This window comes from Diabrotica undecimpunctata, chromosome 1 (genome assembly GCF_040954645.1).
Source record: "Diabrotica undecimpunctata isolate CICGRU chromosome 1, icDiaUnde3, whole genome shotgun sequence".
Taxonomy (NCBI): Eukaryota; Metazoa; Arthropoda; class Insecta; order Coleoptera; family Chrysomelidae; genus Diabrotica; species Diabrotica undecimpunctata.
Window position 1 is genome coordinate 67515428 of NC_092803.1, and position 111227 is coordinate 67626654.

General features: G+C 31.8%; 1 protein-coding gene across 2 annotated transcripts; it reads left to right on the forward strand.

Moving 5' to 3' along the window:
- Positions 1 to 26754: 26754 nt before the first annotated feature.
- On the forward strand, positions 26755 to 102438 carry LOC140450404 (acyl-CoA Delta-9 desaturase-like). 2 transcript variants are annotated; one of them, XM_072544025.1, is made up of 5 exons: positions 26755 to 26841; positions 83897 to 84116; positions 92584 to 92714; positions 98489 to 98877; positions 99959 to 102438. In XM_072544025.1, the coding sequence occupies exons 1-5, from the start codon at positions 26770 to 26772 to the stop codon at positions 100275 to 100277; spliced, it is 1131 nt and encodes a 376-aa protein (XP_072400126.1). In that variant the 5' UTR covers positions 26755 to 26769; the 3' UTR covers positions 100278 to 102438. The 2 variants fall into 2 exon arrangements, with proteins under 2 accessions (XP_072400126.1, XP_072400133.1); XM_072544032.1 differs by lacking the exon at positions 26755 to 26841 and adding an exon at positions 64978 to 65225.
- Positions 102439 to 111227: the final 8789 nt, after the last annotated feature.

Genomic DNA, 111227 nt, shown 5'->3' on the forward strand with positions numbered 1-111227 from the left:
TTTATTATTCAAGTACACAGTAAGTACATAATACTTAGATTCAAAGCCGCAATTAAAAGATTATCATACAATTACATAAGACATAGTGAAAAAATAGAAATGTAAATGTTAGATATACCGGTATTCCTTGAATGTGTAGATTATTTTTGGACAATGAAAGTATTAATCAAGTACTAATAATTTGTAAACAATAGGGGCAATTATATTGTAGGTGTTTTTTTCAGTTCAAAACAGGTATGTAGATGTTTTTGTTATTTTAAAACAAGTGTAATGAACCAAGGAATGACGTAAAGAGTAAGATGACTCTAAGAGTAAGAGCAAGACTAAAGAAATAGCTTTTGTTTTTTATATGTATTGTAATAAACTGCCACAAGGAAAAATATATTTCAAAAGACTCAAATAGATTTTATTTCTCCTTGTACAACTGATTCTAAAAATGTTCTAGATGTTCTAAATGAATAGTATAAAGGTATTTTAGTAGGTGTCTCCAATCTTCACTTTGACGATGACAAGTTGTTTACAGCCCAAAGTGAGTAAGATATAAAGTAGTTGAAAGTATTTATTTAGGCAGCACCTCCAACAACAGTGGAAGCTGTGAAGAGGAAATTAGACGACGTATACAGATAGTTAGAACCGCTATGTCCACCCTTATTAAAACATGGAAAACACATACAACAAAAACCACTAAAATCAGTCTTGTACGGACACTGGTTTTCCCAGTATTTAGCTATGCCTACGAAACATGAAACATCCGAACAACAGATAGGAAAAGAATCAATGCATTTGAGACATGGTATTGGAGACAAATGCTTTAAATTCTTTGGACAGCTAGAAAGACTGTTCAAGCCGAGATGAATCCACAACCTTTCTCCAGTTCCATATATTTTAAAATATTAACATTCTTTGGACATATGTATAATATGTGTCGATAATATGAAAATACTAGTAGTAGTAGTAGACCAAGTAAAACCGGAAGGAAGAAGAAGTCGAGGGCGATCACAAACTCGATGGACTCATGGAGTCGAGAAGTTATTAAAGACGAACTTCGGTATTGCGATACGTGTCTCCCAAAATAGAGATGAAAAAACAGCGTAAAAACAGCAATACGATCCCTGGAAGAAACGCAACATTCATATTCACTACGCATCTTTTAAGATGTATAGTATCTAAATAAGTACCTAAATATAACGAAATCCGTGATGGCATTCCCGGTATATCCAGAGAATTTAAAAATTTTTTTGAATAATTTACGTCTTTGTCTTTATTAACAATACTGTCGATTAATTTAAAAGATATCAGATCACCTGGTACCAACTGTTGAATCTGGAAGTTAATTTCGTGAACCTTAACATTTTTCGCCGCCAAAATTGCTCGCACACTCAGCCAATTATGATTCAAGTAATTATTCAGTATGGCCGGGAAGACACTTACAATTAATTCATGTTTAGTTTCAACAAAAGTGCAGAAATTATCTTGAAATTTGATGCATTGTGTATTTATATGCAGTTTTATCTTACCGTTTCCTATATTTATACTTTGTTTCAAGTTAAGAAACTAACATTGCGCTTATGGAGATCAGTGTTGCCAAAACTCTCAGGAACCTTCAGCACTGTGTAGTTGTGGTTAATTAATTTGACTAATAAAAGGATATGTATAGTTGAATACAAAATAATGCATTATAAATACTTGTTTCTTTAATTGACAGATATAGGTATGTAATTATTATAGGTCTAATAAAAATAGTTAAATTTTACTATTGTTTAACAATACATATTTATTAACGCTTTAGATAAGATGTAACTAACAAAAAAACAAGTGCAGCTTTAATTTTATTTTTATGTACCCAAGTAATAACAACAGTTACATACATAACAATTTTTCCTTGTATACAGGGTGAATCACCACTAACGGAACGGGAGATTACAGCGAAAGAGTAAAAAAATTTTAAAAATTTACAGGGTGTCCCAATAACTTTCGGCATATCACACGTATATTTTATCTTCTTATTCTTCTTCCTCTTTATAAGTAATCCTGCTTTTCATTGGCGGATTGATACCTCTATGGAAGGTAGTCACTCCATGTTTTGCACGGTCGGCCGATACTTCCTCTACCGATGAATGATTTATCTCTTGCTACCACACGTGTCTCCCCCATTCTGCTTATGTGGTTATTCCATTCTTTTTTCTATTTAATGTCCATTCATTTATACACTATACGTTACGTATATATATATATATATATATATATATATATATATATATATATATATATATATATATATATATATATATATATATATATATATATATATATATATATATATTGTTATGATGTGTTGTTTGTTTGAATGATGAGCAATGAGTATTTTTAATAATATATAGGGTTTTTATCGCGGTTCTCAAAGAATTAGTTTGTAAGTACTTTTTTAAATTATCTTTATTATAACTATTATGAAACACACATATATATCTAACCTAGCCAATGTAAATTTAAAATAAACTATCTTTAATTTGATATTCTTATAAAACTAATTAAATTCTATAGACAATGTTAAATTTAAACAAACTATCTTCAAAATTGAAATTGTTATGACACTAACTAAATTATATTAACAAAATTTTGTACCTTTCTTTCACTGAATGCCTAAATGAACTGTTTTCCACTATATAGATTCTAATCACCACTGAATGTCTTCGTACTTCGGTTATCCTTGTTTTTTGTGAAATTACTTTTTCCAATTATCAGCTTCTACCAATTTAAGATATAGTTTTCTTCACCAGCATTTATAAACCACCAAACAAACCAGCAAACACCATTTATATTTATTCTTCTCTTCAATATGCCAATATCCAATTATTATAAGTTGATTTATACTAATCTCCAATCATAATATAATTCTAATTCCTTCCAATGTCCATCCAATATTCTTCTAATATACTTTTATAATTTTCAATAATTATTTGTGTATAATTATAAATGTGCATTAAATTATATGCATAATTTTTAATCTTCATTTAACTCACTATATTAAACAATTGGACTATCTCCAACTAACTTTCATATTTCTTACTAAACTGCTTGACTGACTTACTAAAACTGTGAACAATTCACTTCACTAACTAATTGTGTCTATCTTCTACTAACTTTCATAATAAACTGGCCTGACTTCTGACTAAAAACTGCCATCTTGAATCCAAATCACGGGTATTTATATCCTTTTGGATATTCCAGAACCATCTGGTAAGAGATCATGTTCCATTCGTTCTATTAACTTCTATATAGATGTTCTCGAAAAAGGATCTGTTCCATCCACCGACATAATCATTATTCCAGAATGTTCGACCGTAAACAATGGTCACACTCTGCACTCTGGAGAATTCGTTAATGTTCCATTGATAATTTTGTTGACATTTAGGCTTTTCAGATCAGAATAAACATTCAAATTAGTAACTAACACTCTAATTTAATAAAATACACAATTCAAACAATATATTATTATAACCCCACTTTATATTCCCAATTATTTCCTAAAATGTCAACTTGGAGACAGAGTTTGTATAGTTGGTTGCCTAGTCACATGGCTCACTTAAACATATTTACAACATTAAAATACAACTTTTTACACTTATTATATGCTAATTTCTTAAAATGCCCTCACATAAATATATTTTTATTAAATTCTCTAGTATTTAACTTCTTAAAATAATCAAATACTTTTTTATATTTAATATTATGTAGTATATAACTTATAAATTATTTTCTATAAACCCCAATCGTCACAATACCCCAAAAATAATATTTAAAATAAATAATTTACTTATTATTTTTTTAAATATTAATTTTCTCATACCTTATTAAATTTAATAAATTAATAATTCAATTTTTTTTATTTAAAATGTGTTAAATACATCCCTGTTCGCTGTCTATGTCAAAGCAGAGAACAACAGATCACAGTTCGGCTATTCTATGGTCAAACTGTCATGTCAAATGGAACAATGGATGCTATATCAGAGAATAAAATATTACCTTAATTAAAAATATAATGGATATTGTGTTCTGTTTATTTATAGACAAAATCTAGGAATTATTTCCATTCAAAATAACTTTCATCAATATAAATTGGTAAGTTTTTCCTTTACTTTATTATATTAGAAAGACATTTTAATAGCAATTATAGTATCAATTTTGTGTCTAACCCCAAATTATGATTTTTAGGGTACAAATTAATTTCCATATATACAAAATTCAACAAGTGTGATGTCAAATTGATTCAAAATAATGAAATCTACCATCTATTTAACAAATCAAGTCTATTGAATAAAATGGATATATCAGTAAGCTGTTAGTATTAAGTTTATAACCTAGATATATCACTACTTTTTGAAAAAATGTACATTTTTCTTGATTTATTTTAAGTCCAACTTTATCTAATCTGTTTATTATAATTTTTAGGTGTTTCTCATGATCTTCAGCCGTTTTAGAAAAAATTAAGATATCATCAATGTAGTGAATTACAAAATGTTCATATTGATCCAAAATATCATGAAGACATCTACATAGAGCACTGCAAGATGATTGAAGTCCAAATGGTACTACTTTGAATTGATATACTACTCCATCTATCTGAAATCCTGTATACTGTCTACTTTTTCTTTCTAGAGGTATTAACCAGAAACTATGCTGTAAATCGATTTTAGTGAAAAATGACATTCCTGTAATTCTTCCTAATATTCCATCTATACTCATTGGTGCTTCAAATTGCTTTTCAGTAATCTTGTTAATAATCCTTGCATCCAAACATAACCTGATTTCACCTGATCTTTTTCGTACTACTACTATGGGGTTAATAAAACGTGTGTCTGCCTTCTCAATGATCCCATCTTCTAACATATTATTAATTGTTTTGTTTACTTCTTCTCTGTATTTATATGGTATTGGGTATGATTTTGTTTTAAAATCTTTTTCTTCTTTAACTTTTATACTATGGATATAATTTTGTGCAATTCTATTTTCTCTATTGACAAGTCCCTTGTGTTGCTGCAATATGGAAATGACTATTGATTTATATTCTTCAGGGCAATTTAAAACTTTTATCATATCTTCTTCTTTACAAATAAAATTATTCTTCATTATGTACTCATTATTCCTTGCTTCCAATTTTACGCACTCCGCCTCGTAGGCATCCATCTGCTTAAAATTTCCATTCCTTAAATATTCACTACAATAATTATTCTTTACATTCTTTTGGGACATTTCCCTATCATCAAAATACATTTCTTCTTCATAAACATCATTATTTTCTTTTAATAATATCCTATCAACTCTTATTCCTTGTTCCACCTCATCTTTCTGCATAAATTTAATTATTTGCCCTTCCAAAGTTACCATTTTTTTTTCAAAATCTATCTTTACTTCTTCTTTTCCAATTCATCATTTCCCATTAATATATCAACACATAAATCCTTGACAATAAATCCTTGCATATTAATTTCTTTATTAAGAATATTAATTTTAAAATTGGCTAGTTTATCAATTTCACCCAACTTCTTATTATTTGCACCAATAATTTTAATTTTTGGAATCTTTATTCTATCTGATAGTTTTAATGTATTAAAAATAAAATTCTCCGAGACTAAAGTACTTTCTGAACCAGTATCTATCATAATCTTAATCATTTTATTTTTGGCCAAAGCATTTATATAAATTAAATTAATAGATTCAATAATTTTATCTTCATCTAAAGAAATAAATTCAGAAGGTTTTTCATAATAGCAATGGCCTAACTTGTAATTCAGAAAGTTGACTGCACAAAATTTTGATTATTAGAATTGTCAGATTGTATCTGACCACTTAGATCTGATGTACTATGTCTTTCCCTACTATGACTTCTACTCACATTTTCTTGCCTTGTACGATTTCGTTCCCTGTCTTCGCAGCTCCTATTCCTTCGAACACAATTTACCTGTCTGTTATAGTTAGGTCGCTCTGTATTTCTTCTATTGTTAAAATCTTGTCTATTATTATTAGTACTGTTATTAAAATGTTGTTTATTATAATTACTGTTATTATTATTAAAATTTTGTAAATTATTACCATATCTATAATTATTATATGATTGTCTATATTGTTGATTATCATTTTTATTATATTGAAAGTTATTATTGTTTTTTCTGTTGTTATTATTACTTGTCATATTGCCTCTTTGTATTCTTTGAATAAAATTAATAAAACTATCAATTGTTTGAATATTTTGTACAGTCACTGTTTGCACAATATCAGCATCAAAATGTCTAGATACATTTAAGACTGTTTCTTCCTCTCTAAGTGGTGGTTCTAAATATTTTGCAACTGTTATCAATTTCAATGCATAATCTACCATATTTGATTTTAAATTTTGATTATACTTTCCAAAATATAGAATTTCTCTAAACTTGGCTTGCTCTAATTCACCCCAATAATAATTTAAAAATTTATTTTCAAATGTTTGAAAGTTATCTAAATCATTTTCAATACTAGCAAACCAAGTTGCTGCATTGTCATTTAATGTCACTCTAATATAATCTTTAATATCATTAATATTATTCACAAATCTTAATTTATGTTTTAAACTATTTATGTATACTCTAGGATGCAAATTTTTTATATTACCAGAGAATTTAATCCCAGTCTCATTTGTTAAATTTAAGTAAGGTCTTCCTATGTCTCTCATTTGTGAAATATCATCTATTCTCTGTTCCACATTTCTTATTTGATTATTATTTATTTGGATATTTTGTTGTATATCATCTAATTTTTCTTCTGTGTTTCTCCTGTCTTCTTTAATTTTTACTTCTAAGTTACATTTCTGTAACTCTATTTTTTGTTCTATATCTATCTTATTATCTTGAATAATCCTCTTTACTTCTGTCCTCTCATTTTTTATCCTTTTCTTGTAGTCATGCTGTATATTTTTTATTTCATTTGCTACTTTCTTCTCTGCAGCTTCAAGTTTTTTATCCATTTGTTTTTCCATTTGTTTTACAATTTTATTATTATTATCTTCTATTTCCTTTTCTAATTTTCTATAATTCTCTTCCAATTTTTGTTCCATTTTTTTCATGTCTTCTTTGACTTCTTTTGAATTCTCTTCCATTTTTTTCGTATTCTCTTCTATTGTCTTGTTCATCTGCATCATTAATGACATCAAAGCTGCCATATTGACATTTTCCTCTCTTTCTGGATTCATTTCTGCAGTATCTTGTGGAGCTTGAACTAAACTCTCCTCTTGTATAGGTTGTGTTTCTACTTCCACATCTTCTTCATTCTTTTTGCTTCTTGTACCTTTCTTTCCTTGAGACATTTTGAGACTTTACTTGTTCAAATATAATTAAAAATAAAATCTATAATTTTTTCTTTCTAATGAAAATTAATTTAATTATATGAGAGCACTTATCTTTCCAAACTAATTCTTTTAAATAGAGAGCCACCGCGTTGGGTGCCAAATTGTTATGATGTGTTTTTTGTTTGAATGATGAGCAATGAGTATTTTTAATAATATATAGGGTTTTTATCGCGGTTCTCAAAGAATTAGTTTGTAAGTACTTTTTTAAATTATCTTTATTATAACTATTATGAAACACACATATATATCTAACCTAGCCAATGTAAATTTAAAATAAACTATCTTTAATTTGATATTCTTATAAAACTAATTAAATTCTATAGACAATGTTAAATTTAAACAAACTATCTTCAAAATTGAAATTGTTATGACACTAACTAAATTATATTAACAAAATTTTGTACCTTTCTTTCACTGAATGCCTAAATGAACTGTTTTCCACTATATAGATTCTAATCACCACTGAATGTCTTCGTACTTCGGTTATCCTTGTTTTTTGTGAAATTACTTTTTCCAATTATCAGCTTCTACCAATTTAAGATATAGTTTTCTTCACCAGCATTTATACACCACCAAACAAACCAGCAAACACCATTTATATTTATTCTTCTTTTCAATATGCCAATATCCAATTATTATAAGTTGATTTATACTAATCTCCAATCATAATATAATTCTAATTCCTTCCAATGTCCATCCAATATTCTTCTAATATACTTTTATAATTTTCAATAATTATTTGTGTATAATTATAAATGTGCATTAAATTATATGCATAATTTTTAATCTTCATTTAACTCACTATATTAAACAATTGGACTATCTCCAACTAACTTTCATATTTCTTACTAAACTGCTTGACTGACTTACTAAAACTGTGAACAATTCACTTCACTAACTAATTGTGTCTATCTTCTACTAACTTTCATAATAAACTGGCCTGACTTCTGACTAAAAACTGCCATCTTGAATCCAAATCACGGGTATTTATATCCTTTTGGATATTCCAGAACCATCTGGTAAGAGATCATGTTCCATTCGTTCTATTAACTTCTATATAGATGTTCTCGAAAAAATATCTGTTCCATCCACCGACATAATCATTATTCCAGAATGTTCGACCGTAAACAATGGTCACACTCTGCACTCTGGAGAATTCGTTAATGTTCCATTGATAATTTTGTTGACATTTAGGCTTTTCAGATCAGAATAAACATTCAAATTAGTAACTAACACTCTAATTTAATAAAATACACAATTCAAACAATATATTATTATAACCCCATTTTATATTCCCAATTATTTCCTAAAATGTCAACTTGGAGACAGAGTTTGTATAGTTGGTTGCCTAGTCACATGGCTCACTTAAACATATTTACAACATTAAAATACAACTTTTTACACTTATTATATGCTAATTTCTTAAAATGCCCTCACATAAATATATTTTTATTAAATTCTCTAGTATTTAACTTCTTAAAATAATCAAATACTTTTTTATATCTAATATTATGTAGTATATAACTTATAAATTATTTTCTATAAACCCCAATCGTCACAATATATATATATATATATATATATATATATATATATATATATATATATATATATATATATATATTGTGACGATTGGGGTTTATAGAAAATAATTTATAAGTTATATACTACATAATATTAGATATAAAAAAGTATTTGATTATTTTAAGAAGTTATATACTAGAGAATTTAATAAAAATATATTTATGTGAGGGCATTTTTAATAAATTAGCATATAATAATTGTAAAAAGTTGTATTTTAATGTTGTAAATATATTTAAGTGAGCCATGTGCATAGGCAACCAACTGTACAGTGAGTGATAGACAGATATACTTACTCTCCAAGTGACATTTTAGGAAATAATTGGGAATATAAAGTGGGGTTATAATAATATATTGTTTGAATTGTGTATTTTATTAAATTAGAGTGTTAGTTACTAATTTGAATGTTTATTCTGATCTGAAAAGCCTAAATGTCAACAAAATTATCAATGGAACATTAACGAATTCTCCAGAGTGCAGAGTGTGACCATTGTTTACGGTCGAACATTCTGGAATAATGATTATGTCGGTGGATGGAACAGATATTTTTTCGAGAACATCCATATCGAAGAAATAGAACGAAATGGAACATTATCTCTTACCAGATGATTCTAGAATATCCAAAAAGATATAAATACCCGTGATTTGGATTCAAGATGGCAGTTTTTAGTCAGAAGTCAGGCCAGTTTATTATGAAAGTTAGTAGACACATTTAGTTAGTGAAGTAAATTGTTCAGAATTTTCAAGAAGTCAGTCAGAAAAGTTTAGTAAGAAATATGAAAGTTAGTTGGAGTCAGTGAATCATTTACAAATAGTCAAATTGTTTAATATAGTGAGTTAAATGAAGATTAAAAATTATGCATATATTTAATGCACATTTATAATTATACACAAATAATTATTGAAGATTATAAAAGTATATTAGAAGAATATTGGATGGACATTGGAAGGAATTAAAATTATATTATGATTGGAGATTAGTATAAATCAACTTATAATAATTGGATATTGGTATATTGAAAAGAAGAATAAATATAAATGGTGTTTGCTGGTTTGCTTGGTGGTGTATAAATGCTGGTGAAGAAAACTATATCTTAAATTGGTAGAAGCTGATAATTGGAAAAAGTAATTTCACAAAAACAAGGATAACCGAAGTACGAAGACATTCAGTGATGATTAGAATCTATATAGTGGAAAACAGTTCATTTAGGCATTCAGTGAAAGAAAGGTACAAAATTTTGTTAATATAATTTAGTTAGTGTCATAACAATTTCAATTTTGAAGATAGTTTGTTTAAATTTTACATTGTCTATAGAATTTAATTAGTTTTATAAGAATATCAATTTAAAGATAGTTTATTTTAAATTTACATTGGCTAGGTTAGATATATACAGATTGAACGAATTTAAAACGGAACATACGAAATCAATGTATTTCGGCTCAACTCCGCTCTAGGTGGTTGGGCAACAAAAGGTTGTCAAATAATTATATTATAAAAATCCAATACTTCAGCGGGCTGCTGGATTCTGAATTCATTCAAGAACAAGTTAAAACTCCACCCAAATAGGTTGCCTAGAATAACCGTGAAAACTAGACTACACAAGCAGTTATTATGCTGTCAAACCACTTATCGCTTCCTTATAGTCCAAGAGATAGAGCCGAAATTTTGAACTGATCAGTAATATGACATTTCTCTATTGGAATTTATTCATTGTAACTGGGTTAAGACTTTGCCTTACAGGCGGACGCCCCTCGTGGTACAGGGGGTGGCTGTACAGGGATGAAGTTGTAATTTTTTTCGGAAAAATTAACGATCGATAATATGGCTGAAAATTTGCCCAGAGTAAGATCTTGGTATAACTAGACGAAATCCCAAAGGGCGGACGCGAGAGTGGATACATAAGGGGTGGCGGACAGGGGTGAAATTGCAATTTTTTGGGGAAAAATTAACGATAAGTAATATGTCCGCCATTTTCATGGCTCATTCTTTAGCCCCTAAAAACTCTAAATCCAAAAGAGCGGACAGCTGGGTTGGTACAGAGAGCCATAAAACGGGGTCAAATGTACCACCTTGCCTGCGCATTTTAGGTTTCGGTAACAATTTTCAAACTGATTTTATTATGATATTTTTATACCGATTGATTTGAAAATTTGTATGCTCACTTCTGTTACTATTCTGAAAAGCGTCAAGTGGAGTTTTCCTCAAAATTTTCCAAAAAAATTTCCGTGAATGAAAATTTTCGTAATTTTTTGAGGTAAAATCTAATTTGTAGAATCCTTTCGATTTTCTGTCAGTTATACCATGATTTTTTTCCAAAAATTTTCAAACGATTTTTCCGATAAGAAAAAAAAATTTAGAAAAACTTTTCTAAAACCTTTGATAAAACTCTACTGCATCGTCTGAATCTTTTATAGAATATTTTGTAGTTTTAAACTGATATTATGATAATGTTTTTTTTTTCAAACTAAAGTCATATTTACTTTACAAATCACATTTTTTTCTTAAATATAAATATTTTACGAATTAATTTTTAATTGAATAAATTATTTGATATTTGATATTTTATTAAATTAAAGTAATCTTATAATGTTAACTATTAAATATTTTTGGTATAACAAATAGTAATTTTACTTATATTTTATTACAATAAAAAGGTTTTTAAATTTATATTGCATAAATAATGGTTGTTCAGATATAAGAAAAATTTGATTTATTATTACATTAATAATCAAATACAAAATATATTATTTCTATTTATCAATAGGTAAAATTCAGTTTGTAGAATTCCTTTAACATTTTACAAATAATTATTAATAAAAATCAATTTAATAGTGGAATTATCAATTTTTTAAGTTTTGAAATTTACTTTGTAGATATGTTCAATATTTTTTTTAACTTTCAAATTGATTGAATTTTTTTTTTCATTAGTTAATTATAATTTAATAAATTCTGTTTGGACATTAATTTTGCATCATTATTATTTTAAAATATTAAAATAATAATGATGCGCGTTCCATTTAGATCAGTAATTCTAGACGCATGCGCTAAATGTAATAAGTATCAAGATGCTTTTATCCAACTTGGTGAAACTGACTTCGATTGTAATGAAGTTTTTGAAACCTTAGAAACTTTCATATGTCACTTATATGGAACAGGACTGACGAGAACAATTCCAAAAAGAAAAGTAAACGATGTCAGATTTTCACTATTTAACCGGCAGTATAAGTTGCATGATGTGAACGAGCCTTTTAAAAAAAAACTAAAAAATTTCGATGCTTCAAGCTTACCACCATGTCAAGATGAATTACACCAACATCTACTGCGAGCCCATTATATTTCAAATATTTGGACAAATGCTCATAAAAAAGTACCAACAGAATTGATTGTTGAAGAACATGATTGGGAGTTTGAAGATGAAACATATAAATTCAAATGGTTTAGTGGACCTCAGATGCCAGAATCAGTTCGAGAAGTAGTGATTGAAAATGAAGCAGATAATGAATGTGATATTATTGAAAGTGAAAGTGACGAAGATGATGAATATGATGACATCAATGAGAGTGAGAAAAATGACGAAATTTTTAAAGTTTTTCTAAATTTTTTTTTCTTATCGGAAAAATCGTTTGAAAATTTTTGGAAAAAAATCATGGTAAAACTGACAGAAAAATCGAAAGGATTCTACAAATTAGATTTTACCTCAAAAAATTACGAAAATTTTCATTTACGGAAATTTTTTTGGAAAATTTTGAGGAAAACTCTACTTGATGCTTTTCAGAATAGTAACAGAAGTGAGCATACAAATTTTCAAATCAATCGGTATAAAAATATCATAATAAAATCAGTTTGAAAATTGTTACCGAAACCTAAAATGCGCAGGCAAGTGGTACATTTGACCCCGTTTTATGGCTCTCTGTACCAACCCAGCTGTCCGCTCTTTTGGATTTAGAGTATTTAGGGGCTAAATAATGAGCCATGAAAATGGCGGACATATTACTTATCGTTAATTTTTCCCCAAAAAATTGCAATTTCACCCCTGTCCGCCACTCCTTATGTATCCACTCTCGCGTCCGCCCTTTGGGATTTCGTCTAGTTATACCAAGATCTTACTCTGGGCAAATTTTCAGCCATATTATCGATCGTTAATTTTTCCGAAAAAAATTACAACTTCATCCCTGTACAGCCACCCCCTGTACCACGAGGGGCGTCCGCCTGTAAGGCAAAGTCTTAACCCAGTTACAATGAATAAATTCCAATAGAGAAATGTCATATTACTGATCAGTTCAAAATTTCTGCTCTATCTCTCCGACTATTAGGCAAGCTCCTCTTTCCTTTAAAGGAGACAGATAGTTGAACGATATTTTATACAATGTCTATCACCGGGTATGGATTTATTTTTGTCCAAGTTTTATATTGGTCCACTATTTCAAATGCAGTTCAAACAGACATATATTAAATTGTATGTTCCGTTTTAAATTCGTTCAATCTGTATGTGTGTTTCATAATAGTTATAATAAAGATAATTTAAAAAAGTACTTACAAGCTAATTCTTTGAGAACCGCGATAAAAACCCTATATTATTAAAAACACTCATTGCTCATCATTCAAACAAACAAAAAACACATCATAACAATATATATATATATATATATATATATATATATATATATATATATATATATTTATATATATATATATATATATATATATATATATTTATATATATATATATATATATATATATATATATATATATATATATGTATATATATATATATATTGGATTGGATTTAATTCACAATGGTATGAAGGTAGTCCCAGAATGGCAACATTTTTCTCTTTGCACATCTTGTCGATTTTATATTTTATGTATTTTTCTTGGTATGTGTTTACGACTTCCATGAGCTCTGATTCTAAATAATCTTCTTCAAAAAAGATATTTCTCCAGCAACCATGTGTTTGCTCTTTATTGAAGGTCTTTATTGAAGGCTTGTGTCAGAATCACTTCTTCTCACCACAACAGTTTTCTCTGGAAGAGTAGGAAGCAGCTTTTCCTTAAACCAATGTTCAAATATATGACCATCCATCTCATCATGATAGTCCGCCGGGTTTTTTTAGCTAAAAAACAAAAAGCAGCACCTTCTACAAAGCCCAATTCGCTACCCCCATGCACTATAACAAATCGGGGGCCTCGTTGTGTCGGCTGTTTAGGCCTGTTGACAACCCCTTTACAAATGCATCCCTGGTTGAAGTCACTGAGAGGTCCTTCCATTCTTTGGAAACACTATGTCCAACATTCACCAAAGTTTTGTCCAAATAAACGACGGTGTATCTTTGAGAACGAAATTTTTTTATCTCACGCAAATACTGACGCCTCCATTATAGAATATCGGGCCGTTTAATCATATATATATATATATATATATATATATATATATATATATATATATTCAGGGATTCTACAGTATTCACTGCCTTCCCTCGCTCAACCGTTTCCATCTCTCTCTGTTGTCCCATTCTCCATCGTTTAGGCCTCTCTTACTCATGGCGTCGTCTACTTCGTTTCTCCAGGATTTTCGGGGTCGTCTTCTTTTCCTCCTTCCTATGGGGCTCCATTCGGTTATTCTCTTTATCCATCTGCTGTCGCTAGTTCTTCTTACATGTCCATACCACTTTGGTCTTTTTTGTTCTATATATGTTAGTATGTCTGTTTCTATTGATGTTCTTTGCTTTATTTCTTCATTACTTCTCCTATCAATTCTTATTACTCTGCAGCATCTTCGCAGGCATTCCATCTCTGTTGCTACTATTTTACTGCTGTTTTTCTTGTTTATGATCCAATTTTCAGCGCCATATGTCATAATACTTTGCACTAATGTTTTATAAATCTGTGTTTTTGTCTTCATATTTAGGTGTCTATCCAACCATACTGAGTTAAGTTGTCGGATTGCTGTTCTTGTTTGTCCTAATCTTTGTGTAATTTCTTCCTCTGTTGCTGCATTTTTCGTGATTATAAACCCCAAGTATTGGAATTTATCCTTTCCTTTGATTGTTACGTTGTCATCAATCTGTAGCTCTTCTATGTCTTCTTCAATATTGTCCGTTCAATCATGCTTCACTTTACTCCTCGTTTGCAAAAAACAAAGTTTATTTCATGGAGTATTCTCCACATTGTTGTGCGTGACATGTTTGCTAAATCTTTGTCTTTTTTAACCAGTGCAAAAACTTTGTTCAATGTCGGCGGTAAATTTTTAAAGAAAAAACTATGCACGATCGCATGTAGCCGCGTAAGAACTACTGCATCGTAAGTGAATTTTCTGCCGTTCACTCTACTTTTGGTACGTTTTCTTGTTTTTTAGGTTTAGGCTGCGTTCTATGAAATCTGTGAGGCGGAAGTGATAATAAATGGATGAGAAAATTTCGACAAAAATTGTGCCAAGCTAAGGAGGAATAAGTGGAATTATTATTAAGTATTAAAAGAATAGGTTGCTCTGGAGTAGCGCTACGAAATGTTGATTTTATCCAGATTTCAAACATTTGTATATGTGCTTGCGGGACCATTTCTTTCCAAACTATATTTCATCCTCAGCCTCTTAAAAATAAAGATAGGCGGGACATATTGCCCTTATACACTAAAGCAGCTTACTACGATAGTATTTTGTCCCCTTTCTCTGCTTGTTCTCTGTCGCACCAAATTGCTTTCCCCTTTTTGCCAATATCTGACCCAGATTGTTAACATTAGAAATACCAGTTTCATCCACATTGTATATGCGATGAACTTTAAAATGGTATTTTTCAAATAGCAACTTCAGATTATTAAAAAATATATCCACTTCATTTTTGTTGAATGCGGTAATTCTGCTACTAGTGGTTTCCGATTTTCGAAAACTTTTGACAGTGTTAATATCGTATTAACGATTTCTCTTTCCTGAACTTTGAAAAAAACAGGTTTTTCTTTCCAACGTAAGTTTTTTTGGTTGAAATCACCTCTTAGCCTATCTTGGAGTATGCCATACGAGACTTCAAATGTTTTGACAATTTTTGTTCTGTCATTGCTTTTATTGCTCTTTTTATGGAATCCTCCGTCCATGAAGTACGTCCTGTTTTTCTAATGGATGTTCGCGGCATCTGAAATGAAATGTTATCGACAAAGTTTACTCTTATTATGCATCAATTATCAATAAATCATTTTATCAATATTATCAATAAATTATACATAAATTAGTTTAAAGTGTAATATGGATCCCTGAAGGGTAATATCGACCAGCATGATCGATTTTACCCATAGACATATAATACAAGATAGACTGATCGTTGCAATACCAGCCCGTTCCCCCAGTGCGACAGAGAATCTCACGCAAAGCAGTCCCTGTCCCAGTCTTTCTAATTTGCCAGGTTTATTGACCACGTGACCTAAATGATTAATGAGGAGGTCACGTGGACAATAAACCCAGCCCATTAGAAAGAGATGTAAGGACTGCTTTGCGTCAGTTTTCTTTGTCGCACTGGTATACTGTAATACAACTGTAATACAGCAGTCAGTATATCTTGTATTATCTGTCTGTGATTTTACCCGAGACAGTACCTATTTTTTAAATTAAAAATATAGATTAAATATACGTAAGATTGGATATAAATTATGGCAAATTATCATATGTATCCAGGAAACGTAAAATTCATTACATTTAGAAAACGAAACAATATTCTTACCTTAATAAAAGCAGCATACTTTTAATAAAGACATTAGATGTACCTACAAGCAAAACTGATAACATGCACCCAGCATGTTATCAGTTTGGCTTGTATATCTATTTTCAGTTATTCAAATTTATGAGATTTTAAACTGGTGGATTTTTCACCACAGTCGATATTCTCCCACTCTACCCTACAGTTTGGTAGTAGTTTCCACCCTAATTCTATCAGAGGTATCTCTCTAGTTTTTATAAAATATGTTGTCCCATATTAGTCATATGAGTTTAATTAATTCATGTATATGTTTATGTAATTTAGTTGGAATTGCCTTGATCATCTTTACCGCATTAGCACCCATTATTTCTGGACCACTATCAACACCAATTTTTGTAACTTTATCATTATTGTGTCTGGATCACCTACCAATAATTGATCTTCTTTTCTCATGTATGGACTTTGACACTGTTATAATTTTTCTAATTTTTTGCTTCCCGATAAAATCATTTTATTTTTTTTCTTTTTTTGAATTTACTACCAATACATTTTAATTTATTTCCGGTGTCTCTTCTTCTATTTTTCTTCTGCCTTCAGAGATTTTCAAAAAAATTTCTATACCCATTCTTACTTCCTCCAACAGTACTGGGTTTATACGCCTTATTTTTTTAATTAATTTTGTAATTTCTTCACATTCTTTACTTTACCATACTTTTGTCTTCTATTTTATTTTAATTTTTATTGAATAATATTTATAACAACGTCGCCATCCGCTCTTACCAACAGCTGACCCTCTCTCTGCATGCCTACCCTACCACCAGCAGCCTACCACTACCATCGATGCGCGTTGGAGATAGAACACCGCCAAAAATATAAAACGCCGTAAACCAAGATAGCAATCACTACAGAGTTTAATCATGAGAATTGATCTGCTAAGAGCTCCTACCTTCGGGTCTTTGAGTATTGATGAAAGGCAACCGTCCTTTTCTGTATCCTGCGACCGAGTATTGATTGATCGCTTCCGTTACCTGTCCGTGTCGAGTAATGATCGACCGTTACCCGGTTTTTTGGTATAAGGTGTTATAAAAGTGTGTTATAAAATTTATTTTTTGTCGGTATATCGAACCGCAACCTCATCGATTTTATTTACAAGAATTCGTCTTTTGATTTTTATTGTACATATTATATAGTAGTTTATTTTATTTTTGTCATTTATTTGAATATATTTTTATTTATATTAAACTTGCGTCTTACTGAGTCTGACGTCTAATAGAGCAACTCGTCACATTATGTTTCTTAAAGACATCAAGGCTACGCATATTTCCATACAACTATTATAAACAGATGACTTTTGGTGGTTTTGAACCATAAGTGTAATTTTCTTAACCAGGAATGACTTTTTCTTTCTATTTCTACTTCTTCTATTTCTTTTTTTTTAATCCTCTTACTCACTTCTTTTCTTACATTATAAGTGGAAATAATTATTATTTGTTTGTCACATGACGTTTCCCAGGTAGAGCAGTTATTTTTAACAGTTAGTACAACTTCCTTTTTTTTTGTTTGTTTGAACACCTTGGTATTAGTGATTTTCTGCACGTATGATATTCGCAATATCCTGAATTACATACCGATCTCAAAAGCTTCTATTTTTTCCACATTGTTTTTATAGCAAATAAGCCGTATATATGGTACCAAGCTGGATTTTGGATGTCTAATATACAAAAGAAATACATAAATAAAATACAGTACACGCAACAGCAAGTGACAGAAAGTGTCTACTGGTGCGAATACGGATTATATTATAGAATTTGACGTTATCAAATAAAAAGAATGTAAAATGTTAGTTTTGCTTTAAAATTTTTGTGCAGAATTACAGCTACATTTAAAGTAGCTTAATAAATTCTTTTAATGTCATTAGTGAAAAAATATGTTCCTTTGTTGCGAGCTATGACGGTACCTTCTACCTTTATTATTATATAATATACATATTTTACATACATATATAATATACATACATTTTTTAACTTAGTTCTTGACCCTCTGTATTTCTCTATATTTTGCTCGTTTAGATGCTGTAGCATTTAGACTAGAAATATGCTTTATTGTACTGAAAATTGTACAATTGTACAAAAAGTCAAAACAATAACAATAACAATTAAAATTTACTAAAATTACATAAATCGTCAATGCAAAATTTCACTGAATTGCAAATTGCATAATAAAACCTTTCGAACTAGTTTACGAATAAGTTTAAGCTGCTTCTTGTGATACCCAAATATATATAAAAATACTTTGTTGCTTGAACCTAAACTCTTAGTTTCTTATTTATTCGTTAAGAAACTCTTCCACTGAATAATATGGTCTTTCAGATAGATAGGATTTGGTCAATTTACGGAACTTAAGAAAAGAAGTTGTAGATTTAAGTTGCAAAGGGAGATCCTTGTATAATTTTTTTGCCGAACATAATATAGATTTCTTTATTAACTCAGTGGACGGGATCGGTAAATACACATCAAAGGTTGAATTTCTGGTGGAGTAATCATGGTTAGGTCTTGCCGAAAAAACATGTAGGTGTTAACGAATTAAGCAAACAGTTTCTAGAATATATAGAGAGGAAAGAGTTAAATTCCCGTGATTTTTGAAGTAGCTTCTGCAATGTGTTATTGTACTGAGGCCAAAAATATACCGCATTGCTTTTTTTTTGTAATTTAAAAATAACATCAGATTGGGCAGCTGTACTAGAATCCCAAAAAGGAAGGCCATATCGAAGATGAGACTCGAACAAAGGAAAGTATGTTATTTTGGAAGATGCGAAATTGATTTCGTTCAAAACATATCTTATTGCATAGCAGGCTGAGACTAGTTTCTAACTTAACAAATCTATATGAAGGGACCATTTAAGGTTGCTATCTATAAAAATACCAAGAAATTTTACAAAATCAACGATACTGATCTGGCTGTTATTAAGAAGCAAGGTTTGAAGAGCTCCTTTACAGGATAATGCTACTGTCTTATCCACGTTAAAAAAAAGTAAATTAGAGTCGGACCAATTTTGTATTTTAAGTTCAGAAGTTATATTGCATGAGGAGTTGCAATATTAGAGTTCCTCCAGGTAATGCTGGTATCATCAGCAAAAAAGAAAAATTGTTTTTCCATCGATTTTTAAGTTAGTGATGTCATTTATAAAGATAAGGAAAGTAGAGGACCCACTACTGAATCTGGTGGTACTCCACATACAATGCTTTTGTGACTAGACTCAGTATCACTTGCTCTAACTAGTTCCTATTCCTCAAGTAAGATTGGAACCAATTCAAAGAAATACCTCGAATGATGTAGAAATTTAGTTTTTTTATCAAAATGTCGTGATTTATTATTATCCAGATTTAGCCATACGGCTCACACTCCCTCTAAGGAGAAAATTCACTCATCCCAGATACCTACGGTATCAAAAGGATTGAGCTCTGGTGGGACTCTTTCCGTGTTATCGAGCCCTAAGTGACTTGGTTTGCTGGAGTATCTCCCAAAAATTTTCGTACACACCTGGACGTCGCGAGGAGTACAGCTTTCTGCATGGGCTTATAAAGATGTTCATTTAGACCCAGCTGTTTTATGTTCGCTAGGAGGTTTTTGGGAATAACACCAGTAGTAGATAGAATAATAGGTACTGTCTGGGTACTTTCCATTCTCCATTGTCTCCTGATTTGTATTTCTAGATCTCTATACTTGGCGATATTTTCGTTGTATTTAACACGCAAATTATTGGTGTTAGGTATCGCCACATCAATAAGTGTTGTTTGCCTGGTAAGTTTATTAACTAGTATGAGTTCCGGTCTATTATATGCCACTGGTTGGTCTGTGAGCACAGTGCGGTCCCAGTAGAGCTTGTAGTTGTCATTTTTAAGCATTCTGTCAGGGACATATTGATAATAAGGAAGATGGTCGGTTTGGAGAAGTCCCAGTTTGTCAGCTAGTTCTTGGTGGATAATCTTTCCTACTGAGTCATGGCGTTCTTTATAATCAGTTCCGACAAACGCCTGGCAGCCCCCGGTAAGATGTTGGATGGTTTCTTGGGCTTGGCATAATATGGTCTAACGTATAATGAGTAAAGTTAACTAACAGAAGTTAGAGATATACGTGTAAAACATTTAAGGATCAAAAACAGTTTCGAGTTTGCACGTTTACACACCGACACTATGTGATCAGACCAATTTAAGTCACTATTAATTATCATTCCGAGATCATTGTGGGAGGTTACCGAGTTTAAGGGATGTCCATTAATAAAGTACGGTAGTGATGGGTTATTTTTGCCGATATGTAAAACAACGCATTTTTCAATGTTAAGCGGAAGTAATCATTCTGAGGACCATTTGATTATTGCGTCAAGATCTTGTTGAAGAACATGTTGGTTAATAGTTGGATTCACATATAATTTCGTGTCATCATCGTAAATGGTAACCTTACTGGATACGATGAGCGGAAGATCACTAGTGTAGACACAAAATAGTAGCGGTCCAAGTACTGATCCTTGTAGGACCCCACTCTTGACTGGCTTATTTAGTGAGTGGTCTTCCCCAACACGAACCCTAAAGTATCTGTCGGATAGAAAATCTTCAATCCAAATGTTCAACTTTCCGCGGATACCATAGTGATCCAATTTAGCTAGTAATCGACGTTTTGGAACACGGTCAAAAGCTTTGGAGAAGTCTAAGTAGACTACATCGACAGGATTCCGATTGTTTAAAGATAATGACCAATCATTTACACAATGAAGTAAGTTTGTGATCGTTGAACGACCTTTGATAAAGCCATGCTGTTGGTGGGGGATGACATTTTCTTGAAGAAGAAACTCAGACATAGCTTCCGAAATAATTGATCCCATGACCTTGCCGACAATAGGAACCAGGCTGATTGGACCATAATCATTGCAATCAAGTTTATTTTCTTTCTTGAATATAGGAGTAACCGAAGCCAATGTCCAGGACGAGGGGAGAGAACCTTGATTAAAAGAAGCATTCATTATAAGAGATATAAGGATGGCTACAGATTCTGCACATTGTTTGAGGAAAAAAGAGGTGAGTCCGTCTAATCCAGGTGATGAATTATTTCGTAGTTTCCTTAAATGATGTTTAATTTCATCCGGTGTGAAAGATATATTGTCAAGAGTTTTAGACAAACGTGGGCACATTAACGATAAACATTCCGAAGATTCGTTATTCGAAGAACATAAAGACCCGTCAGCTTTTTGAAGTAACGGTATGGAGACTTTAGAAGATAAAGATGTACGAATGTACCGATAAACTTTTTTACTATTACCACTAGCAATGATAGATTCTTCAAATTCTGTTCTTAACTTTAGCAAAGATTGTTTGACTCGGTTAGAAAAATTACGGTGGGCGAAAAAATCATCAAGGAATCCAGTAAGTTTATATCTTCGCCAATGCTTTCGATTACGTCGAATTAAATGGGTAGCTGAGAGGTTAATCCAAGGTTTTAGTCGGTTTCTGTATAGCTGCCGTTCGGTTGTATGATCAGAAATTGTTGTAATAGCAGTATGAAGAAAAGAGTCCCACATTGACGATGGATCAGAGTGATTAAGAAAAATAGATTGCCAGTTTAACTGGGATAAAACTGAATGTACATTAAAGAAATCAGTAGTGGCATACGTTACGAAATTATTTTTACAAGGCGGTGTTAAACTAAATTGAATGTGAGCAGTAATAAGCGAGTTATCAGAAAGACCCACAGGAGAGGACACTTCAAGTGTAGAAATTAGTTGATCGTTAATTGTGAAAAATAAGTCTAAAATTGAAGGATTATTGTCCGCTCTAAACCTTGTAGGTTCAGTTATCAGTTGTAATAAATTTGAGTTAATGACAAAGTTTTTAAACAAATTTTGGGAATTAATAGTATCAGTTTTGGAAATAATGGGCCAGCTTATGTCTGGAAAATTGAAATCTCCAACAACAATAAGATTTTCAAGGGATGATAATTCCTCAAGTTTGTTAATAAGCATATTCTCCTGAGTAAGTACTGTATCCGGAGGTCGGTATATGCAAACTATATTAAATATGAAAGAGTTATTAGTAATAAGTAAGTGGATAATTTCTATACCGGGTACGTCTATTGTTTTATTACTGATGGAAAAAGTATTGGTAATTTCATTTGCTATATAGATGCATACTCCTCCCCCACGACGAGTACCTCTATCTCTACGAAATATAGTGAAATTATCAATGTTTACAACAGCATCGGGAATAGAAGAATTAAGCCACGTTTCTGTTAGGAGAATAATGTGAGGTTTTAAAAGTTGAACAGTACTTATAAATTCATTAAATTTGGACATAAGTGAGTTTAGATTCGTATACATAAAAAGCCAATCCGTAAATTTTGGTGCAGAAGAATTATGAACGAAATTTCATTATCTTTGGACAGCCATTCACATATTTAATCGTAAGATCATTTTCTCCATTATTTTTACGAGTTTCAAGCTCAGTACGAAGTTCCTTTAAACGAAGCTGCTGCATAGGTGTCTTGTCATCAATAACAGAATTAGTTTCAGTAGAACTGGTTTTCCAAAAGTTTATTTTTGTTACGAAGAATTTTTCGAGTGTGGTGTTCAGAACTCATTATCACTTTTATCATGCGGGGATAACGTTTATTTTGATCTGGTTTACCGACTCTATAAAATGTAACAGGACTTTCTTGACATCCAATGACTTCTAGGGCTAAATTTATTTTATTCTTATCATGATCTTTTTTATTTTGTGCGTCCCCTGTAGGTTCAGGGACGCCTCTAACCAAAAAATTTTTGGAACGTGATATGTGGTCAGCTGCTTCATTGAAAATGCTGTCGGTAAATTCTGTTGTTGTAATAGAATCAAGTTGATTTAATTTATTGCTGAATTCAGATAATTTAATATCAAAGTTTTCAATTTTCTTCTTAACGTCCGCTTTAAACTCAACTAGTAAACTCTTGATTTCAGTAATATTCCCAATGTTTCAACTACATGCATTGCAAAGTATACATATCCCACGTACTTTTTGCCTCGTAACTCGATCATCGACCGACAGATCCGTACAAGCAATGTGTATTGGTTTCTTACAGCCATCACACTGGAGCTTTCTATCGGAGGTAGAAGTTGGCTTTGAACAATTAGCGCAAAACGATGTATTAGGCATAATTAACTTTGTGCTAGTTTTAGATATGAATTGTAATTATTTGATTGATAATAAACACCAAATTTATCGTTATCACTTACTTGAATGTCTACAAACACAAGCACAATAAATTATTTTTTTGGTTTTTTAAAAACACATTTAAAATCAATTAAATTTTTAATTTGTCGGAGTGTAGCAAAATACGACCGCTTCGATCGAAGTCTGATATTGGTATGATCACAATCAAAAGCTTTGGCATAGTCAGAAAAAACAGTGACATTATAAAGATTATTGTTTAGTGCTTGATAGACCTCATGTAGTACAGAAAACATAGCATCGATGGTACATTTATTAGATAAAAAACCGAACTGACTTTGTGATAAAATGTTGTTTTCAACGAAAAAGGACATAAGTTGGGCTTTTATACGTCTCTCAATAATTTTGGATGGGACCGGTAGTAAGACAATAGGTCTATAGTTGTAGACATTAGATTTTTCAGCGCCCTTATGAAGAGGAATAATAATGGCTGTCTTTAGGCACTCTGGAAATATACCTTTTTCAAAGCAATCGTTAATTAGTGAGACCAGGACTTCTATTACATTATTTGGGAGATTTAAAAAAATGTTATGGATACTACAGGAAGATTTGTTTTTGATGCTACTGATTGTTTGGATCAGTTCAGATTTATCAACTGGTCTTATAAAGAATGAATTCGAGACCTTTTTTGAATTGGGGAGATAGGAAATAGGATCTTGTTGTGGCAAAATAGCTGATGTTATATTTTACTCACGTTAACGAAGTATTCATTTAGATTTTCAGGGTTCGTAAAAGAAAATATTTGAGCTGTGTTAGTTTTATTTCGAAGATCGTTTATTATGGACCAAGTTTCCCTTGCAACATTTTTAAAACTTCCCAGACGATTCTCATAGTACATTTTTTATCTGTTTTGATAAGTTTTAGATAGGTTCCTCTGTACTTGGAGATCTATTCAGTGACAAAGACATTGGTAGTAAATTTTTTGATGTACACTAGTGAACGCATATTCTTGGCTGATATGCGGATACCTTTGGTAGTCCAGGGTTTGTGATGTTTTGACTTAATTTGAATAAGGAAATGCCTTATTAAAAATACAGACAAGCTTATCTAACACATCACTAAAATTATAGTCCACGTCCACAGAGGGAAAGTGCTACCCAGAAGTCAAGCACAAATTTTGGAATTTACGAAAGTTCTGAGCTGAAAAAATCCTACCTAAACGTTGGGTTTTTATTTGTGGTAGAGCTGGTTCCTTAACTTTAAGACTCCCTCGCATTTGTCGTCAAACCAGTTGTTCGGTGCAATCTTCTTTATTTTTCCTATAATCAGTAGTTTTAATTCAGTAAATAATTGAATTTTTAATTATTTATACTACGGATCCCAAAGTGCTCTGCAGTAATTTTTATATTTAGATATTTTTTTTGTGTCCTTGAAAATCTCAGTGTTCCATAATCACAATCTGTTTTGGTCTACTCTTCTTTTTTAGAAATTCTTTGTCTAAATTTTGTAATAACCAGAAAAAGTCGCTGTCATCATTTAGGCCCCATGGAGTTCTAACGTCGATAATGCTACTGCCACATCTTTTTTAATCAGGAAGTGATCAATGTGATGTCTCATTATTCCTTTAATGGAAATCTAGGTCTGCTTAAAGATGCTTGATTGATGATTGATGTATTGAAAGTTCGTTGATTAAATTAGAAATTAATTTGACATTTCAAAATACACTGGTCTGAGGCTGCATTTTCATTGGAGTGTTCGTGGAGGCTGTGTTTACCCATGTTTGGTCTAAACATTTGTTATCTTCTCATAATCTCCCATAAGAAGAGTCACATCTTGTCTGAGTAAAGCTACAAGAAACATCTAAAACAAGATGTTGGTTTTTTAGATAGTTTTATGCTACTGGAATGGCTCAAATTTATCAAAAGAAGATTTATTATAGTTATTACAAAACAAACATATACACAAGATGTAATGTTGTATTTCACAGATGTAAATCACAGAGTTAATAAGTTTATTTAAAATTATAATATAAAGAAATGTAAAGGCCAAGAATATTCCTATTATGAGGTGAAATAATTCGTTGGAATGTATAATTACTGTTAAAGGTATGTATGTAATAGTTAATATTAGTTTAGATTAATAATTCAAATGACAACCAAAGAGATAATGAACTAGAATAATTAGAATAACTGTAAATAATGGATAAAGTTTTGCTTTTTTGTTAGTTTCATTTTTGTGCTGTGTCTGACAACTACTCCCAAAACACAAGGTAAGTCAAAAGCAATTATTTTACAAAAGATTGGATATTTTACCATTAATTATAACTATACTCCGTTTGAAAATTATTGAAAGCACGATTTTTATGACACAGTTCATTTACATTTGGTGTATAATATTCGATGTTTTTCAGGGTGATCATTTGAGTTTTTATAAATTCTTGTGCCAAACTGAGACACATGCGCTAATCTCATGCCCTCAGCGGTCTCTATTTTTAAGCAAGTTTTCTCCAAAAATCTATACCTATAGTTTTCCCTTTTAAATGCTTGCTTTTTTAGTAGCCAAATATACTGCATAGTTCATTTTCCGTATTTTAATATGCATAATAATTAATTGTTTTATGTAAAGACGTTATCCTGGTTATTTAGATTTTATATAACAATCATTACTTGTATTTCCCCAAGTTTTTGTAGTCGTCTTCCCTAAAGCATTTAATATTTGCAGCAAGTCTTCAATAGTGCTTAGTGATCTTCAAAAGGAATTTAGTGCAGCCTACTTGGGAAATAGTCTAATATAAAGGCAATCAAAAATATTATAACTTTCTGCTTGTTGCTCAAAAATCTTCTTAGAGCTTCAGAAAACTAATCTCAGTGTAATTACAGGTTTCCTCACTGGATACTGCTCACTGAAATATCATCTCTATCTCTGTAAAATGGGCAACATAAAAAGTTTAAGGAGAAACATACATAAATACCTCGAACAGGTCGTTTTAGAACCAGATAAGGTAACAAACGGAACCGGATAATAAATATACTTTCTTAGAAGACCTGATCTTTGCACTAAAATGTAGATATATGCAGGGTAATAATTTTTGTCTCTGTATTCTCAGTCTTTTTCTCTCTTAGTTTTTTCATGATTCTATATAGTGATCACAGCATTTCTAATTCCTTAATTGAAGACTGACTCGTGTCTAGAGTCTCGTGCGAAATCCAAAGTAAACTTATCTAAGTTTCGTTTTTTGTATATGCATTGGTGGGTATCTAATTCTGAATAAGACTTTCAGAACATTAAGAATTAACCAATTATCGAAATTGTGAGCATATGAAGACATAACTTTTATTGTGTATTGTTAATTATGACTGTAGACTTTTCACTCAGTAGACTTTTCCACACTTCGACCTAAAGAATTTTTTATGTATAGGTACTATATATCTAGTATATGGATTTCAGATAGGCTTTAGGACCTGTTTGGACTCCTATTTTATCAAAGCGTTGCTTCAACAGGTACTGAGACATTTTCCACGCTGACTTTCTTCGGTCTTTGCAAAGCTTTGTAGTAGTTTTCCTGATTATTTTATAGTAGTTTATCTACATCATACAAATAATTCTTTATAACGTGGTCCAAATTCATAGCTTCCAGATGACTGTTTGTTTATTCCTGGTTAATTCTTTCTCCACGAAAAGCCAGAAAATAAATAGTCACTCTCTACAGAGCGTGTTATACCAGGAGAAGTCTATTAAAAACTTAAGTATCGCCTGATATATAGAGTTTGGCAGTATTTAGCTCCCACTCGAACGAGCTCACCCCATCAAATTAGTGAACACGATAAAGCATTAATTTGTCTCTCATAACAAATGCTTTGGAATAAATACAGGTGGTATACTTTAAATAATAATAGAGATTTAAGCATATCCACGTTAATTAAGTTTAAGATTTCTTCGTATACCTCATCTGGTTTTGCAGTTTTTGCTATTATATTATCAAATACTTCTGAAGCGAAGCTTCACGGAAAGAGCGCCACGAGAAGGCGTCACGAGTAGCGTCTCAAAATAGCAGTTCTTCACATCGATTCACTAGTCTCGATCGATTCGTATCTAGTCATCATATATTTATTCTAAGTAGGTTGAAATTAAAAGCTGCATGAAAAATAACTAACAAAATACAGACGTTAAATGAACAGTAATAAATTAAAAGAATATCTATCAATGAAAGATTCGATTCGTAACGACTGTCAAAATTTAAGCCATAAACTTAAATGTCATAAACAATATTGAATCATCTGTTTAAATTTTTATGGCACTTCTAGTTTTAAAATAATTTTATATAAATGTAATTATTATTTTAAAATATCTTATTTAGTTTATATGTTAATTAAATTTACTCTCAAATGATATTTATTTATATTTTATTATTAAATCTCGTCTGAATTTGACGTATCTATAAAGAAGTAAATAAGTATGCTTTGTTAATACGTTAGCAGGCGGAGTTAGGAGCAAACAATAATAATTTATTGAAATATTTTAATTTAATATAATTTGTTTAAAATATAAATAATAAAGTTACTTTATTTAATTTCGAAAATATTATTTAAATTTTAAAATAAAGAAAACATAGTATGAAGCTTCGCGGTAGTCTACTGTACTGCCTACTGTATCAACTTTTTTAGTTTACCGGTAAGTATACCGAGGATATTGTGGTATGAAATGGAATGGAGATATCGTACTATTTCTCATTAAGGATTATTCCTTTATATTTATAACTATGCTTATTTCGCAGTCCTTTCTTATTCTCTACAAGACCTCATTATTAGTAACTCTGACAATCTAAGAGATTCTCAGCATTCGTCTGTAGCATTATATTTTAAATGCTTTGAGGCGCTTAATGGATGCCTCGAAGTGGAATATTCCACTCCATAAAAAAGAACGGAGAAAATATCACATCTCAGCAACCGGATCTTAATTGGGAGTTGTCTAATAGATCTTGACTACTGAAAATATTTTTCATTTTGATGAGTGCTGATCTTGCCTTCTCAATCCTTACTTTTATCTCCGCTGAAGGTTCCCACCTGGACAGATGGAATATATATATATATATATATATATATATATATATATATATATATATATATATATATATATATATATATATATATATATATATATATATATATATATATATATATCCATATATCCCCCTTTTAATCACAGCTAATCAGTTAGATACAAAAAGGGATAAATGAGTCTGCAGCTGAATTAATTAAAGCCAAGTATACTCTTTTTATGATCGTTAAATATTTACCTCTATAGGTGACTTCAAATTTACAATTAAAACAGTTTTAACATTAAATTCAGTTTTTTTTAACTCAAAGATATGTCAAATATAGTCTATAATATTCCTTGCACAAATTGTAATTAGCAATATATTGGCCAGACGCCTAAAGGACCGTGTTACTTCGCACAAGAATTATACGAAGATGTAACCAGATAAGTTAGTTAAGCAATCCATGTCAATGATAATGGTCATTCAATGAATTATGCAGAATCCAAGGTATTAGTAACAGAGAATAATATATTTTAAGAGATTGTTTCTTGAACCCATTTATTTCTGAAACAGAGAACACTACCAATAAAAAGTCAGAAATTAGTCGTTTAAGTGAGATGTACTCACATTTAGTATATTTAGACAAAAAATTCAATGTTAAAGACATCGTAACTTAAATTCGAATATTTAAATCTTAAAAATATATTTTTCTATTTGTTTACAACTGTAGGTTAGAGGTTAAGTAAAAATTAACATAACACGGACTGTCAAAGTCAAATCAGTCATTGTCAACGTCATCTGTTACAATTACAAAACATAAGTACAATTTCACAGATGTACAACAAGGTTTTTCTTAATATTATAAATTGATTTTTTAAACAAAAATAATCGCGAATTAAATTCACCTCACTGTCAATTTTTTACTATTTAAAAAACAAACAAGAAAGTTAGTTACACGTGGTAAAGTGTTTATGTAAAAATAATTGTAATTAACTTGTTTAAATATTCATTTAAAAGAAAATTACATTAATCAAGTGAAATGGAGCCCTAAATGTCCTCAAAGTATATTTTACAGCTAGTTATTCAATTCTTATGGCCGTAATTGTCACTTTTGTAAGTTTTAAGTTTTTTTATTTTTAAACATGTAACATTTAACGTTACTGTTAAAGTTAAAACATTTTAACTGTCACTGATGATGATATAAATTATATCTAAATATATTTGACGTTTAAAACGTTTGAAAAAAAGAGTACACGGATTTTATTAAATCATCTGCTGACCCAATAATCCTCTTAATCTCAATGTATTTACTAAGTCTTACATGAAATATAAAGCCGATTTAGATATATTTCTAGCCATATTTCTTTTGTTTTCTATTAAAGGATGGATAAGAAATTTGAAATGGTTTTAATTTAAAAGAGGTATAGGATTACTTAACATTGATTAAAAAATTTTTATGTTAATGTTAAGGAAAAACCCGGATTTTTTAATCAATTCTGTAGATTTCAGGAGGTGTCTCAGCTTCCAAGAGTCCAGGTGTCTTTGTGCTTTGTTAGACCTCCTCTATTACTAATAATTGCATTCATATATTATGCTAGTATAATTAAAAAAAAATATTTAGCTACTTCTTAGGTAGTATGTACCTACCTATTATTGTAGTTTGCACATGGAAGTCTCCAAATTTCTTTTAAGAGGGTCTCGTGAATAATCAATAAAGCTAGATTTAACACTATTAAGGTGGCATTTTAATAATACAGTAGTAGACAAGTTGTTTTTCAAAGCATTAAAGATAAGTAAGCAATAAGTACGCTTGGAGAATTATTGAAACTTGAAAATCTGTTTATATGCTTAGTCAGACACGCTCAACTTTAGTTATCTTACTTTTCTTTTGGTGAAAAAGAACTTTTTGTCAAAATCGGTTAGTAATCTATGAATATCTATCTTTTGAAACAGTCGTAAACCGATTTATTGCTTACTTTTTTTCCCTACTAGCATGTGACAGTTTCTTTTCCTGCTGACTTTATTAATACAAATTTCAATCGATTGAACAAATTATTATAAAAACTTATACAAATATTCTTATTAGAAATTTAATATTTATTGATATATATTGTGAGTAAAATAGTATATAAAACTCTAGAGAATTCTAGCTTCGCGCCTCAGTGCTTCGCAACTTGATAAGCTATCTTAACGTTCGAATGTAATTATTGTTTTACGAGTGTAATGTTCGAGTACTTACCCGCTAACTATTTAATATGCTATTACTACGAGTAGATACCAACAGATCAAAGTTAATTGTTTGTGGCAATTTCCAATCCTTAATTTTTATGCTCCCTAGGAAGTATTTTTTTACCACTCTTCAACGTCATGTAAAAGTTTTTTCCAGTAATATTAGAATTTTTAAAAAAAATCTGTACAATAATTTACACCTTATATTATATTCACCATCATCATCCAGCCCCATTTTCACATCCATTGTTGGATATAGGCCTCCTCCAAACGTCTCCAGTTCTCTCTATCTCTAGCTGCTGCAATCCAGTTTGTTTCTATTCTCTTTAGGTCGTCGGTCCATCGGCTGGGTGGTCTGCCTCGACTTCGCTTGTCGGCTCTTGGTCTCCACTCGAATAATCTCTTCGTCCATCTTCCGTCTTCCATTCTAGCAACATGTCCAGCCCACCTCCACTTTTGTTTATTGATTCGCAGTATAATATCGTCTCATTTCTCACGCGATCTTTCAAGGTCAGGCCCAGCATTGATCTGTCCATTCGCCTTTGTGTTACCCTCAGTTTTTCGGCAGTAGCTTTCGTTAAAGTTAGGGTCTGTGCTCTGTAGGTCAAGACCGGTAAGATGCATTGGTTAAATGTCTTCCTTTTCAGGTGAATTGGGGTATTTGTTTTAAAAATGTCTCTCATCCTTCCATATGCCGCCCATCCCAACGTGATTCGTCTATTTAGCTCGCAGGTTTGGTTGTCTCTGGTTATTCCAATTTCATGACCCAAGTTTGTGTATTTATCGATTAATTCTACCTTGTTGTTATTCATATAACAAGATCTGTTGCGATCTTGTGTCTCTTGCATATAATTCCTATGGTCACGTTTTAGATCGTCAGTCCAGTATGTTGGTGCACGACCTCTGCTTCGGTAGGCATCATCTCTTGGTCTACATTCCAGTATTCGCTTTGTTCGTGTGCTACCTGTCATTCAATTGAATGTCACGTGACCTACCCAGTTCTACTTCAGTGAAATTCAGTGATATTCTCTCTACAGCATTAGAAACTCTTGATATTCGTCGTAGTTGGCGGTTTAGGATCTTGTCTCGCAGTGAAACGCCCGTTTCAGCTTCGTAAGTCAACACTGTCAAAGTACACTAATATGAGTTTTTCTTTAAGATATATTGGTATATCGGACGATTCGAAAATGTGGTTTAACTTGACGAAGGCTGCCCAAGTCAGTCTTATACCGCGGAAAATCTGAACGATTCGGTTATCTTTTCCTATGCGAATTTCTTGACCTAGGTTATTACCTGGTCTATGGATCTTGGTCATAAGTAGATATCTTCACTGACTACAAGATTTGCCATCATTTGAGTTTAGGTATATTTAGTTTTAATCCTTCTTCTAACGAGGAAAAGTCGATCTGATTTAAAAGTGTTTTGGCCTCATCTATCATATTAACTATTAACACAATATCATCTGCAAACCTCAGGTGGCTAAGGTTTTCTTCGTTTATGTCTATGCCCTCATCGGTCAGCTTTGCCTTATTACATATAGGTATATTCCAAATAGTAGTGAATAGTTTCGTTGATATGGTGTCCCCCTGATGTACTCCATGTTGTATTGGGAATTTCTGAATTTGACGGTCACTCATTCTAACATTAGCTGTAGAGTTTTGGTATATACAATTCGGCATTCTGTCAAGGCTTTTAACATTTTTTGTTGATTTGTGGTGTAAAATAACATTTCATAATCCAAAAATAATAAAGCTAGTGGTTTATTATATACAGTACATTTTTCCTATAAGATTTTTTATTACCAATAGGTGATCGTTCGTTCGGTAGCCTAAATAAACATATGCCTACTGTAAATTTCCACTTCTATGAATCATTAGATATTAATGAGCTCGAAAACCTACAAATCTTCTTTACTGTACCAGAACTATCTAAAAGATTAATATCTGTCATCGAACATCCATATTTAGCAGGTTTTTGTTGATTATATTATGGTAAATTATGAAAAAGTTCACCTTAAGTGGATAAAAAATGAATAACAATTATCATAATATCATATTTCTACGACTAATTAGACTGACTTTCTTTGTTTTTATGTAGAACAAAACATAATGTTAAAGATATTATGCCATTTACTTTGATCTTTGGACCTTTGCCATCTATACGCAACACACTATTCGCTCCGTGCGTGACCATGGTAGGGGTACTTTGAAACGATGCCAGCGTGCGTAGCGGCGAAATATGACAAAATTGGCCCTACCTTTTTACGCATAAATTTTATCAAAAATGTGTGCAAAAATACATATTGCGTATTTAATTGTGCTAATAATAGCAAAAATAGTAAGTGTAGTTTTTATAGGTTCCCAAAGATTACATATAAATTAGAGAAAAGAAAAAGATGGATCCGTGCTATTAATATGAAAAAGTAAATATCACATAACTTCATTCTTATGCCATTGAAATAGAAAAAAATTTAACTTAATTTACCTTAAATGATATTTTATAGGGCTTCAAGCTAACTGCAGAGTGCCTGATGACTTTAGCTTTTACATTATAACTTTTACTTTTACTGTTTTTAAATATATGCTCTTTCATGTGAAAAACTTGATTTGCCAGTACTAGATTTTTCCCTTTCTTTTCCGTTTGTGGTTGAAAAGATATATTATGATGAATTTTGAGAAACCTAGTTTTTAACACTACATTTATTTTGTACATAAACTAAAAAAATATAATTAAAAAGTTAATTATTAATAATTGTCAATTCGCATGTACTTCATCAAAACTGTCAGATGAAGGCGGTAGGTGTCGCGTCAGTCACGCACGGAGCGAATAAGTAGGTATGGTAACAATCTAGAGCAGAATAGCGATATCTAACACATAATAATTTAAACTCAAAGTTTGACAAACCCATAAAAACAGAGCTTAAGAAAATACAGTTTTTTTTTTCATCTAGACATCAATTTTAATTGGATTTTAAAAAGTGACATACCGTTATAATGTCTTATTATATATCAATAAATTCAGCTTAATTTTAGTGTACTATAATTTTTTATGATGAAATAATCAAAGAAAAGTTAAGTGCACTAATTTTATAAAAAAAATTAACATAAAAGTCAATATAAAACATAAAAATCTATCAAAAAAAGTGTTTAATATTATGTGTTTCCTCAAGCAGCATTAATTACAACTTGACACGTCCTTGGCATGCTTTAAATTAAGTTAACAATTTTGTTTTAAGACAGTAGGATCCATTCCTGTTTAAGCAGATTTTGAAGACCTTATCTAGTATAACCATTGTGCAGATGAGGAGCAATCTGTCTCTTAAGCATATCCCATACTTGCTCGCTGACCACTACAAAGGTATGATATCCTCATTATAAAACCAATATCTTACTGTTTCTGCAATATATCGCCTTGCATTATCCAGCATGTAACTCAAATCAGGACCTGCAGCAGTGACAAATGGAAGGACAACAGGTTCTAAGATACGATCACTATATTGAGATTGATTCAAAGTGCCTTCTACAAAAACAAGAACAGTTCGCTGATGAAATATTAGTCTAGCCCACATCATTACTTGTAGACCACTATATGGACAAACACCCTATACACGACTGAGTTCTCGACCAGGTCCTCTCCAAACTCTTACTCTTTTTTATTTAGTTTGGAGATAAAATCTAGCATTATCTGTGAATAATACAGAACTCCATTCTTGTAAGCCCTACTGCAGATATTCTTGTGCCCACCTTAATCTCTGCCCACGATTTTCATGACGTAACATGGGAACTGTCAATGGACGTCTAGCGTACATATCAGTTTTATGTAATCTATTACTCAAAATTTGGTCACATAGAGTAATGTCGTGGGTATTTTCTAAGGCTCCATTAAGTTCACGTGCACTTATATGCACATTTCGACGAGCTAATCCTACCACGTACCGATCCTGTCAAGGAGGAGTTTCACGTTGACGACCCCAATTCTTTCAGCGACATTACTAATTTTTTTATATCGATGTCACAATCGCGAAATTACGCTCCGATCTACGTCAAAATGACGTACAACATCAGATTGTGACAGACCAACCTGAATCATATTCACAGCACTCACCACTTCAACATGTATTACATGCCGACGCTACATGACTATCTTTGCGTTTAATAATCTTGTTTTAGTAAATACAGACTATCTTTAAAATTTAAAGCACTATTTATTTACAATTTCACTCTTGCTTTAATAAAACAGTACAATTGACAGATTCATTTACATGGCATATCTTGATTTGTAGAGAACAAGTTTTAAAATCAAATGGTATTTATTAATAAAAAAGTTTTTATTGAAAAAAGTAGAATAATAATGGTGTTCCTTAGACATTTTTATGTGTGTACCTTTAAAATTTGAACCACTTTTTCTTTACAATTTGAAGCAATTAATCGTACTAATTTCAGGCGCTGTCACTTTTTCCTTAATAAAAAAGTGCGAGTGACAGATTAATTTTTATGGCATACCTTGATTTGTAGAAATCAAGTTTATAAAACGGAGGGTATGTATTAACAAAAAATATTTATTGAAAAAAGTATAATAATATTGGTGTTTCTTAGTCATTTTTAATGTGTGTATTTTTAATAGAAGTGGTTTATATTCATATATATCTAATGGACACATTTTCCACCAGCGTTTAGTGTGTCACAACGTTACAAGTCAGAGTTTTCACAGTGGCAGGCAAGGAATCGTTAAAAAGAAGAATGTGTTTGAAGAATTTTGCCAAAATCTGGAATAATTCAAGTCATACGCTACGCTGTTAAAAGCGCAGCGTTGGAAAACTGCAGAAACTGTCATCTAACAACTCATTATGCGTTGCTAATTCTAAGAGATGGAAATTTGTTGTATACCTACAATTTCTAACGTGATTAAAGTGAAGAATATTAAAATTATTATTTTTGGGGATCTGCTTTTTTATATAATAATAGTCTCCCGTTTTATACCGCTCGCGGCTTTGGGAGTATAGCAGGGTAGTCTGCTATATCTAGGGCCTACGGTATACAAGGAAGGTAACATGGCCAGTGCTACGCTTCAACCGCCTATTATTACCCCTAGTTTTACCCAATGTACTCATTTTATTCAGGCTGAGTCGACCTGGGGCCTATAGACATTTTAAAAATGTCTAGTTGTTTTTGCCGGCGGTAGGATTCGAACTCCGGACCACCGGCATGCGAGGCAAGCATCCTACCGCTTGCGCTATGCAGGCCTTTTTTTACTTTTGTATATTCTCTCCAAAAATATTAATTATTCCTACAAACTGGACAACATAGATCTATATTTAGTGCTAAATCTATTGCAATTAAATTCTTTGATTTTGGCTAAGTACGCAAGTTACTACTAATTATAGCATATATTCAATTAAAAAATGGATTTTGGAACTGCAAAAAGTTAATAAAAACATTAATTTTGTATGGGTTAAAGCACGTCGGCCTTGAACATAACGAGCACGTTAATACGCTGGCAAAAACAAGTGGAAAAAATAATTTGACCAGTAAACTACCTGTAAGTTTTTGTGATGCAGTCATTTATATTAAAATGAAATATGCCAAATTTGGAAAGAATATTGGTCACAATATACTTATAACAATCCTTCTAGATTCTGTAGTATTAAAAATTAAATACCGAATAGAAAGTGATTATTCAAGAAAATATATCAGAACTGTAACACATCTTCGATTTGGCCATGTCTATTATCCCACATACCTACATCAAATTCGTGTTTTCGAAAATGATCATTGTCAAAATTGTGGTAAAAAAGGTGACTTAGATCACATTTTTGTCAAATGTCAAAAGTATAACGATGAAACAGATCACTGTATTCAAAAATTACATTAAATTAATATACAGGCTTCGTTTAATATCCTCAGTCTCTTAGCTAATGGAAATGAGTGAAATTATAATGCACCAGTAAGGTTCCTGTTAAGTACCAAAATAGTCTTGTAGTACCGACTATCAAAAAAATATAATAAAAATGTGATGAGCAACTTGGACAGTCTTATCAAGCTGTCCTCTACCTGTGTAGATGCTGTCTACCTTTGAAGAGTTGTAACCTTATTGAAAATTGAAATTGAAATCTTATTTCTTATTATCTGCAACGCAATAAAACACGAGACAACTTCGTTCTTCTTCTTCCTATGCCGTCCCCATTAACGGAGGTTGGCGACCACATTTTTAAAAGCTTCTCTGTCTTTTGCAACGTGGAATAATTCGTCTACAGTCATGTTTGTCCAGTCTCGAATATTTCGCAGCCATGACTTCCTCTTTCTACCTATTCCCTTTTTGCCATCGACTCTACCCTGCATGATGACCTGCAGAAGACTATATTTATTATTTCTTAGTATGTGTCCAAGGTATGCAGTCTTGCGTACTTTTATCGTTCTCAACAATTTTTTGTCTCGACCCATCCTTCTCAGCACTTCCTCATTGGTGACCCTGGCAGTCCATGGAATTCTTAACATTCTCCGGTATATCCAAAGTTCAAAGGCTTCAATCTTTTTAACTATTTGCGCTTTTAGTGTCCATGTTTCTACCCCGTACAATAGTTGCGACCAGACGTAACATTCAACAAACCTTAGTCTCAGCGCAGTATTCAGATTTTTGTCACAGAACAATTGTTTGAATTTTAAGAACGCTGCCCTTGCCATTTCTATTCGTACCCGGATCTCTTGGTCTGGATCTAATTCTGTGTTGATGTAAGCTCCCAGATATTTATATTTTGTCACTCTCTCTATTTGCTGTCCACCAAGAGTTAGTTGTTTATTATTTATTGGACTCCTTGATACTATCATAAATTTGGTCTTATCTGTGTTGATGTCAAGTCCCATTTGAATGCATTCACTATTTATTGCATCTAGTAAAGTTTGTAGTTCTTCTATACTCTCAGCCATAATTACCGTGTCATCTGCAAATCTCATGGTGTTTATGATTTCTCCACCAATTCTTATTCCCTCTTTTCTTTCCCATAAGGCTTTTCTGAATATGACCTGTGAGTACACGTTGAAAAGCGTCGGAGACAAGACGCATCCTTGCCTAACCCCTCTCGCAATCGGTATATTATTTGTTTCTATATCGTTCACCTTTACTACTGCTTTCTGGTTCCAGTATATAGCCTTAATAAACTCAATGTCTTTTTTGTCTAAATTGATGTTTTTTAATTCATCTATTAACTTCATATGCTGCACTCGGTCAAAGGCCTTCCTAAAGTCTATGAAGCATACATATGCACTCTTGTTATATTCCCGACATTTCTGCAAGAGTACCGTCAACTCAAATAATGCTTCTCTTGTACAACTTCGTTACAGTACCTAATTGTAGATTTTGATTTGTCCATAAATAAACATTGGGAATGAGAAAAAGAATTTTTGTGTGAACATCAAAATAGAGGCCGGTTTCTCTGAATGTGGAACTTACATAACAGTGTCAGATATTATCAGCAATCGGAATTCATCTCAAAAAAAAGAACTCTTTAGTTTTTACAAAAGGAAATCTTAGAAAAGAAAAGTAATAAAAACCAATATGTTAATATTTTGCGAGAATATCGATCATACAAACGTAAAGTATACGGTTGACCAAATTGCTTTAGCCAGGAATACCGTCAGGTGTAAATAGATGAAACGTGTAGTGCCAAAATTAATGATTTGCAAGATGACAACAATATTGATGTTTTCATAAATCTTTTTTTAACTTCTCTACAGGATGATAATTTTTATCCATATGTATTCCAAATGTAAATTATTGACCTACATAACTATATAATTATGTAGCTGTTAGTTATATTATGTACTCGTTTTGCGTCCACTTATCTTTCTAAACCAGAGGCGTAGCGTCAGCCTGTAAGTAAGGGACGCAATAAAATCTCATAAGAACTGAGAGCCCGAGAAGGGAAGATATAAGTAATACGAGTATTACTTATATCTTCTCTTAAGTATGACAATGGTTTTGGATGATCTTAAAAAAGAAAATGTAAAAATAAAGGAGTACCTAGCCTCCACAAATGTATGTATATGTCGAAGAAGATATATTTTCTGGCCTAGTTTTAAAATTTATTATTATACTCGGTTGTCTGATCCCAGTCCCAATTGTCTAATAAATTTTGTAATTATTTTTGGATACGTTGTTTAAATTTTTACCTGGCAGTTTCTGGATTTATTTTATTATTATTTAAACAGGAGAACCCCATCAACCGCGCAGGGTTATCAGTGGATATAACAAAAATAAGAAATATTACATTAAACAGAATTATATAACTATATGTCTTTTAATCCTTTAAGTGTCAGTGGTAGCAATATTAACCATTGTTGTTAAAAGAGTATTAGACTGTAAATACAAAGAGTACTGTTCATAGGATCTCTCCTGAAATCAGACAACACGACTAGCGTATGCCAGCACCAAGCTAACGGTCGTTGAGCTGTAAAGATAGCTGTAATGGTACCAGTAATTTATTTTAATTTTTCATTCGTTTATTCATTGAAATATTAGATAATAAAAAGTGTAGTGTTGCAAAATATAGCGTTGATATAAAATATATTGATTTCTAAAAGTTACTTCAATCTATTCAACATTGCCAACACACCTAAATATATAATAGACTTGACAATTATCTTCTATAAATACAAAAACAAATTGAGAAATTGCATGTTGCAAGAATGTTACTGTACCTTCTAGTCTTTCATGACCAAAATAGATAAATTTTGTATGTTTTTGCAGAAAGATGTTCTTCTGAGTGAATATTAAAAGAAAAGTTTTTTTCCGGTGACCGAAAATAAAATAAATGAGTAAGTTGAGGCCTGGATGATACCGATGATGATAATTATTGCCTGTCGGACTTTATAAGTAATTCTGATGTAGAAGAGATTATTTCAATTGTATCCTCATTGGTTAAGTATAGCACTGGTTTTAAATCAAGCACAAATATTGCTTCAACAACAAGTCAACAAACAAACCTAAATATCATAAACAGAGGTTATTTAACTTTGTATTTCACAGGTAGCGGTGATAAATATTCTAACGATTCAGTTTTGGATCTAAATTATTCTGGCGAAGGGACTTGTACCAAGAACAAACGTACATATACTCATCTGACAGTGACTCAGTGCCAAAAGCACCATGTGTATGTTTCATGTTCCAAAAATCTACACATATATAATTCATAATGTTACATTCTATAGCATTCAGCTCTTACACAGCTCCATTACAGAAGCCAGTTAGCTGGTCAATTAATCGGTTTATTCGTATCAAGAAAGCGCAATGGACCAAATCTTGGTTAAGTTAACAAAACAAAAAGGCCAAATCTTGTTGATTTGATTTGGTTTGTCATCCACCAATCAAAGGCACTTACTGTAGATGTGATAACTGCAGTTAAAATAAGAAATAAAAGAAATCCAATCTTATTTCGCAAAACTGTGATGTAGCATTATACAAAAAAATGTTTTCTATATATCATCAGACATGAAGTTTGAAATAATAGTTTATTTTTTTTCAACTTTTATTTTAGTGTATAGATGTAGCGGCAAAAATCTTTATCAGTGAGATTCAGGTGATGAATTTTTATTTGTTCTATCAGGAAACTTCTAACTTTCTATTTGATATCATTACTTTCAAAAATATTCGTCTTAAAAAAATGAGTTCTGCGCCTTAAAGAGAACAGAGTAGCTTAACACTGTTGAGATTTTTTGGTGTGAACTGTTTTGAGGTCATCATCTGTAATTCCGTGTGATCTTTTTCCTTCCAATAATTGCAGACAATTAAGCAGGATATGTTTAACGGTCAGTAGATCAGAGCAGCTGGAGCAGATTGGTAGTGGTTCTTTTGTTATTAAGTATTTGTGTGTTAAAGCAGTATGGTCAATTCTTAGACGGTTAATAATAATGTGGTTTCTTCTGTTTGAAGTATTATCCAGGACAGCATTTATTTTTGGGTATATTACATTTAATGTTGTACCTAATTTTTCCCATTGATTTTGCCATGTATTTTAACGAAACTGGATTTTCAAGGAAAGGAATCTGCAACAGTAAGTTTTTTTAAACTATTAATACTGAGAGGTAGGAATTTTTGTGTTATATATTTCCGTCAATGAATCTGTAAAAATAATCCCAAGCTGAACGAAAGGACTACATGTAATCTTTTGACATCCATACGTGACAATATAACTTTTGATTTATAGTGGAATTAATTTTGTTGTGTTGTTACTACAAGGCGATATTGAACGTGGTATCAAAACTAAATAACCATACATACTTTTAGACAAAGCCACAAACGATAATTTCATTCAAATTCATTTATTCAAACGAACTACAGACAATATCGGTAACAAAGAATATAAGCAACATATAATGTAAAAGATTTATATGCTAGCGATAAATAATCATTCTGACAAATTTGACGTAACTTATGTTAGATACTTCTTTTTTTACACTGAAGCATGAAGCCAGGATTCATCATCATCATGACTCTGTCGTCACTATCCTTCGCCTTTCTCCGCCACGCACGTATTCCTATATTTCTCATATCTTCATCAATGTTATCAAGGAACCTTGTTCCTCTTCTTCTCTGACCTCTGACTCTCTGACGCCAATCAGGCAGCATTTTTGATTTTTTATTTGTGACACAACTGCATTTTCTGCGTAAATAAGGATTAATTTATTTGATTGAATGAATTTTAAATTAAAACTCTGTCAGAAAATGACGATACCATGCGATTGTTCTTTAATATTCTAACATAATTTATCATACTGTATCATCACAGTGGAACTCTTGCTGGTAATTTTTATGATATTCATAATATTTTTACGTAGGTATTGTAGATTCAGAGGTAAACTGAAACGCAACGTGGTTTTACCAACTTTATTCAAATCTAATTACATTATTAACTATCGCTTACGATTCAGACTAATAACGCTTACAAAATATTTCGATTATACTAGTAATCGTCGCAATAACAAGGTAATCTTCGAGGATTCCAGATTTCGCTAAAGCACATGGCCTCAATCAGGGTATATAATATAACAATATTCCATTGAAAAACAAAGATATGTTGAATGTATGCTACTCTAGGAGCAAGATTTATTATCTTGGGTGATTTGAATGCAAATAATATGCATTGGCATTTAAGCCTAATTATAAGTAAGTAGAAAGATATATTATTAGCTGCTTAATAAAAGGTAAAAAACGTCCATATAATATTCGTTAATATTATTGGGAAAGTGTTTGTTACTTGATATAATTTTATTCTCACCCGGGTGGAGTGTTGTTCCTGAAGCTATAAATGATTCTGCTGCATTAAATTTAACTTTTGGATCAGCAAATTCTCGTTTTTTCTTTTTATTGCCGTTAATACGTATTTCCTCTCGAAACTCTTCTCTCTGTCCATTTTGTTGAAGAAAAACAAAAATTGACCGACTACTCAATTATTATTTACATGTATTTTTACTTACCACAGCGAATCAAAAAGTGTAGTAGTTTTACACTTAGTTCACTAGTATTGCCAAATAAGCCTGCCTGCTGCAAACGTTACAAAATACAAATGAAATCAACAAAAATTATTACATCCAATTATCTATCAAATATCTATATGAGACGCGATCGAGTATTCACGTGACTTCACAGTAATTCCCCTAGTCATATATTTTGGATCTCTCCGACTCTATTTAAGATTTATATCTCTGCAGCTCTGAAACAATGGAAAAGGAAAGTCAAAGGAATGGGTATACAATTGAACGATCAGGATTACATATATACTTTACAGTTTGCAGATGATCAGGTGGTGATCTCAAATGACAAAGATGACATGGAATACATGCTTAGAAAACTAATTGAAGAATACCAGAAATGGGGATTAAATATCAATTTAGAAAAGACAAAATACCTCTCAATTGGAGCTGAAGCAGAACAACTCGATATAGATGACAATCAAAAATAAATCCACGCAACGAATATAAATACCTGGGCGTCATCTTCGACCGTAGTGGAAAAGACGAACGAGAAATAGAACATCGAATTGTACAAGCACGAAGAGCTATAGCATTTTTGAACGGAGTTCTATGGAGTAAAGAAATATCAAAGAAAAGAAAATGGAACATCTATGAGTATCATGGTTAAAACTAGCCTACCTTATGGAGCTGAGACATGGAGAATAACCGAAAAATATAAGAAAAAGGTCGAAGCCACGGAAATGGATGCCATCAGAAGATCGATGAGAATATCAAGAGCCGACAGAATACGGAATGAAGTGATAAAACAACAAATGGGTATAGTGGCACTATAGTTGAGGATATTGAGAGAAAACAGCTCATATGGTATGGGCATGTGAGCCGAATGGGGGACGAAAGATTGCCTAAAAAAACGATGATGTGGCAACCCCCAGAGAAGAGGAAACGAGGAAGACCACCACAGAGCTGGAACCTGGGAGTTAGGAAAGCGATTAGCGCTCGAAATCTGGACGAAGACCTAACTCAAGACAGAATACAGTGGCGTTTGGGAGTCGGACAACGTCGTAAGACGTTATAAAAAACCAAATATATATATATATATATATATATATATATATATATATATATATATATATATATATATATATATATTTTGTATAAGCGCTATGTCAACAACATTAATTTCAACAGTTAAATGATTTCAACTTTCAACAAAACTTACTTAGCCAAAAAGTCCTATCTTCACAATTTGATGTAGACAGGACGCTTTAACTAAGTAGTCAGCATATAGGATAATTATTCTAAGCACAAAGGCTGTTAGTCGTAGAAAAGACAAACAAATTTATGATTTTGTACAATTTGAGGTGGCAGAAAGGATTTTCTGACTAAGTAATAAGATGATAAACGTCGAATAGTAGTGGAATATAACCTTATCCAGAAAATTGTAGATCGGACGTTATTACTAAGCAGAGCAGTATACCACAAATACACTTCGTCCTTAGTCCCTTCTTCTTCATGTGCCATATTCTTTCAGAAGGTTGGTTACCATCATAGCTATCTTAATTTTATTCGCTGCCACGCTAAATAGTATGCTTGTATCAATATCATACCAATCTAGCAAGTTCTTCAATCATGAAGTCTTTCTTCGTCCTGGACGGCGTTTGCCTGCTGTTTTCCCTTGCATAATATTTTGTAGCAACCTTTATTTGGGAAGTCTCATTACATGTCTAAAGTACTCCAGCTTTCTCTTCTTGGTGCTTTTTATAATCTCAGTAGTTTTGCCTTAGCCCCTGGAAGAACAAAATTCAATAAAACCAAATCGATGCATATTAACTAGACAAATATATCATATAACTCAAGTACCTTACTTAATATCAAAAACATATTTAACCATTACTCTAGGTGCAGATTATACGCTAAAAATTCTACGTTCAAAAGCAAAGACAGGAACTTAGTAATCGATAGAAAAATATGTATTGGACGATTGGAAAAAATTGTATACTATATAGTCTATAAACAAATACTAAGAGAAAAAATCATGAAACACATCGATTCGTGTTTCTAATTAGACGTTCTTCCAATTACTTTTTTAATTTTAACGACATCTGAGCATGAGCGTAATGACGTATTACTATCATCGATACCTTTTTTTAATAGAAATATGGATATTGCATTATACTATTTAAAAGGGTTTTAAATGTCTATTCAACTGTAGCAACAGTTAAGTTTTACTTAAATAACAATCTATTACACTGAATAATAACCATTTACTGTAATAATTTTAATAATTGAAGTGTTTGGCAGTACACAAAAATAAAAAAAATTGCAGTAATTAAAAATGCCGATAATGTGTTTTTACGAAAATACCAAAAGCAATATGATCAATGAGCAATATGTAACTGATGATGAAAACATGAAACTTATGATACTATCTCGACATTTTGTCAATTTTTAACCAATTACTTAGTTCTCTTAATATCAATTTCAATACGATTTATTTGTATGCATCATATTTTTTTTGTGCCTCCTTGATCTGTTTGTTTTTCGTTTACTATCTTTAAAGTAAAGTATCTCCAAATTATTTTCTTCCAAAGGTTTTTTGCTACGCCCATTGCTAACAAATCCACGGGACTCGTCATGCCTCGATTTCTTAATAGGAGTTTTCATCACGAACAGAAATTTTGTAAACAAACAAGTTAGGTTAGTAATATAAATAATATAGATAATTATAAAAACACCAAAGAAAATCTAGTTATTAAAAAAAAATAAAGTGCCATAATTAGCAAATCAATTTTTTTAATCGATTATTGTTATACTCCATTCGCTTAGCTCGGGCATATTTTGACAGATTCATTGTCGGAAACCTATAACACAACAATTCCTACTTCTCAGTATTAATAGCTCACATATCCTACTATTGCAGACTTCTTTCTTTTAAAAAAAGAAGAATTATTCTAAATAGTGGAAGTGTATACTAAACCCATCAAATTTTGGGTAGTATATATTTAAAAAAATATATTTTAGTTGTTATAATTTAACATACCTATTTATTATATGGTGCAGATAAATAAATATTGATTGTCGGTAATTCGCAAAGTTCTATTTTATTTACTATTTAATTTGTTTACTATTAATATTGGCTATGAGTACGTGTGCTTGGTTGTATAGTAATTTCCAGCCACTTTTAGTCTGTCAAAAAGTAACTAACTTCGCAAAAAAATAATTACTAAATTCACTAGACAGTTCGGACTGGGAATAGTGACCCGAGTATATGATACATGTACCTGTTATGATAAATTCCTTGCGTTTCGCTTTTTGGCCGATATCTCGGTTTTTCCGGGGCTGTAATTTGAACTTGGAAATGATAGGGTAGTTTTTAGGGATTGATTAAAATACTATAATATAACAACAACAGCAATTCATTAGCAGTAATATATGCTATGGTGAATGCTAGCTTCACCATAAAGTTAACATAATCATTGTTTCTCGGAAACGGTTGCAGCAATAAATTGCTACTTCGCGTTAAACTTTGGCAATAAATTAGTAATCAATTCCTTGCGGTTAGCTTTTTGGGCGATATCTCGGTTTTGCGGAGGTGTGTTTTTAGCTAGGGTATGATGGGGTAGCTTTTAGGGGTTGGTTTATATACCAATTAACAGCAATTAATTATCAGCAGTAATATCCCTAGGACATTGATAACAGACGAGATAATTTCATGACAATCGAAAGCTCGTTCCTTGCTCAGCCTTCGGCTTCGTGCTGTTACCAAGCAACGAGCTTGAGAAATATGTCATGAAATTATGAGGCATTCATCAATGTCCGAGGGATATTCGGCGGATAATTTTTCGAAAAAAAAATCATAACTCAACATAACGAAACATTTATTTATTAAAAGTACAGTTAGTGAAAGTACAATTATTAAAATTTAAGTTAACATTAGATTTTGAAACGTGACATTTTGAAATTTATTTGGATGAAGTTGTCAAACTCGATCGTGTTGTCATAGGGATTGAAAATTGCACTGAATGCAATTATCAGTCTAATGTTGACATGATTGGGTGAAATTGTTCCACATGACACAAAATGACGAAATTTGAATGGTTGTTAGAACAGTCGAAAAATTATCAATAAAATATGCCGCCACGATGGGTCCTGTGTCCCTTTTCCTTGCCGAGGTCTAGCTATATCTATGCTAGTTATACCGTAAAGTTAGCATACCCACTTTTTCTCAGAAACGGCTACAGCAATAATTTTTTTCTTTCGGTAATAAATTAGCAATAAAGTAGCAATAAATTATAGTGTTGGTCTGAATTCGGCCTTATAAAATGGATATGCTATCTTTACAGACATTTTCAAATCCAGTGGTTATAAATTCTCTAAAAAAATTCTTATATAGTCCCTAATGACTATATAATTAGGGTTTGAAAGATAAAATAATCTTTTAAAAAGCTATCGTTCAAAATATTGTATTAACCTTGTAGTATAGTGTACACTATTAATATACATCTTATCAATATTAATGAAAATAATGTAAGTGCATTTCAAATTATTAATACATGTGACATCATTTCTGCATTGTTCGCAAACTTATTATAGTCCAGTCATCAGAGATTTTATCTCTAAAAACGAGGCGAACAAGCTGAATTTTTCTGAGAATGTTAATTTTGGTACCCTAAAAAGATTCAAAAATGTTTGCCACTCTTACTCCCGGGGTTCCTCCTAAAACCACCCCTCGTATAGAATATGTACGCCGCAGAAAAAATGTTTCAAACAAGAAATGTAGCTAAAATAATTTTAAACAAAAATGTTTTTTTCACTTTTTCTGTAGAATAAACCGTTCTCTCAACGTTCAAGAAACAACGCCTGAAGCTACCAGTGTTTTTTGTCACGTCATGAATATCTTGAATGTCAGTTACGCGCGTGAAATCAATTTTTTAAATATAATTAGTATCGATGGTAAAAATTTGATATCTTTTCATCAGAGTGCTCTATCGATAAAAATGAAGATGCGTTGTAAAGATGAAGAGTACAGCTTTCGTAACCAAGTTTTTTATTTTGCGTTAAATAAACTAATACAACATACAAAATATTTTCGAGTATTTTATATGGTCACCTGAGTGCATATTCAGAGGAGCTTCTTGGCGAATATCAAAGTGGTTTTAGGCCTGGTCGATCAACAACACACCAGATCTTTGTGCTAAGGCAAATACTGGAAAAAACCAATGAATTCAATATCGACACATACCATATTTTCGTAGATTTTAAATCGGCCTATGATAGTGTCCTAAGAAATAAATTGTATGAAGCCATGGATGAATTCCACATCTCCGATAAACTGATAAGATTGGTTAAGGCTGCAATGCGTAAAGTTGTTTGCAAAGTCAAAATACAGGGCGAACAATCACAGGCATTTGAAACGCATGTTGGGCTGCGACAGGGAGATGCGCTGGCGTGTCTCCTTTTCAACATAGCTCTGGAAAAGGCGGTCAGGGATGCCCAAATAGACAACAGAGGAAACATTTTTAATAAATCATCCCAAATTTTGGCATATGCAGATGATGTCGACCTAGTTGCCCGCACAACACGCAAGCTAGAAGAAATGTATACCACCTTTTCAAATGCCTCAAAAAATATGGGCCTGCAAGTTAATGAGGAGAAAACTAAGATAATGGCATCAACACATAACAATAGAGCCAGAAACATCGGCCATCAATTCACGGTTGATAACTCTACCTTTGAAGTGGTGGACAAATTCATATACTTATGCTCCCTAATCACCAAGAAGAACGTCATGACGGAATATATCAAGCGAAAAATAATCCTAGCAAACGAATGCTATTTTGGACTGAGTAGACATATTAGAAGCAGAAACTCAAGCCAAAAAACAAAAATAACCATATACAAAACCCTTATACAACCAGTGTTGACATATCGGTCGGAGACATGGACCATTTCCAATGCAGATGAAAACCTCCTGCTTATATTTGAACAAAGGATCCTGAGAAGAATATTCGGTGGCATCTGTGAAAATAGTGTTTGGAGAAGGAGGTACAACTACGAGATATATCACAAATATAAACATATATTTGGTGGTAAAGACGTAGTATCCCTTATAAAAATAGAAAGACTAAGATGGGCAGCACATCTGGCAAGATCACAGCGGAAAAACCTGCCTAGAAGATTCCTTATATCACAACCTGTGGGAAGTAGAAGTAGTTATAGGCCAAAACTCAGATGGAGAGATGGTGTAGATGAGGATGGTAGAAAAATAGGCGCAGCAAACTGGCAACAGTTGGCAATGGATAGAACTGACTGGCGTAATAGACTTGGGAAGGTCGAGGCTCTTTTATAGGGCTGTATCACCAATGATGATGATTAAATAAAGTAAGTTTTTGTAAAGTTGTTAAATCGTTACGCGATTTTTGCCAATTTGGAATTGAAATTTTCCTGTGGAATTTCTATTGCTAGAGCCTAGTATTTAAAACTTATAACATAAAATTTCTATTTTGACAATTGCAACAAAGATGAGGTATTTGAAATAAGCCTAAAAAACGATGAATTTAAACTGTTACGATTTCATGTCACAGAAAACCCTTCTACAAATACGGCATCGGGTGAAATTTGTACCTGAAGTTGTGTAGTTTCGAAAAATGTAATGTAAAATCGAAAAAAAAGTAGTTTAAAAGTTCAAGAGAAAGTTTCATTTCAGCGTTTTTAGACATCATTCGAATACCTCATATTTGTTGCCAAAACTGAAAACTATGGAAATTCCATAGTGACCGTTCAATGGGAGTTATAAATTTTATTGAGCTCATGAGATTCGTAAAAAAATGACAAAAATCGCGCAACTTTTATTTATTTAACAGCTTTATAGAAACTGACTTCAATTTCGGCAAAATGCAAATATTGTATACAAAAGCTGCTCTTCACCTTTAAAACGCATTTTAATTTTTGTCTATAGGACACTCCGATCAAGAGATATCAAATTTTTATCCCCGAGTTGATTCCATTTTTCAAATATTAATTAAAAAATTGATTTCGCGGAATAATTGACATTCAAAATCGCCGGTCGTTCAAGCTTTGTTTCTCATAGAACAGTTCATTCTAGAGAAAAAGTGCTAATAAACACTTTGGCCCAAAATTATCTCAGCAGCATCTCTTGTTTGAAACATTTTTTCTAGGACGTACAGATTCTTCGTAAATCGATGTCTTCCGTTCTCTCCTCCAAACGAGGGGGTGTTTTAGGAGCAGCCCGGGGTAGGAATGGCAAACGTTTTTGCATCTCTTTTAGGGTCCCAAAATTGACATACAGTAAAACTTCCCTTAACCGAAACATCGTTAAACCGAAGCGGCTGACAGTTTCAACAATTTCGTCAATAAAAAGTAAATTTTTATTGCAAAACGTAAAAAATTCCATTAATTACACTCACCGATTGCTCCCTATGTGTGTTGGGAAATCAATAAAACCAAGGTCTCTAAAAGATATTTCCGTAAAAGCACCAAGTTTTTTATAGAAGCCAAAAAAGCTCATGGATGTCGACTACTTAATTTTCAGAATGGTTCAAAAATGAATTCGTCCCAAGCGTAAAATCCTTTTTAAAATCAAAAAACCTACCCATTAAAGCATTGTTGCTTGTTGACAATGCGTCAACTTGCCCTCAAAATCTACAAAATGGTGACAATTGTCAGATTTTTGCCACCGAATATCACGAGCTTAATTCAGCCGTTAGACCAGGGAGTAATAGAGACATTCAAGAGACATTATAGAGGAGCATTCCTAAGACATCTGTTATTACAAGAGACGAATGAATCCAAAAGTGTTCCCGAAATTCTCAAATATTTAACAATTAAAATGTTGTTTATTGGTATGCTGAGTCATGGACCAAGATCAAATCTTCAACTTTGGAAAAATGCTGGAACAAACTTTTTGATGGGTTGACGATCCTGAAAAAGAAAATGATAAAAAAACGACAGAAGAAATTAAACCTTTAATAAAAAATTTGCCGGGATATGACAAAATTAACCAAGAAGAGATACGGTGAGTGGTTAGCAGCCGATGACTCAGAAAGTGAATTCATTGACCAGGACATCATTGATATGGTTCTTCATCCAGACAACCTGAGCGTATCAGAAGACGAAGATAATGACCCAACAGATAACAGGCAGCACGAGACCGCCGACAAGGTTATCAATGCCTTAAAGGTAAGTATTTTATACAGTAGGCCTAATTAGTTAGGGACACGACTAGGTTCTTAATTTTTGTTGTCATTGCATAAAGTTTTGTCCTTTTCAGATTGCTTTACGTTTCGTCGAACAATAGAATGATGCAAACTCATGACGTTCTGCAAATAAACGATGGAGAGATATAGATGCAAAACATCGTTGTCAAATAAAAACGCAAAAGAAAATAGAAGTTTTCTTTAAAAAAGCATGTTAAACAAACTTGTTCATTTTCCTTGATTTTATTACTTTATTATGTATTTACTTATTAGAAAACATTATGAAATCACCTCATAGTATTTTCTTAATACCAATACTTTGACCAAGAATACTATAAAAAGCAATGTTATTTTTAACCGAAATTCTTGTTATCCGAAACGGCCTCCCCCCAACTATTTCGGTTAACGGAGGTATTACTGTACTCAGCAAAATTTGTTAGTATGATTTTTAGAGGTTCAGTGGCAGTTTCGTCTTTGATGACTGGATTATTACATTGGTTCACAATTTTAATAGATTGATATTAGATGACAAAGCACTATCAGTACATTATAAAAATAAACGCAGTACGCATGTACGTATGTACACAGAAAATGCAGTTGCGTCACAACTGAAAAATTTACAAATAAAACTGATTGTTTGCGCCGTCGATAGGTATAAATTATTTTATGTTCTCGATGTTACCTAAAATGAACAAATTTGATAAAAAAGAGATTACTTGAATCAGTTGTACCTTGTACCTAATTCTATACTTTTCCCTTTTTAACCTTTATATCCTAACTTTTTCAAAATATATTATGAATTTGATAAAAGGATAGTACTTAAATAAAATTTTAATCTCATCATTTTAATCTCATCATTAAGGGTTTCCAAACATAGTTATTTGTTGAATATTATTTAAAATCTGGACCACACATAGAATCGTCTATTCAAATTAATTATTAGTTGAAAATATAAATGAATTTCAAATTACTTTAACTTCTTTAATTTTCATCCAATCCTTTCTATCTTGTTAAACGTGAATATTTCTTATACCCATCACGCCATGGTTTTCCACCATGGGTTTTTTTACTCACTCCTAACAAAATTTTTCACACAATTTAAAGAAAAATAATTATATTGAGTTATCAGGTATGCAGTCTGTTATTTGGTAATAAAACTCTTCTTTTCTTTAGCTCTCAATATTTCGTTAATTATTTATTAGCATCATCAGGAGAAAACTACAATATAATTTTGAATAAAAATAATAAAAAACGATGTTATAAATTATTGACTTACAGATTTAGAGTACCTACTTTAGACATTTTTATGTTCGTTTAAAACAGCAATGTGTCCAAGTTATATTGTCATTACTGTTAGTATCCCCAATCCCATCTATCGGAGAAGTTTAGTGTTAGCCATAAGGTAGCAGTAGTGCTTTCTATGATCCATGCTAAATTGTGGGATAGACAAAAAACTTGAAGCAATAGAGAAAAACTAATTAGAGTTTTAAAACCAGAATGTCTCAATACCTATAAAACAGCTCAAAATTCAAAGTTAATACAATTTTTTTTTCAAAGTGTTCACCATTGAATTTTGTAGATTTCAAAAAAATTGAATTTAAGTTGAAGAACAGTTTTTTAATATCTTAATTTTATTGTAATACTAATTTTAAAATTAAATTTACGTACTTTGCAAAACGAGCTGTGCAAACAAAGTAATATGAGTTATAATTTATACATACTTCTTTTTCAATTATAAAAGCGTCGGCAAAAAAAGAAAAATGATTTTATATATTAAATGTATTGTCAATAAATACATGTTTACGTTATTAAAATATTAATTTGTCTCATAATTAATGTATTTTGAGGTAATAAACTACGACGACTACAGCTCCTACATGGCCGAAATGTATTCAACATGTTATAAAAGAAGAACACCAAAAATGTGAATACACCCTTACTCGTACAAAAGTTTTATTCTGAAAAACTATCAGTAGGTACTACTATCATCAGCTGTGTTTATTATAATATATTTCTGTTGGAACTCTATTATATTATCTAATTCTAAATTAGTATACAGATTGAACCAATTTAAAACGGAACATACAATTTAATATATGTCTGTTTGAACTGCATTTGAAATAGTGGACCAATATAAAACTTGGACAAAAATAAATACATACCCGGTGATAGACATTGTATAAAATATCGTTCAACTATCTGTCTCCTTTAAAGGAAAGAGGAGTTTGCCTAATAGTCGGAGAGATAGAGCCGAAATTTTGAACTGATCAGTAATATGACATTTCTCTATTGGAATATATTCATTGTATCTGGGTTAAGACTTTGCCTTACAGGCGGACGTCCCTCGTGGTACAGGGGGTGGCTATACAGGGATGAAGTTGAAATTTTTTTCGGAAAAATTAACGATCGATAATATGGCTGAAAATTTGCCCAGAGTAAGATCTTGGTATAACTAGACGAAATCCCAAAGGGCGGACGCGAGAGTGGATACATAAGGGGTGGCGGACAGGGGTGAAGTTGCAATTTTTTGGGGAAAAATTAACGATAAGTAATATGTCCGCCATTTTCATGGCTTATTATTTAGCCCCTAAAAACTCTAAATCCAAAAGGGCGGACAGCTGGGTTGGTACATAGAGCCACAAAACGGGGTCAAATGTACCACTTGCCTGCGCATTTTAGGTCTCGGTAACAATTTTCAAACTGATTTTATTATGATATTTTTATACCGATTGATTTGAAAATTTGTATGCTCACTGCTGTTACTATTCTGAGAAGCGTCAAGTAGAGTTTTCCTCAAAATTTTCCAAAAAAATTTCCGTAATTTTTTGAGGTAAAATCTAATTTGTAGAATCCTTTCAATTTTCTGTAAGTTATACCATGATTTTTTTCCAAAAATTTTCAAACGATTTTTCCGATAAGAAAAAAAAAATTTAGAAAAACTTCGTCATTTTTCTCACTCTCATTGATGTTATCACATTCATAATCTTCGTCACTTTTACTTTCAATAATATCACATTCATTATCTGCTTCATTTTCAATCACTACTTCTCGAACTGATTCTGGCATCTGAGGTCCACTAAACCATTTGAATTTATATGTTTCATCTTCAAACTCCCAACCATGTTCTTCAACAATCAATTCTGTTGGTACTTTTTTATGAGCATTTGTCCAAATATTTGAAATATAATGAGCTCGCAGTAGATGTTGGTGTAATTCATCTTGACATGGTGGTAAGCTTGAAGCATCGAAATTTTTTAGTTTTTTTTTAAGGCTCGTTCACCTCATGCAACTTATACTGCCGGTTAAATAGTAAAAATCTGACATCGTTTACTTTTCTTTTTGGAATTGTTCTCGTCAGTCCTGTTCCATATAAGTGACTAAGGTTTCAAAAACTTCATTACAATCGAAGTCAGTCAAATCGAAGTTGAATAAAAGCATCTTGATACTTATTACATTTAGCGCATGCGTCTAGAATTACTGATCTAAATGAACGCGCATCATTATTATTTTAATATTTTAAAATAATAATGATGCAAAATTAATGTCCAAACAGAATTTGTAAAATTATAATTAACTAATGAAAAAAAAATTCAATCAACTTGAAAGTTAAAAAAAAATCGGTTGCCTGTAAAGTCGGTTTTACGGGCGAAGATTTTACGTGACAACGTCTTTTTCTCGGTAGAATATTTATTGATATGAATATTATTAAATTGCACAATAGGAACAAGGAATTGAATGAAAATAAGAATTGCACAAATTTTAACTATAGAAATATATTTTGTTTACTAAAACATTGTACATGTAAACTTAAACTTAACTAATTTCTATTTGAGTGATTTTGTTGAGGATAGGACGATGATAGGAGAAATATGAAATGAAAGGAAGTGTTTCTGCTGTAATGTGTCTTGAACGCCAAGAACGCTCGAGAAAGACAGAGACACAAGCACGGAAGCACGCACCGATTCAACGCGCCTAATTCTCTAGTGCTGCGCGCGCAGCGGACCGATCATGTTTGAGTGGGAGAGAGACGCAAGGCATTCGCTGGTCCGGCGGGCCTCTCTCTCGTTCGGTGACTCACTGTAACAGACGTGAGCGGGCGTTACACTTTTTCATGAATGACTCCGAGCCACAACCTAATTAAAGACGTTGTCACGTCAAACAAATATTGAAAATATCTACAAAGTAAATTTCAAAACTTAAAAAATTGATAATTCCACTATTAAATTGATTTTTATTAATAATTATTTATAAAATGTTAAAGGAATTCTACAATTTGAATTTTACCTATTGATAAATAGAAATAATATATTTTGTATTTGATTATTAATGTAATAATAAATCAAATTTTTCTTATATCTGAACAATCATTATTTATGCAATGTAAATTTAAAAACCTTTTTATTGTAATAAAAAATAAGTAAAATTACTATTTGTTATACCAAAAATATTTAATAGTTAACATTATAAATTCGGCCCTATCTCTTGGACTATAAGGAAGCGATAAGTGGATTGACAGCATAATAACTGCTTTTTAAGTCTAGTTTTTCAGTGATTCTAGGCAACCTATTTGGGTGGAGTTTTGACTTGTTCTTGAATGAGTTCCGAATCCAGTAGCCCGCTGAAGTATTGGATTTTTATAATATAATTATTTGACAACCTTTTGTTGGCCAACCACCTAGAGCGGAGTTGAGCCGAAATACATTGATTTCGTATGTTCCGTTTTAAATTCGTTCAATCTGTATAATACTTATAAATGGTGTTTTTGGCGCCTACGAAATATTTTATATCCACCCTTATTAGTTCGATGGAATTTAACTGCCAATAATAAGGAGGCAATCTCAAAACAATTTTAGCCATTTCGTCCACCATATATTTATCATAGAGTTTCTTATATGTATATGTTGCTTGATAATAGCTAATAGTTGCACTTTAAAAAACAAAACTTCGAATATTGAATTCAACCAGTCTATAATTTCAAACTTTTTTGAGGTTGTCGTGGGAACACGATCTATTTGCCTTGAATGGTAGGATTCATTATTTAAAACAAAAACCGTTTTATCCTCCAAGGTCGATAAAGTTTATTTGAACCAAAGTTCAAATGACGGCCCGTTCATTTCCTGGTGATAGTTCCCACTTTTTCTCGATTCAAACGCCCACAAAATTCCAGGCACAAATCCGTCTTCACTTCCAATGCTACAACCAATAAGACGTTTATCTTTGCCTGAAATTTAAAATAACTGCAGGAAAAAAGGATTTTAGAGATTCACAGAAAGTCCGTCCAAAAATGCTTGTCTTGACGAAGTAATTGAAGATTTACATAATACTTTTGATCAAGTATAACCTGCATTAACTCAAGTTTCATCATAATATACTTTTCTGTTGTCGTTCCTGAACTGCTTAATTTTTTCCAAAAATACCCATATGGTAATGTAGTCTCATGGTAATGAAATTTTAATTTTAATTGTTTTGACGTTATACGTTAGGTCTGGGTCATCATTGATTTGGTCCAAAATTTTGTTTACTGTGGGTGTCGGCTTAGTTTTTTCCGATTTTGGAATGTCTACGTGGTTCTCATCGAGCCATTCATCATCGTGATGCTCTAAATTTTGAATAATGCACCTCAATTCATTAGCACGCCGAGCAGTGACTCTTATAAGCCTAACAGTGTGAGTGTTAATTTTTTTGTTTTACTTTCACTGGTGGTCGAAGGAACCTGTTGTCTAGTCATCTATATAGACCATTTTTTGGTCGACAGCATTCTCTTTGTATATTTTACAATTTTGCAATTATTGGCTTTCACGCACATGTTCTTAACACCATTTAATGTCTGGGTAATCAGTAAGATCTTGTTCGCCTAGCCCAACATATTTTGCAGTAACATTATAGCCATCAATTTCTTTTGAACTCGATAGTTCAGCTAACAAATTTTCTGCAAACTCGAAATTTGATCTTTCTAAATGTTCATTAATTGTAATTTTAATAAGCTGCAAATGTAAATATGTGTCTAATTCAAATATAAATATAATGTGTGGATTGCAATATGTGTAAAAAAGTAAATAAGCAAAGCAAAGACCTCCCCATCCCCCGTAAGCTTAAGTAATACTTAAATAGTCCCTTGCTTAAATTAACATTATATCAATAAAAAAATAAAATAAACACTACAAAACTACTTAAGTGGTTTCGACGGTGATAAAATGGCAAAACTTGATACCCCTCGAACCACTTAATTTCTAACCAATGACAAACTGCAGATTAGGATGACGACACTGGATTGAGTTTATCTTAAATCTGAACAGACCATAGTATTCGTATGTATTACAAAGTAATGGGCGAATTGATGAATATTAAGTGGAATGAAGTGAGTGATGTGTTATATGACAGAAAGATTCCAGTCAAACTGAAAAGAAATTCTATAAAACTGTCATAAAACCACTTATTATGTATACAACTGAATGTTCGATAGTTAAAAAGAAAGAGGAAGACTGAATACATGTGACAGAAAGGAGAATATTAAAATGGTTGGGTGGAGTGACTAAAAAGAATAAACTTAAGAATAAGTTAAGTCTTGGGGGAAGTCTAGGTGTGAAATTGCTGATTTACAAGTTCCTGAAAGGAGTAGGAAAGAGATATGAAAAAAACCAAGGTTAGCTTCTTTCTTACTTTTAATTACGACCCCGTATCCTATTCGGTAGCCTTACATAAAAACATAATGGACAATTTCGTTATAAAAATTCGTTATAAATATAAAATTCAGTATAAATAAAATGCATGAAAATTTCAGAATAATGTAATAATGTATATTATTCAAAGTACAAAGTAAATTTTAAGATTATAGCGGGAAGGTTACAGGTCAGTGCTACGCTTCAACTGACTATTATTACCCCTCGTTTCACCCAAGGTGCGCATTTTATTCAGGTTGAGTCGACCTGGAGCCTGTAGATATTTTAAAAATATCTAGAGGTTTTCGCCGGCGCTGGGGATCGATACCCTTCTGCGGGCAAGTCAGACACTCTACCGCCTGAGCTATCCGGCCCCATAATAAAAAACCTATCCAACACCTATATAATTATCTACCTAAATGCCAATTACTATTTTCGTTGGAAATGAACCACAACATAAGTTTAAACTTATTTTAAACTTATATTGTAGCTTATTCCCGACGAAAATAGTAAGTACACAAGAGAAAAGCTTCAAAATATCCTAAAGATGTCCTAAACAGATCATTGTTACAATTCAACATAAAAGAGCTCTAAATAGTACTCATGGTTTATCAGATTTATAAATATGAGTCCGCGTAACAAATATAAAATAGGCAACTTACATAAAATATTGTATAGAAGAAAAAACAAAGAAGTTTTTGCAGTTATATACAGAAAGTTCTAAAGTTCAAGAATGCTTGTTACAATAAAACTCAATTATTTTTGATTTATTATTGTTGACAAGAAATTATTATTATTTATTTTAATATAATTATTTGCATTTATTATTTATTTCTAAGTTCCGAAAATTTATTCAGCTTTTAGAATCCCCCTGTAATTTAATGGACCTATTTAGGTAATTCGTCAAACTATATCTAATCCCCAAGCCCAAGCCGCTGTTCCTGTTCATCTAACTCATTCTTTTGTCCTTTCGCGAAGAAAGAAAGAAGTAGATTAGTCAGTGGTGGGAGGATCATCACGCCACCGAGTTGGCAAATAATATCGCGGTTTGATCACCGTTGCGTATGATCTGATGCAAGCGGTGTGTACTGTATACCGTGCATTTACGAATAGAGATGGACAATCCGGAAAGTTTTGAATAATATTTGCGTTCGTTACTTTTTATTATATAGTTTTCTGTCATGAATCATAATCTATTTGTTATAACTACGTGATTTGGAATTTGAACCATTATTTAACTAGATAAAAATATATTAAAACTGTCAATAAAAGTAAATAGAGAATAAAGCCACTTTAGGTCTTGTCAATAGTGTAATAGATTTACTTTGTTAATAAACTGCATTTGAAGAATTTGTATAGTTAAATTAAAATAACAATAGGTAATGAGGATGTATAACAATTTCCAGCTAGTTGTCCGTCACCCAGTCATTTTCAAAGTTAAAACAACATAACACAAAATTAACTATTCAGTTGGGCAAGTTCAGTGAATTTATTTTTTGACTTATGAGTCCGAGTATTCCTTTTAGCCGAAAATATTTCGTTTCTGAGATATTGACGATTTAAGTTTAACAAATAACAAAAATTCCAACTATTCAGATTTTTTAGGAAAAAAATTATTTATAATTAAAATTTCAATATACTGTCAACTTGTTTGTCTTGGGTTATAGTAATGTTCGATGCTGCATCTAACGGTATTACTGTATAAACTATGTTAACGCCACTGCATACACTATAGGTTAGGAATATCTTCTTCTTCTTATTCTTTTTTTGGGCTATGTAATAGACAATTTACCCAGTTTACTTCGAGGGTAGACACTTTTTGTCTTGCTTCAGCAATCAGTGTCTACCGACACTTATATTCTTCCTTTGTTTGTTTTAGGTTGTTCTACAAGTATACTTGTGTTGGTTTTTTTTTCTTCACAGGCTAAAATATTAATAAGACAACACAACAAAGGTATAAACTTTTCTCGCTCGGGGGTAGCCTCCAAGCTACCACCAGAAATGCTACCGACGGATAAAGTAGAAGCACCCAGGACTGAAAGAAAGAATATCATAGTTTATAATTTAATATTAAAGGTAGAAATAAAGTTGCATAAGGTGTTTATTGTATTTTCATTAATATTTGTGAGGATTGTACAAATATTTATGGGGGTGGAAAGTTTAGTTTTAGCTAATTCGGCATACAAGTCGAAGTGTGGGTTTTGATTTAAGCGACATTCGAATAAAATATGGTTTAAGCCTCCCACTTGGCCACATTCGCAATAAGGATCATCTTTGACTCCAATTCTAAATAGATGAAGAGGGGATGAGCAATGACCCGTTCTCATACGGATGATTGTAGTTAAATGTCTCCTACTAATATATGCGAATTTATTGAACCATGGTAGTGTGTGGATTCGTTTATTAATTTTGGCATAGAATGAATTACTTGTGCCATATCCTTCGTACCATTCAGCTGCCCAGTTAGACCAAATCTCTCTTTTCAAGTAGGGTGTAAAATTTGAAAACTCTAGCTTAATATTCATGGGAATATTCAGGGAACGACCTATATTGGCAAGTTGGTCAGCCTTGTAGTTTCCAGTAATACCAGTGTGTCCTGAAATTCATGCTAGTAAGATTTTGATATTATTGTTCCTTGCTAGGATAATTCCTCTTTTCGTTAAATACGACATATGTTCTGTGTCTTTAGAAAACTCTGTTTTTTTGATTTTTTGTAGTGCACTTTTGGAGTCAGAAAAGATAATGGCTTCTGTGATATTTTGTTCCCGTATAATTTGGACTGCATGATTGATCGCGGTTACCTCTGCTGTACATATTTGGGTATGATTGGGTAGTTTAAATGAAAATGAATAGTTTATATCTGGGAAAAAACACCAAATCCCGCATTTCCCATTGTGTCTGTTCAGCCATCTGTAAAGAATTTTTTGTATGAATGGAATTTTTTAACCAAGTTCACAAAATTCATAAGATTGAATTCATTTTTTGTAATGTTTTCATTCAGAATTCCTAATGGTTGAAGTTGTAATTCCAGTTCATATTCATGCCAAGAAAGAAGTTTACTGGATAGTTTCTGCAAATAAGGTTGGATTTTTCTAATAGTTGCTATCAATATGGGTTTTTCCTTATTTCTCCAGTATTTATTGTCCATATTACAAAGTGCTTTTAATTCAACGATTGATTGAATGACAGGGTTGTTTTTAACGCTCAGGTTTTTTAGCAAAAATTTTGTTGTGATCCATTCTCTTTTGTATTTTAATGGCAGTTCTCCAGACTCTGATAACAAGGCTTGGATTGGAGTTGACTTCATGTATCCTGTGATAATCCGAATACTTTGGTAGTGCATCTGATCTAGTTTCTTCAATATATATTTAGAACATGTAGATATGAATTGACCCCCATAGTTCAAATGACTTAGGATAAGTGCTTCATGAATCAGTTTTAATATTTTTGGGTCACTGCCCCACCATGTTTCACACAAGGCACGCATTACATTCAGTGCTTTACCTATTTTGACTTCCACCTGGTTAATGTGTGCCTTCCATTTAAGATTCTTCTGTAAAACCATTCCTAGGTATTTAATTTTATCTACCCACTCTATATGTTGTCTCTTATAACTGATATTTCCAGGCATTATTTTGGTATTACCCTTTGTAAACAAGATAGCTTTAGATTTGCCCACAGTGATGTTCAAATTATGATTGTCCAGCCAGGCCTCAAGATTGGCTAAATATTTGTTTATTTTTGATTCACATCATATTTTTAACATTCACTCCCTTGACTAGAATTACAAAATCGTCGGCATACTGTATGACTTTAGCATTTTTGGGGAACACTTCGTGTATTGAGTAGGTATATATGTTGAATAGCATTGGACTTAATGGTGAATCTTGTGTGAGTCCAGTGCTAGTGGTATTTGGGCCATATACTAATCCAGAGTTTTCTTTAACAAACAGTTCTCTGCATTTTAAAAAGTAATGTATGAGGTTAGCTAAATCATGTGGTATATCCAAATGTATTAATGTAGAGTACAGTTTGTCAATACTAACATTATCATATGCTAAATGGATATCCAAGAATATTCCTATTGTACATTCATTATTACTAAATGATTTTTGGATTTCAGATGTCAAAAAGGATAGACATTCTAAACATCCTTTACTCCTAAAACCTAGCTGCAATGGTCTGAGGATTCTCTTATTTTCTGTAAGCCATTCCAAACTATTTTTGATCATTGATTCTAAAACTTTACCTACACAAGAGGTGAGGGCAATAGGTCTATAGTTAGTTGCAGTGAGTTTATCTTTCATAGGTTTTATGATTGGAATTATTAATGACTGTTTCCATTCATGTACTTAAGCATTTGTTAAAAATTTGTTGATTGGCGAGTTTCTATGAAGGCATTCTGCAAATTTCCTAAAATTATTCTTCCTTTTTTCTTTAAGGAATCTTCTAGCTATAGCACGTTTGTTTTTTACTATTAAATAATTTTGTAAGTTGGGTGTTGATTGGAATTGCTTTGTTGCCTTAATTTTGTCTTTAATGACTTCAGCGCAAGATTCGTCCCACCATGGGATATGATACTGTTTATTAACATTTGATTTGTACGATGGGATGGACAACTGTGCAGCTTCATTTATTAAATCTGCAAATGATCGGTCGTTCTCACCGGGAAATTATGTAAATGATGACTCTAATACTGAGGTATATTGGTCCCAATTAGCTTTTTTGAAGTTTCTGTTATTCCTTGGTGGCATGTGGATGGTAATGTTTTGGACACCAATTTTGCACATTGAGTGTAGATGATCATAAAATCCTAAGTCAGGAATTATTTGCCATGATGATCTGGTAGCAATATGCTTAGATGTTATTGTTAGATCCACCGCTGATGATCTTTTTGGTGGTGATGCTATTCTGGTATATGAACCATCATTTAAAAAAACTAGTTCCAGCTCATCTAATGTTTGGAAGATGTTTCTCCCATTGAAATTATTACAGGGGCTACCCCAAGCCTCATGATTGGCGTTCAGGTCTCCCATTATTACTGGTTTGTTGATTTCCTGGATCAATTTTATCCATTTTTGTTTAGATATGGTATTTGCATTAGGGACATAGGCATTAAGTAGATTAGTTTTGAATTTAGGGAGGAAGATTGCTTGGAGTTGAGAGTTGTTATTAAATTTATTACATAAAGATATTTCATAAAATTCTACTTCATTCATAATAAGAATGGCTATACCACCATACGAATCATCTCTATCATTTCTAATTACTTGATGTTCTTGCATCTGATTATATGGTTATTATTTAACCATGTTTCATTTAGCAATAATATGTCAGGATTGTATTCTTTGATAATTATTTTTAAGTTATCCACGTTAGCATTATATGATCTCATATTCCATTGTATTATAGTCAAAGGAGTGAAAGATTTATTTTTTCATATTAAATCATAGGTTATGTTATTTGTTGAGCTGCTTTTAATTGTTTTATATTGTGATACATTAGATGAGTTAGGGTATAAGTTTCTTAGCAAGTTGTTTACAAAACATAGTACCATCTCTTTATGTTGTGGTGGTAGTAATGACATTGCATGGGAGATTCCATGTTCAGTTTCCTTATTTGCACTGTAACCTTTTGATGTTGATGGATTGATTGAGAGTTTGTTGCCCAGTTCAATCTTCCCTCCGGATTAATTAGTTGAGCACTGTGTTGTTTTTTGTAATATCCTGTCATGTTTGGTTTCCTTCTTTTGGTGGGTTGATATTTGACGATTTGGTTATATTTTGGTATATTTGTGTCATTATTTATGGCTTCTATTCTTCTTTCTGTGATATCTATTATATTATTAGGCTTGGATTTTTTATGCAAGACAGGAAAATTCTCTTCGTTCAAAGAGTATTCCCTGTTTTCATTTTTTGTTATTTGCATGTTTGCTTCGTAATATGAGATGTAAGAGAAAGACATTAGGGCTTTTATTTCTTTTTGTCGTTGGAATTCTTTACATTTTTTTATCTTTAGAGATATGATCATGATTTTTGCAGTGTATGCAGTATGTTTCACAATTCGAGGCCTCTCCGTGTTGGTTTTTTCCACAGCTCTGGCACTTTGGGTTCCCTCTGCATTGATTATTGCAATTGACCATATAACAGGCAGTTTTCACAAATTAGAACTGGGCTGACATATGGAATAACCCTCATGTGTAATCCATACACAAGCACCTCCCTGGGCAGTGCTTTTCCTGTAAATGTTATGCATATGGTGGTTGTTGGTACATAGTTTTGTTCTTTTCCCTCTTCAAGAATTCTCCTATTTAGTCTTTTTATGTCAATTACTTTACAGGAGACCAATTTTGTTTCAACTGCATTTTTAATTTCCACTTCAGATATTTCTTTACATATGTTCCTATGACTTATGTTCCTTATTTCTTTACATATGTTCCTTACCCTTACATGTGACATTGTGATTTGGGATAAAGACATCATATTGTAAACTTTCCCATCTCTTATCATTCAGACTCAGATATATAATACAAATAGACTGATTGTTGAAATATATTATCGTTTCCCCATTGGGGAAAATTGGCGCAAAGCAGTCCCTTCATCTCTTTCTAATGGGTAGGGTTTATAACCACAATTAATTGCAATGAAAATATTATTTATTATAATTGTTGTTTGACGTTTCGATTTCCACTCTATTCTCTAGAAATCGTTTTCAAACATGATTATGTTAAAAATAGTGAGGTGGTATTATATAAAACTGTTATTATGTGTATTAAAAAAAGTTGTTATACTGAACAACTTATTATACCAGATAAAAATGCAGATTGAACATCTCCCCATTTGATGCTACGCCTTTAATCATTTCACTGTCCCTCTCTCTTTCACTCTTTCTCCCAATCTCTCTAAAAAAAATTTAATCATTTTTTCAAAAATATTACAAATATTGCAAATATAGAATTCCAGAAGAAAGGGTACAATAAAATGTGTTAAGACCATCGTTAAGACCAACTCTGTATATCTTGCTTGTATAATGTATATTGCTTCAAACGTGTCTACACAATGGATATACGTATAAGCAACGAATATAGACTCATCGTTGATATAAGGGTCGTTTATGGCCCTGGCATTTGTAGAAGTAAACCAAATATCTTGAAAACAACTATAAAATATCTCTTTCTAACCATTGCGTGTATATAATAATAATTATCATTCATAATGATATTGTAGTCAGCAGAGTTTTAAGATGTGGCTATTAAGGAACTAAATGTACCGTTTTCTTTTTAATTTTTTAAATGTTATAAATAAAATCAGGAAGTCCCATCCCCATCTAAGATCATGTTTTTACTGCCGCAGTTAAACATTTGATTTTCGATAACAGCGAAAAAATAACAGTTAATAATATACTGATCACCTCTAACTACCAAGGCTCTCGCACATTTTCCTGACCAATACACGGTCTAGGCCAATCGTTGAACCCCAAACTTGAAACGACCACGTGGACTTCAATCATTTTTACCGGCGAAGTCGCAGAGTCCACGGCACGTTGCGTGACTTTGAACCGCTTAACCCATATATAAATTTATTTTGCAACTTCTCCTGTCAGTTGTGTGCTAGGTCTTGTTTTGTCAAGCCCTATATTACCGGGAGAACAAGTCAACAGTGTTTACATTACCCATAGTGCACTTTGCAAGTTTGGAGTAGCTTGTAAAAACTGTTAGTGAAAATCAGAAAGACTCTTGGACTTAATTTTCTTGTGATTTTACTGTGAATTTATAACAGGTGAGTGGTTTGCAGTAATTTGCGATTGATACAAAAACAGAAGTGATTTAAAATCATTTCTTACAATGTTTTACAGGGCAATTTTATTATAATAAAATATTTTTGACATTGAAAATGTCAATTATAACAGTTTATATAGCGCTTATAATCCGCATTTAGATATATTTCATTGTTCACCGTTTAAGTGAATTCATCATTTTAACAATACAATTTGGGTATATTACTTCAACTAATTCATTTGGAGAGTGTCCCTGACTTTATAAATTTTTTATATTTCTGTTTTTTATAGTTTCTCCTTTCTCCTAATTGTCACTGTCGCATTTATTGTTGTCTGCCAGTGTCCTTTTGCTTTTGCAACTCCTATATTGTGATCTATATATTAAGTATATCATTTTTAAGTATTTTATATTCTTTTTCATATCTCGCTTAAAGCTTTTCATCTTTATAGAATTCTTTTTCAATAAAATTCTTGTGATTTACTGATGTAAAAAAACTGTAACCCCTGTAGTTGTTTAATTTATTATTAGTTTTATTATCTTAGCCTGGACACATAAGTAGGTAATTCTTATTTGAAGTATTTGTGATTTTCTATTTGAAAGTCGGGCAATTCCTGGTTTATCCATTTAATATCCATTTATACAATTTCTTATAGGTAGGTATTACATATTAAAGCAAAATCCTAGAGAACAGAAAACAAATAGTGCTTAATTCCTCTGTCAACTCAATTGATTCTGTATTCTTGTCGTAGTTCCTGTGTCCATGTTAGAAAATTACCTAGATAGAAATTTACAAATCTTTGAAAACATATTATTTTATATTTTATCATTATTACAAAACCATTTTATGAAATGCTTATTTTCGAAAACATACCAGTTTCAGATATGCAGCTTATAATTTATTATATTGGCACATTTCAACAATATTGCCAATAAAGCAATAATAAATTATTATCAATGAAACAGTTTCAAAATTACTCTATAATTTCCTCATTTTACAGTCGATTAGATCGTCACATTTGTCGTTATTTCAAAAGTTTTCAAAATATATTTTGTAACCTCTTACATATCAACTTAAAACTATTTTTATTATCATTTAAATCTACGACCACGACCATCCACAAAATTTAACTGTATATTATTAACACGTGAGAATAAACAGTTTAGAAGATTTCTTCGCTATAATTTGTGGGTACGTGTACTTAGTAAATCGATAAAGTTCATTGTTGGTTTATTTTGGCCAGCAAGCTGTTCAGTTGCCTGTTGAATCGGGTGATTTGAAAGCAGCCTATCAGGAATGAGATATAAAGACTCATGCTTGGTGGCATGACTCGTGGTCGTGGATTAGATCTGGCGATTTTGCTATATACATTCAGAGAAGTAATTCCTTGTAGTATAGAACATTATAAAACATTAGATTGTTATTTTTATAATTCTTTTATTTGTTACAAAAGTTTATTACAATACTCTATTAGGAAAGTCAGATTTCTTTTTTGTTTCTTCATTATACAGAGTAATCAATATTTTTAATAATTTGTCAATTTTTACTAATTTTTCGACGTTTATCTTTTTTTAATTATTCATCGTGTACTTAAATCCATTTTCACGTGCTGCTTCTACTAATGGAGGGTCTGGATGACAAGAGTCAACTCACCGTTGTGCTCAGATGATTATATTTTTTTTAATATTCAAGTCCTGTTCATTCTTCATGTCACGCAACTAAGACAAACTTTTTCTGTCCATTCCTTTCTTCCACTCCTACTTACATGCAACTTTAAGTTGTGGAAAGAAATATTTGTCATTACTTGTATGGCCCAGGTGTAATGTTTTCCAGATATTTATTATTTTGAGTAATACTCTTAAGCTTCGTTTACATAATTGGACGTTTAATGTATTAAATTTTTTTTTACAGTGTTCCATCTTACATTACCCATTTTGCATGCATTTTGTACTGCAACAAAGGTCGCACAAATACCTTCATCGAATACTAAATGTAGCCCAGATGAATCTCTTTGGGTTGGTTGTAGGGAATCGGACCTTAGAATGTTGTAGAAGTATGTCTGAAAGATTTTTAAAACTAGACTTTGAATATGCTCTATTAAAAAAAAAGTTGTGGACAATTCAGGAAAACTTTTTGACTGTGCGTACCCAATGTTTCATGCCGAATAAATGGGTACAGTAAAATTGTTGGCAATTAAATTTCCTATCTAAAGTTGTTCTTACAATTAGTGAAAAAAAAAAACTAAAAAGTCGTATGACGTTTTTTTTTTAATTTCAATTACTTAAGCTAACTAGAGACAACGATCTTTAATTTCTTTCGTGGAACAAAGCTCGTTTTGTGGGACAAAACTTACTTGCTAGATAGATTCACGTAATTAACGAAGTTAGTTCTGGTTGGCCTTGACCCCTTTTTCAGGATCCGACTCCAGCCAGTTAATCCAGCATCCTAGATGCTTAAATTCGCAAACTTGTTCCAGTGTGTTATTGTTTGTTGTTATAGATCGTAGAACCTTTTTTTTTTCTTTTTATAATAGTAGTTTTGGTTTTTAACGTCGACTTACCTTCTAATGGACACGTGATAAATAAGGTAAGTAAAACTCAGTCGGATTCCTTGATGGATATTTACAGTGCTGGATATTTGTTCACCATCTCTGATTTCCGCACTACGACCTTAAAGATCTTTTTTGAATACCCTACATCTACTTTTCAGTCCAAAAGATGCAGAGTTCTAAGAAAGCCTATTATTCGGGTCAGATCCACTTATGTTTCTTTACTAGGTTTTAAAAAGACATCTGTAGGTATTTATGACATTCGCGAACAACTTCCATGCATTTATCAACAAAGTGTTTGGTCGTTTCCTCTGATTTTACGTTTTCGGAGAATCTACATGTTTCTCTGTCCGCTTTACCCAATTTACAGATGGTATCTAAGTTCCTTCTTTCATTATTGGCCACATTTCACGATCCGGCTTTTTGAAATACCGCACAATAGTTCTGGTCCGATAAAAAGAGTACTAGCTCCTTCTTTAGCATCACTATCAGCAATCTCGTTACCAGATATTCCTTTATGTCCTGGCACCCATAACCAATTTGTTGTGCTCTGCTAATTACTTAAGAATAAGATTGCCTTTCCAAGCTATTACGGACTCACAAGATGTAGACTTCAAAGTTGTAGACTTTAGTGCAGCTTGCTTATCAGAGACCAAACATATTTTACTCCTTCATTACTTTTTGAAGTATCGGTGTAAAGTTAAAATAATAATTTTCGCCCTGTGATGTTAATGTAAGCTTTGAGTACTCCGTAAATCTTTTCCATCCACATCGACATTGCATGAGGATTCCAGCAACTTTGAGCATTTAACTCTATCGAACGCCATTTCGAAATTGACTAAATTGTTTTTGCTGGTCGTTACATTTTTGGAATTGTACCTGTATCCTGAAACAAGCTTCTTCCTTGTTGCAATATTACCTAATTAAAACTTTGTACTGCTCTGTAATCTGCTGTTCTTTGAACGTATCTTTACTATTAAATTTTTTTAATTGGTTTTGATTGTGTACTTTATCATATTCTTTTTGTTAGTTTCAAGTTTTTTTATTGTTGCCTCTTTTTCAAATATGTGACTAGACAGAAAAAATTATTTTTGTTCGAATTCGAATACTCCTAAACGTATAATGATTGTTCATGTTCATGCCCCTAAGTGTGATAGCAAAATTTATGAATCCTGTTTGAATTAGGTCTCATTCTACCTAGTCTCCTGATTTGTTTTCAAGCTATTATCGTTTGTTACCGAACCTAAAAAAACTGCTTAGGAAAGGATTAAATTTCAACATATTTCAGTTTTTCATTTCTTCTATTCAATTCTTGCAACGTTTCTTCACGTATTTTATATCCAGAGCTTATAAAACTCAATTCAGCTTTTTTAAGAGCTTTGTTCAAAACTTAATGGTCTTGGATAAAAGCTTTCAAGAAAATAGTAAGTAGATAATATAATAAATATCTATTCTAAGGTACAGATCTATTTTGTATAATGGTAAAAGTAGCTAAGTTATTGTATTATACAATAATAGTTGTGATATGAAACTTTCTTCAACACATGTAAAACTGTCTTCCGTTGACCTACAACACCAAGTATTTGTTATTTAACCATACAACACAATACAACATTCCTTCCATAATAAATACTAATTACAGTATTAATGTCACTAGTTTATTTGATTGGTAATTACACCAAAAGCTTTATTATCGATTAACTTCCTTTTCGTTTGAAACGGGTAAATAAAGTATTAAATAATTCGTAAGAATTTGAAATTACTGATTGATTTCCAATACTATTCAACCGCATAATACAAAAAACTGACCATTAAAATTCAAGTCGGTAGGAAAATAATTGAAAATGTAATTGTTTTATATTTTAATTAGAGTAGGAGATTCATTCACTGGATTATGCTATAAAAGGCGTGACTTTTTATTATGTTTTATGTTATGCATTGTTTTATCATCAGTTGCGTGATTCCAATTTTTAAAATTGGTTATTTAAGTTGTAGGTGTTTTACTACTCGTGCATACATACTATAGGAATTTTTGTAAACAATAAACGAATTAATGTTAAGCTATAAACTCAGTTCGCTATTCCCAGTCCTGTCTAGTGAATTTAGTGATTATTTTTTTGCGAAGTTAGTTACTTTTTGACAGACTAAAAGTGGTTGGAAATTACTATACAACCAAGCACACGTACTCATAGCCAATATTAATAGTAAACAAACTAAATAATAAATAAAATAGAACTTTGCGAATTACCGACAATCAATATTTATTTATCTGCACCATATAATAAATAGTTATGTTAAATTATAACAAATAAAATATATTTTTTAAATATATACTACCCAAAATTTGATTGGTTTAGTATACACTTCCACTATTTAGAATAATTCTTCTTTTTTTAAAGAAAGAAGACTGCAATAGTAGGATACTTGAGCTATTAATACTGAGAAGTAGGAATTGTTGTGTTGTAGGTTTCCGACAATAAATCTGTCAAAATATACCCTATTATAACACCTACCGCCTTCATCTGACAGTTTTGGACCTACCAATTTTCAGGTTAAACATATGACATATGTTTGACATTGTTAAATACATGCGAAATTGACAATTATTAATAATTAACTTTTTAATTATATTTTTTCAATTTATACAGTTTACAAAATAAATGTAGTATTAAAAACTGGGTTTCTCAAAATTCATCATAATATATCTTTTCAACCATAAACGGAAAAGAAAGGGAAAAATCTAGTACTGGCAAATCAAGTTTTTCACGCGAAAGAGCATATATTTAAAAACAATAATAGTAAAAGTTAGGATATAAAAGCTAAAGTCATCAGGCACTCTGCAGTTAGCTTCAAGCCTTATAAAATATCATTTAAGGTAAAGTATTTAAATTTTTCCTATTTCAATTGCATAAAAATGAAGTATGTGATGTTTACTTTTTCATATTAATAGCACGGATCCATCTTTTTCTTTTCTCTAATTTATATGTAATCTTTGGGAACCTATAAAAACTACACGTACTATTTTTGCTATTATTAGCACAATTAAATACGCAATATGTATTTGCACACATTTTTGATAAAATTTATGCGTAAAAAGGTTGGTCCAATTTTGTCATATTTCGCCGCTACGCACGCTTTCATCGTTTCAAAGTACCCCTACCATGGTCACGCACGGAGCGAATAGGTAATACTATAAAACTCCCTCTACAAAGCCAGAGCAACAAAGGCAATCTACTAATTATATCTAAAGGTTTTTAAGCACCTAATGTAATCTGTTATCAAGGTTTGGGGTGCATGTTTTTCTATTTTTAAAAAGTTTTTTTTTTTCTTTTTTATCATCTTTTATTAAGATTACATTTTTTTTTCTTTCTATGTATGTCTTTGTCTTCATAGCTGTTGTATCCTTCGGATTCTCATATATTTCACAATATATTTTATACCAACGAGCCAACCATAAATTTAGTCATTTGATTTCTATAAATTAAGAACAAAAAGCTAGTACTAACAGCTATCGACAAAAAAGAAAGAATTACTAATTCGAGTTGAAGCAGTATGTCTTCTCCGCAATTAAATATTTAAATCATTTTGAAGCCATTGGGAAACTTTCAGTATTCTGATTAATCTGCTTGAAAAAAAAATTATTAAAACATTGTAGATTGTATCTATGACACTGTAAGTGATTTTTTAGAGTGAATAGGCATATGTCATAAGTCAAGTTTGTTTTTTGGAATACTGCTGACATAGAAGTTTTTTGTTTTTTTTTTTTGGGTAGAAGATTTTATATTTTGAATTGTCCATTTAGGCAGCTGCTCACTTTCGACTCTACCAGCCTTTTGAATCACTACATAAAACTTAAAAATGCATTCCGAAAATAGTAGATAAAATTTCATTAATTAATTTTTTTCATTCCAAAACAGAAGGATCCATATTTTTGATATCATTCTTCTCTTTTATGATATAATAAACCTACAATCACTCATATACAACATGATAGGAAATTTGTCTGATTGAAAAAGCACCAAGTGCGTACGTAGTAAGCCCCCTTTCCAAGTTATTTAGTTAATCATTTGTTAGCATTGGTCGGTATATTATATTGCATTTTATTGTCGTTGCAATTATTATTAGGGGAAAATTGCAATGGACAGTGGCGGAGTGATATTTGATAATACCACTTATTCATTTCGAAGAAGTATTAATTTTCACCAGTTTCTTTGCATTGTTTTGCTATATTTCTTCTTTAAATGCCCATGTCTAGAAGAATTGAAAACGGCACATTTAAGTCTATATACAAAAGTGCAATAAATTATTAAGTACCATTAATTAACTGAGTGAATTTCAGTACACTAATATTAATCATACACTAACTCCAAATCTTTTACAAATATATGAAATCATCTATTTGGAAATTATTTGGTAAAAAAATCTCTGAATCCTTTATAAATTAAATAAAAAAAAAACTACATCAAGGGTGCTGTATTTATCCAAAGTTTTTTAAAATATATTCAGCGAAAGCGCTTTTAAGCTGTGAAAACGAAAATGTGGCGGAATAGAGATTCAATTTGTATCCACTTAAATTCACTTAAACAGTTGATTTATGCAAATGAAAAAGGCGACCTAGGATACAAGACTCAACAGAATTCTCCCGACAAACACTTTAGAAAAGCCTATCATACAATATAGATATTTAAATATTTTTTGTCACTTAAGACAAAATCGTTCTTATTTTAGGATATCAAAGAGATATCTCCATAAAAAGTCTACTTTTATGACATACTTCTCTGTTAGTGCTTAAATATCTTTTATTGATATCTATATTATGGACTGAAAAAAAAATTCATCCGTTATTTATAAATAAATAAAAAATGTTTTCAATATTAAGTTTTTATGTATGTGGTACAGTCACCTACTTCTTGACCACTATCTCTAATCTTCTAACATCTCTTTCAAGCTTTTTCAACGTTAAAAAAAAGAAACGGAAACATCGCTGACCTCAAAACTTGAAACACATATTTTATGAATGCGGAATAAATTTATTAAACAAAATTCCTAGCGTAACAATATATTTTCGTTTACGATGGCGATTTGTAATGCTTCGTCAGTATATAGATGATTTTTCCCGCGGTAAATATTGCCACAATTATTACCATAAATCGTCGACGTAGACAAACAAAAGAATAATTGGCTCATCGGCTGTTATCTAACCTTCAAGTAACCTATATCGGTCCACACGTATATGCATGGGTGCGATAAAAGGTGATTGTGTTCGAGTAAAGTTACTGGCAATAAAAACCCCTAGTTTAATCGTTTTGTTATTTTTACAATTAGCCAATGCTTACATGTCAAAAATAATTGAACGTTTTCAAGGTAAAAAAGAAGAAGTTACAGACATAAACGATATTTTTATTAGGCTGTTGTAGTTTGTGGTACGAAAAAAACAACAATTATGTGACATTGGTTAAACAATCAATAAAAAATACTGTTGTAGTTGTTGAAGTATATATATATATATATATATATATATATATATATATATATATATATATATATATATATATATATATATTTCTAAAGTATTCAACTAGTCAATTCAGAGGTTTAATCGGTCATTCAGGTTGGCAAATAAAAAAAGAAGTCAACTACTTCATAAGTTTATTGAAGACGTTTCGCCTTATATTTCTAAAGCTTCATCAGTTCTCTAAAATATAACAAATGACATTGAGTTTATAAGAAATACAGATATAGTTCATAACTTACAACTCAATATGTAGTATGTTATCGATATTGAGTTGTAAGTTATGAACTATATCTGTATTTCTTATAAACTCAATGTCATTTGTTATATTTTAGAGAACTGATGAAGCTTTAGAAATATAAGGCGAAACGTCTTCAATAAACTTATGAAGTAGTTGACTTCTTTTTTTATTTGCCAACCTGAATGACCGATTAAACCTCTGAATTCACTAGTTGAATACTTTAGAAATATAAATTGACGGTCGTAGTCTTTACAATATATATATATATATATATATATATATATATATATATATATATATATATATATATATATATATATATATATATATATTATATATATATATATATATATATATATATATATATATATATATATATGCACCATTCACAAAAAGGAAACATCTTTAAGAGGAATTGCGCTTCTAAATGCAGCGTATAAAATATTCTACTATAATATGCCACCGTATGGCACCACATGCAGAACGAATAATAGGAAATACAATTTTGTACAATTGTACCAGGTTAGTTTCAGAGGTGGTAAATTGACAATTCATCAGATTGCAATCCTGTCCCCAAAAGTAGCTGTTAAAAAAGTTGAATGTAGAGTACGAATCCTGTCTGACTGAACCTTTTACAACAAATAACGGACTGCGCTTCTCCTGTATACTGTTCAATCAAATTACAACCATTGGTTCAATATATAATAAATCAGTGCAAATCCTTGCCTATGCTGGTGATATCGTAAAATATATTAAGATATAACATCTGAGGTGAGTAGGGCATGTAATGCGGATGGAACAAAATGATCCGGCTAGAAAAACGCTTCTTGATAGACCCAATGCTCAGAGAAGAAGAGGAAGACCCAGAACAAGGTTCCTTGATAAGATCGATGAAGACCTAAAAACAGACTAGAACCCACACAGGGTTTTAAAGCCAGAATTATAATGATGATCAACAATAAACCTCCTTTTGTATCTTATTCGTATCCACTTCATATATCTTTTGGATTTATCCACATGTGTATTAAAATCTCATCGCATATCTTGAGTTTAAAGAACGAACTATATACAGAAAATCCATCACTCAATATTATTCAATATGCATTTTTGGATGTATTTATGGTTTGTTTTTAAACCAGAAGGAGTCAACTAAAAAGACAGATTCACATCCAAGAAAGTTACTAGAAAAGTCACCAAATACATCTTCTTTTTTGGTTGAATATCTCGGCCATGCGGTATCCAGTAATCAGTATCGGACAACCTCACACGACGATTCTAACCTAACGTTGTTTGTTTATGTTTGAATAATATTTTTTTCCAATTCAATTCCAATATATTGTTTTGTTTTTTTAATTACAATAAAAATTAAATATAATTTAATAAAATTTTAATAAACTTCTGTACTGTTTTATAAAAGTTAGATAATTACGTCTCCATCTTATAATTTAATCACGTTCAATGAGAATATTTTTTCGACTTCTCTTCAAGTACCTACAAAATAATAAAATGTACATTTGAATAAAGCTCTTTATCTTCTAATTGATTGCCTAACTCAGACACAATATTAAGATCTTTGTGTTGCACTTTTTATTTGCTATATATTTGTGGCTAACCCACATTTACTTAAAATTGATTTGCTTCAAGAATTTATATAATAACGAACGACACATATTTGGAAGATCTGGTCGGTTGTTAATTTCACTTAAAATTTTATTTAAAGTGGGCAATTCATTCTTGAAAAAGAAGCTGTGTACTATCTGTCATACAGATGTTTTAACTCTTTCATCGTATGCTGTAAGGATAGAAGGTCGACCGCCAATATTTTTAGGACATCTTACTGTTCCAGTCTGCTTATATTCCTTAATTGTCCTGTAAATAGTTGAATTCGCAACACCTAAAATTAGCACATTACTTTAGTAAGTCTTGATTTTAACAATAACTATTCTGCAAAACTAACCTGTTGCCTGTTTTATTTTTGCTACCATGGCTGGTATTTTCATTCCAGGATTATCAATTTTTATTTGTTTGTACTTCTACTTAATGCATTGTTTTTCATTTGATGATAAATGACCCAAATCTACTCGGCGTCAAATAAATTTTGAATTTTAAAATTTCATAAATGTCCTTAATGTCAAAATGTCATAATTTAGTGGAGTAAACTTGCCTGCGGTTGGACCAATTACAAACAAGCATTACGATGCGGTAAGTTTGAATTACTCCTCCTGGTTAAAAAACAAACCATATTATAAAGTATTCCATCATAAAACGGTTACGATAAAACCTCATCTTGTTTAACGAGTTACATTACTTTCTTTAATTCAACAGCCTAACAATCGAAATATTCTCATTTCGCGGCAACTGACATGTAACATATTCGTTTATAAAATGATTATAAACTATTACGAATATGAAATCGAAAAGGCAAGTAGGACATTTCGCTACTTACTACAAACGTCGTTGAAGAATTTCACTTTGATTGACTTATTTAGGTTATGTAAGTCATTAAAGACACTGAGGATTTGTATAGACATAGACTATTATATTTTTACGTAATACGTACCAAAAAAGTTATAAATATAAAAATGTAATCATCAGTCCAGTTATTTTCGACTCAAACATACCGAGAATACAGAAGTGTGACGACATTTCATACGATCATTAAAATTCATAGTACAGAAGTATATATGTACAACATAAAATGATAAGATTGAGAAAACACTGAAGAATTACTGTTAATGCGGCAGGAATAAATTGCGGAATCCTCCGAAAAAATAAGGGTGATTATGTATTGTGACTATGAAAAATGTGAAACACACTAGACCTGAAGTAATTTATGCTGCAATTCTTAAGAGTGTAACCTACTTTTAGGAGAACTTAACATATATTCAATCGGTATATACAAAAACCTGACGCACTCATTTGGTGACGTCATTCTACGAACGAAACGATGAAATCAGGCATTACTGAAACCATTTAATTCCCTTCAGTGCGTTCTTATAGCAAGACACAGTCAAACTAGCGTTTGCATTAGTAAAATAATTGGAGTATTTATTATATTTATTCCAACAGTCGTTTTTAATACTTTTGAATTCAGTGTGAAATTAAAATAGATAATGTTAAACTGTTTGTTCGGGCTGTTAGGCCGTTGTCTTCTGAGATTAGTTCTCGAGAACTGAGAGTTCTGAGATCTAATCTTAGAAGACAACGGCCTAACAGCCCGAACAATCAGTTTAACAAGTTAGACGATGGCCGTGAAAGCCCAACTCAGTTTAAAATAGGTAATGTTTTTAGGATTAATTTTTTTTTCGATCCTGCGTATTTCCAAGGTTTTTGAGGTTTTAAAATATGTCTGCTTAAATGGTCATCTAATTCCAAAGCAATGCGAAGAATATAAACAATACGAATAAAAGCAACAGACCAGCTTAGTTGAAGGAAGATCATCCATCGACGATGTCAGCCACGAGTCTAGAAACTTACATTTACATTCGTGGTTGATCATCTCTATAACGAAGTTATGGACAACATTTAATCACACATTTATTAACACTTTTCAAGAACTGTCTAAAGATTAAAAATCCCGAATAAAAACAGGTAAACATTATTTATCAAGTAATTCCTGTTACAAAAAGTTTACGCCAGAATTGTTGTATCTTACCAACTCGATTAACGCGCATCGGAAAAGACAGATGCACCTTCAATCAGATAAAAGCCTTCTTCAAGAGCCACACCCTCTCTATTCTGTCACAAATAAGGATGTCCTCAGAAGAATGAAGAAAAGAAAAATATTTCAAAAGCGAGATCCACGAAGAAGAGTTAAAGAACCCAGAACCTGGTTCAACACAACATAGGCACAACAAATGTGCTTTAATTTATCCTAGGTGATAACAGCAATGAATAGAAATAGAAAAAAAACCAATATTTCTTTATTGGAAACGAGCCAAAAAACTTAGATCTTGAGAATGGATAAAACATCTCCCGCTGTCAGGACTAAGTTTATGTAGAATTTACATTGACATCGATAAAAAAGAAATACAGAAACGAATAACAAAAGCAAAGCAGTCTTAAGATATCTGAATAGAGGACTAAGGAGGAAAATAAAGGTTCAGGGGACTCAGGGGAGAAAATTTAATATTTATTAAACCACGATTAAAAGTACTCTTTTGTATGGCGCCGAAACGTTGAGAACTATTCAAGGCAAAGATGAACAGCTAACATGGTATGGGCATGGTTAAAGTGTGCCGGAAATCAAACTACCCAAACAAGTGGAAGGAATCTTAACAAAACTGGTAACAATTTTCCACTAACACTGTCCATATATATATTCTATAAGACACTTGTCACATAGATTATATCAGTTGTTAATACTGTTTTGTACATTATGTTGTTTTGTTTTCTATTTATGATGGGCCAAAAATAACCTTTAACATAACAATGGTAACAATTATAACAGTGACCTAACCTATCTGAGCCTGACCTGATACCTAACCAATTACCGAAATTGTAATTACTTAAGTGTTTGATTTTCATAAATATGTAAATTAAACGATATACGCAGTACTATTCATTCTTAAAACAAAGTACGCGTCATTCATATAATAAAATACGTTGTTCTATTCATTCACGTTTTGTGTAACACATGAATATTCAGAATAAGTACCCACTTGTAGATTGCCATCGATATTATCCAGTATTAGAGATAAGTACACTTTTTTGTAACACAATTGTCCCTAACTTAAACTCCTGGTTACGAGAAGAACAAAGTGCTATTTTTTTCATTCTAGACTATTCCCTTTTAAGAAGACAAATTACTTCTTTATACTACAATACGAAAATGCCACTGAACCTCCAAAAATCGTACGAACAAGCTGAATTGTGCCGAGAATGTTAATTTTGGGATCCCAAAAAATATGTAAAACAGTTTACCACTGCCTATAGCATGAAATCGGTTTTGAGTTTGACACCGGTAAATAATAATGATAAATTTTATTGATCTCATGAGAATCGTAAAAAATCGCAAAAAAATCAGTAGTTTATTTAACAGGTTTATAGAATATGACTTCATTTGCGACAAAACAGAAAAATTGCATAAGAAAGCTGCACTCTTCACCTTTAAAACACATTTTGAGTTTTGTCGATAGGACACTGATCAAAAAATATCGAATGTTTACCGTTGTAAACCGAGTTTTTTCAGTTTTTCGACCCCTACGAGGGAGCGTTTTAAGGGGAAGGACTAGTAAACTTTTCTGCATCTTTTTTGTGGTACCAAAATTGACATTCTCATCAAAATTTAGCTTGTTCGTGTGATTTTTAGATGTCAAATCTCTGACGACTGGACTATTAGGAAAATCGTAAATAATGCCCTTTTTTAATAAATTTTAAATTGTTTACTAATACGTCTAGTATTAGCTTTCATATTGGGATTATTTGCCATCTTTATGGAGTTGTTTAAGTTTATATTTATCGGTTGCTGGCAATATCGTTCCTTTTGGTGTTGTATTTTTGCTCTTCGTATTTCTTGTATTTTCGAGTTTTGCTCTGAAAGTTTTTATTTTCCTAAATTGTTTAAAACGTCTGCTCATGATACTTCTTTTGATATCATCTCTTAATAATTTGATTTTGTTTTTTATAGTTTTTAATGATTTAACAATTTTTATCACTTCCATGCAGTTCCTCATTTTGTTTTGTCCAATGATTCACACTTCTATAAAATTTATAAAAGTCCAACATAGTTGCTTTCCATATTTGCAAAGAAGTGAGAGATGGTTAGAACAAAGATCATAATGAAGGAAATTAATATTGGTATGACAAAAAACAAAAACGTATGGAGAATTGTAGTAGTTTTTGGATATGAACTGCATATAGATAAAAGCAAAGATAATGAAGATACATAAGAAATGTTGAATTGTTATAAAAAAACTGCATGACGTGTTTTCAATTTCAACTGAACGAAACACGTCATACCCAAAAGTTCAATAGATAGTTAATTATGAAGCTTTCGTTGTTTTTACTCGGTAATAAAAGTGTGAATTACTTATGACCTGCGAAAAACAAAACAATTAAATAGTGCTTATAAATTTCCGTCACATTTTATGTGTTATTTGAGCAGAATAACAAATAACTAAATGCGCAACAATGACGCAAAAGATCATTTGAGATGAATGAGATGAAACAAATCGGAAATCAGCATATTTATTATAAAATGTGCCTTACGGCTGACGTGACTGGTAGGATGGATAAAATATTCTTTTTAAGTGTCCAACCTCCCCCAATTAGATAATATGTTTAGATAATGTTTCTTGGTCGCTAAAACATTGTATTATACTAAAACCTTTTTTTACTGTACAGTGAAGATATATTTATGTACAGGCCAGTAAGAAAACGATTTATTACATTGTTCTTTGGGTTCACCATAGAACAATGTCTCCCGATACCAAAAAACACTCTAAAATGGACACACAAAGAACCTCCTCCGCCAAAGAAAGAAGTTAGTAGTAAATGTTAGGTGTCATATTGTGAGATTTTCATGAAATTATTTTAATCATTCTATTTAAAAAAAGGGGACAACAATAAATGGCGAGTATTGTTCCAATTCGTTCCAAGTTCGCGACAAAACTAAAGGGAAAATATTAAAATCAGTTCGTGAACAAGCAAGTGCTATTTCATCATAATACACTCCTGTCCACAGCTCTGTAGTTTAAATGATCACAATTCGGGAATTTAGTTTTAAATGAGTGCATAACGAGTGTCCTGATTTCGAATGCTAATAAAATGGTTGGGCGGTAAAAGATTTTTATTTAATTTTAAAATAATGGCTAATCTAAATAACGAGTTCCGTGACTTGCGTTTTTTTTACACCCCGTAGTTATCGAACTACCCTCGTAATGTATATTAAAAAAAAAATTACAAAATATCAAATCATAATGTTTATATAAATTCATGTTTAATCAATCTTTTATAAAAAAAAATCCAACGATCAGCCACCCGTTCCTTTCGCCTCCTGCAGAGCATCCTCCGTGACCTTGTGACCTTCATCAGACGGCTCAGGACGCCCCTTTTACCAGTCGATATCGTCAGCGTCATGTGTTCCACGACTACGATATCGGAGTAATCCAGGAGGAAAACCCACCAGACATAGGTTTGGATTTTTATAGTATTGTCCGATATACTTACGTCTCTGTGTGCTTCTCTGATTGATGTTATTTTTAATGTTATTTAATATTCTGAGTTGTTACTTAGTTGGCCCTGGTTAGGGTTAGTGAACAACAGGTCGGCGTTCGTGGGTGTCGAGGGAACTATCTGTAGATAACTGTAGTAAGTGGCAAAAAATTTTTAGAAAATCAAAATTTTCAAAGGTCTACCTTTTTATTTTCACAATTACACTCTTTCAGTAATTCATAAGATTGTGTTGTGTATATGTTATATAGAAATTTTTGTAAAACTTATTTTTAACCTTGAATGATATTAGAAGCTATAACCTCAAAAATATTTGTCAATTGGTTGATTTTAATATGGGGTTATCAGTTTTATTGACTTCCTTATCAAAATAGCTCTATATTCAGTAATATTTATTAGAAAGCTTTGTTTCCAAGCTAAAATGGTTATTATAATTGTTTTTTGTTTTCATTTATAGTTGTTTTTAAGTAGTTAATTATTATTTTCACTACAACCATTCTGGTTACCAAAACTTTAGGTATGTTGATCGTTTTTTTTTTAAATCAGTTGTATCTAAATATAATTGTAAATATAACAGCCCTATGAGTAAGAATTCAGGCAAATGCGTAATGCTTTTATTGTCCGTTTTAAGGTTTATGAGTATTCAAGTTCTGTTTCTGGTGACAAAGTATATTTTTCCTGCCTTTTATCTTCACATTTGCATAATAATATGAATTGTTTGTGAACTGATTTAGAAAGGAAAATTTTGTGCCTCGATTGTTTTATTAAGAACTAAATCAATGCTGTGCAATTTACCGTCTAAGTAAAAGCCTTATTTTGTTAATATGATTTGTTATAATTAAAAAAAATTAACAATAGTTTTTAAAAAATGAGGCTTGATTGAAATTTTGTCTATCTGTCTGTCTTTTTTTTTCATGAACTTATTCTGGCCTCTTACTTTCTTGCATATGCTTCTTATTATGAGTATCAATTTTTTTGGCAATATAATTTCTTTATGGAACCACATTATCACTTTTTAATTATTTTGAAATATTGACTAAACTCACAGAAGTCAGAAGTTATACAAAGTTCTTCTCTAACTTCTACCTCAGATGGTCTATTACGTCTGATCTATTGTTCCCTAATAATCATTAAATACAGTAGGAAATTGAAAAACCTAGGAGTATATCGGGATGCCCTTCTATGTCCAGACTATTGTACTATTAAAGCTCTATCCGATTGTCTTGGTTCTTCTGTAAACTTGTTGCTTTGGTTCCGTCTTCTTGTTCCTTTTCCTATTGTCTTGTGTAAATTTCTTTATTGTATTACTAAGTTCGGAGTTGTTTTTTTTAATATAATGTATAATATATACTTATATTATACAAAAATAGCCCATAACTGTTTATATAAATTTTTAACAAATTAAGCAGTGACTTATCCGAATTGGCGAATTTAAAATTTAAATCCTTATCGTTTTATGGACTTCTACGTTCGTATTTTAATATAAAGCATTCGTTAAAAATTATTAGAGAGATTATATGTCGATAAAGACTACGTTTTCCTTATAGTTTTCGTGAAAATATAACATGTCGTAGTCCATATTTCGGATTTCTCCTCTCGTGGACAAACTATTCCAATTTTCTTCTTTTTATGGTATTAACCTTTCTTTCTTTGTTTAGACATTGTAAAACTGCTTGATTCGTCACTTTGTCCGTTCACGATATTTTTAACATTCTATGGTAGACCCCCATCTCGAAAGCCTCAATTATTTTCCACATTGTTTCAGTGAGCGTTGGTGCTTCCATACAGATTAGATTGGTTACACTAAGTTCTCGGTAATTCTTACAATCCTTTCTATCGCATTTAATCTTGTAAAGATTGGTGATTTACGCAGTTTTCCATTCTGAAAACAGCTCTTCGCGACTCACGAATAAATTAAATGTACCCACTAATAGCTGAACTAGTTTGTCAGGACCATATTTAGTCAGTTCTATGATGATTCATAGAATTTCCCGATTTCCGGGGATATTAAATTAACCTACTACGTTCTTCTATGCCTGTTCTACTACCTCTAATTATTTTCCAGGCTTCTTTACTTTTTGCGCCACCCAAATAATTCTCTACCTCGTCGCACGCTTTATTCCACATCTCATTCTTGGCTTTGTTTACCGCTTTATTTACTTCTTTGTTATTATGCTATCTAATGTCATTTGTTGTTAGACATTTATTATAAATCTCTTCATTCGTCCCATAAGATCTATTTCTTTATTCCATCATTTATTTCTATTCCATTGCAGCTTCGTCGATAGCTTTAATGATTTCGTTGCACGTATTGATTGGCGAGGAGTGACAAACATTGTTTAGTTCCATATTCGCCCCCATTCGATACAGAAACTGGGTGGACTCATTTTCGAAACCTTTAAATTATACTTCCAAGTTGAGATGTTTTGTAGCTCCATAAAACTTCCTTCTTCATTTCGTTGTTGGCTTCCTTTAAATGTAAATAGTACCGACGGACCCTTTAAGTAAATGTTGATGAGATCCACACCCTGCTCCTCGATAGACCCTAACGTTATTAACCTTTATTTTGGAGTTGTCCTTGTATATTCAGTAGTGGATTATTGATTTCAAATTTCTCGTTGGTTGGGTCCACGTAAATTTATGGATATCATTGTGCTGATAGTATCAGAAGCTTAGATAGAAGCAACTTTTATTGTTTTTATTAATTTTTTCTTCTGCAAATGGACCCACTACTTTTAGCTTAACCTTGAACTTTTAATAGTTTTTCATTTATTTGTTCCCAGTTTTTAACACAGAGTCAGCCTTCTATTTATCAGTATACTTACACTTGCTGCTTCTGAATGGCGCTAATCTGATAAATAATACCTATGGAAATTGTTACCTATGGAAACACTGTCTTGACTAATTACTTTTTTTAAGGGGACGATAAATACATTACAAGTTTAATTATACAAATCAATATTTAAGAGAAAAATAATGAGAACACCAAGAATCTTCAAGAAAAACAAAGAAGATCTACAAGAAACACCAAAATTTCTATGATGGTGTCCAATCTCATTAGAAATTAAAGCAAGCTATTTAAATCTTTCTGTGTGTATTAACTATATCATAGCTGTTCTGAATGTGTTAATAGTATTTGATAAAAACTGAAATTTTTGAAACATATATCTTTGGTTAATCTTGATAATTTCTTATTGCAGATAACAATGGCACCAAACACATCAATGCCCACCGGTGTTCTTCACGAACATGATGACGAGGTCCAAGCTAAAATGATTCCTCCGGAAATTGTAAAACCAAGCGAGCGCAAACTTGAACTGGTTTGGCGTAATATTATCCTTTTTGCTTATCTTCACCTGGTAGCGCTGTATGGATTTTATCTGATGTTAGCGTCTGCGAAAGTATTTACGACGATATTGGGTGAGTAAATTTCCAACATTTCATCAAATCATTGCTACTTTCATTGTTACAATACTCTTCCTTTATAACTGAGTTTTTGATAAAATCTAAAATTAAGTTGTAAATTGTTTATTTTAAAATGTGTTAAAAAAAGATTTTTATATTTACTTGTTAGTTTTGTTTTAAACTACTGTTTAATATACTTCTTTTCCCGGACCTGATTGTAGTGTGGCCTAATTTTAAAACATAGACTGAGGGGCATCTGGACGAGAAGCGAATGGCCCAGTTTTTTCTTTTCCCTATAAGTTTCGTGATCTACGATTTTTCTTTATCCACACCAAAACAAAAGCGTTCAAAAATTTTCGATTGAATACGTATCTAGCGAATTACCAAGCTAGCGGTATTTCTAGCTTGTTTGCAACGAATTTGTTACAGTTTTTTCTTTTTAATGAAAGATAAAGTCATTCATGAACGTATAATTTATATTCTTAAATCAATCTTGGTTTAAGGGACGCACATTTCTTGTTTCAAGGGAATATTGGTCCTGCCTTATCGTTACTGATGGACCTGGAATATTTTATTAGTAAAGGATTTTAGAAATTACATAAGAAAATCATCAGTCTCGAAACCGCTGTTTGTATGCACAGAATAAGCTTATAAAAACAAAAGTCTAACAGGGACATTAAAAGTCTTTTTACTTAATCAGTAGACCCATTTGTACCTTTCGGTGTTGGGCCACATTAAAAGTCAAGATCTATAAATTTATTGCCGGACCTGTACTAACGTATTGATGCTAAACATGGACAATGACTAAAGTAAATAAATAAAAACACGACAATTTTACAGGTTTTGGGATATATTCTTACGGGGAAAAGGTCACTTGGGCGTCTCAGACCAAACTCATAGCCGACATGAGCATGGGTCTTTGCAAAGCGACATGGCTCCTGCTCATTTTTGTTAAAATCTTTGTTTTTATTTTTTTACTGATTATTATCAAAACGTTTTCATTTCCGTTTGTAATAATCTTCGTTTCATTACGATTATTGTAAAGCCTATTTTTTTAGCTTCGCTGTTTAATTCTTCGGGAATCTTCTTTGATTTGTTTCTGTATTAGCTATTAAAATTACATAGTAAGCAAATTGCAGACAGTTCAGATATTATTAATTTATTTTAACATTGTTCATCCTAATTTAGTTTATACGGTAATAATCTTATAAAAGACATCCTTCAACAATAGCTTTGTAAACTTTGTGGCTATGCAAAACAAGAAGATTTCACTTTGCTTCCGCTCTATAAATTTATTATAAAGCCAAACATCCGCTTTGAACACTTAAAGTTGAAACGATTAAATAAATATTGACATTTATATAGTACATACATACAAAGCTGTATCCCAGATCCCAGAATAACTCTCCTTTTAATTCAGAGCAAGCAAATAATCCTTCAATGCTATATATTTGTTTGTGCCTACGTGACTATAGGTCTGCACACGATTATAAATTCGCAAATGTGATTAAATTTTGCGATACACAAAGTTTACACAATCGATCTCTTTGCATCCGTCATGTTTGGTAATAATTCGTGATAATCACCCTGTACACGCATGTAACATGCACCCAAAAATAACCGACTGACCTCTACTGATAAAAAATCGTGAGAATGAAATTGATACTCATGTTATGTAACCTGCTACACTCGTTGACTTATCTCTACGACCTTGTAGGACAAGAGAAACGATATTTTTGAACTTGACTTTGAATGAACTTCGCGTTGTGATTGTAACTAAACAGCTGATTGTTATGTTACATATATATTGCACGATAAGAAGAAAGAAAATGATATCTAATTAAAGTCCTTAATGTTTTTTGAAAAAATAAACATTTGACAACTTTAAATCGTAAAAAAATGCCCTACTATAAGCCTATATGTACTTGTTATTGTGGAAAAGTTCTAGAAATCTTATTTATTAATTATTGTGATTTATATTAGAGGTCCAGGACGTGCAGTGGACACCCAAAACAACCAAGCACAAGTAAAGTTATATAAATTGGTATTGCTTCTATTGAAATAGCTAATTATATTCGTGATAATCGCTATGATAAAACGATAGAAGGAAAAATAGATTTAGTATTCACTATCCTCATTCGTTAATTTCATATAAAGAGATCCGTACTTAAATATTCAAACAAATAATCGTAACAAACGGCACCACACGTATTTTCCGCATCTTTTTTAGAGCCTGTAATTTCGTACAGATGAGTTACAGATGAGCTTTCATCTTAAGCAAGCTCTGATACAGTCCTACTTTAACATGAAATTTACTCATACTCATATGTCACAATCTTCACATACTTACCGGCAACCCCTGTCTTATTGAGGGCACACCACTCTTTTGGGGTACCCTATCTAACGCTTTCTTAATTAGCATCACAAATCGGATTTGGTTATTTTCAGAATTAACAAAAATCAACACATCTCATAGCTGTATTAAGTGTATATTATTGTATGCCGCAGAATCTTGGAGACAGTGAGAAACAACTACCAAAAAATTACAAACCTTTATAAATAAATCGTTAAGAAAAATTTTAAAAATATAATGGCCGGATAAAACAACAAACGCAGAACTATGGAGAGAAGAACAAAACAAGTGAAAATAACAATCACGATTAAAAGAAGAAAAATGGATTGGACTACACTAAGGAACGACCAACATAATATAACCAGACAGGCACTCAAATATCGACCAGACGGAAGAAGAGAAAGAGGAAGGCTGGGTATTAACTGGAGAAGAACTGTAACAACAGATCATGAAAGAATTGGACTGAGATGGAGAGAGGTCAAACAGAGAGCGAAAAATAGATAATAATGGAAAAGACTTGTAGAGGAAATTTCAAGGGAATAAAACAAAAGACAGAAGAGAGGGAGAGATAAAGAGAGGGAGGGATAAAGAGAGGGAGGGATATAAAGAGAGATGGAAGGAGAGAAAGAGAGAGAGAGAGACTCCACTTTTGTGTATATATCTTATTAATTAATTATTCTCTTCCATCTTTGCATGTTGTGAATTTCATGTTTCTTGTCCAACCGGAAAAATGAATAATCTGGTACAGTTTTTAAATACTGCGTAAATCAAAATATGTTTTATTAATGTGAATTTATTGATGGTTAAATGACAACCTCAAAACTAACTAAGTTTATACTGTTTGAATAATAGTCTCTGTTAACACAGTTTTAACGTAAACACGAACATTCCTGAAACTCGCAGTTTGGCGAACACGTCATCGCGCTCTTCATAGGCGTCACCGTAGGGACTCTGGTTTGATTATTTATTTATAGAATATTTATTAACCCTAATATGAAATGGCCGCTAGTAAAATGATGAAAAGGTAACTTTGATAACAAAACTTCCTCTATTGCCCCATCTCCTAACTGTATATTAATTTCCGTTTCGTTTTAATTAATTTATTGATTTATGTATAAAAACTACCATTCAATACAAATGATCATGATGAATATATTTTTTTGTTTAGATGTCATTTTAAGCATCAATGTTGCATTAATTATTTTATAAAAGTGAATTAATGATCGACGGAAACGCATTAAGGTTGACTGTATTTTATTGTTTTTCGTCATTTCGAAAAAGTAATGATAATTCAGGTTAGCTAAGTTGATGATTTAACTTAGTCAATAAAGAAAAAAAATTCATTATATCTATATTTAAATGAAGCTTTCAAGGATTATATCGGTACTTTTCAATGAAAATACGTATATGCAGGAATGAGTGTAAGCTTTCGTGACCACTGTTTTTTAATGGTGCATTGTATTGGAGGTTTATAGACCGTGATCTGAAAACTTTTTTTCCTGCGGCAGATATTTAGGTACTTATTCAACGTAGCAACATGAGGCTACGTCTTCGTCCGAGCCCACATCGTCCTTGATAATGCTGCAGAAACATCAGGAAGAAAGTACTGCCTATAAATCCCAAATAAAATCTCCCACTATATTTTTATGTTTGGTGTTTTTGTTACACAACTAGTAAGCGGCTTTTGCTGTAGGACAACAAAAACATAAATTGTATTGAAACAATATTGTTAATGTGTTGACGACAACTTGACAGTAATAATAAAAAAAAGGTATCTAAAATTTTTGGCAATGAGGATAACAATGAGAATGACACAAAAATGTAGACGAAGAATGAACCAAATGAAGACAAAATATCTTGTAATGGCATATATAGCAAAATAAACATTACATTTTTAAAAACTTCTACATCACTAAATCTTTAAAAAAATGTAGATGAAGACTAGGCAAAATGTAGATGAAAAGTGTGAAAGAAAATTTAAAAACATCAAAAGTGAGGATGTGGAAAATAAAACGACGAACCAGAGCTTAATAAGACAATAATACTAGCAGTATTAACATATGTCACAGAGAGAACAACCTTGGCAAATGGAACAAAAAAATTAACGATAATGAATTTAAGAAGTTAATGATTCACGAAATAATGAGGGAGAGAATATAGTAAGCTTTATTAAATCAATGAATTCAATTAAATGAAACTAATAAGAAAGTGAAAAGTAATTAAGAATGGATAACTGTAGAAAACTAAAATCGCCATTCGCTGTGAAAATACAAGAAAATAAGAAGTACTCTACCTTGTTATAGTATATTTGAAGAATAAGCTGGAGTAAATTCTCAGAATACTCATCTTCGAACCTCGAAATACATAGGCGTGCACATCTTCTAACTAAAACGTAATCTTAAAAGAAAAGTTTGCGTTAAATTTATTTGGATATTTAGAACAAAGAAATTAATTCAATCCAATACTGGTTTAAAATAAAAAGATACGCATAAAAAGAATTAAAATTCTATTATTTGTGAAACATACAGTTAATATAAAATAATAAAATACAATAAATTATACTGAAACGTAAAATACATACACAAAAACTGTAAGTTTTTTTTTTATATTCCTATTAATAAATAATAATATTCTTAATACTAATAATATTGGAAATAAAAATGAAAATTATATTAGCAATAAAAAATAAACAAAAAATTAAGAATGAAGTTGACGGTAATTAGTTTAAATGTAAAATAAACTTCTGAGCTACAGTTTAAAGTTAAGCTTCCTCATATATTCTGTTTCAGACAAAGTGTTATCCGATCCGGGATAAATTATTATAGGTTCTATACTGCTATCTATTATATGATCAAGCTCACACATATTTTTCTCAATATTTATAACGTAATTAATACATTTTTGCCAATGTTCAGTCGTTACTTCGGATATTGATTTATGAAAAAGAATAGTAACATCTGACAATTTAAAAGTTGTATTATTTCGAGCAACATTACTTTTAACTTCGGCCCATACTAATTCAATCAGATTTAGCTCGCAATGATACGGTGGTAGGCGAAGTATTTTAATTCCTGGTTTTTTGGCTATCTCCCCCAATATTTCTGCTTTTGTCATTGTATCGTCAAAGATTAAATTCTTAGAAGTTAACCACATTGCAATTTCATCTTTCGTCCATTGAGTAGTTGGTAAACGTTCAACTAATCTAGAGTGCTGGTAACTTGCAGTGTCCATGACAATAACTGAATTTTTAGGTATGAATTCAATCATCTGTTCGAAATATTCTTCAAACACGTCCCCGTCATCTCTTCGTGATAATCTCAGGTCTTTTTTGATTTAAACAAAAGTAAACCCTCCTTAAGAAATCCATTCATACTACCTATATGGGTAACAATTAATCGTCGACCTTTACCTGTTGGTTCCTTGAAACCAGTTGAATATCCTTCCAGAAATGCTTGTCGACATGTTTTTATAGTTTTGTCTTTCCAAACTCTCCCTACAAATGCAAAACTTTTCAAAGTTTGTCTCTACCTATTGTGGGTAAATCGGGATCGTCGCTAATGGCTTGTAACACTTTATCTAAAGTTGGTATTTGTTTGTTAAAAAAAATGAGTGGACCATTCTACGAATTGCATTTTTGAAAAATTCATCCACATTCACTTTCGACAATTTTGGTCTTCCTGGTCTCGGTTTGAGTGGCGTTATACCAGTTGATTTTTCCTCTTTTAAAATGTTATATACAGTTGATTTTGAATATCCCATTACTTTAGACGAAATTTCAACTATACTATCAACAGTATTGGAAGGATTTTGTTGCTTAAAATAATTGTAAATATTAAGGATAACACTCTTTTCGTTAAGTGATAAATAATTCAACTTTTTTTTAACTGGTGTATAATCACACGTTAATTCCATATTCTATAAACTCAGTATTTACTCTTGCAAAAAACAACTGTCTTAGATCTCTTCACTCGCTTATAATCGACTGAACAAAAATTTTCTGATATTAATGAATGACTATTTAAAGACCATTAACCATTTTATTAATCATTGGTTTTCCAAACAAAATCGAAATTTATATTATTTAAGATAGCGTTCACATTTATCAGAAACCATCTTTCGCTAATCGACTTTTTCTATCTAAACTATCAAAAGACCATTAACTAAATACCTATGTATTTTAAGAGTTTCTTTATTTCTTGTTATTTAATGGGTCATTATCATACCGACAAAAATAACTATAAATAACGTTACTAAAATAAACATATTTATATAAATATAATATGCTTTGAAAATTGTTTAAATATCTTACAAACCGAAACGAATAATGTAATACCCTTAAAGTACGCCTATGGCCAGCTGAATCATCCCTAGCCTACACAGTTCTAACAGTAGCAGGTATTTAAATTTTACGATAGTCCATGTGACATGGAAAAAATTCTATCTAAATAGTCAATCCTAACGTAAAATAAACTAAAATATTGACGTTGTACGAAAAGCACACGTACTAAAATATGCTTAACAATTTAGTTTTTTTTCTGAGAATTTACTCCAGCTTATTCTTCAAATATACTATAAACTGAATAATATGAGTTCAATAAGTTTATGAGTAATCTCTAAAAGCCCTGATCGACAGATGAGTAAAACCGCAGTTTTATTATTGCTCGGCGGTAAACCTCGCCAGTGTAACCTCGGTTTTACATATCGACAAGCCTGGCTCGCGGCTCGTCATGTTTCATGTCATATTTTTTACTTGACTCGTCATGTGAAATCACGTTTCTAATGCAGTGTAAATAGCTCTGCATATCTCTGGAATAATCCTTCCCAAAGTTTGTCTAGATATTAAAGTAAAATATTGCAAACTTCTTTGAGTTTTACCTTTGGCCAGATATTGGCTGTGATTGCAGCTATCAAACGTTCCTGAGGAAAAATATCTTCTCACGTTACAGTAATTTGTTTTTGTATTATACTTAGGTGTCACTAAAGACAACAATTCGTTATATGATTTTTCAGAAATTCTCAGATAATTGCTGTAATCAAGTGGTTCTACTAACAATTAAGTATATTGCGTCGTTCCCAATACTTGGGACACATTACAAGAGGCGAAAGATATGAACTGCTTCGAATAATTATGCAAGGAAAAATAGCAGGAAAAAGGTCCATAGGAAGAAGACGAAACTCCTGGCTAAAGAATCTACGGGAATGGTATAGCTGTAGCAGCAACGAATTGTTTCGGTCAGCAGTTTCGAAAATACGTATAGCCCTGATGATCGCCAACCTTCGGAACGAAGATGGCACTTGAAGAAGAAGAAGTCGTTCAACCCATCTATACTACTTACGATTAAGATATTACCATTACTTAAGATAGATAAAAAAAATTCTAGATAACATCCAAAAATGTTTAATTTGTTTTATACAAACGTAGCCTCTTATGTCAAATATTCATATTCAAAAATCGAAGTGAGAGACTTGAAGGATTTGAAGGACTGTATTGAATATAAAAAAGTGCGTAAACATTTTTATATTCAAATATGCTCACGCGTAAATCACGTGTTAAGGTGATAATATACTCATGGTCTAACAAAAACTATACTGTTGGATTAGATAAATATAATTTATGGATGATATGCATGAGCAGAAAACCGATACCGATGATAGCAATAAATCGATAAAGTACAGTTTTTCTTAGTCTAATTTGTTATAATGATTTTATACAATTTATAAATGCTTTCCTTTCCGAGTTCGTACTTATAGTTTCAGACGATGTGGTTAAATATTCAAGCTTGTATTTTTTTTTTAAACGTCATAAACTTTATTTTAACGACATATTCCTTAGTGCATTAGTCCGAGTCCACGCTTCTTTCGCGAAAAAAATCTGAAACGGCGAAGCACTCAACTTCTTAGAGTCGTTTAAGTTCACGACTACACAAAACTGATTTGATTGTTCTGGTCTGTTTGAATCCTTGCATATTAGCTCTCAGTTTTCATTGAGTGTTGGCAAGCCAGATTTGTACCACTCAACGCTTTATGTCAAGGTCCATCACATATAATCAAGGTTCAAACATCACAACACTTATTTTTGTCATTTCTAAATTTAGCCTTTGACTTACAAGTGTATTTATTCTGTTTCAGCTGTAGTGTTATATATATGCGGTGGTCTGGGAATAACAGCTGGTGCTCACAGACTGTGGGCCCACCGTTCCTATCAAGCAAAATGGCCACTAAGACTTATCCTTACCCTCTTTAATACTTTGGCATTTGAGGTAAGTAGCCTTTAAGGACTTTAAAAATAATTATGACAAAGTTTTTTCGATAAATATATGTGAAAATGACTTGTGTATACATCAAAAGTTTTTCATATTTCTTACTTTACTTTTTAACTGGACAAATTCTATAAGATTTCGGCCCAGTGTTGGCCTACAACATTTTTATTGGCGACCCACGGCGTAGGTACACTGATGTGTTTCATATTTTGTTTGTGTGTCTCCACAGTTGCAGGTTATCTATATATATATATATATATAAAAGCCAAATTATATGGCGTAGGAGGAATCGTCAAGTCGGCAAATTCGTTTAACTTTCCGCGTTCGAATCGGTATTAATAGAGTGTTATGACGTTATTTCAGTATCCCTGCTTCGTCAGAAACTCGTGCGGATACAAATTCAAACTCAGAAAGTTCAACGAATGTCTCCTGAATATTTTCCACTTCGATAGTTAACGTACAGAGATGCCATCTACTTTGGTGGCCATGAACGAAAACTATTTAATAATATAGTTTTCTGTTCTCTGGGCTATACGAAATGTACAAAAGATTAAATCTTTTAGCTGCTATTACTTTGATGACAAATTCGTCAAACTTCCCGAGTTGGAATCGGGATTTGTCTCCCTGCACCATATAGCTTTTCAATTCGCGCATAAGCTTATTTTTACTGTAGATGTTCTATCAAATTTCCAATAGCATCTTCCCATCTCGTCCTGAAGTCTTATGATTGCTTATTCTACTCGTACATATTCGCTGATCTTCGGCCATTCATTTTTATTTTTATTACAATGTTTTAATGTTTATAATATTTTATTTACTGTCGTGTGGTTCCAAGAGTATTTGTGTTAAATCGTCTGGTAGTTAATTTTTGTAACTTTTATCAGGTTTACTTTTATAACAATTTTATTTGTTTGCCTTCATTGCCCCATACATATTCAGCAGTGTTACTTGGTACTTGTATAAACCTAAACAATTTGATACCATTGCCTTTCAAGTGTGTAGATAAGTACTTTTTTACAATACATGACTAGTAGATTTGTCAAAGTAGCTATACTTCTCGATAATGTTTATTTTATGTACACTTCATTGTCTTTATCGTTGATTATCACTTGATTATCTTCAAATAAAGTTAATCGTTGATTATCACGACTTGATTATCTGCAAATAAAGTATACGTACTATACGTGTATATAATTTTAAAGAGCAGAAACCTTAACAGTAGATTTAGTTACTGATTATTTTATAAAATCTACGAATGTTATCAGACGTTACCAGTTGACTTGAATTATTCAGAAAACTTTTATTTTAACTTTTTTGGTAAACGTATATTCTTTTTACATCTGGTTATTATGATCTTCTCTTCGTGTTTGCAGATCTTCCTTAGTGGTAATCTAACCTAACAAAAAAGTTATTCGTCTATCTTAACTCTATAAATAACTAGCTTCATGGAGAAGCACACCAATAACGCCCCATTTTACTAAAAATAAATTTGGAGCTACCATGGTGAAAGTACACAACCGTGTCCGGCTTCTTTTAAAATTCACATTTTTATGAATATAAATTTGCACTTATTCCAAAATTTCTTCCAGTCAGTCAATATTGTTGAGGATTTTCCTAAGCATGGCATGCTGTATTTTGTCAAAATCTATTATATTAACATCAGTAAAACAGTGATTCAAAAATTGTTTTCTGAGTGAAGTTTCCATAAGTATACCAAAATCATTGCTGAATATTCGGTCACCTCTTTTTGTTCTACACGGACGTATAGATATACATACAGATTCATTTAACTATGTACGATTATTATTGTTTTTATTATATGTTAAAAATGATTTCATAAAATGTATTAATTGTAATGACTTTGCATAATTCGATTCTAATAATTTTACATTCACGATTGTCTATAACATAATATTATTTCTACAGTACACATAAAAAAAAACAAATTGTTCATATAAAAAAATACATTGTTAATAAGTTAAGTATCATTAACATAAATAATAATAATTGAACGGATTATGTTATTATAGTTTTTTAATTAAAACTGCAAAGACAATGAAGGGTGACTGATAGTTTAAATAAAAATGTAGAATGTAAAATATCACGTACACAATGATATATAGATAGATAGATTGTTATACAATAGCTAGAATTATGTATTTATAAAAAAAAACATTATTAACTGAAGAAAAAGGAAAGAAGAGTTTTTGTAATACTTGTATACACTACATATTTCACTATTATGTAGTTTCTTCAAATGTGAACATCACAAGTATCCACACATTGTGGTGAAAAACGTATCTTCTTCTTTGAGTAACGTTTCCATTAGTAAATATTGACAATTATAATAGTGACGTACTTCAGCTCGGAGTAATGATGTGTTCATAATGGTTCAGTTGTAGATATTTTTGAGCTATAGGTATTGATAACTTGTGGTAGGTCGCTTTGTTTTTTTATACATTAAATTTATTGATTTTATTATATGGGAGTCGGCATAAGTCAAGCAACGCTCTCGAAAAATCGACCAAGTCAGGCAACGCTGATAATTCTGGCAACACTGTCGAAAAGGATTAAAACGAAGCATGTTCGATCCTTGTGCATGTTCGTGCTTCAGACAGTTGTGTCGGTGTCATGATAGCACGTGGTCTTCAAGTAGATGCGTTTTCAGAATGAAAACACGTCATGTGTGCGGGGGTACCTTAATGTTCATTTTTGAAGAATGGATTGGCAGATGACGAATCGTTGAGTGGCACGCACGGTCATGTGACCTGACACCCTGTGATTTCTTCCCGTGGGGCCTTCTTTTTCCGTAAAAAAAAAGGACTGAGTTTTTGCAAGAGGACCACGCACCCTTCCCGACTTCCTAATTGCAATTGAAGAAAAATTTGAAAATCTTCGCAGACGGCTTGATGTGCTTTGCCGGACCTGCCTCTACGTTGCGACACGTTTCATTAAAAGCATTGATTAAGATGGGCATCAATTTAAACACTTACAGTAAACCTTTTTCGAATCCCTTTTGTAGTTTCTTTGAATAAATTCATTTTGATGCTGCATTTTTTCTCTTAATGCAAATTTATTACCTGACTGATGCTGACTCCTGTATCATATTTAGGTTTGCGATATACATGTCCAACATAGGCTGCTTTTATTTTTTTTAATAATAACCTTTCCTTGTCTCTTCCTATTTTTATAAGAATGTCTTATTTATCAATACGCATGAATAAGCACGATGACAGTAAAATCATAAAGATAATCCAAACAATATATTGAAAGCAAAGTGCCATAGTTCAAATTGATGGGTAACAGTCAGAAGAAATGAAGATCTGTAGACAGGGATGCGTTTTATCGCCACTTCTGTTTAACTTAGATTCTGAAGAAATTTTCAAAAACACGCTTAATAATATCAAAGAGGGAGTTATCTTTAACGGAAAATTAATTAACAACTTATGATATGCAGATGACACTGCGATCATTGCAACGAGCATAGAAGACCTACAACATCTAATCGAAAGCTCGAAAGTATGAAAAGTGCTGAGTTACTATAAACGCAAAAAAAAACGAAATATATGCTAATTACAAAAATACCACAAAATATACACCACATATTGACAATAAATGGTAAGGTGATAGAACCAGTAGACAAATATCAGTACTTGGGAACGTTGATCAATGAAACCAATGATCATACTGCAGAAATAAACCGGCGAATAGAGATTGTCAGGTCAGCATTTATACGAATGAAGCTACTCCCAACGTGCAGAAATCTTAATTTGGAAATCATACTACGTACCATTCGATGTTATATATTTTCAATATTATTGTATGGAGCAGGAGCAGAGTTGTACATTAAAAAAATTCAATTTAAAAAGAATCGAGGCCTTCGAACTCTGGTTATATCGCAGAGTATTAAAAATATCATAAAGTGATAGAAATACAAATAAGGGGGTTGGTAAAGAAACAGTGCTAATCACCACTATTCAAACAAGAAAATTGGAATTCCTAGGCGACGTAAGAGAGGACCAAAATATGAAAGTTTGAGACATAACAGGGAAAGATTCAAGGAAGAGGATCGGTTAGCCGAAGGCAGAATTCTTGGTTAAAGAATCTACATGATTGGTATCAATGCAGATCGATTGATTTGTTTAGAGCTTAAGTTCAAAAATAAAAATAGCCATTATGATTGCCAAACTCCGTAGGGAGACGACACTCTAAGAAGAAGTGTATGTTGAAACTCCTTGACGCATGTCATTTTCAACGTGCACTATTTTATATCTATTCTATCATATTTTTGTTGATGCTTATGGGTTATAATACTTTTTTTAATAAATGCTGTGTCTTGTCTATTTCATTTTTTCATGCCTTTTCGTTGGCTACTAAGTGGGCATATACGTCTTTTTTACATCTCTATATTTCCGAAATAGTTGTACCCTAAATAAGCATATATGTATATTTCTTATTTCTAACGCCTGTCTAAAGCCGAATTGCTCATCGCTTAAGCCTGCTTCGCATTTACTAATAATTCTGCCGGTTATTATTGAACTGAGATTTTTAGCACTAGTTTATTAAACTTTATCTAAACTTAAATTTAAAGTAATAAGCTCAATGAGGGGGATTGTCAGCGAGAGGATAAGCCCAGCGAGAGGTTTTTATCCTTTTTAATCCACTTTTAAATTAGAATGTAATGAATTTGATTTCTAACGATATTGTTCTTTGATGATATTGCCATGTATATATTATATGTCATGTATATAGCCTATTTGGCGGCTTAAACGATGTGTTTAAAATCATGAATCTTTTTCCTGATAGAATTATATTGGTCTGTCTTTCTTGCTGTTGCGTTCTTCTAGATCATATTTACTAGTTATATCTTTTTCTTAAAGTGCCCTCTCCTCAATGGAGGTTGGCTACTACAATTTTAAACTCTTGTCTATCTTCAGCTGTTCAAAATTTAGCCCTGTCCATTGTCGGATGTTTCTGAGCCACGATAGTCTTTTCCTTCCTAGGCCTCTCTTTCCCTCGATTTTTTCTTTCACTATATGTTGGGCATATTGGTACTTATTATTTCTCAGTATGTGGCCTAGGTATGATGTTTTTCTAACTTTTACTGTGTTAAAAAGTTCTCTTTCCTTGCCTATTCTATGCAGCACTTCTTCGTTTGAGGTATGCGATGTCCATGAAATTTTGAGTATTCTCCGGTAGATCCACATTTCAAAGGCCTCCAATTTATTTACGGTTGATGTTTTAAGGGTCCACGTTTCAACTGCATATAGAAGAGTCGACCAGACGTAGCATTTTGATAAACGTAGTCGAATTTCGAGTTTTATTCGAGAATCACAATGCAGTTTTTTTATTTTTTCGAAAGAATTTCTGGCCTGTTCTATTCTCGATCTTATTTCTAGATCAGGATTTAGGCTGCTATCGATCCAACATCCCAGGTACTTAAATCTATTGACTTGTTCTAAAATTTGCCCATTTATTGTGCAAGGTTGAGGTACGTTTTGGTTTTTTCGGATTGACATCACTTTGGTTTTTTTAATGTTTATTTTCATACCAAATTGCTCACAGGTCGAGTTGGTCTTGTCGATGAGTCGTTGTAGACCTAAATCGGAATCCGCAATTAACACTAGTTATATAAGTATAAATAAATAAAATTTACACTAAATTAAAAAAAAATAGTTTGAATTACATTGAAATTAATATAGTTTTCATTGATAAAATTCTTGATTTTATTATTAAAATACGTTATTTTACTAATATAGTTTAATAATTTTCAGAACTCAGTGATAGAATGGTCCAGAGACCACCGAGTACACCACAAATTCAGTGAAACCGACGCAGATCCTCACAACGCCAAAAGAGGATTCTTCTTTTCTCACATTGGTTGGCTACTCTGTCGCAAACATCCTGAGGTCAAGAGCAAAGGTAAAGGAATCGACATGTCAGATCTGGAACAGGACCCTATTTTGGCTTTCCAGGACAGACACTATCTGCTGCTCATGCCTGTAACCTGCTTCGTAATTCCAACGATGATACCAATGTACTTCTGGAACGAAACTTTCTTCAATGCTTTCTGTGTCAATATTTTCAGATATGTATTCACCCTGAACGCTACTTGGTTAGTTAATTCTGCTGCACACATGTGGGGTGACAAACCCTATGATAAGTAAGTACAAAAACAAAAAATTTAACCTCTATGAGATATTTCAAACATGCATCAAAGCTTTCTTTTATCCTGTTAATCATTTAAGTACTTATTTTATTAATTCTTTAAGTTTTTATATTGCTAAAGGATACAATACAAAAGTAAAGATTAAGAAAGATATGTTGACTATCAACTAATTTCTGAATATCTTAGGATAGGATGGAGATAAGAGTAAAACGTCTCGAGAAAAAATCTGTAATACAATAAAACACACTAGATAACAAGACAATGGGTCCGGATAATGTACACTTTGAAATACTAAAGATCCGACGTAAATCAGACAAATAATTCCTCGATAATCTAGTTGCACTTTTGAACAACATATATAATAATGGAAAAATCCCAGAGGACTGGCTGCAGTCAACATTTGTTACAACCCGATGAAACCATATTATGCCCAACTCTCTAATAACCACCGACTTATAAGCTTAATAGAGACGTTAATAAGGATGTGCATTTCACAATGTCTATCATGAACAACTAATATATATTAGTGAGGTAGACTAAGGCAGGTATTGAGGATATAGGATATTTGGATTGTTGCAAACCTATACTGGGATCAAACAGTAAGAGTAAAAATAGGCAATGAACTTACTAAAAGTGTGAATATCAAGGGAGGTGTCCGACAGGGGTGTATCTCATCCCCACTCATCTTGAATATCTACTCCGAGGAAGTATTTCTAAATGTCTGGAAATGAAACACAGGACATAAAAATAAAGGGTAAGTTAACAAACAACATAAGACATGTCGAAGACTCGGTGATCCTTGCCAGTAGCATAGATGAATTATAACAGGCAATGGAAAGGCTTAATTAATGCAGTCATAGAGGGCTGAGCCTTAACTTCAAGAAGACAAGATAAATGCTCATAAGTAAAAATTAATAACCTGCTCGACAGTAACGGATAAACAACATACTAATTGACCATGTAGAATCTTACGCATACCTTGGCATGTAGATGCATGCAGATATAATGTGAAAATGTTAATTATGTTAACTCCAAAATCATACATTTGTTTATTTTTTTTTTCGTATTGTTTCAGATTCATTAACCCTTCCGAAAACGTCTCTGTTTCTATCTTCGCCTTAGGTGAAGGCTGGCATAACTACCACCATACCTTCCCATGGGACTACAAAACTTCCGAATTAGGCAAATACAGTACTAACCTTTCAGCAGCCTTCATTGACTTCTTCGCCAAGATCGGCTGGGCGTACGATCTAAGAACCGTCTCCATGGACATGATCAAAAAAAGAGTACAACGTACCGGAGATGGAACCCACGAAATCTGGGGATGGGGAGACAAAGACCAACGTAAAGAAGACTATGACGACGCCACGATCTTGTACAGGAAGGATTATTAATACGAATGCTAGTGAATGATAGTGAAACAATATACAGTAGTCGTGATTGTAGTAAACACTGAAAATGTTACTAAAATTTTTGAGTTGCGTCCGGATGTTACTTGTACAATTTGAAATTTTTACTAATTTTATGAATAGTTTAGCATTAAAAAACCTTTTTGATAGAACATCCGGTAACGCTGAGATACAATCTCGGAACACAAAAATTATAAGTAATACATGTATAGTTACATAGAACCTTGATATTTTCATGTTAAAATTTGAAATAAATATATCTTATTTATGTTAAAAGACTTTAACGACTACAAATTGTGTGTATCTGTGACAAAACCCTAAGTTATATTGAAGAGACTGATAAAAAATCGTAAGTGACTTGCTCTGAAAGAGTGGTAAAACTAAATGGTAACTTCTTCATCTAGCCATATATGTTTGAACAGAATCATCGTCTGCCGGCAGACCAATTATTTGATTTAGTAGAACACTAATTTTGGTCTTTATACCTGAATCATTTAGATTTGCCACTTAAAATTTTTAAAAATTGATGTGAATCAAAATAAATAATCAATTTATTACTGTTGGGTACAAAATACACGTAGTTTTGCTTTCATGAGATTTTGACACTGTTTAAAGATTATAGACCTTATTTTGAGATTTGGAGCTCCATAATATGATTAGTTGGTCTTCTCTCTCTATCTCTCTTACTGTTCGTTCAAAATCAGTTTTGCTCTCTAAATTTGAATATTGAATATGTCTTTAATCTGAAAGTGGCAGGTAGATTTTTTGCTTTTTATTAATTTTTAGCACGTGTTCAAGACACTGGGAGAAATTTACCCGGGAAATAAGGAGTTGTCTGCGATAAACCACCTGTATATCTGCGCATAATGGATAATGTTAAGAAACTTAAGCGTCAACAACAGGAACAACGCCAATAAAAGAAGAATGTTAATTGCAGCTTTAGCAAAGTGGTTTCGGGATTTCTTCTTTGAATGTCAACGGTTCTTAAGACCCTCTTCCCATTTAAGAGCTGTCATTTACTGATTGCCGACGTGGTTTTGTTTTCAATTACGATAAATTTTCCCGGGGGTAAATAATATGGTGGTTTTCGCCACTTGTAGATTCCCCCTCTATTCTCTTCGGAGAGGTCCAGTGTCTGAAATGTCTAAAATTTAAAGAATCAGTTAAATTTAAATAGAAAAATAATATTTAAAGATAGCTTAACAGCTTCAAAAATTTAATTGCAATATTATTTACTACTTTTCTACAGGAGAAAAAGTAAAGCGAGTAGAAAACTCAAACATATATGTTATTACGACATACAGACTTTTTTATCCAGCTTTGCTGTTATCAAAACCGTATCTCTAAAAATCTATTTTTACTACGTAATATCACATTTCCTGATGCAATATCCGAGAAACGAAAAATTACCCAAGATAATAAATTGATTTTTGCTCTACTTAAGAACATAGTGGCTGTTTTAAAAATACCGTGTTAATATTTTTGGAAATTGTGTCCACCTTAGTATATAATTAATACTAAATGTACCAAATGATGGCCACAGACTATTTTTCTAGAGGCTATTGAGTATTTTGTAAGGAAATAGGCAAGTATATGTTAGAATTGGTTACGATTGCCAGACAAATAAGGAAGACTAATCTAGAATTATTTTCAAATAGAAAAAAAAAACGTCATTTTTAACTGCTACAAAAATATCATTTTGCGTTTTATAGAAATGTAAAGAAATGATTTTAAATGGAAATTATATTGAATTGCTCCAAAACAGAATATTTCGGTGAATTTAGACTTAGAATAGAAAAACAAATATTGGAAAAATAATCTGTGACCTACCTTATATTATACCAGTAAATCATCAATGTGAATGTATTTTCATGTAAACGTGATATTTAGTTTCTAATGTTTAGCTGTCTTAATAAGAGAAAGATCTTATGGGTTTTTCGAGAAAATACTGGAAAAAAACTGCACAGAAATGTACAGAAAAGGTTGTGTGAGTTTTCTCGGAAAGAAAGATTTATTCTTTAACGGGCGGTTTAGTGGTATTCAATTGTTAAATTTTTATTTATATCTATCTCTAGTGGTGGTTAAGTAATCATAGACGTTTTTGATCATTTGTACTTTTGCCTAAATAGATTTGTTTTTAAAATTACTTTGGTTTTTTATTCTTGCTGTTTGTTTTTGTACTCACAGGCTTTTATAATCAGATCAAATGAGTCCTTTCTTGGATATGGACCGAGTTGTTTTCGTGATACTCATAAATAGCTTCGTAGACATTGGAGAGCAAAAAGCAGTTTATCTTCTAAAATAAAACAAAAACAATTATTCAATTTGGTATAAACTATTTATCAGAGTACCTACTAATATTCGACGTAAAACCCATCGAAGTTAAAGGATGGAGAAGACTTTGCTAGAGAAAGGACGGAATGGGGAATGTTCTAATTAGGAACACTTTGGCTCACAAAGGACTGGTTAAGTAAAAAATATTAGCTGGTTAATTATTAAACCTGTAAAAAATGAAGTGAAATATACATGATTGTAATTAAGAAAAAATTCGATTGGCATAACTCATAAATTATTATCAACACAAACACTCGTATCCCTTTTGAATTTTGTAGGTGTTATGTACGAAGAACAGCTACAAAACTCACCGTGTGCGTCGCGTTGCATTAAAGAAGTCTTCGACGGCGGGAAATAATGATATTTGGACTTAACGGTAAAGGCTCGTGGCACGAGTTCTTACTCAGTTCTTTTCCCTGCGCAGGAACGAACACCCTATTTATGTGGAGATGCGTGGGACGAAACACTGTGGGAATACTTTCGAACGTCGAACCGCCCCGTTTAAAAGACGTAAATAATTCTTAATCTTTAAAGCGGTTATCTCGAGCCTTTTGGGGTAATTAATGATTTTCCCACAGACTTGTGGTAATATAATCGTAAGTGATTCTCTGGTTTGACAAAAAGAAATGAATTTAACCAATTTCAGCATGGGAAATTTATAGAAGATAAGAAATAAAGTACGTAATTAATATAAATAACTAAATAAGATCATATGTTAAGAATATGTAACCATTTAACGACCCATAAGAAACATTGGGTGCCAATGGGTAACAATATAACTACCTCTGAAAGTTGGAAGCCAGTGTAGACCAATAAAACTCACAACTTTATTTTGGGGTCGAATTGTTAGGCCTTGTTTAGCTCAGTCTTTCAGGTGTGAGAAAGTCTTATCTTAGAAGTATATGTGAAAAATGAGTTTGGCCAAGACAAATAAACATAAGATATTAACTAATCATATTTATTGTACATAAATAACTATAAAAATTAAAAAAATTTAATTTTCTCTTTGCGTGCCATCTCCGCGACTAACGTTGGCAATTATCACTGCTATTCTAACTTTTGACACTACAGCCCGAAAGAGTTCAGTTGAGCTGCATCCAAACCATTCTCTGAGGTTTCTCAGCCAGGACATTCTTCTTCTACCTATGCTGCGCTTTCCTTGAATCTTTACCTGCATTATTAGTTTTAGGAATTCATATCTGTCACCACGTGTTATATGACCCAGATATTGTAATTTTCTTATTTTGATGGAATCCAGTATCTCCCTGCTGTTCTCTATTCTTCTTAGTACTTCTTCATTGGTTATTCTATCTGTCCAGGAGATTATCAGCATTCTTCGATATGTCCACATTTCAAATGCTTCCAATTTATTGAGACATTGTTTATTTAAAGTCCATGTCTCCACACCATACAAAAGAACAGAAAATACAATAACACCTTAGTACTTGTTTTCTAAGATTTAGGCTGAGATCTCGACAACATAATATTTGTTTCATATTATTGAATGCACGTCTTTTTTATTCTATCTCTAATTTCTTTGGTATAATCGTTTGTTTAATTAATTTTTGCCAATAAAAAGGTTATAATTCTGAACTCGTTCTATCGTCTTATTATTTACGTGTAGATTGATGTATCTAATATTTTTCTATGATATAACCATGTATTTTGTTTTCTTTATGTTTAGTAACAGACCAAATTCTTCACTCGCTGCAACAACCTTATCTAAAAATATTTTCTATTATTAGTATTTATCATCAGCATATCTAATTTCACGTATGGGTAGGTCATTTATTTTTATGCCTGCTACTTCATCTTTTAATGCTTTTTTGAATATTTCCTCTGAGTATGCATTAAACAGTGATGGCGACAAGACACAGCCCTGTCTAACACCTGTTTTGATTTTTATTTTATTATTTTTTAAATTATTTATTCTTATGACGGCTTCTTGTTTATAATACAGATTATTTATTATTCTTATATCCCGCGTGTGTCGATGTTTTTTGTTCTCACTAGTTTTATTAACGGATTATGTTTCAAAAATTTTAATATCAAATTGAAATAAACAAAACAAATCTTACCTATAAGCTTTACATAAAGATTTTTACATGACACACATTACAAGTATGGCTTCAGCTGGTGTCTTCAAGTAACTGGACAGGATTGATTGCAGTAGAATGTAGTACTATTTTGGAGGAAAACTAAAATAACACTTATTTAGCAAAATTTAGCTGTTAGCAAAATAAAATCATATACCACTCAAAAAATAAAGAGACCATCGAGAGATATGTTATACACTAACTAAAACAACTGAAACAATTTTATATGAACTAGAAAAAACTAAATAGTAATTTATCTTATAAGAACAAATAAGAAGGAACGTTATTAAATTGTCTTTGAGAAAACAAAAAAAAAGCTGATCTTATTCTACATAACACTCAAGATCTGGGTCAGTATAAAAAGTCACTAAGCTGAAGATTCACCTTTTATATTTCAAAAAACTTACGGCTTAATACAGTTGCTCTATAATCGTCTGAAGATCCCTATAGAAGAGACGTGGTTTTATTGCCCCATATAAAAAAAAACAACTACAGTGAACAAAGGCTGAACAGAAAACTAATATTGCATACTACAATCCATAGCTTAATCCATAAAATAATCCCCAATATAATTCTCAAAAAATATGGTCGATCGGTCTGTGGTCTATAAATGCTCACTTCAAGAGACGAAACGAAAACAAATGAACTAAAAAAAGGTAAAAGAAATAATAAATTAGACTTACTCACAATCAATTTAATTTAACTATCCAGACGACCGGTTTCGCTTTCTACAATATGCAAAGCATTTTCAGGTCTCGATACAAAGTTAAATAAATGCTGAAATAATAAACCCATATTAGGGTGTTGTCTAATAAAGATAAACAAAGATAGATAATATAAATTACAGTAATTATGCCAATATTACATGTCTGTGGTTTTTCAAAATGAATAAAATGTTTAAAGTGTCAAGGTAAGACCCACAAATTGGTAAAATAGTCTATTAAACTGTAATAAATTAATAAATGAACAAATAAATAAAACATTACTTACATGCCGGTATTCTATTAATTGATGGTTGAAAGAACATGGTTCAAACTATCCTGTATTGTTGATTGGAGAACTTAAGTCTGCTATTGTAATTGTTTGACAGTAAACGGGGAAGTTCTTGAGAAGACAGATTTTATCCAATGAAGTAGAGATAGGTGTAATGTGATTGTTTGTTTGATGAAAGTAATGTTCTATACCATTGAGTTATTTAAAAGTTATTTATATTTATTCTAGAGATATATTTATGAAATGTGTGTTATTTATTGAGATTTTATTTTATGAAGGTGACAGTTGTAAGACAATGAATGAGATTAGATGTACAAATTGTGTGGGTGTGCAATTCTTTCAACTAGTTAGATAAACTAGTTAGTTAGTTAGGGAGAAATAAAGTCTTTGACGACGTGAGCGGGAAGTGATATTTCAACTGTGTACTTTAACGTGTACTCAACTGTAGGTGCACTCGCCACAAAGTATTACTTGGAGAGCCTCTGATGCTTTTTCTAGTACTGCATTCAGTACTAGAAACCAAATTCACAAAGAATTTTTGCCGTGATGAGCGACATGTGGAATGCAAATTGTATATTTCCTTGTCGACTAGCTTATCAATCTGTCTGCTTTGCAAGTTGTAGAAAGCGCAGTCGTAAGAAATTTTAATTTAGTTTCGCCAAGTAAGAAATTTTAGGATTTCTAATGTTATTACTTAGATCTTATCACGTTGAGGGGTGGTGTTCTACTGAAATCGGCTGATCGTGTGAAATGTACCAAATCCCACAGACGCGTGTGGATAAACTAAGGAAAGTGGTTCTTAGATTTGATAAAAAATATGAATATAGCCACTTTTAACATGAGAAATTCTTAGAAGAGAAACAATGAAGTGGGTAATTAAAACGAATAAATAAATAAGGCCATATGTTAAAAATGATTAAAAATAAGAGAAACAAAATATTTAAACAAGCACTAAATACTGTTCCAAATATTTCCCCCTCTAAAAACGAATGTTATTTAAAACAAATAAAATTATAAGTGTAAAGAATGGAAAATATTTATTGACAAAGAGGAGGCTGTTATTTATTTTTTATGAGAACAAAAGAACGTTTGGTGAAAGACACGGTAGGACTATGCCATTTGAATAGTTCTTGAAGAGAATCAATGTACTCTTTAAACTATCGTTTCCAAAAGTCTCCTCGTATACTTAGGATTAGCTACCAACGATTCAGATTGTTAATCCTTAAGGCGCTTAGGACAAGGAGCTTCATAAGTTAAAACTTGTGTACCTAAAAGGCGATACATATGATTATTGAATGATTTGACCCCAGCTTCGGTTAACCCATTAAAATGAGGGGCGCCGGGCTGATTAAAATCTCAGGTAATAGAAAGAGCCCAAGCAGCATAAGGTACCTTAATGATTTCGTTGCTGGCTACTTTTTTGTAATTTGTACCTTGATCCCTTCTAATTGTTACGCATTTACCTCGTTTAGATCAGCAAATAAACGAAAGGCAGCCAAAATGAACTCAGAACTAAGGCCTGAAGTTACTTCCAGATAAATATCCTTTGTATTAGTACATACAAATACACAAACAAATCTTTTGTACCTATATGTTTGGACATTAATAATGAAAATGGTCCTGTGAAAACTGTCCTCTGACAGTTGGAAAATTTACCATACAGGTATTTTAGGGTTTGGTTCGGCACCCAAACAACGAATACACTTTGACAAACATCTATAAATAGCACTTTTGGGAGAGGAGACAGAATCTAAAAGCGATCAAGTCATAAATAATGCATAGCCTTTAAACAAGGGTGTAGATTAGTTTCGTGAGTCCATTCGATGAAGAAATCACTTACCGGATGAGTTTTAAGTAATAACAATGGATATTTAACATTAAAAGACAACTGAGACTTTTATAATCGACCTCCCACTCTCAAAAGACCATACTCATCAATAAAAGGTGCGAGCTTACGAAATGGTAAGGGGATCCAATTCGGTCTAGTTTTGAGAAAAATATCGGAAAAAACGTCAGCTTGTACCTCATTAACAATGTATCGTAACGCAGGTTTCATCTCTGAAGGACTGACAAGGGAATCTGAAGAGAGAGCATTGTTTTTCTATTACAGTTTAGACAGGAATTTTAAGACATATACCATGGCTCTCTGAATTTTTATCAGGAATGAAAATTTTGAAAGTAAAATAAATACAACACTATTAGTAGTGACCAGTGTCAATGATAATACCGTTGGAAATTAATTTTACCTCTAATATTTCCTTGGGATGTAAAAAGTGAAAATTAACCTGAAATTTTCAATAATCCTTTGACTTTTAAAGAAAGTCACTCCACTAGGGTGAAAATTGTAACAGCAGTGCCGGTGTCAAACACGACTAGCACAATCTGCGGGATTCTGATAAGATGGCACATAATACCAAGAGGAACGTAGTATTAAATCTTGTATTTATCTAACTAGATTGGCCATAAAAGTTTTCCAGTTATGGAAAGAATTAACCCCAGTGAGAGCAATTTTGGTGTCCAGCAAACATAGACTGAGCTTGCCAGCAACGAGTAGTGACGACAACATCTTTTGCGGCTGTTTGATCTGTCTCTCTATATTACATTGAAATTCCTCACTCACTCTCTCTCGACCAAAAAGAAATGCTGCTATACTTACTTATACTTGATTTAAGATAGAGACCCAACTAACAACGAACAAAGATGGTGTCGTCACTCAACTCTGCAGACTGCTCGGTCTATGTTAATATATTCGTCTATGGGTGTAACGTACAATAGCCTGCTAAGGAAGAGATGAGGCCCAGAAGTTGAGTATTATTGTGGATAAAAATTAACCCGAGGGAAGTTTAATCGTTGAATTTAAGTTAAGTAAAGGATTACAGCTCCAGATACGTTCAATTTACAACCGGCAGTCAGATGTTTTAAAGGACACAACGGCGAGCTTTGAGACGTGGGTCTAAGGATCGCTTATTAGAAACGGGGGATACTTAAGTCAGAAAGAATAGAGAAATCAAATCATACTAACCTGAAAGAAAATGGACAACAATTCAACTAAATAAAAGGAAAAAGGGCACCATTTTATCTTTTTTTCTAGTGACAAAGAAAACTCTAAAAATCAAAATACATAGACAAACAAATAACAAGAAACAATAACTAATATATATATATATATATATATATATATATATATATATATATATATATATATATATATATATATATATATATATATATATATATATAGCCAAATAATAATAAACAATCACACCTACCTTAAATATTCTTTTAGCAAACCTGTTCGCATTTATTTATATATGGTGCAAGAGAAACGAAGATTGTTAGAGAAATCGAAAATAGGATTTTGTTACATACAAGCTATATTTATTATTAGCCGAAACATGGATCTACCTGGACATGGACCCGATAACCAGGTAAAAAATTGCTGTTAAAGATGATCTGATAAAGAAAGACTATTTAAAAAACTTAAAAATTAAAATTTACCTGGGTCATTATTATATCACGATCTGTTAAATTTTTGCTTCTCACAATATACATAAAAATTTAGTTTTGTATATAAAAAAAACAATGGTTATTAAAAATGCAAATAAAATCAAGGGATGTACCCCTTTAAAAAACACTAACACTGTACTGCACACAAAAAAATAAAAATAATGACAGATGTGTTTCCTTTGTCATCGGTCTCTTATCAGAAAATATTCAGCATTGTAATTTAAACTGCCATGGCAAGTTATAAACAAGGCAAAAACTTACAGTCAATTTGTGCTTTCACCACCATTAAGGATATACTAATTTGCAATAACTTAAAACTTATTTTGTTCCGTTTTCCTTTCTTGCTGGTTTGCTATAAACTTCACTTTACTTCATATTATTATATTGAATATAATTAGTGACTGCTATTATTAATATCACTACTGCTAGGGATTATCTGATCGCCAAATATCTCTATTAAATGATCTCTACCTAGCGAGCGATTATCTGGGACTAGAGCAATCTGGCAAAGGCCTGCAATTACTTTTAATTCTCTTATCGAAAGTTTTCAATGCAAAAAAATAATTCAATTTTGTTTATCCCAATCGACGTTTTTCAGACGCAGTTATTACAGAGAAAGCGCTATTCAGTTCAATTAAGACATGTGTATAAACAAACACTCTTATTCTATCGTTTCGTATGGAATCCAAGTGTTTCTTTATGTTCAAAGATTTGTAATACGTAGATTATAACCTTAAATGGATTAAAACTGTATACAAAATCGAATTTAAAAAATGCTACAGTGGAATCGAACCAAACATAAAGATGGTGAAAACAAAAAATATCTTTAAAACACTCTTTGACAAATGTGACTAGATCAGCCAGCACGGCTGCCAAAAATTCCAATCTTGCAATAGATTGTGTCTTCAGAGGAGACACTCGACATTGGACACACCAGTACAGTTTTAAATATAGTCCTATACTAACCATCTCAGAATCCGTGAATCTCGACTTTAGAAGATTTAGTAAAACCGAAGTGTCGAGGGATTTGAATGTTCACAAGGTTAGGCAACTCTGTCTTAAACTGATTGTTGTCTGACTCAAAATTGTTGTAACAGACGTTTGGTCAGTAAAAGACACGGAGAGATAAAACCAAGACAATCAAAAATACGACTGATTTCCGAAAAAATGGGCTGCTTTGTAAAAGTTTTGTCAAAGGGACAGTAAGAATAAGAAAAGACGTTAGTCGTAGGGTCCTATTTTGAGCCTAGGACCTTAATAACAGAGGGTTAAGAAGGTTTGATATGTATCAAACATGTGGATAACAAAACAGATGACACGTTGAATGTTGTTGTGTAGAAAATATAGTATTAATTATAGAGCAATACTATGCGATTTGATACGTCTCCAATACTGGGTTAAGGTTCTTTAAGCGGCAGTTGACTAAAGGAGCGAGATTCATTTGATGTTTAATTAAAATAAAGTGCAGTACGATGTAGTGATTTGCAAACTACAGCTTTTGATTAAATGTGGTGAAACCAAGCAGTTTACACATAAATTATGCTGTTTAACCAACGAGAAACGTTCTTGAGGCCTTTTAGCCAAAAATATTGACATTTGTATAAAAGGTGAAAACCAGAACACAAGACACATTTACCAAAATATGCAAAAAGTTTGCATATTTTGCAATAGTGGCATACTCCTACTGGGGGTTGCCCCCCGGTTTCGCCCTAAAAACCCTTTGTCATTTTTTAAAATCCTCATGAAATCAATAAAATTTATTACTTCCATTGACCGGTCGCTATAGAATTTTCATTGTTAGTGTCTAGTCTTCAAAACCTATAACATTAAATTTCGATTTTGAGTTTTGGCAGCAAATATGAGGCATTTATATTGTACGAACATGCATTCTACGTAGCCCATATAACGGTTGCAGCCCGGGACGAGGATGCTCGTTTTATTTAAAAACGTTACAATATTACAAACTATATTGTTCTGAAGCTATTTTCTTGTGACATTTTAAATT

Bases quoted from the DNA above. Each gene is read 5' to 3' on its own strand.
- LOC140450404 (XM_072544025.1), top strand. From the start codon at position 26,770: ATGGGCAACATAAAAAGTTTAAGGAGAAACATACATAAATACCTCGAA. The intron at 84,117-92,583 runs GTGAGTAAATTT...ATTCTGTTTCAG, and splicing joins AGTATTTACGACGATATTGG to CTGTAGTGTTATATATATGC. The intron at 92,715-98,488 runs GTAAGTAGCCTT...AATAATTTTCAG, and splicing joins TTAATACTTTGGCATTTGAG to AACTCAGTGATAGAATGGTC.